The 144,179-nt window shown below is 43.5% G+C and overlaps 3 protein-coding genes and 2 non-coding genes across 6 annotated transcripts in view; 2 read left to right on the forward strand and 3 right to left on the reverse strand.

Annotated features, from left to right (window-relative positions):
- The first annotated feature begins 506 nt into the window (after positions 1 to 506).
- LOC121568877 (acid-sensing ion channel 2) lies at positions 507 to 23,791 on the forward strand. The gene is made up of 8 exons (XM_045218001.1): positions 507 to 599; positions 1,143 to 1,293; positions 2,541 to 2,597; positions 17,061 to 17,214; positions 17,813 to 17,904; positions 18,438 to 18,517; positions 19,489 to 19,557; positions 20,742 to 23,791. The coding sequence occupies exons 1-8, from the start codon at positions 507 to 509 to the stop codon at positions 20,841 to 20,843; spliced, it is 798 nt and encodes a 265-aa protein (XP_045073936.1). The 3' UTR covers positions 20,844 to 23,791.
- Positions 23,792 to 40,898: 17,107 nt separating this feature from the next.
- On the reverse strand, positions 40,899 to 94,786 carry LOC121568622 (transient receptor potential cation channel subfamily M member 4-like). The gene is made up of 27 exons (XM_045218002.1): positions 94,712 to 94,786; positions 86,243 to 86,304; positions 85,920 to 86,097; positions 84,448 to 84,628; positions 82,044 to 82,213; positions 81,383 to 81,560; positions 78,772 to 78,836; positions 78,432 to 78,671; positions 77,719 to 77,821; positions 77,502 to 77,620; positions 76,862 to 77,179; positions 76,560 to 76,661; positions 65,397 to 65,525; positions 63,088 to 63,217; positions 62,432 to 62,577; positions 62,081 to 62,193; positions 58,395 to 58,496; positions 58,025 to 58,304; positions 56,378 to 56,493; positions 52,080 to 52,212; positions 49,352 to 49,526; positions 46,162 to 46,330; positions 45,436 to 45,617; positions 45,103 to 45,235; positions 44,776 to 44,848; positions 44,355 to 44,448; positions 40,899 to 40,921 (listed from the first exon to the last, which is right to left on the reverse strand). Exons 1-27 carry the CDS (start codon positions 94,784 to 94,786, stop codon positions 40,899 to 40,901), a joined length of 3,789 nt encoding a protein of 1,262 aa, XP_045073937.1.
- LOC121570799 lies at positions 59,512 to 59,565 on the reverse strand. Its single transcript, XR_006001539.2, has one exon. It is a non-coding gene; the product is annotated as a U7 small nuclear RNA (small nuclear RNA).
- On the reverse strand, positions 79,038 to 79,144 carry LOC121570789. Its single transcript, XR_006001530.2, has one exon. It is a non-coding gene; the product is annotated as a U6 spliceosomal RNA (small nuclear RNA).
- A 47,512-nt stretch (positions 94,787 to 142,298) lies between the features above and the next one.
- LOC121568874 (RNA polymerase I-specific transcription initiation factor RRN3-like) overlaps positions 142,299 to 144,179 on the forward strand; it is a 6,362-nt gene continuing 4,481 nt past the window's right edge. The window contains exons 1-6 of one of the 2 annotated variants that reach the window (XM_041879340.2): positions 142,299 to 142,418; positions 143,072 to 143,183; positions 143,320 to 143,376; positions 143,483 to 143,572; positions 143,673 to 143,802; positions 144,044 to 144,103. In XM_041879340.2, the coding sequence (XP_041735274.2) occupies positions 143,088 to 143,183; positions 143,320 to 143,376; positions 143,483 to 143,572; positions 143,673 to 143,802; positions 144,044 to 144,103 (433 nt within the window). In that variant the 5' untranslated portion in view covers positions 142,299 to 142,418; positions 143,072 to 143,087. Of the gene's footprint in view, positions 142,419 to 142,461; positions 142,835 to 143,071; positions 143,184 to 143,319; positions 143,377 to 143,482; positions 143,573 to 143,672; positions 143,803 to 144,043; positions 144,104 to 144,179 lie in introns of those variants that run through there. The other variant, XM_041879339.2, reaches the window with a different exon arrangement.

Below are 144,179 nucleotides of genomic sequence, written 5' to 3' on the forward strand. Positions count from 1 at the left end.
AATGGAGGCTGTAACTCAATTGTCAGCTCAAGCTAGCTCTAGTGACCATATGCCCAGATTAGCTGCAGGGAGTTAGAGTGGAAACCATAAAAATACAGCATTAGTAGAACAGAATTGTCTTACTATTTGTTAAGTATATCATTTAACTATTAATATCAAACAAATCAGGTAAATACATAATCTTTCTCTCACAGTGTGGCCAGACCTACAGTATATGAGTGAGGCCAGGGCTAGTTTGAAATGTTTTGATTTGTTGGCTTCATTTGTAGTGTTTCAATCAACTTGGGGGAATTCTGTGTTCAAGTTAACAACAGCAAACTAATCTGGAGGCATGGATACAGTATCAGTCTCTGATTGGAGGGATTCTTCTCCAATGTTATCTGTGCTAACAGGCATTCCACAGTCAGATCTGACCTGGCAGGATAAGGATTATTTTGGTCCAAGAACTGGTATTTGGCTGAGGAAACTGCATCTCCCACAATTCATTCTAATGAAAGTGAATGAGAATGGAGAGCAGAGGGCGCTGGGTGATGGATGCTGAACGGAGAGTAGCGGAGCGGCTGGAGAGGGCTGCCTGGGCGCTCACACAGCTCCTCCTGGTGTCCCTCTCTCCTCGTCTGCAGTTCCCATCTCCAGACCCATGGGGGTGGGGAGGGGGCGAGAGGGGGGAACATTTGGAGCTTCGTGTTCTTGGAGCCTGTTGTGAGTTTTCACAGCGAGAGACTGTATCTGTGAATGTGTCCAACTCAGCCCAGTCTGTTGGCCAGATCTTCCTTTTGTTCCTCTGTCAGCCATCCTGCTGTGTTTTAGAGGGCCTTTTGGAGCCTCTCTCTGATGGCTCTAAATCACAATAACACCATGACCTCTCCTATGTGTCTATGTGAGTTTTAGACTTCAGCTGGGTGTTTTTCTCTGTCACTCTCTTGCTCTCTGTCTCACCCCCCCCTCCCCTCCCACCCTCATTAAAATGCAAATCAATTTATAACATTTTTTGAAATGCGTTTTCTGGATATTTTTGTTGTTATTCTGTCTCTCACTGTTCAAATAAACCTACCATTAAAATTATAGACTGATCATTTCTTTGTCAGTGGGCAAACGTACAAAATCAGCAGGGGATCAAATACTTTTTTCCCTCACTGTAGCTGACCTACCTGCCTCCTCCGTGGGGAGAGTGTGAGTCCAAGGCCCTGGACTCTGGCTTCTTCAAGGTCTACAGTGTGACAGCCTGCAGGATTGACTGTGAGACACGCTACATCGTGGAAAACTGTAACTGCAGGATGGTGCACATGCCCGGTAAGAGCACATACTTTTTTCCCCCTTTTCACACTAAACAAAACATGTGGATAGAGTCTGTAATATAACATTGTCTGGGCCATGGGCAAAACAAAAACAATTGTTTGGGCTATGGGTCATGTTTTTTCATCAAGGACTATTTGAAGACATAGAACAAGGTGACGAAAGTTTGATAAAGGAGTTACAGTAGTTGTTGTGGTTGATAGAAAAAAGTAATCTAAAGTCTGTTGTGGGTTTGAAAAGGTCAAAGAGCTGTAAGGTGTAAGGTCAAGATTTGTGTTGGTGTATTAAAGCTTTCTGCTCCAAGGCTTTTCTGCCACCTTGCTCCACATCAAGCATCTCTCTCTCTCTAGCTCTCTTTTGGTGAGGGGAAGGTAGGTTTTTGCATGTTGCGAGTCTCCTTGACTGCTTCCACAGGAGGGTATATTACTGGAAACTTTTGACGTTTACCAGTAAACTACCAGAATTTTGGTATCGTTCAAGGATTTTATGTAATCTATCATAAGACAACTAGTGGCCCTTTTGAGTACTTCAGATTATCACAGGTGTTTGTAATTATCTCTGGCCCTCTGTGTGGCCTTATCACATGTAAAATATATGACATAATTAAATAAGATCATTTTTAAATATAAAAAAATATGACAAAGCTGTAAAACATTATCATAAATATAAACCATCAACTTAGTGAATAACATTAGTTTTTAATATGAGGGTTTCATCATAATATCCTTTATCATTTTTTTACACACTTTAATTTATTTTACTATGTCAATATGTATTTGTTGTCAAAGTTTTGGTATCAAACTGGTGGCAGTTGTGAGTTGCAGAGTTAATTGAAAATAATGCTTAGATGTTTAGATGTTTTTTTCATTAATCAGGCTATTTTCTCTTGAACCATATGGTCAATCTACTAGAGATTCATGGTAAATATGGACACAGATATAAAAAAAATATTCTATATATGAATATATTTGATTTAAGTTATTAAAGTATAAATTACCAAAGTAACGATAGATTGCCATAGATTTTCTGTTAATTACCCCAATTACTGAAGATTCCGGTAACTTTGGGAAATTACTGGTAGCTTTGTAACCCTATTCCACGGTAATCTGAGCTGTTTGCAGTTTGTTTTTCTCAAGCTAATAAGTAATTCAGTGGTGCTACATTTAAAAAATAGATTTAGCAGAAAAGTTGAATCTGAACTTTCCTCTCCTCCCCTTCCTTCTGTGCTTCTTCTGTCCTTCTAGGTGATTCTCCATTCTGCACCCCTGAACAGTATAAAGACTGTGCAGAGCCTGCCCTTGGTAAGTCCACAGTATGCACGCACACAAACGCACACGCTTACGTCTTTTTGTCGAACAAAACTTTTTGTGGAAAGTACTGCGCAGCACACAGACCCCCTCGCATAATCAACGTTGTCGCGTTTCCTTGTTTGGCAGGGAAACTGTGAAGCCAGCTGTTAAGCCTATTGCCTGTTTCTGTTTCTGAGTCTTTTATTAAAGAATGTGAAACAATGTTGTGTCTGTTTGCTGCTTTTCATTAAATCATGTATAGCTTTTCGTTATATGGCCTAAAATAAATGTGGCATTCCTAGTCGATCACCAAGCATTTCCGTTAAAAACCCAACAATAAAGCCTTGCGTTCCTATTTGTTTTATTCATTTCGAGCTGTTGGCGGTAGGTGAACTTGATTCAGCAGCCCTAGCGCCGGGAAGGCAAAGTGTTCCCATTTTGAACCATTTCATGTGTCTGAAGGTAGATCTCCACCTATCCAGCAGGCCCAGAGAGCAAATCAAGTGTACCTATAGGACTGCCGCTGACCAATCAGATAGCTCATATCACCGTGTATGCACAGTTTCCTAGAGCCATAGACTATAAAAAGACACCTCGAACGCACAATAAAGTTGATACTGTGAGATTTCACAACTTTGTGTATCACCATGACTAGAGAGACTCAACGAATACAGGAAAGAGCTGCTGTTTTTATGAGTAAGTTCATGTTTAAGTTGTTATTCAGCACTGTCAACACTTTGTTCAACACTTTTATAAGCTATAAAATGTGTGTTCTGTCTACTTCCACTCACGCTACAACCAACACTGCAGCTGCAATGAATGAGTTTAGCAAAGTGTTCCAATAAGCTTGCGTTGTTATTATTAGCTGCTTGTGTCTTTTTTAATATCAAGGAATATTTCACTTTCTATGGTCATAGGAGTAACAATATGAATTGGTGCATGAGGCAGAAATAATGCAGTGCGACTTGAGGTTCGCCATCAGCTGGAAGACTGTCCCCGTTTCTCAGCGGAGGGAGGGACAGTGTTGGTGAGGCCAACAGTCAAGTAAAAACAAATATATATACAGTGCCTTCAGAAAGTATTCATACCCCTTGACTTATTCCACATTTTGTTGTGTTACAGCCTGAATTCAAAATGAATTAAATAGATTTTTTCTCTCACCATCTACACACAATACCCCATAATGACAATGTGAAATGTTGGCAAATTTATTGAAAATGAAATACAGAAATATCTCATTTACCTCAATATTCACACCCCGCTCTGTCAAGTTGGTTGTTGATCACTGCTTGACAGCCATTTTCAAGTTTTGCCATAGATTTAAGTAGATTTAAGTCAAAACTGTAACTCGGTCACTCAGGAACATTCACTGTCTTCTTGGTAAGCAACTCCAGTGTAGATTTGGCCTTGTGTTTTAGGTTATTGTCCTGCTGAAAGGTGAATTAATCTCCCAGTGTCTGACTGAACCAGGTTTTCCTCTAGGATTTTGCCTGTGCTTAGCTCTATTCCATTTATTTGTATCTTAAACTCCCTAGTCCTTGCCGATGACAAGCATACCCATAACATAATGCAGCCACCACCATGTTTGAAAATATGAAGAGTGGTACTCAGTAATGTGTTGTATTGGACTTGCCCCAAACATAACACTTTGTATTCAGGACAAAAGTGAATTGCTTTGCCACATGCCTTGTTGCAAACATGATGCATGTTTTGGAATATTTAAATTATGTACAGGCTTCCTTCTTTTCACTCTGTCATTTAGGTTAGTATTGTGGAGTAACTATAATGTTTTGATCCATCCTCAGTTTTCTCCTATCACAGCCATTAAACTCTGTAACTGTTTTAAAGTCACCATTGGCCTCATGGTGAAATCCCTGAGCGGTTTCCTTCCTCTCCAGCAACTGAGTTGGAAGGACGCCTGTATCTTGGTAATGACTGGGTGTACTGATACACCATCCAAAGTGTAATTAATAACTTCACGATTCTCAAAGGGATATTCAATGTCTGCTTTTTTAAATTATTCTTTTTTTAATAGGTGCCCTTCTTTGCGAGGCATTGCAAAATCTCCCTGGTCTTTGTGGTTGAATCTGTGTTTGAAATGTACTGCTCGACTGAAGGACCTTACAGACAATTGTATGTGTGGGGTACAGAGATGAGATAGTCTTACAAAAATCATGTTAAACACTATTATTGCACACAGAGTGAGTCCATGCAACTTATTATGTGACTAGTTAAGATTTTGTTTTACTCCTTAACTTATTTAGGCTTGCCATAACAAATGGGTTGAATACTTATTGACTCAATACATTTCAGCTTTTCATTTCTAATTAATTTGTACAAATTTCAACAACAAAAAAATCCACTTTGACATTAAGGGGTATTGTGCGTAGGCCAGTGACAAAAAAACTCAATGTAATCAATTTTAAATTCAGGCTGTAACACAACAAAATGTGGAAAAAGTCAAGTGGTGTGAATACTTTCTGAAGGCACTGTACTGTATATTATGCTGACTCAGCTGTGCCTCACAAGTAATACAACAAATTATCTATTACCAGTGTGATCATATACAGTGAGGGAAAAAAGTATTTGATACCCTGCTGATTTTGTACGTTTGCCCACTGACAAAGAAATGATCAGTCTATAATTTTAATGGTAGGTTTATTTGAACAGTGAGAGACAGAATAACAACAACAAAAATCCAGAAAAACGCATGTCAAAAATGTTAGAAATTGATTTGCATTTTAATGAGGGAAATAAGTATTTGACCCCCTGTCAATCAGAAAGATTTCTGGCTCCCAGGTGTCTTTTATACAGGTAACGAGCTGAGATTAGGAGCACACTCTTAAAGGGAGTGCTCCTAATCTCAGCTTGCTACCTGTATAAAAGACACCTGTCCACAGAAACAATCAATCAATCAGATTCCAAACTCTCCACCATGGCCAAGACCAACGAGCTCTCCAAGGATGTCAGGGACAAGACTGTAGACCTACACAAGGCTGGAATGGGCTACAAGACCATCGCCAAGCAGCTTGGTGAGAAGGTGACAACAGTTGGTGCGATTATTCGCAAATGGAAGAAACACAAAAGAACTGTCAATCTCCCTCGGCCTGGGGCTCCATGCAAGATCTCATGAGAACGGTGAGGAATCAGCCCAGAACTACACGGGAGGATCTTGTCAATTATCTCAAGGCAGCTGGGACCATAGTCACCAAGAAAACAATTGGTAACACACTACGCGGTGAAGGACTGAAATCCTGCAGCGCCTGCAAGGTCCCCCTGCTCAAGAAAGCACATATACAGGGCCGTCTGAAGTTTGCCAATGAACATCTGAATGATTCAGAGGAGAACTGGGTGAAAGTGTTGTGGTCAGATGAGACCAAAATGGAGCTCTATGGCATCAACTCAACTCGCCGTGTTTGGAGGAGGAAGAATGCTGCCTATGACCCCAAGAACACCATCCCCACCGTCAAACATGGAGGTGGAAACATTATGCTTTGGGGGTGTTTTTCTGCTAAGGGGACAGGACAACTTCACCGCATCAAAGGGACGATGGACGGGGCCATGTACCGTCAAATCTTGGGTGAGAACCTCCTTCCCTCAGCCAGAGCATTTAAAATGGGTCGTGGGAGCTGAAGGTTCGAGTTGCCAAATGTCAGCCTCGATCTGCAGATCTGCAAAGAGGAGTGGGACAAAATCCCTCCTGAGATGTGTGCAAACCTGGTGGCCAACTACAAGAAACATCTGACCTCTGTGATTGCCAACAAGGGTTTTGCCACCAAGTACTAAGTCATGTTTTGCAGAGGGGTCAAATACTTATTTCCCTCATTCAAATGCAAATTAATTTATAACATTTTTGACATGCGTTTTGTCTGGATTTTTTTGTTGTTATTCTGTCTCTCACTGTTCAAATAAACCCACCATTAAAATTATAGACTGATCATTTCTTTGTCAGTGGGCAAACGTACAAAATCAGCAGGGGATCATATACTTTTTTCTCTCACTGTACCATTTAAAAATATACACTACCGTTCAAAAGTTTGGAGTCACTTAGAAATGTCCTTGTTTTCGAAAGAAAAACATTTTCTTTGACCATTAAAATAAACAGGCACCTCACAGGTCCTCAACTGGCTGCTTCATTAAAGAAAAAGCCATATCTCAGACTGCCCATCTTAATCTTTAATTTTTATTGGCCAGTCTGAGATATGGCTTTTTCTTTGCAACTCTGCCTAGAAGGTCAGCATCCCGGAGTCGCCTCTTCACTGTTGATGTTTAGACTGGTGTTTTGCGGGTACTATTTAATGAAGCTGCCGGTTGAGGACCTGTGAGACGTCGGTTTCTCAAACTAGACACTAATGTATTTGTCCTCTTGCTCAGTTGTGCACCGGGGCCTCCCACTCCTCTTTCTATTCTGGTTAGAGCCAGTTTGCACTGTTCTGTGAATGGAGTAGCACACAGTGTTGTACGAGATCTTCAGTTTCTTGGCAATTTCTCGCATGGAATAGTCTTCATTTCTCAGGACAAGAACAGACTGACGAGTGTCAGAAGAAAGTTATTTGTTTCTGGCCATTTTGAGCCTGTAATCGAACCCACAATTGCTGATGCTCCAGATACTCAACTAGTCTCAAGAAGGCCAGTTTTATTGCTTCTTTAATCAGCACAACAGTTTTCAGCTCTGCCCAACATAATTGCAAAAGGGTTTTCTAATGATCAATTAGCCTTTTTAAAATGATAAACTTGGATTAGCAAACACAAGCTGCCATTGGAACACAGGACTGATGGTTGCTGATAATGGGCCTCTGTACGCCTATGTAGATATTCCATTAACAATCAGCCATTTCCAGCTACAATAGCCATTTACAACATTAACAATGTCTACACTGTATTTCTGATCAATTTGTTATTTTAATGAACAAAAAAATTGTTTTTCTTTCGAAAACAAGGACATTTCTAAGTGACCCCAAACTTTTGAACGGTAGTGTATATATAATATCAAAATGGTCTGAGAAGAACAACATTGGCAGGGCAATTCAAGCATAGCCAATATGCAGTGATAATGTATTGGGCCTATAGCCTACAGCACAAACATCATTGCTACATAACTGTTTTTAATTAGTTAATGTTGCATAGACTTACATTTTATAAGTCTTTTTTTTTTTATCATGTAAAAGGCCGACATTTGGACGTTTCAATTAAAGAATACTCTGTCACATATAGAAATGGAAACATTGTGATTTTAGAGACACAAAGTAACAATAGCCTATGATTGAAGGGTTAGGCTATACTGGGCTCTCACCATCATCATCATTATTCTCATTATTCTCATCATTCCAACTAAATTATTATGAAATTCGGACCACAGAAATCTAATGTTTATATAAAATGTCTGCCTTTCCTCCTGCATTTTAACAGTCTAATAAGTCCATATTAATATAGGACAACATCACAAAATCCATTTGGCCTGTGTCCTTTCATTTAGTCTAATTATGATAGTGAAAATGTTGGCTATTTCAAAATAAAATACCATATTTTGAGATGACTGTATAGGTTATTATACTAAAGATATATCCGAGGTTCAACGTTAGGCAAGGGCATCTTTTAAAACTATTTTTATACTCACCTCATGTCTTGGTAATATAAATGAGAATGTAGTCCATTTTGTTTTTAAATCAGCAATTGTCCGTCTCTCCCATTGTTCCTATTTCCAATCAAGAAATATGCTCAAGATATTCACAATGTTGTAAAGTGCTGCCCTACCCTGGCTGGCGAGGACACTCAGGTGAAGCCATCGAATAAAATGAATTACAAGGAAATAAAGCTTTTAGCTTTTGAGCCTGTTTAAAAAATGCTATGTCCAAATTTTTTGCCTGTATAGTTTGGATTATCCTTTTCGTAATGTATGAGACATCAAAACATTCTAGAAAAACCTGGCATGCTAGCACAACAGCTGTTCACTTTACTGTCATTCAGAAAATTTATTTTCTGAATCAGTTCATGATTGTTGAAACACGGTTCAATGTCTAATTTCACAGATAAATGCTTATCATATTGATAGGCAAACAGCACTGCCATTAATACAAGGAATGAAAAGTGTTTGTCACACGATTTTGTGAAAGTCAAATGTTATTAGAATGTATTAAAATGTTACATTCCCATGACACCCAAAAGACGGTTCTACGTCATACTTAAATGTAAAATAATAATAGGCACACAAACTAAAGAAGACTATTTTATTAACTTAAGATTCTCACCAAGACAGGCAGCCAGTCCAGACAGACGAACAGTGCAGTAGGCTATACAGTGCCTTCAGAAAGTATTCAGACCCCTTGTCTTTTTCCACATTTTGTTACGTTACATCCTTATTCTAAAATGGATTAAATAAAAACATTTCCACAGCAATCTACTCACAATTCCCCATAATGACAAAGCGAAAACAGGTTCTTAGACATTTTTGCTAATAATATATATATATATTTTAACGTATTTATATAAGTATTCAGACCCTTTTCTATGAGACTCGAAATTGAGCTCAGGTGCATCCTGTTTCCATTGATCATCCTTGAGATGTTTCTACAACTTTGGAGTCCACCTGTGGTAAATTCAATTGATTGGACATGATTTGGAAAGACACACACCTGTCTATATAAGGTCCCACAGTTGACAGTGCATGTCAGAGCAAAAACCAAGCCATGAGGTCGAAGGAATTGTCCGTAGAGCTCTGAGACAGGATTGTGTCGAGGCACAGATCTGGGGAAGGGTACCAAAACATTTCTGCAGCATTGAAGGTCCCCAAGAACACAATGGCCTCCATCATTCTTAAATGGAAGAAGTTTGGACCCACCAAGACTCTTCCTAGAGCTGGCCAAACGGAGCAATCGGAGGAGAAGGGCCTTGGTCAGGGAGGTGACCAAGAACCCAATGGTCACTCTGACAGAGCTCTAGAGTTCCTCTGTGGAGATGGGAGAAACTTCCAGAAGTATAACCATCTCTGCAGCACTCCACCAATCAGGCCTTTATGGGGCCAGGTGGAAACCGAATGTATCCTCTCTGTGCGTGGAAAAAATATCCTGCCGCATGAAGGCTACACCTACAGACGGGAACGACAGACAGCAAATAAGTCCTTCTGGAAGTGCACCAAATATCATGTTTTCAAAATGCCGAAGTCGCATAAGCGTGAATTATGAGATTATCTGGATACCCAGTTCTTTCAGCGCCCGGAACATCAACTGGAGGACCCCCTGACATACTTTCAAGCAACATGGGTTGGGGAGACGGTCGGACTCATTGGAAGAAAGCCAATGTTTCCCATAGGTATGTCTCTTTTAACATAATAAGGGCTTTATTATTCTTATTATTGATGACAGCATGCCCAAGGCCAATAACATGGTTGCTAATCTGCTTCTGAATTATGGAGCAGTTACGATGCTGTTCTGCAAGAGTTGACAAAGGCCAACAACGGAGTAGAGAGCTGGCATTGAACATTTTCGGCGAATCTTGTCGCTACCCACCCCACTATTTGGAAGTTCATTGAGGCATTGTAACCGCCATGGCAAAGACGCCGCTACCGCAAGCAACAAAAGGATCTGAAGTCTCTGGTTGAGAAGTAGCCTACACCACGACTCAACGGCTGGAGTCTTACCTGAAGAGTGTTGCCTACACTTTCAAGTTGCAGTTGTGAATACTCCAAAATCCATCTGAGAAAAATGCCTACTACCTAGCCTACTTGGACACTTATCAATTTCAACCCTTTCAATGACTCCAAAATCCTTATGAGACCAGAACACTAAGCACTTTCTTGAACGATTTGTTTGTGAACTTGTTTTTATGGCACTGCATTGTCATGTAGCATACTCTTGTATTTTTGGGTTATTTGAAATAAATGTTTTAGACCTACTTATTTTCGCCCCATAATGTTTTGTATTTTGCCAAGCATTTTTGTTGATAAATAAATGTTTTATAGTGAATGGTTGGTGTTAATGGATGGTGTAAAAACGAGAACGAAAATACATTATTTAAAACAAAAATACATTGTAGAAACTAGATACACAGTGGCTTGCGAAAGTATTCACCCCCATTGGCATTTTTCCTATTTTGTTGCCTTACAACCTGGAATTAAAATTGATTTTTTGGGGGTTTGTATCATTTGATTTACACAACATGCCCACCACTTTGAAGATGCAAAATATATTTATTTGTGAAACAAACAAGAAATAAGACAAAAAAACAGAACTTGAGCGTGCATAACTATTAACCCCCCCAAAGTCAATACTTTGTAGAGCCACTTTTTGCAGCAATTACAGCTGCAAGTCTCTTGGGGTATGTCTTTATAAGCTTTGCACATCTAGCCACTGGGATTTTTGCCCGTTCTTCAAGGCAAAACTGCTCCAGTTCCTTCAAGTTGGATGTGTTCCGCTGGTGTACAGCAATCTTTAAGTCATACCACAGATTCTCAATTGGATTGAGGTCTGGGCTTTGGCCATTCCAAGACATTTAAATGTTTCCTCTTAAACCACTAGAGTGTTGCTTTAGCAGTATGCTTAGGGTCATTGTCCTGCTGGAAGGTGAACCTCAGTCCCAGTCTCAAATTCTGGAAGTCTGAAACAGGTTTCCCTCAATAATTTCCCTGTATTTAGCGCCCTCCATCATGCCTTCAATTCTGACCAGTTTCCCCGTCCCTGCCGATGAAAAACATCCTATGGACAGATACTCCAATCTCCGCTGCGGAGCAGATCTTATTTAGGGGATTCATAGCAAAGGGGGTGAATACATATGCACGCACCACTTTCTTTTTTAGAATTTTTTTAAACAAGTAATTTTTTGCATTTCACTTCACCAATTTTGATTATTTTGTGTATGTCCATCACATGAAATCCAAATAAAAATCAATTTAAATTACAGGTTGTAATGCAACAAAATAGGAAAAACGTCAAGGGGGATGAATACTTTTGCAAGGCACTGTAGCCCTAGATATAGTATAAGCTGTTTTTAGCCTTCAGCCTTTATATAACCATATGAATGAATTGATATACACTCAGTGGTCAGTTTATTAGGTACACCCAACTAGTACTGGGTCGAACCCCCCCCCCCCCTTTAAATCCAGAACAGCCTGAATTCTTCGGGGCATGGAAACATTGCCAAATTGGTATCAAGGGACCTAACATGTGCCAGAAAAACATTCCCCATACCTTTACACCACCGCAACCAGCCTGTACCGTTGACACCAGGCAGAATGGGGCCATCGACTCATGCTGCTTACACCAAACCCTGACTCTGCCATCAGCATGACGCCACAGGAACTGGGATTTGTCGGACCAGGCAATATTTTTCCACTCCTCAATTGTCCAGTGTTGGTGATGGCGTGCCCACTGGAGACGCTTCTTTTTGTTTTTAGCTGATAGGAGTGGAACCCGATGTGGTCGTCTGCTGCAATAGCCCATCCGTGACAAGGATTGACGAGTTGTGCGTTCCGAGATGCTGTTCTGCACACCGCTGTTGTACTGCGCGTTATTTGCCTGTTAACCTACACAACATTGTTTCACATTCTTTAATAGCAGACTCATAAACACACTCACGCAATAGGCTAGAGCGCAGGCTGTACAGCGTGCTTCATACTTCCCCGGTGCGTCACAGGTTCCCCAGGAAACTCAATGTATTGTAGCCTCAAGTGGAGAAAGAGTAGTGTTGGGTAAAATATTATGCGTTGCTTTAGTGCTTCGGATGAATAGAATACTTACTGGGAGTGCAACACCTCCCTCCTCCTCTCTCTCACTCATCCTCTTGTTGTTGCTGTTTGGTCTGATTGGGCAGAAATTATTTGACATCATAGCATTCCTGTTTCTCCATGGGTTAGGGGACATAAAGATAGCATGAAGGAAAGGCATATGTACATTGTGTCAACACAAGTGTCTTATCAATTCCCAAATGACTTTACATATACTGTATTAGTTAACTAAACATGTATTATTGATCATTCATAGAGAATACAGAGGTTCTCACGTTGTGCTGGTTGGCCCTGGTTTTTAGGATTAGTATTTATTCTGCTGTGTTTTTCCTCTAGAAAATCCAGGTTTAAAAGCCTCCCTCGGTTCATTTTACTTTCATACTGTACTGTATATACAGTTGAAGTCTGAGGTTTACATATACTTAGGTTGCAGTCATTAAAACTTGTTTTTCAACCACTCCACAAATTTCTTGTTAACAAACTATAGTTTTGGCAAGTCGGTTAGGACATCTACTTTGTGCATGACACAAGTAATTTTTCCAACAATTGTTTACAGACAGATTACTTCACTTATAACTCACTGTATCACAATTCCAGTGGGTCAGAAGTTTACATACACTAAGTTGACTGTGCCTTTAAACAGCTTGGAAAATTCCAGAAAATGATGTCATGGTTTTAGAAGCTTCTGATAGGCTAATTGACATCATTTGAGTCAATTGGAGGTGTACCTGTGGATGTATTTCAAGGCCTACCTTCAAACTCAGTGCCTCTTTGCTTGACATCATGGGAAAATCAAAAGAAATCAGCCAAGACCTCAGAAAGAAAATTGTTGACATCCACAAGTCTGGTTCATCCTTGGGAGCAATTTCCCAACGCCTGAAGGTACCACGTTCATCTGTACAAACAATAGTAGGTAAAGTATAAACACCATGGGACCACGCAGCCATCATACCGCTCAGGAAGAAGACGCATTCTGTCTCCTAGAGATGAACGTACTTTGGTGCGAAAAGTGCAAATCAATCCCAGAACAACAGCAAAGGACCTTGTGAAGATGCTGGAGGAAACAGGTACAAAAGTATCTATATCCACAGTAAAACAAGTCCTATATCGACATAACCTGAAAGGCCGCTCAGCAAAGAAGCCACTGCTCCAAAACTGCCTTAAAAAAGACAGACTACGGTTTGCAACTGCACATGGGGACAAAGATTGTACTTTTTGGAGAAATGTCCTCTGGTCTGATGAAACAAAAATAGAACTGTTTGGCCATAATGACCATCGTTATGTTTTGGAGGAAAAAGGGGGATGCTTGCAAGCCGAAGAACACCATCCCAACCGTGAAGCACGGGGGTGGCAGCATCATGCTGTGGGGGTGCTTTGCTGCAGGAGAGACTGGTGCACTTCACAAAATAGATGGCATCATGAGGAAGGAAAATTATGTGGATATATTGAAGCAACATCTCAAAACATCAGTCAGGAAGTTAAAGCTTGGGCGTAAATGGGTCTTCCAAATGGACAAGCATACTTCCAAAGTTGTGGCAAAATGGCTTAAGGACAACAAAGTCAAGGTATTGGAGTGGCCATCACAAAGCCCTGACCTCAATCCTATAGAACATTTGTGGGCAGAACTAAAAAAAGCATGTGCGAGCAAGGAGGCCTACAAACCTGACTCAGTTACACCAGCTCTGTCAGGAGGAATGGGCCAAAATTCACCCAACTTATTGTGGGAAGCTTGTGGAAGGCTACCCGAAATGTTTGACCCAAGTTAAACGATTTAAAGGTAATACTACCAAATACTAATTGAGTGTATGTAAACTTCTGACCCACTGGGAATGTGATGATAGAAATAAAAGCTGAAATAAATCACTCTACTATTATTCTGACATTTCACATTCTTAAAATAAAGTGGTGATCCTAACCGACGGGGAATTTTTACTAGGATTAAATGTCAGGAATTGTGAAAAACTGAGTTTAAATGTATTTGGCTAAGGTGTATGTAAACTTCCGACTTCAACTGTATTACAGATAAGGAATCTGTGTTTATCTGTGTGTGTTGAGAGGACGGGGAGTCTTTCCCCTTGCATTCACATACAGTAGGATCTCATTTTGTACCTCAGCCCATCTATATTGAACTGTTATTTTCCATAAAACTGGGATATTACTTTTTATTCTCACTTTCTCCTTCATATAATTTTTTATTAGGCTGTTTTTATATATTAATTTATACGTTTTCCTTTACCACAGACTCATACTTTACTGAAGGGATAAATGAAAATCAGATGAGACATGACCTTCTTTATTTCTCTAAATTAACTTTATTGAAAAGTGTTTGTGTGTCTAACTCCCCTGCTGATGGCATTGAGGGGAGGCGTTCTCTCACTCGCACACACTGGAGCTCTGTTACCTACTGGGCGACACACACACAAACACTGGCAATTATTAGGCTTTGGCTCTGGCTCCTACACTGTAATTAGGCAATGTGGCTCTAATAAGGATGACGTCAACCCAAGGCATGCTACACTGGGACTGTGGAGATCTAACGTCGATGCAGGGAGTCAAGAAGCAGGTGCAGTTAGTGAGTTTAATATGAACGAACATAGAACGAAACAAAACAAGCAAAACGTCTGACAAGGAAACATAACCAATACTGCCTGATAACTAATAACAAAAGAGTGGTATATAAAGGCTAAGTAATCTAAGGTCTCCTCTTGGTCCAGCCTGGCTAGCTCCCTCTAGCTCCCTCTAGCTCCCTCTAGCTCCCTCTCGCTCCCTCTTGCTCCCTCTAGCTCCCTCTAGCTCCCTCTAGCTCCCTCTAGCTCCCTCTAGCTCCCTCTCGCTCCCTCTTGCTCCCTCTCGCTCCCTCTCGCTCCCTCTCGCTCCCTCTAGCTCCCTCTAGCTCCCTCTAGCTCCCTCTAGCTCCCTCTCGCTCCCTCTAGCTCCCTCTAGCTCCCTCTCGCTCCCTCTAGCTCCCTCTACCTCCCTCTCGCTATTCCTAAATTGGTTTAATTTTAAATGGCTGTGCGTACTCCATCCAAACACAAAGACCCAATAATTCTATGCAAATCAGTTCCTAGTTGGACTGTGAGACAATTTTATATACCCACCGTTTTCACTTAGTAAAGTTTGAAGTTGTTGTTCTTTTTTTAAACTAATGTGTCAGTCAGGAAGTTTGGGAGACATAAACAGTGTGGAACTGGCTGCTGTTTTAATGGAAGACACCTGCATCTGTTCTCACTGAAATCTTCTCTGAGCCTAATTGTACGCACAGAGGAAAACACAGACATTTGGTGTCCTTGTATAGCATTGCCAACAGAAATATGTGATCATACAATCACATTACCAGCGTAATCGTTTTAGAAATGCGGTTTCATTGCAGGATGAATGACAGAAGATCCTCTCATCTCACATAATGGTTTTAAACCAAACATACAATAAAAAGGATTAGCTTGTCTCTGGGTTGAACAACTGCAAGCTTAAATATAACATTCTGTTCACAGCCAAAGACAGCGGAATGGAGAGTGTTAAGGCATTAAAACACTGTTCCTTAATAAGCTTGGAAATATGAAATACAGCAGATGATTTGGTTAGAATAATTGTATTTGACAGAGATTAGATGGTGGAAATAGAGAGAGAGAAATAGAGAGAGAAAGACAGAACGATATAGGGAGAGAGAGTGAAGGAAATAGAGAGAGGTATGGAAGAAGAGGAAAGAGAGTAAGAGTGTGATGTAGGGAGAGAGAGAAATGGAGAGAGGGAGAGAGAGCGTCTATATCAGGGTTATGAATGCGCACTGCTACCCGGATCCAATAACCCCTTATTTGAATGAGAATGAAAAGCGACTGAGGTGCCATATTGAATTTCCTGTTGCAATTACGTGACCACTTGGCCCTGAAGGCTATTAGTAATCCAAGGGAGACTTCAGCCTGCCCAGGGCAAGCTGGGGAGACTGCCATACTATTGTCACAGTGAGAGATTAGGGTTGGGAGATCAGATTTTATATTTCTATGTATTAAGGGAACCTAGCAGCAGACTAGCATGTGTTGAGAATGTGATTGAGACTGGTTATTGTCAGAGGAAATTGATTTGGATAGATCCAGACAGATTAGACTAGCATTTTTATACTTCCAGGAATGGATAGAAATGTCTGGAGAATTCATAAAACTTTCCTGTGTATTTAATGAAGGCATTTACAGTGTCCACAGTTGTTGAAGGTAATAGTTGAAACAGTAGCAATTAGACTAACCATCCTTCAGTACGTACAAATAGATCATCCTGGAGGCAGAAGGATCTACATGTATTTTCTCCCGTTATTATGTCTTTAGTACACTGTCCCAGGTAAACATGTATTCTGTTAAATAGACTGACATTTCTGCTAAGTGCATCAAGACGTACGACCATTCTAAAGTGTATACTGTACAGAATGCTTCTGAGATGGGTGGTTTACTGGGTTAAGTTTGTTCAATGTTGTGTGTTCTCTTCACTGTGACGTTGATGTTGACTAGAATAGTCAGTAGGGCTTTTCAGGACTGAGCGTCATGCGGTACAGAGCTCAAGACAGAGTTGTGGGGATTATGTGCTTGTGTGCGTGTGCGTGTGTGTGTGTGTGTGAGTGAGCGAGAGAGAGAGTGTGTGTGTGTGTGTACCCTCAGTTGCCCTCAGAATAAGGTAAACTCTCCCTCTCACTCCACCCTCACCCATTACCCCTCTTCCATCTATCCCTTCATCCTCTCCTTCATGTCTTCCTGTTTTCTCTACTGTAGCCAAGTTGTCGATGCTGGAGAATAGTAACTGCATCTGTAGGACACCATGCAACATGACACGCTACAACAAGGAGCTGTCCATGGTCAAGATCCCCAGTAAGACCTCAGCACGCTACCTGGAAAAGAAGTTCAACCGCTCTGAGAAATACATCACGTAAGTACCTGCCTATAGGAGGCTCCAGACGAACAGATGAATGCAGTAGAAGGTCAAATCTAATATACATCAGCCTACAGTATCACATATATAGTATGTAGTAATAGCAAGGAGTGTGTGGGTGGAAAGTGAAGAATTACAGTGAGATGTCTTTGACGCTCAGACTAATGGGAAAGGGAACTGGAAGCCTGGTATTGTGATCATGTAATGGGATTTTGATGATAATAATAATAGGCATTCTCAAGTGGATGCAGTCATCAATTGAGATGCTACTCTACTAATGATATTCTATGGGACGTATGGTTCAGTGTACAAGAATAAGTACCCTTACTTATGGCAATTGATAATAAGACTATTGATATAGTAGGTATTGATTATGTATATGGCCTGTATGTCTATTTCCCCATTGACAGAAAGATAAACAAACTTTGAAAAGACTGATGGTTAATTTAACTTTCATTAAAAAAATAAGAAAAGATTGATGGATTATGACTGATGGCCTGAAGAATGACTGAGGACAATATCAAGAGAAATGTGTTGTCGTCTCTTTAACATGATTGAAGTGTTATCTGATCTTATCGATGTCTCTCTCTTTCAGGGATAACATCCTGGTCCTGGACGTGTTCTTTGAGGCCTTGAACTATGAGACCATCGAGCAGAAGAAAGCCTACGAGGTGGCAGGCTTACTGGGTATAGTAAACTATCTAGCTATTTCCTTCCTTCCTTCCTTCCTTCCTTCCTTCCTTCCAGTAACTTTCTCCTTTCTTTCATATCTCCATATCTATCTCTTTTCTCCCTCTCTCTTCCTTTCCTCTCTCTCTCTCTCTCTCTCTCTCTCTCTCTCTCTCTCTCTCTCTCTCTCTCTCTCTCTCTCTCTCTCTCTCTCTCTCTCTCTCTCTCTCTCTCTCTCTCTCTCTCTCTCTCTCTCTCTCTCTCTCTCTCTCTCTCTCTCTCTCTCTCTCTCTCTCTCTCTCTCGTCTTCCAGGTGATATAGGTGGTCAAATGGGTCTTTTCATCAGGGCCAGCATCCTTTCCCAATTTGTCAAATATGAGGTTTTCATTTCTGTAACAATTTGATTGATTTCCCTGTGTGTTTGAATAATAGGTTGTTAACAGCTGACACAGTGGACTCTTTTCAGGATTCAGCTCTTGGGTTTCCAGTGCTTTCTCTCTCTCGCTCACTCACTCACTCACTCTCTCACTGTGTGTTGTTGGTCTTCCAGGTGATATAGGTGGTCAGATGGGTCTTTTCATCGGGGCCAGCATCCTCACCATCCTGGAGCTATTTGACTACGCCTATGAGGTCAGACATAGAGCACACACACACCACATAGAAACTTCCAAAGACACACACACCTAGAACCTTACTGAGACACACACATTCTCACAAACACATTATCAAACACTCTTACAGACAGTTATGTTTGGCGAAAGTAATAATAACAAAATGAATAACAATGAATATCAGAGACAGCACTGTCTAATAGGTTACACACACATTTCTCCACAGACTCAAGGCCAATCATACACACACATATTCACATTCACATTTAAATTGTTGAGACAAAAGCCTTGCCATATATCAGACTGGCTGGGCTCAGTGATTGAGGTGCGTGATCAGTCCTTTTCATTAAGTCAGCCGTTGGTCTCTCTCTCCTATTGCTTTGGTCTGCTTGGAGCTCTGCCAAGTACAAACCAGTCATTCTGTGCCCTCAGAGCTTTAGAAATACACATGAAAAGTACTTATTTTCTAACCTTTCTCATGTTTTAATGGGGAGCCTGGGTGGGGGGTTTTGTCGCAGAAAGAGAGAGCTGCTGCTCTGGTTGTGGTTTTAATGACTGCCACTAAAATAACAGCCAAGGTGACGTTTGGCCTTGAGTCAGGATATTATTACATATCCTGATGCCTAGTCACTTTACCCTGCCTTCATGTACATATCTACCTCAAATACCTGGTACCCCTGCACAGTGATCTGGTTCTGGTACTCCCTGTACGTAGCTCCATTCTTGTGTATTTTATTCCTCTTGTGTTACTAGTTTTATTTTATTTTTTATTTTTTTAACTCTGCATCATTGGGAAGGGCTCATAAGCAAGCATTTCACGGTAAAGTCTACACCCACTGTACTATTTATGGTGCCAATTATAACAGTTAAAATACACCTTAAACTTAATTGGTCATAAGTTACCACAGCATGTAAAAACCACACTTCATTAACCATTTTGTGTATGTCTTTTTGACCCTGATAATGTGTGTTACATATGTGTGTTGTCAGGTGGTGAAGGACAAGTTGCTGGACCTACTGAGCCGAGACGACGAGGAGGAGAGCCACGGAGAGGACGTGGTGAGGTCATCAGTTTAATCACATGACAAACTGTCACACTGTTTGGAAAATGTTTTATATTGTATTTGTGGCTTAGCATCCAGCCAAACCTCAAGATGATTTCTGTTATTCTGTGCCAGATGTAATGAATACTCGGACAGAGTGGTAAGATCCAATCGCAGAATAGCGATGCTTTATTAGAGTACAGACAAGGGAATAGCTTAATCGTGGTCGGGCGGGCTGTGGTCAAAACCAGGCCAGGCATAGACAGGCAGAGGTACCAAGGGAGCGGGCTTAGTCGTAGTCGAGGGCACAGGCACAGGATCAGAGAACGGTAAACACTGGGGTAGACAAGCAGAGGATTAAGCAATTCGGGGAGTCAAACAACAAGGCACAGGTCGGATACACGGGTAATCAAAAAACAACAAACTCTCTCTCTCTCTCGGAACAAAACGCTTAGCAAGTCACAATGGAACAATACCTCGCACCGACTGAGCTTCTGAGCACACCTTAAATCCTACACTAATTACTGACAGGTGTGCTCAGAACTCAGGTGAACCAGATCGAGTCTGATGACTCCCCCTCTCTGTAGATCGGGGAAGTGTCAGACTCTGTCTAGAACCAGCCAACCCCCGATCCCTTACACCAGACAGCTATCCCAATGTAAGGAGATGAGATCTCTCCTACTGAATCGTGCCAAAAAGTCACTCAGTGTATTTTTAATTGACCTTTATTTTACCAGGTAAGTTGAATGAGAACACATTCTCATATACAGCAACGACCTGGGGAATAGTTACAGGGGAGATGAATGAGCCAATTGGATGGCCATGATGGTATGAGGGCCAGATTGGGTATTTAGCCAGGACACCAGGGTTAACACCCCTACTCTTACGATAAGTGCTATAGGATCTTTAATGACCACAGAGAGTCATGACACCCGTTTAACGTCGCATCCGGCACTCTACTCAGGGCAATGTCCCCAATCACTGCCCTGGGGCATTGGGATCTTTTTTTAGACCAGAGGAAAGAGTGCCTCCTACTGGCCCTCCATCACCATCTCCAGCAGCGTCTGCTCTCCTGTCCAGGGACCGACCAGGACCAACCCTGCTTAGCTTCAGTGGCAAGCCAGCAGTGGGATGCAGGGTAGACCTCTGTGCATGTGTATAAGTGTACTACATGCATATGTGTGTGTCACCCTACCTCAGAGTTCCTGTGACCCGGTGGGGAACCACTCAGAGGCCATCAGCCACACGGTGAGTGTCCCCCTGCAGACCACCCTGGGCACGCTGGAGGAGATCGCCTGCTGAGCCCCCAGCCCAGCTCCACACACACACCAGGCCAGGCCACTGTGAGCCCCCAGCCCAGCTCCACACACACACCAGGCCAGGCCACTGTGAGCCACCACCACACGGGGAGCCAGTGAGCAGCAGCCTCTTCCACAGGCTAGCAGGACAGAATGAGAGTGACTTTGGTGTGGAGGATGTGTGGCTGGGTGGCTGGTCAGAGGAGAAGGTGGCTGGGCTAGACTGGGCCTCCCCTCCACACAATCACTGCAGCACTAATGGGGATTAAGGAGCTGTCACCTGGACTTACTGGTGCCCTCTGTTACTGGAACTGTTACTGTTACCGTCCTGCTGGAGGAGGACAGCCGCCCCCCCTCCCTCCTCCTCATGTGCTCATCTACCTGACAACTCATAGGTCTTCTCCAGTTCACAAACAGACAGACTATACTGTAAACCTAACGGGAAGGGACTCATCTTTGTACAGGACATGTGTATTCACTAGTCATCCATCAGTCAGTACTGCCAGACATTATACCATAACAGTTACTGTGAACTGTCCAAGTTGCATGCACCGCTTCCTCTCGGAGACGGTTTCTCTCTTTGGTGATGCTGATTGGCTGACACTGGACTGCAGTGTTGCTTTACTGTACATTTACCCTGTCTCTCTCATTCTCTCTCTCTTTCTCTCTCTCTGTGTGTGTGGCCTATGAGACAAGGCCAGCTATAGAAAAATAATGTATAGATTGAACATGGTTCTCTATAACATATTTCATTTGACACATCCGTCTAAGGCAATTCCATTTTGTTGATGCACTGTTTTCTTAGGTGGTAAGTTGTATATCTTTGGGAAGGGGTGTTGGGACTGTATTTGCATTCATATTGGAAAAACATAAGCATTCTAAAGAATCAATTCCAAAATGACTGTTTTGCATTCAGTTATTTATTTTGTTGTTTAATGAAACCATTCTATTGATTCCACTCCTATCATTTACCACAAGGTTAGTACGCCGAGGGAAGGCAAGGTACTGAGCTGCTTCTTAACAACATATTAAACAGGTGCCATATTCCTACGTGTAAACTCTTGTAAATTATTAAACACTTGCCTCTTGGCGGCAGCGCCTCAGTGGGGTAAAAGCACTCGTTGATGACTGAGGCTGAGCCAAAACCAGAGAGGTGGAGTGTGACATTGTTTGCCTGGCAGAATACAAGCAGAGTACAAATGTCGCTCATAAATTAACATGCTGAGGAGGTTTGGTTTCATTTCAGCTGCATGATGTGGGTGTGTTGTCTGGAGAGACCTGACGGACTCCCACCTCATCAGAATTTAGATAATGGACCTGGCCATTACCTGGAGATAGCCCAGCTAGAGACTATTTAAACTGAATTTCCATGATAATCATGGTTTTAATAATGGAAATAATGATTAGGATGAAAATAAATGCACTGATGTAGATTCAGACGAGGGGAAATTATATTCAGATTAATTTGAGGATACAGGGTGTGTTGTATTGTGGTGTTAATATTGGTGTTGTGGTACAAAAAACCAAAGCGGGTACAAGTGTCCTGTCCTTTCTACAGTGGACATGTTATTGAAGATGGACTTACATGAACCGACTTATGACTGGTTGACATTTTAATTTCAAGCAAATAAAGATCTGGTAACAGAGCAGGATAACACTAACACAACTGATTCAACTAATCAAGACCAACATTTAAGAACTGTCGTCTGCAGAAACGGTACCCTGCACACTCTGCAGTTTGCCGGGACTATTGTCCATCTCTGACTGAAAGACACAAGCTTTGTCAAATTGTAGGTGATTTTAAGCCAAATATTTTGTAAATAGATGATCCACTGATGATGCTCATAGCCCCCAACTAAACACATTTAATAACCAGTTAAAATCAAAATCACCAAACCATGGTTGGTGTGAGAACCCAGGAGGTGTTGTTCTGTTCTCAAAAGTGACAAAGGACTAACCAAAGCCCTGACATGAAACGCTGACTGGTCTCAAAAAGGATTTGGTTTGTACTTTATGTTTCTTTAATGCCCCTCCAATCTAGTGCCATCACACTAAAAAGGCCCATATTGCATCACTATTATATGACGAGTACATCCATCCAGAGTAGCATATCAATTAGCCATGATTATTCAGACAGGTGGCAGGTAGCCTAGCAGTTAGAGTGTTGGGCCACTAACCGAAAGGTTGCTGATTTGAATACCTGAGCGGACAAGGTGAAAACTCGATGAATACCTGAGCGGACAAGGTGAAAACTCGATGTGCCCTTGAGTCAGGCAGCTAAACCTAATTTGCTCCAGGGGTGCCGTACTACTATGGCTGACACTGTAAAACAACACATTTCACTGCACCTATCCGGTGTATGAGACAAAACATATTTTTTTCTATTTCTACTATGTCATCATTAAAATGTACAGTACAGGTGGGAATGAACTCCAAGTGCTTTGTGAAACTGTTTGAACTATGATTTCCTGTCTGTTGTTGACCTGCTGTGTGTATTCTAATCTCTCATGAATGGCTTAGCATGTCTCCTTTAGCAGTGACCTCAGCCATCTCCAGGGGCGAACTGGCCATCTGGCATTTCGGGCAAATGCCAGATGGGCTGGTTCATTTTTAGCGTAGTGGGCCTGTCTAACTAAAGAAAATTTGCGCAAAATCATTATCTGACCTTGAGCAAAAATATGGACCGGTGTGGGGACCTCAAGGAAAAAAATGGGCCGGTATATTACAAATGCGAGAGCAAATTTCTGGTCCCAGTCCGCCCCTGCATCTCACCTACTGTATTGATCTGTCCATGGAGATAGGAACACTACTATAGGACACATACTGGGTCTCAGTGAAAATGCCACTGGTTGTTTCTTCTCTTTTGGTTTCTATTGCAGGACTGCTTTTTCATTTTGTGATGTAGCATAAAGTACGTGTTTTTAATGTGAAACTATTTAAAAAAGTTTTTTGCTGCGGTGTCCTGTCGGGTGTGCCTTCTTGTGTAGACGTATCACTAATTTCTTCATAGGTTTGAAAGAGGATCCATCGTGCAGACCACAAGCATAATACTCTGTCGTACAGTACTTGTGGTTTGTGGAGAGTTGTGGGAGCTTGGGAAAATGCGTCAGTTGGCAGAGCGCCTTAGACTCTGACAACTTCTGCAGGAGGCCTACAGTATGTTGTGGTCTTAGAAATGTAAAGGGGATATCCTATTTCACTCTGACATCTCTCCTACACAGACTTAATGTGCACTGAATTGTCCTCCCTCTCAGCTCCCAGTGATAACAACAGTCAGAACACCAGAGGAGTCCTCCAAGCAGAGCGGTACTAGTAGACAGACTCACACAGCTGAGGGAGAGAATTCACTTGAAAGCCATTTTGTGCTGCTGGTCAGGTTCTATTTTGCATCAGCACACTCCAGGAACTCCTGCCAGCTATTTGCTCTGTATGTATCAAGAGCTGTGTCTGCGTCTTCCCTCTGGGTGCACTGTTGTTCTGTTAATACAAGTGTCTTATAATATTAGTGTTCAACCCCAGGATCTACAAATCATATTATTTATGGATGACAACATCCTACAAAACAGAAATGTTATGCAGTTAATTTAACTCCCGCTGCTGATACAGTGAATTTTGTGTGCACTTGATTTACTTGTAGAGTATTGCCAGAAAAAGCAATCTGCCAGCAGACGGTGACCTGAGAATATTTGCACATTGATTAGGTTGATGGATGTGTAATTAAGGAACTTTGTTACCTGTATAGATTCTTCTCACTTAGGTTAGTGGGTAGGCAGGTTTAAAATGTGTTAGCAAATGATATTGGCGAGAATGCACCAAGATACATGGGCAAAGATTAGATTAATGCGTTCTCCTGTCATCCGCCAAACCTAGATTAGTCCATCGGACTTCCAGATGGTTAAGCGTGATTCATCACTCCAGAGAACGCGTTTCCACTGCTTCAGTCCAATGGTGGCGAGCTTTATACTTTTTTTTTTTTTTTTACCACTCCAGCCGACGCTTGGCATTGCGTATGGTGATCGTAGGCTTGTGTGCAGCTGCTCGGCCATGGAAGCCCATTTCATGAAGCTCCCGACGAACAGTTCTTGTGCTGACGTTGTGCAGAGGCAGTTTGGAACTCGGTAGTAAGTGTTGCAATTGGTTAAGAAAATTGTGGTAAATAAAAAAGTATATCAGTTTCATTTAAGGACCAAAGGATTGACAGCCGTCCCATATAGATTGCAAAATAGTTGGGAAGAGATTTTTGACGTACCGATTCCATGGCATAGTGTTTATGAACTGATACGCAAAACGACGCCGGATTAAAACCTTAGAATTTTTCAATTTAAATTATTATATACAATTCTTGCTACCAATAGAATGTTATTTATATGAAGGATACAATCTTCCCAGCTCTGCAGATTTTGCTGCGAAGAGACAGAATCATTAGATCATTTGTTTTGGTACTGTCCATTTGTAGCTTGTTTTTGGACACAGGTCCAGGAATGGCTAAAGGACTGCAATATTTACCTGGAGCTAACCCTGCAGATAGCACTACTGGGTGATCTGAAAAGTCAGAGTCAAATCCAATATGGATGGTGTTAAGAGATAGATGGGTGGTGTTGAATGGAGTTGAAAGATGGGACTAATAACAACAACTAACAACAACTAATAACAACAAGATAACTAATGTAAAGCATACTGTGTCCATAATAAGTATATAGGTTATTGTCGTAGAAATATTTGACTCAAAAAGTAGTCAACTTAAACTATTTCTCAAGAGACTGGAACTTGTGAATTTAGACTTATTATTTGCATAACAAAGCCGAGCTTGCTCCATGGAGCAACAACTGCTTGTCCTGAACCGGAGTGCTCCTTTTTATACAGACACATTGATACAACTGATGGTTACTCCTCCCTATGTGAATCAATAGCATCTTTCAGTATCACATGTTGGCTGCTCACGAGGGCTACTTGCGCTTCTCTAAGTGGGGCCACTGTATCTTATTAGTGGCATGACTCAAAAAATAATGTGCATACGTACGTTAAAGAACAATCACACTCTGTATTGACTATATTCACTATCTAGGCATGCATCTGGAGTACAAAGTATCATTCATGTTCATTCTGTTTCACCATTATCATTTCATAACACATTATAAAACATATCCATTCATACTTAAACATGATTTATACATGTCATCCATAACCCATTCTCAACCACATACATTTAAACATTTATCATTTATCATCCTCCCCGGCCCCTGAGATTATGTGCATGTGGCCATGTGTCAGGTCATAAGCACAAAGAAATGATAACACTAGTTCCATTGTTACTCCAATCTCCACACATGTCATTGACATACCCAGCCCAGCTGCAGGGAGCTTATGAAAAACACATAAATGTCTCTGCTCTGTATTAACCCTTCAACTGGTTCTCAATCCATAAACATTTTAAGGCATATAGGTGTTTAATTCTACAGCATATGTACTTGAAAATCATCCATATTATAGGTTGAGAGCTTTTGTGAAATAGCACAGTTAGAAAGATATGGCATATAGAAGCAAACCGTATGGACATCATGAAAATGATCGGAGAGGTTGAGGGTAGTGGAAGTTCAAGGGTAAAAACAAACAAAATAGAATTATTGTAAAATTGACTGTGTCCATAAAATGTATATAGTATGTATAAGTTGGAAGTAGAGGCCTAAGCATTGTTGTTCACTAGTTTATTCCAATTAGGGAAGGGGTGGTGTAGTTGGAAAGTAATGAAGGAAATATATATATTTTTTAAAGGATATGTATATATGTATGTATGTATGTATGTATGTATGTATGTATGTATGTATGTATGTATGTATGTATGTATATATACATACATACAGTGAGGGAAAAAAGTATTTGATCCCCTGCTGATTTTGTACTTTTGCCCACTGACAAAGAAATGATCAGTCTATCATTTTAATGGTAGGTTTATTTGAACAGTGAGAGACAGAATAACAACACAAAAATCCAGAAAAACGCATGTCAAAAATGTTATAAATTTATTTGCTTTTTAATGAGTGAAATAAGTATTTGACCCCTCTGCAAAACATGACTTAGTACTTGGTGGCAAAACCCTTGTTGGCAATCACAGTGGTCAGACGTTTCTTGTAGTTGGCCACCAGGTTTGCACACATCTCAGGAGGGATTTTGTCCCACTCCTCTTTACAGATCTTCTCCAAGTCATTAAGGTTTCGAGCCTGATGTTTGGCAACTCGAACCTTCAGCTCCCTCCACAGATTTTCTATGGGATTAAGGTCTGGAGACTGGCTAGGCCACTCCAGGACCTTAATGTGCTTCTTCTTGAGCAACTCCTTTGTTGCCTTGGCCGTGTGTTTTGGGTAATTGTCATGCTGGAATACCCATCCACGACCCGTTTTCAATGCCCTGGCTGAGGGAAGGAGGTTCTCACCCAAGATTTAACGGTACATGGCGCCGTCCATCGTCCCTTTGATGCGGTGAAGTTGTCCTGTCCCCTTAGCAGAAAAACACCCCCAAAGCATAATGTTTCCACTTCCTTGTTTGACGGTGGGGATGGTGTTCTTGAGGTCATAGGCAGCATTCCTCCTCCTCCAAACACGGTAAGTTGAGTTGATGCCAAAGAGCTTGATTTTGGTCTCATCTGACCACAACACTTTCACCCAGTTCTCCTCTGAATCATTCAGATGTTCATTGGCAAACTTCAGACGGCCCTGTATATGTGCTTTCTTGAGCAGGGGGACCTTGCGGGCACTGCAGGATTTCAGTCCTTCACGGCGTAGTTTGTTACCAATTGTTTTCTTGGTGACTATGGTCCCAGCTGCCTTGAGATCATTGACAAGATCCTCCCGTGTAGTTCTGGGCTGATTCCTCACCGTTCTCATGATCATTGCAACTCCATGAGTTGAGATCTTGCATGGAGCCCCAGGCGAGGGAGATTGACAGTTATTTTGTGTTTCTTCCATTTGCGAATAATCGCACCAACTGTTGTCACCTTCTCACCAAGCTGCTTGGCGATGGTCTTGTAGCCCATTCCAGCCTTGTGTAGGTCTACAATCTTGTCCCTCACATCCTCGGAGAGCTCTTTGGTCTTGGCCATGGTGGAGAGTTTGGAATCTTTTTTATTTATTTTTTTATTTTACCTTTATTTAACCAGGTAAGCCAGTTGAGAACAGGTTCTCATTTACAACTGCGACCTGGCCAAGATAAAGCAAAGTAGTGCAATAAAAACAACACAGAGTTACATATGGGGTAAAAAACATAGTCAGAAATACAACAGAAAATATATATACAGTGTGTGCAAATGTAGCAAGTTATGGAGGTAAGGCAATAAATAGGCTATAGTGCAGAATAATTACAATAGTATTAACACTGGAATGCTAGATGTGCAAGAGATTATGTGCAAATAGAGATACTGGGGTGCAAAAGAGCAAAATAATTAACAATATAGGGATGAGGTAGTTGGGTGGGCTAATTTCAGATGGGCTGTGTACAGGTGCAGTGATCGGTAAGGTGCTCTGACAACTGATGCTTAAAGTTATTGAGGGAGATAAGAGTCTCCAGCTTCAGAGATTTTTGCAATTCGTTCCAGTCGTTGGCAGCAGAGAACTGGAAGGAATGGCCGCCAAAGGAGGTGTTGGCTTTGGGAATGACCAGTGAGATATACCTGCTGGAGCGCAGACTACGGGTGGGTGCTGCTATGGTGACCAATGAGCTAAGATAAGGCGGGGATTTGCCTAGCAGTGATTTATAGATGGCCTGGAGCCAGTGGGTTTGACGACGAACATGTAGTGAGGACCAGCCAACAAGAGCGTACAGGTCACAGTGGTGGGTAGTGTATGGGGCTTTGGAGACAAAACGGATGGCACTGTGATAGACTACATCCAATTTGCTGAGTAGAGTGTTGGAGGCTATTTTGTAAATGACATCGCCGAAGTCAAGGATCGGTAGGATAGTCAGTTTTACGAGGGCATGTTTGGCAGCATGAGTGAAGGAGGCTTTGTTGCGAAATAGGAAGCCGATTCTAGATTTAACTTTGGATTGGAGATTCTTTATGTGAGTCTGGAAGTTGAGTTTACAGTCTAACCAGACACCTAGGTATTTGTAGTTGTCCACATACTCTAGGTCAGACCTGTCGAGAGTGGTGATTCTAGTCGGGTGGGCGGGTGCCAGCAGCGTTCGATTGAAAAGCATGCATTTAGTTTTACTAGTGTTTAAGAGCAGTTGGAGGCTACTGAAGGATTGTTGTATGGCATTGAAGCTCATTTGGAGGTTTGTTAACACAGTGTCCAATGAAGGGCCAGATGTATACAAAATGGTGTCGTCTGCGTAGAGGTGGATCTGAGAGTCACCAGCAGCAAGAGCGACATCATTGATATACACGGAGAAAAGTGTCGGCCCAAGAATTGAACCCTGTGGCACCCCCATAGAGACTGCCATAGGTCCAGACAACAGGCCCTCCGATTTGACACACTGAACTCTATCTGAGAAGTAGTTGGTGAACCAGGCGAGGCAGTCATTTGAGAAACCAAGGCTATTTAGTCTGCCAATAAGAATGCGGTGGTTGACAGAGTCGAAAGCCTTGGCCAGGTCGATGAAGACGGCTGCACAGTACTGTCTATTATCAATCGCGGTTATAATATCGTTTAGGACCTTGAGCGTGGCTGAAGTGCACCCGTGACCAGCTCGGAAACCGGATTGCATAGCGGAGAAGGTACGGTGGTATTCGAAATGGTCGATGATCTGTTTGTTAACTTGGCTTTCGAATACTTTCGAAAGGCAGGGCAGGATGGATATAGGTCTGTAGCAATTTGGATCTAGAGTGTCATCCCCCTTTGAAGAGGGGGGATGACCGCGGCAGCTTTCCAATCTCTGGGGATCTCAGACGTTATGAAAGAGAGGTTGAACAGACTAGTAATAGGGGTTGCGACAATTTCGGCGGCTAGTTTTAGAAAGAAAGGGTCCAGATTGTCTAGCCCAGCTGATTTGTAGGGGTCCAGATTTTGCAGCGCTTTCAAAACATCAGCTGTCTGAATTTGTGTGAAGGAGAAGCGGGGGGCATGGGCAAGTTGCAGCAGAGGGTGCAGAGTTGGTGGCCGGGTTAGTGGTAGCCAGATGGAAAGCATGGCCAGCTGTAGCAAAATGCTTGTTGAAATTCTCGATTATTGTAGATTTATCGGTGGTGATAGTGTTTCCTAGCCTCAGTGCAGTGGGCAGCTGGGAGGAAGTGCTCTTATTCTCCATGGACTTTACAGTGTCCCAAAACTTTTTGGAGTTAGTGCTACAGGATGCAAATTTCTGTTTGAAAAAAGTTAGCCTTTGCTTTCCTGACTGCTTGTGTATATTGGTTCCTAACTTCCCTGAAAAGTTGCATATCGCGGGGGCTATTTGATGCTAATGCTGTACGCCACAGGATGTTTTTGTGCTGGTCAAGGGCAGTCAAGTCTGAGGAGAACCAGGGGCTATATCGGTTCTTAGTTCTGTATTTTTGAATGGGGCATGTTTATTTAAGATTGAGAGGAAATTACTTTTAAGGAACAACCAGGCATCCTCTACTGACGGAATGAGATCTATATCCATCCAGGATACCTGGGCCAGGTCAATTAGGAAGGCCTCCTCGCTAAAGTGTTTTAGGGAGCGTTTGACAGTGATGAGGGGTGGTCGTTTGACCGCGGACCCGTTACGGACGCAGGCAATAAGGCAGTGATCGCTGAGATCCTGGTTGAAGACAGCTGAGGTGTATTTAGAGGGTATGTTAGTCAGGATGATATCTATGAGGGTACCCATGTTTACGGATTTAGGGTTGTACCTGGTAGGTTCGTTGATAATTTGCGTGAGGTTGAGGGCATCTAGCTTGGATTGTAGGATGGCTGGGGTATTAAGCATATCCCAATTTAGGTCACCAAGCAGTACAAACTCTGAGGATAAATGGGGGGCAATCAATTCACATATGGTGTCCAGGGCACAGCTGGGGGCTGAGGGGGGTCTGTAGCAAGCGGCAACAGTGAGAGACTTATTTCTGGAAAGGTGGATTTTTAGAAGTAGAAGCTCAAACTGTTTGGGCACAGACCTGGATAGTATGATAGAGCTCTGCAGGCTATCTCTACAGTAGATTGCAACTCCACCCCCTTTGGCAGTTCTATCTAGACGGAAAATGTTATAGTTGGGGATGGAAATTTCAGAATTTTTGGTGGCCTTCCTGAGCCATTCCTGAGCAATCTGATTGATTGATTGCTTCTGTGGACAGGTGTCTTTTAATCAGGTAACAAGCTGAGATTAGGAGCACTCCCTTTAAGAGTGTGCTCCTAATCTCAGCTCGTTACCTGTATAAAAGACACCTGGGAACCAGAAATCTTTCTGATTGAGAGGAGGTCAAATACTTATTTCCCTCATTAAAATGCAAATCAATTCATAACATTTTTGACATGCGTTTTCGTGGATTTTTGTTGTTGTTATTCTGTCTCTCACTGTTCAAATAAACCTACCATAAAAATTATAGACTGATCATTTCTTTGTCAGTGGGCAAAAATCAGCAGGGGATCAAATACTTTTTTCCCTCACTGTGTATATATATATATATATATTTGCGAGATAAAAAAACATATGGGGGATTGGAAGTGATGCAGACAATTACATTGATGGAAGTTACAATCTATCTGTAATATTAAAGCTGATCTACCCCCTAAAAAAAAAAAACTATTGTTGCAAGGACAGACGATTTTTACGCACCACGCATTTCAGCACTCGGTGGTCCCATTCTGTGAGCTTGTGTGGCCTACCACTTTGCGGCTGAGCCGTTGTTGCTCCTAGACGTATCCACTTCACAATAACAGCACTTACAGTTGACCGGGGCAGCTCTAGCAGGACAGAAAATTGATTAACTGACTTGTTGGAAAGGTTGCATCCTATGACGATGCCACGTTGAAAATCAATGAGCTCTTCAGTAAGGACATTCTAATGCCAATGTTTGTCTATAGAGATTGCATGGTTGTGTGCTCAATTTTATACACCTGTCAGCAATGGGTGTGGCTGAAATAGCCAAATGCACTCATTTGAAGGGGTGTCCACATACCGATATTGGTACCACAATGGAATTTCCTATCCGAAGACCGCTTAAGGTATCAAAGCTCTGTTTATTTCCTGTTTATCAGAATGTCTGCCATTTGCTGCCAGCTTGGGAAGAAAAAGTTCAAACTTGGGTCATACACCTGGAAATCATCCATTATTCACATCTACACTTCAATTTCACCCTGTTTGTGACTCACCTTGGCAGCAGTTCGTCCTTCATGCCTGAAACCAAAATAATTCCACTATTCAGTAGAACTCACCTGTAGTTTGTCAGAATGAATGAAGGATTTGTTCATCTCATCAGGCCATGACAAATAACATCTACTATAGATAGGAACTTACCTGCCACTGGGCACAGACGTCATTTCAACGTCTAGTTTTGATTTACATTTGGTTGAGTTGTCAACTAATGTGAATTAAACTTGAAATCAACAAAACATTTCACCATGTCATTGGATTTAGGTTAAAAGTTGGGTGAAAAAAATGAAATGAACGAGGAAACAACGTTGATTCAACCGGTTTTTGCCCAGTGGGCAGCCACATACTTCACAATGTATTGTCCGTGCCTTTACAAACACCTCTGAGACAGTGAGGACTAGTTAGATAGCAGGTGCCTGGGAGACTGCTGTTGAATAGGGGAATTTGCTGTCAGCCATGACGGTGTGACTAACCAGCCAGTGTTTACAGCCACCCAGTGGTAATCAGCCTATCCCTTATTCCACCCAGCAGCTTGTTGTCTCTGACCAGAGGCTAAGTCATATTTAATCACTTGTCGCTCCTGTTTATTGCTTTGGAGAGCTGATCGCAAATGTAATCACAACCATAGACTTAATGGGTATCTTTATAGCTAATCTTAATAAGGCCCAGGGAAATCAATGGCATTTGGTACAGGCAGCTAGCTGGGCTAATGAAGCACTCTGCTAATGAAGGACAGGGGCACCCACTTGACCGACCCCCTAGCACAGAAAGATTGTCACCGTCACTTTGCCTCAGGAACCATTTCTGCTAATGCCAACATTAGGAGGGCAATATGCAAACCATCTTCAACAAAAATTCACCAATACTGGATTTTTAGGTAGGAGGGACACTAGCTCAGTTTTTACCCGATGCACGTTGAGAACCCTACAAGCAGCAGTGAAAGGTTCAGGGCCTGATGACCTGGTTAGCAGAACTCTTTCTTATTCAACATTAAGATAATGAGACATAAACACAACATTTTTAGTTGTTGGGTACTTCTGCCATCTAGTGGCCATCAGTCATAATGTAATACTTACATTTATAAACCTGCTAACTGAAAGCCTCACTACATTTGCAGCCCCAACAATGTGAGAGAATGAGAAATGTACTGGTAAATGTAAATCTACTTACATATTGCTGTCCTTTTCACCAATATTCACATTTATTGTGCATCCCTCATTCCAACCAGTTTGCTGTAATACTCCCTCATGAGTCTCATCCCAGCTCTTGGTGAAATCCACAACAGATCTGTAAAACTCCTCCAGAGACAGGGTAGAGGCAACAACATCAAATTCACTCTCATCGTCACCAATAGTGAAGATTACAGGCTCAAACTTTTCAATGGTGTGGTAACCATAAGCTCCAAGGCGCTCCAAGGTAGTTAGTGGACAGGATAACCTTGGGAGGGGCCCTTACCTGGTACTGACAGTAGGGCCAGCTGAGCCTGTGACTGGCGTAGGGCAGGGATGTCGCTCCCTGAAGTAGTTTGTTCGTAACACTCACAAACTACCTGCTACCCAAAGAAAAAGCAACAAAGAAAGTCTTAGCAACAATGGTTTATATGCAATTATATTAATAACAACAATAAAAACTTAAGGTTACTTGCGTAACCCAGGTTCTCTGATATTATGAGTGAGATATCTCACGTGGGATTCACCCCAATCTCAGAAGCTCGAAGAACCAATTACATGTCTGTCGGAGACAAACAGATTGAGTGGCGAATGAGGTGAGCCCCTCCTGTCATTATAAGGACCAAATGCCCGCCTCTGATCTGTCTCGATCATGCTGAACTTCCTCACACTCTTGCGAGTAGGGGTATGCAGTGAGATATCTCACTCATATCATAGAACCTAGGTTACATAAGTAACCTTGAGTTCTCTTTCAATTATTTGTTTTCGATATCTCACATGTGGGATATAGCCAACTCCCTTACCGCAAACATGCTCTCCGAAGCCAGGTAGTCTCAACATATCAACCCTCAGAGGCCTGACACTGAGGACAGTATGCGCCAAAGAAGGTTTAGTGATGTCAAGCCAGTAGAACCTCATAAAAGTATGAGGGGATGCCACAAGAGGTTGGTGGCACCTTGGTGGCACCTTGGGGAGGACGGGCTCACAGTAATGGCTGGAATGGAATAAATGGAATGGTAATCGAACTCATCAAACACATGGTGTTCCATTCACTCCATTCCATCCACTTATGAGCCGTCCTCCCTTCAGCAGCCTCCTGTGGGGAATGCCCAACAAGCCGCGTCGCAAATATCCAGTAAGGAGATGCCCATGAACAGTGCCCAAGAGGTACTATAACCATACCTCTTGTGGAGTGAGCCATCAGGCCCTCCAGAGGCTGTAACCCCTTGCTATTATAGGCCAATATAATAACTTCCACAATCCAATGTGATAACTGTTGACGAGAGAGGGACCTCCCCTAGCAGGGAGGTGCCCAGGACACAAAGAGTTGTCACTCTTGCGCAAAGCTCTCGCTCAATCCAAGTATATGCGCAATGCATGTACTGGACACAAACGGTGGAGACGCTCTTCTTCCATAGAGGGAAGGGCGGCGGGTGGAAAGCCACAAGCTCCAAGGCAAAACAAATGTAATTGCCGCTGACCTTAAGCATAAAGGCAGGGTTGGGCAACAAGGAAACCTTGGAAAAACCCAGGGCAAACTGTAGGCACGAATGGTGAACTGACTGTGCATGCAGCTCACTCACTGGCTTTGCGGACCTAAGGGCGACCAGTAAAGTGGTCTTAAATGAGAGATATTTCATCACACTTTCCAGCAGCTCAAAAGGGTGGCTATTTGAAGAATCTCAAATATAAAATATTTGTTGATTTATTTAACACTTTTTTGGTTACTACATGATTCCATATGTGTTATTTCATAGTTTTGATGTCTTCACTATTATTCTACAATGTAGAAAATAGTAAAAATAAAGAAAAACACCTTGAATGAGTAGGTGTTCTAAAACTTTTGACCAGTAGAGTATATACAGTTGAAGTCGGAAGTTTACATACACCTTAGCCAAATACATTTAAACTCAGTTTTTCACAATTCCTGACATTTAATCCTAGTAAAAATTCCCTGTCTTATGTCAGTTAGGATCACCACTTTATTTTAAGAATGTGAAATGTCAGAACAATAGTAGAGAGAATGATTTATTTAAGCTTTTATTTCTTTCATCACATTCCCAGTGGGTCAGAAGTTTACATACACTCAATTAGTATTTGGTAGCATTGCCTTTAAATTGTTTAACTTGGGTCAAATGTTTCGGGTAGCCTTCCACAAGCTTCCCACAATAAGTTGGGTGAATTTTGGCCCATTCCTCCTGACAGAGCTGGTGTAACTGAGTCAGATTTGTAGGCCTCCTTGCTCGCACACGCTTTTTCAGTTCTGCCCACAAATGTTCTATAGGTTTGAGGTCAGGGCTTTGTGATGGCCACTCCAATACCTTGACTTTGTTGTCCTTAAGCAATTTTGCCACAACTTTGGAAGTATGCTTGGGGTCATTGTCCATTTGGAAGACCCATTTGCGACCAAGCTTTAACTTCCTGACTGATGTCTTGAGATGTTGCTTCAATACATCTACATAATTTTCCTTCCTCATGATGCCATCTATTTTGTGAAGTGCACCAGTCTCTCCTGCAGCAAAGCACCCCCACAGCATGATGCTGCCACCCCTGTGCTTCGCGGTTGGAATGGTGTTCTTCGGTTTGCAAGCAACCCCCTTTTTCCTCCAAACATAACAATGGTCATTATAGCCGAACAGTTCTATTTTTGTTTCATCAGACCAGAGGACATTTCTCCAAAAAGTACGATCTTTGTCACCATGTGCAGTTGCAAACCGTAGTCTGGCTTTTTTTATGGCGGTTTGAGAGCAGTGGCTTCTTCCTTGCTGAGCGGCCTTTCAGGTTATGTCGATATAGGACTCGTTTTACTGTGGATATAGATACTTTTGTACGTGTTTCCTCAAGCATCTTCACAAGGTCCTTTGCTGTTGTTCTGGGATTGATTTGCAATTGATTAGGATGTTTAAGAACCTGCTTGGCGATAACATCCACCTCCTCATTCTCCTCTACTCCCACATGAGCTGGTAGCCAGCGGAACATCACAAATACCCCCATCGGTTTCACCCTATACAAGCACTGCAAAATCTCATACAATACATCCTGTCTGCTACGAGACACAAATGAATTTAAGCTCATCAGTGCTGCACAGGAGTCAGAGCAGATGACTACCCTGTCTGGCCACACCTCCTCCACCCACTCTGCAGCCAATAGTATGCCCAACAACTCCATTGTGTAAACAGATAAATGATCTGTTGCTCTTTTTGTCACTGCCACCTTAAACTCAGGAACACTAAAAGCTGCTCCTGTCTTCCCTGGTTTTGGGTCCTTAGATCCATCTGTGAATATATTCAAAAAAACATAATATTGTGTTCTCAAATATTCACTTACAACTGAATCTACTCCTTCCTCAACAGCTCTTACCCTCTCAAGCAACCCTAGATCTATCACTGGCTGAGGGAGCAACCAAGATGGTATAGCAGGAAGAACCAGAGGGACTAAACTCCCTCCCAAACAACCCCATCTCTCTCACCATACCATTGCCTATCCACCCAAAATGTGTATTCAGATTTTGTTTATGTTCCCAGAACTCTAGGAGTACTTTTTTTGTAGGACGTGTAACCTTATGTCTATGTAGATTTACCCAGTATGTCATGGTTAGCTGTTGTCTTCTTAACTTTACCGGCATCTCTCCAAACTCTACCTACATCGCTGCCACCGGGGAGGTCCTGAGTGCTCCAAAACATATTTTTAGGGCTTGGGCCTGGATTACATCTAGCTTTTTAAAAGATGTCTGAGCTGCTCATCCATATGCTATATTTCCAAAAACCAGTGATGACCTTACCAGCACTATATATAGCATTTTCAACGCAATTCCATCTGCACATTAAGGTCCTGGAGTGGCCTAGCCAGTCTCCAGACCTTAATCCCATAGAAAATCTGTGGAGGGAGCTGAAGGTTCGAGTTGCCAAACGTCAGCCTCGAAAACTTAATGACTTGGAGAAGATCTGCAAAGAGGAGTGGGACAAAATCCCTCCTGAGATGTGTGCAAACCTGGTGGCCAACTACAAGAAATGTCTGACCTCTGTGATTGCCAACAAGGGTTTTGCCACCAAGTACTAAATCATGTTTTGCAGAGGGGTCAAATACTTATTTCCCCTCATTAAAATGCAAATCAATTTATAACATTTTTGACATGCGTTTTTCTGGATTTTCTTGTTATTCTGTCTCTCACTGTTCAAATAAACCTACCATTAAAATTATAAACTGATAATTTCTTTGTCAGTGGGCAAACGTACAAAATCAGCAGGGGATCAAATACTTTTTTCCCTCACTGTATGGGCAGAAATTCTTGTTAATCTAACAGCACTGTCCAATTTACAGTAGCTATTACAGTGAAGAAATACCATGCTATTGTTTGAGGAGAGTGCACAACAACAAAAAACGTATCACGGCAACTGGTTTGATACATTCACCTCTGAAGGTAAATAATGTACTTACATTCAGTAATCTTGCTCTGATTTGTCATCCTAAGGGTCCCAGAGATAAAATGTAGCATAGTTTTGTTTGATAAAATTCATGGGGTTCTACAGTTTGAACCCCTGCTGTCTCTGGCTACACACCCACCCCGCCCGGCCATCTAGATGTGTGAAAGTTAGTGTATAAGCTAATGATCCATCATGTATGACATTCCTGGGAGTGTGTAAACTTACAAAAATGATATGGTAATACAAAATGTATGTTCTCTATAGTTATGAACTTGAATATGTATCAATTGACCAATTCGGCACATTTTGGCAGACTTGATACAAAAAAGTCCAGTATTGCAACGCTTCACTGGATCAATCTGAAACTTTGCACACGCACTGCTGCCATCTAGTGGCAAATATCTAAATTGCGCCTGAACTGCAATATTATATTGTGGCCTTTCTCTTGCATTTCAAAGATGGAACAAAATAAATAAATAGAAAATGCATGTTTTTTTGTTTTTATTATATTTTACCAGATCTAATGTGTTATAGTCACCTACATTCATTTCACATTTCCACAAACTTCAAAGTGTTTCCTTTCAAATGGTATCAATAATATGCATATCCTTGCTTCAGGTCCTGAGCTACAGGCAGTTAGATTTCATTTTAGGCGAAAATTGAAAAAAAAAGGGTTCGATCCTTAAGAGGTTTTAATATACTCTGCCCATATCATTCAAGTGCCAAACCAGACCCCCAGGAACCTAAACTCTCCCACCCTCTCCAGATTCCTTCCATACAACTTCAAGTATATTTCCTCCGCAACCTTCCTTCTAGAAAAAACATAGTCTGTATTTTCTCAACTGAAAACTTGAAGCCCCACCTGAGGGACCACTGCTCAACTTCGTTGATTGCTTCTTGAACTCTCCTGGCTGTGTGGGTAATGTTTCTCCCTCTCTTCCACAGTGCCCCATCATCCGCAAACAATGACCTCCCCATATAAGATCTCACCAGGAAGAATGTCAATCATAATGGAGAACAACAAAGGACTAATGACACTTCCCCGGGGAGTACCATTATCTACCTCATAGCTTTCTGACATAGAGCTCCCCACCCTCACTTGTATTGATCGGCCAAAAATAAAATCCTTTATCCAGTTAAAAACCCTTCCTCCAACCCCCATGATATCCAGCTTGATAAGTAGGCCTTCCTTCCACATCATATCATAAGCCTTCTCTACATCGAAGAAAACTGTTACCACCACCTCCTTATTTGCCTGTGCCTTCCGTATGACTGACTCAAGGCACAGTACAGGATCCATCGTTCCCCTGCCTTTCCTGAACCCACTTTGATCTGGTGACATTAGTCCTCTACTCTCCAGAAAGTAAGTCAGCCTTTCCGTTATAATATGTTTGGATACATGAGATGTCAACGCTAATCGGCCTATAGCTTGAAGGACTAGTAGGATCTTTCCCTGGTTTCCGTATCGGCACCACTACAGCCTGCTTCCAACTTCCAGGCAGTTTCCATTCCTGCCACACCTTATTGTAAAAGCCCAATACTTTCCCCATTGCATGATGTAACACATCTCATCCTTCCCAGGATATGCTACCCCAGCTTTAGCTAATGCTCTCGTCATCTCAGCCAACGTGAAAGGGCCATTCAACGCATCCCCCACCATCTCTCTCTGATCCACGACCCCCGAATGTTCTCCTCTGACTCTCTCTTCCACACTGCCCCTCTTCTCAGATTATTTGAGTTGTGCACCTTCACAAATGCCTAGGTTAACATATCAGCCTTTTCCATTTATCTCACTGCAACAATCTCGTCTGACCCCACTCATCCCCTTAATCATCCCCCATACCTCTCCCACGGGAGTGGTCCTGCCTATGTTTCCACAGAACCGGCACCAATACTCCCTCTTAGCTGTCCTAATGATCCTCCTTACTACTGCTTGTGCATGTTTATACTGAATCAGGTGCTGGTAATTATGGGACCTTTTCAACATTCTGATAGCCCTGTTCCTACTCTTCACTGCTTCTCTACACTCTTCACTCCACCAGGGAACTGCGTTCCTCTTTCTCCCCCCTGTACCCATAGGAATCACCTGCCTTGCAGCCCCTACTATTGCTCCTCTTACTCCATCATTCACTGTTTCTATATCGGCATGTAGCTTAGTGGTTAAGAGCGTTGTGCCAGTAACCGAAAGGTCACCGGTTCTAATCCCTGAGTCGACTAGGTGAAAAATCTGTCGATGTGCCCTTGAGCAAGGCACGTAACCCTGATTGCTCCTGTAAGTCGCTCTGGATAAGAGCGTCTGCTAAAATGACTGAAATGTAAAATTGAGATCAACCTGAGACAGCTACCGTTCACTCAACTCCTGAAACTGTCCCCACTCCACTTCCCAAATATCCATCTCCTCAGTCCAATCCTCCCCCTGCCACCCTATCTCTATGGACTGCAAGATAACCTTGTATTACAAAATATAAAGTAGGTTTAAGCAGTTTTTCTGTGCAAGTGATTGCTGCTGTCATAAATGTAACGACCTTCCTCATGTCTACTACCAGTCTTGTGTTCTCCCCCCATTGCTATTTTGTCCTGATCGCGTCTGGTGGGGATAGACAAAATCAACACACGCACGATGGTGCACGCAGATGCACGCTCGTAGTCGGTGTAGTGATCATGTAAAGCAGGGAGCAGTTTTCTGATTTGACAGCTCCAACATAGCTACAGCTCTGACATCGCCTAAATAAAAACCGTGAAACTGCTATGCAGTTGTCGGTTATCGCGGATTAAGGCAGAACTGATTGAATATAGCCTTTAGTGGAGAGTCTTCAAGTGCAAAACCAAAAAGCAACATACAAACAATGTATGTTTTTGTGATCGTGTCAGGTTGAATGCGTTTGTACTTGGTCATGTCATTATGGGGTTAGAGAAATTTGAATTGCACTTTTACAAATCTCTGTACATATTACATTAAGAACAGACGCCCATCCATTCTAGAACCCACAGGAACAAGATTTCTAGAACAACACAGGAACAACAAGTGTAACATAGAAGAGCAACAATGGTCCACATACAAAATGGCAGCAGTTCAAATTATCAAAGTTTATAAAAGGACATTGAAATGATGGATGAATGAACATCGAGTCCGGCTTTGGCATTTCTTGACATTCTTTGGCCCTGAGTGACAGTGATTTTCTTTTTGTGTGTGTCTATATTTCACTATTCTCCATCACTTGGGTCAGCTACTTGGAGAGTCAGATCAGAAAGAGAAAACACAACAGAAACTGGAATTAGTACATAAAACCAAGTAATAAAAGACTTGAAAGGTCTCTCGGAGGCAACATTACATAGAAATAGAAACCTATGTAACCTATATCATATATCTATTACATTTATCTGTATGTAACCTACAGTGGGGAAAACAAGTATTTAGTCAGCCACCAATTGTGCAAGTTCTCCCACTTAAAAAGATGAGAGAGGCCTGTAATTTTCATCATAGGTACACGTCAACTATGACAGACAAAATGAGGAGAAAAAAATCCAGAAAATCACATTGTAGGATTTTTAATGAATTTATTTGCAAATTATGGTGGAAAATAAGTATTTGGTCAATAACAAAAGTTTCTCAATACTTTTGTTATATACCCTTTGTTGGCAATGACACAGGTCAAACGTTTTCTGTAAGTCTTCACAAGGTTTTCACACACTGTTGCTGGTATTTTGGCCCATTCCTCCATGCAGATCTCCTCTAGAGCAGTGATGTTTTGGGGCTGTCGCTGGGCAACACGGACTTTCAACTCCCTCCAAAGATTTTCTATGGGATTGAGATCTGGAGACTGGCTAGGCCACTCCAGGACCTTGAAATGCTTCTTACGAAACCACTCCTTCATTGCCCAGGCGGTGTGTTTGGGATCATTGTCATGCTGAAAGACCCAGCCACGTATCATCTTCAATGCCCTTGCTGATGGAAGGAGGTTTTCACTCAAAATCTCACGATACATGGCCCCATTCATTCTTTCCTTTACACGGATCAGTCGTCCTGGTCCCTTTGCAGAAAAACAGCCCCAAAGCATGATTTTTCCACCCCCATGCTTCACAGTAGGTATGGTGTTCTTTGGATGCAACTCAGCATTCTTTGTCCTCCAAACACGATGAGTTGGGTTTTTACCAAAAAGTTCTATTTTGGTTTCATCTGACCATATGACATTCTCCCAATCCTCTTCTGGATCATCCAAATGCACTCTAGCAAACTTCAGACGGGCCTGGACATGTACTGGCTTAAGCAGGGGGGACACGTCTCGCACTGCAGGATTTGAGTCCCTGGCGGCGTAGTGTGTTACTGATGGTAGGCTTTGTTACTTTGGTCCCAGCTCTCTGCAGGTCATTCACTAGGTCCCCCTGTGTGGTTCTGGGATTTTTGCTCACCGTTCTTGTGATCATTTTGACCCCACGGGGTGAGATCTAGCGTGGAGCCCCAGATCGAGGGAGATTATCAGTGGTCTTGTATGTCTTCCATTTCCTAATAATTGCTCCCACAGTTGATTTCTTCAAACCAAGCTGCTTACCTATTGCAGATTCAGTCTTCCCAGCCTGGTGCAGGTCTACAATTTTGTTTCTGGTGTCCTTTGACAGCTCTTTGGTCTTGGCCATAGTGGAGTTTGGAGTGTGACTGTGTGAGGTTGTGGACATGTGTCTTTTATACTGATAACAAGTTCAAACAGGTGCCATTAATACAGGTAACGAGTGAAGGACAGAGGAGCCTCTTAAAGAAGAAGTTATAGGTCTGTGAGAGCCAGAAATCTTGCCTGTTTGTAGGTGACCAAATACTTATTTTCCACCATCATTTGCAAATAAATTCATTAAAAATCCTACAATGTGATTTTCTGGATTTGTCTGTCATAGTTGACGTGTACCTATGATGACAATTACAGGCTTCTCTCATCTTTTTAAGTGGGAGAACTTGCACAATTGGTGGCTGACTAAATACTTTTTTTCCCCACTGTATATCATATACAGTGAGGGAAAAAAGTATTTGATCCCCTGCTGATTTTGTACGTTTGCCCACTGACAAAGAAATGATCAGTCTATAATTATAATGGTAGGTTTATTTGAACAGTGAGAGACAGAATAACAACAACAAAAATCCAGAAAAACGCATGTCAAAAATGTTATAAATTGATTTGCATTTTAATAAGGGAAATAGGTTTTTGACCCCCTCTCAATCAGAAAGATTTCTGGCTCCCAGGTGTCTTTTATACAGGTAACGAGCTGAGATTAGGAGCACACTCTTAAAGGGAGTGCTCCTAATCTCAGTTTGTTACCTGTATAAAATACACCTGTCCACAGAAGCAATCAATCAATCAGATTCCAAACTCTCCACCATGGCCAAGACCAAAGAGCTCTCCAAGGATGTCAGGGACAAGATTGTAGACCTACACAAGGCTGGAATGGGCTACAAGACCATCGCCAAGCAGCTTGGTGAGAAGGTGACAACAGTTGGTGCGATTATTCGCAAATGGAAGAAACACAAAATAACTGTCAATCTCCCTCGGCCTGGGGCTCCATGCAAGATCTCACCTCGTGGAGTTGCAATGATCATGAGAACAGGAATCAGCCCAGAACTACACGGGAGGATCTTGTCAATGATCTCAAGGCAGCTGGGACCATAGTCACCAAGAGAACAATCGGTAACACACTACGCCGTGAAGGACTGAAATCCTGCAGCGCCCGCAATGTCCCCCTGCTCAAGAAAGCACATATACAGGGCCGTCTGAAGTTTGCCAATGAACATCTGAATGATTCAGAGGAGAACTGGGTGAAAGTGTTGTGGTCAGATGAGACCAAAATCGAGCTCTTTGGCATCAACTCAACTCGCCGTGTTTGGAGGAGGAGGAATGCTGCCTATGACCCCGAGAACACCATCCCCACCGTCAAACATGGTAGGTAGAAACATTAACGAGGTAGAAACATTATGCTTTGGGGGTGTTTCACCACATCAAAGGGATGATAGACGGGGCCATGTACCGTCAAATCTTGGGTGAGAACCTCCTTCCCTCAGCCAGGGCATTGAAAATGGGTCGTGGATGGGTATTCCAGCATGACAATGACCCAAAACACACGGCCAAGGCAACAAAGGAGTGGCTCAAGAAGAAGCACATTAAGGTCCTGGAGTGACCTAGCCAGTCTCCAGACCTTAATCCCATAGAAAATCTGTGGAGGGAGCTGAAGGTTCGAGTTGCCAAACGTCAGCCTCGAAACCTTAATGACTTGGAGAAGATCTGCAAAGAGGAGTGGAACAAAATCCCTCCAGAGATGTGTGCAAACCTGGTGGCCAACTACAAGAAACGTCTGACCTCTGATTGCCAACAAGGGTTTTGTCACCAAGTACTAAATCATGTTTTGCATAGGGGTCAAATACTTATTTCCCTCATTAAAATGCAAATCAATTTATAACATTTTTGACATGCGTTTTTCTGGATTTTTGTTGTTGTTATTCTGTCTCTCACTGTTCAAATAAACCTATCATTAAAATTATAGACTGATCATTTCTTTGTCAGTGGGCAAACGTACAAAATCAGCAGGGGATCAAATACTTTTTTCCCTCACTGTATGTATTACATATCTGTATGTAACCTATATCATATATGTATTACATATATCTGTATGTAACCTTACCTCGGAGAGCGGGCGGAGGACATGTGGGCTTTATCAAGTTACTCTGAGAGAGAGCCTGCACCATCCAGGAGAGGGCACTAGAACAGTACTCCAACTGGGAACGAAAGAAGGGAGAGAAGGAGAGAGAGAAAGAGAGAGCGTGAAAGAGGGAGAAAACAGAGAGGGAGGGTGAGAGGGGTGCAGAGCAGGCAGATACAACAGCTGCAGTCCAAATGTTGAGGGAGAAACCAGGGGAGGCGCATTGAGCCCCCGTCATGTACACACACTTACGAATACACACTAACGAACACACGTGCGTGCACAGACACACACACTTAGCCATCCCCCCATTAAGGACCACTGAAACGTGTCTCTTTGCCACTGGGCAGATAAAGCAGGGTGTGTGTGAGAGCTGCGGGCAGCAGCCCATGGTGACACTGACCTCTGTCTCCAGCATTTTGATCCTACAGCCGTGGTCCCGGATCTCTACCATCTGCTTTAGGACGCTGTCCACCCTTCAGACACAACCGCAACACAGGTTAGTGGTCAATTCACTTATCACTTCTCAGTCAATTTAGGAAGGGTATTAATTAGTTTGATTCATGAATTTAAAATGTAACACAGGAAGACAATCAATCTACAGCATCACAACCATTATATTCATAGGCCAGATCAAGCCGAGCTGTTAACTGAAGCTGTTAAATGAATCTGGCATTTAGTCTATGACATAAATAAGTGGCCGAGGGTGAGAGATGGAGAGATGTCTCACTTGGCAGAGGTGCGTTTGAGTCTCTCTGACTCTTTCTCTCGCTCTCGTTTGTTCTGGGCAGACAGTATATTCTCCTTCTGGATGGCCTCCCATGTGTTCAGTCTACTGGCCTGCCTACCACGGATATCCAGAACTGGAGGATGGATAGAGGAGGAGGGGAAAAGAGAGAAGAACAAAGAAAATGGGAAGAAGAGAAAATTAGAAAAACACACTTGAAGGACAATGGATGAGGACTCTAAAATACTTCAAGTTCAATACTTGAAGTGAATTATCTGATCATTGGTCTCCCTTCCTCTGTCTCCCTCCCTCCCCCAGTCTCCCTCCCTCTCTCACCAAAGTGTTTGATCTTGACGGAGGGGATCTTGCGGATGTGTCTCTTGATGAAGAGGTGGAGGTGGGAGAGGATGATGAAGGGTGGTGCCAGACAGGGTCTAGAGTGGTACTCCGTGATCAAGTTGTAGCGCTGGAACTTCCAGTAGGTGTCACTGTGCTCCTGCACTTTGGAGAACGTGTAACTGCAGGGAATAGGTGACTCTCACTCATATAACAAATTATTGGTTTTATTATACTTTTTGGTTAATGACGTTTTGGGCCCCAATGACACACATTAAAGCAGAGCCAGAAAAATATATGGCACTCAAACATGCAGGGCTAGTATCAAATAAGACACTCACAAATTCAATCAAGTTGATTAATTCAAATCCTTCAACACTATTGAAGAGACAGTGAGGAACTAGATAAAATAAGAGGAATTCAGCCCACGGATTAAAGAGGCCTATTGAATGAGTGATGATCTCTCAAGGGGAACACAAAGAGAGTGAAACAGGGATATGGAGGGGGTGCTAGATGGGAAAGAGGGACAGAGAGTGAAAGATGGTGAGAGCGTGAAAGAGGGACAGAGAGTGAAAGATGGTGAGAGCGTGAAAGAGGGACAGAGAGTGAAAGATGGTGAGAGCGTGAAAGAGGGACAGAGAGTGAAAGATGGTGAGAGCGTGAAAGAGGGACAGAGAGAGAAAGAGGGGCAGAGAGAGAAAGAGAGACAGACAGAGGGTCCGTTACCTGAACATGGCAATGAGCAGGTTGACCAGGAGGATGTTGGTGACCAGCAAGAAGATGACCAATAAAATGACCACCAGCCAGTTGGCGTAGGTACTCATGCAGGGCTCTGCCCCTGCCTCCATCAGGGTGACGTTATTGGTGCACTCTATCCCCTCCTCCAGTTTATCAGCTACAGACAGAGGGAGGGAGGGAGGGAGGGAGAGGAAGGGGAGGGAGACGGTGAGAGTTCAAAAGAGATGGGAAGAAATGGGGAGGGGTGTAAAGAATAAATATTTAAAATGGTACGACAAAGAGGGTAGATTGGGCAGGGGTTGGAGTAAGGAATTGAGATGGGATACAGAGATAGAGGAACCAAGAAAGAGAGAGGCAAGTTATATATACAGTGGGGGAAAAAAGTATTTAGTCAGCCACCAATTGTGCAAGTTCTCCCACTTAAAAAGATGAGAGGCCTGTAATTTTCATTATAGGTACACGTCAACTATGACAGACAAATTGAGGAAAATAAATCCAGAAAATCACATTGTAGGAATTGAGGAAAATAAATCCAGAAAATCACATTGTAGGATTTTTAATTAATTTATTTGCAAATTATGGTGGAAAATAAGTATTTGGTCACCTACAAACAAGCAAGATTTCTGGCTCTCACAGACCTGTAACTTCTTATTTAAGAGGCTCCTCTGTCCTCCACTCGTTACCTGTCTTAATGGCACCTGTTTGAACTTGTTATCAGTATAAAAGACACCTGTCCACAACCTCAAACAGTCACACTCCAAACTCCACTATGGCCAAGACCAAAGAGCTGTCAAAGGACACTAGAAACCAAATTGTAGACCTGCACCAGGCTGGGAAGACTGAATCTGCAATAGGTAAGCAGCTTGGTTTGAAGAAATCAACTGTGGGAGCAATTATTAGGAAATGGAAGACATACAAGACCACTGATAATCTCCCTCGATCTGGGGCTCCACGCAAGATCTCACCCCGTGGGGTCAAAATGATCACAAGAACGGTGAGCAAAAATCCCAGAACCACACGGGGGACCTAGTGAATGACCTGCAGAGAGCTGGGACCAAAGTAACAAAGCCTACCATCAGTAACACACTACGCCGCCAGGGACTCAAATCCTGCAGTGCCAGACGTGTCCCCCTGCTTAAGCCAGTACATGTCCAGGACCGTCTGAAGTTTGCTAGAGTGCATTTGGATGATCCAGAAGAGGATTGGGAGAATGTCATATGGTCAGATGAAACCAAAATAGAACTTTTTGGTAAAAACTCAACTCAGTCGTGTTTGGAGGACAAAGAATGCTGAGTTGCATCCAAAGAACACCATACCTACTGTGAAGCATGGGGGTGGAAACATCATGCTTTGGGGCTGTTTTTCTGCAAAGGGACCAGGACGACTGATCCGTGTAAAGGAAAGAATGAATGGGGCCATGTATCATGAGATTTTGAGTGAAAACCTTCCATCAGCAAGGGCATTGAAGATGAAACGTGGCTGGGTCTTTCAGCATGACAATGATCCCAAACACACCGCCGGGCAACGAAGGAGTGGCTTCGTAAGAAGCATTTCAAGGTCCTGGAGTGGCCTAGCCAGTCTCCAGATCTCAACCCCATAGAAAATCTTTGGAGGGAGTTGAAAGTCCGTGTTGCCCAGCGACAGCCCCAAAACATCACTGCTCTAGAGGAGATCTGCATGGAGGAATGGGCCAAAATACCAGCAACAGTGTGTGAAAACCTTGTGAAGACTTACAGAAAACATTTGACCTGTGTCATTGCCAACAAATGGTATACAACAAAGTATTGAGAAACTTTTGTTATTGACCAAATACTTATTTTCCACCATAATTTGCAAATAAATTCATTACAAATCCTACAATGTGATTTTCTGGAAAAAAAATTCTCATTTTGTCTGTCATAGTTGACGTGTACCTATGATGAAAATTACAGGCCTCTCTCATCTTTTTAAGTGGGAGAACTTGCACAATTGGTGGCTGACTAAATACTTTTTTTGGATGGGTATTCCAGCATTGCCAATGAACATCTGAATTATTCAGAGGAGAACTGGGTGAAAGTGTTGTGGTCAGATGAGACCAAAATCGAGCTCTTTGGCATCAACTCAACTTCGCCGTGTTTGGAGGAGGAGGAATGCTGCCTATGACCCCAAGAACACCATCCCCACCGTCAAACATGGAGGTGGAAACATTATGCTTTGGGGGTGTTTTTTCTGCCAAGGGGACAGGACAACTTCACCGCATCAAAGGGACGATGGACGGGGCCATGTACCGTCAAATCTTGGGTGAGAACCTCCTTCCCTCAGCCAGGGCATTGAAAATGGGTCGTGGATGGGTATTCCAGCATGACAATGACCCAAAACACACGGCCAAGGCAACAAAGGAGTGGCTCAAGAAGAAGCATATTAAGGTCCTGGAGTGGCCTAGCCAGTCTCCAGACCTTAATCCCATAGAAAATCTGTGGAGGGAGCTGAAGGTTCGAGTTGCCAAACGTCAGGCTCGAAACCTTAATGACTTGGAGAAGATCTGTAAAGAGGAGTGGGACAAAATCCCTCCTGAGATGTGTGCAAACCTGGTGGCCAACTACAAGAAACGTCTGACCTCTGTGATTGCCAACAAGGGTTTTGCCACCAAGTGTTTTGCAAATACTTATTTCCCTCATTAAAATGCAAATCAATTTATAACATTTTTGACATGCGTTTTTCTGGAATGTTTTGTTGTTATTCTGTCTCTCACTGTTCAAATAAACCTACCATTAAAATTATAGACTGATCATGTCTTTGTCAGTGGGCAAACGTACAAAATCAGCAGGGGATCAAATACTTTTTTCCCCTCACTGTATATATATACAAGTAACTGACAAAATAAAGGAAACACCAACAGGGCATCTCAATAGGGCGTTGGGCCACCAGAACAGCTTCAATGCACCTTGGCATAGATTCTACAAGTGTCTGGAACTCTACTGGAGGGATGCAACACCTTTTATTCCATGAGAAATTCCATAATTTGGTGCTTTGTGGACACACACAGATTAAATCTCCTAACCTCCTTTTAGGAACCACCTGCTTCAATATACAGTACTTTGTATCCGTCATTTACTCAAGTGTTTCCTTTATTTTGGCAGTTACCTGTACTATGCTACATACACATGCAAACCACATTTATACACCAACATCAACACACCATCCATTTCGTGAATGGGGATATGTCCAAATATGTGCAGGTACGGCCTGTAGAACACTCGGCGAAAGATCCAACCGGGACGAGGATCGTAAGAGTAGAGCAGCGCCTGATTGGCTACGCCGTAGGCTATGAGCCACACCGCCAGGAAGAAGAGGAAGAAGAAGACATCCTTCATCTGCCAATCAGGAGGGGAGCAGAATATTAAGGGGAGAAAATGACATTGCCTGTTTTTTCTAGTGCACAGTTTTTACACTTGTTTTTGGATACTAGTTGTTCCTGCCAAAACCAGCACCTGGATCTAGACCATAGACATACAGTGCCTTGCAAAAGTATTCAGACCTCTGGATTTACAAAGTGGGATTAAAAGAGATTTGTCATTTCTTGTCAACAATCTACACAAAATACTTGAATGTCAAAGTAGAACATTTTATTTATATTTTTCTTAAAGATTAACAGAAATTAAATAACTAAAATATAGTTGTTGCATAAGTATTCAGCTCCCAGAGTCAATACTTGTTAGAAACACCTTTGGCAGTGATTACAGCCGTGAGTCTTGGGTAAGTCTAAGAGCTTTGCACTCCTGGATTGTGCAATATTAGCTTTTATTTTTTTTTTTCCAAAATTCTTCAACCTCTGTCAAGATGTTGGAGATCATGGCTAGACAGCAATTTTCAAGTCTTGCCATAGATTGTGAAGCAGATTTAAGTCAAAACTGTAACTTGGCCACTTAAACATTCACTGTCTTCTTGGTAAGCAACTCCAGTGTAGATTTAGCCTTGTGTTGTAGGTTATTGTCCTGCTGAAAGATTAATTCTTATCCCAGTGTCTGTTGGAAAGCAGACTGAACCAGGTTTTTCTCTAGGATTTTGCCTCAGTTTAGCTCCATCCCATTTATTTTTATCCTGAAAAACTAGTATTTCCAGATGTCAATCATACCCATACCATGATGCAGCCACCACCATGCTTGAAAATAAGGAGGCAGCTACTCAGTGGTGTGTTGTGTTTTCCCCAAACACAAGGCTTTACAATTAGGCCAAAAAATGTATTCCTTAACAGTCTTTTTTTGCAGTTACTTTAGTGCCTGGTTGCACACAAGGTGAATGCTTTGGAATATTCCCATTATGTATATTTGTATTATTTTCACTCTGTCATTTAAGTCATTATTGTGGAGTCACTATAATGTTATTTATCCATCCTCAGTTCTCCCATCACAGCCATTAAACTCTAATGGTTTTAAAATCACCAATGTCCTCATGGTAACATCCCTGAGCAGTTTCATTCCTGTCCTACAGCTCAGTTCAGAAGGACGACTGTATTTTTGATGTATCTGGGTGGTTTAATACATAATCCACAGCATAATTATTATCTTGACCATGCTGAAAGAGATATTCCATGTCTGATTTGAAAAGCTCCCTGGTCTTAGTCGAATATGTGCTTGAAATTCAATACTTGACTGAGGGACCTTACATATGTATGTATGGGAGACAGAGGAAGGGTTAGTCATTCAAAAATCATGTCAACTCCTATTATTTTACAGAGTGAGTCCATGTAACTTATTGTGATTTGTTAAGCCAAATTGTACTCCTGAACTTATTTAGGCTTGCCTAAACAAAGGGGCTGAATACTTATGCAACTACAATATTTGAGTTCTCAAAAAAAGTAGTATTTTGAGTAGATTGGTGACAAAAAAATTACAATTAAATCAATGTTAATAAAATGTGAAGAAATCTATGGGGTCTGAATACTTTTGCAAGGCAGGTTGGGAACTCTCCTTCCCAAAAGCCAGTTTTAGCATGGACAGTGCCATTATGGACTTTCACCATTTTGAAGTAGTCAAATGGATGGGACTTCCTATGGGTTAAGGAAGGAGAACATATGGGTCATTAGGAGGGATCAGACAATGAATTATACTTGTGAGCAAACATTCCTTGGCTTCATTACCTTTTCAAACAACACACTCAGTGTGGTTTGTTTGCACCCTTTCAGTTTGTTTGCCAACTCATAGAAGTAGTAAAAGAAAATTGACTACTTCAAAATGGAGATGGCCTCAATGGTGCCGTCTATGCTCTCACAATCAATAATTAGACACACACACACACTTATTTTTCTTTACAAGGTGCAATTTTGAAATGTTGTGCATCAGCAGTTTTTCTCTTATGTCAGTCACTAACAGTCACTCAATTACCCCATGTCAGCTACCATTTTTTGATTGGTAAGTTAGTCTAGCGTCCAGCTATCTAAACTTGTAGTAATCATTGTCAAATTACTGACCGGGTGGCCCCCGTTGATCATCAGATATCGTATTAAAAACTGCAAGCATTTGTCTCCATCCAGCTGGAAAAGTCCAATTTTTTTCTCTCAGCCCCATGTCAAAATGAGTAGAATTGCAAATGTGTTATAAAATTGCAACATCTTCTCTCCGCCCCATCTCATTTTTGTTCATTTTTTTTTGTTGCAAACTTGCTTTAAAAGTGCAACATTTTCTCTACGCCCATGGCAAAATGTATAGAATTGCAGGAAATTAACTCTGAAACTATTTGTTGCTATGGCCCCCAAAAGGCTTTAAGGATAGGACTTTGACTGCATGTAAATATGTGTATGGATGTGGGTACGCAGAGCCCCTCATGACCAATTTTTTGTGGCCCCCACAACCATCAAAGTTGCCCATCCCTGATCTAGACTCATTGTAGTAAAAAGGGTTTTATCCCTCTTTTTAAAAAGCACTCACCATTTTTTCAACGATGATGATCTTGGGTCCAAGCTGTTTGTGGATGGCGAATATGTGGATGAGACGGAGGGTAAACACCATGTAGTCCACAGCCATCACAGCCCGGCCAAACTCATAGGACCATGGGAACATTCTAGAACACACAAACGCCTGGTTATAGTCACAGGGTCACAAACACAGGGCCTTTCTGCCGCCCTAGGAAAGACCAAACAATGCCCTTAAGTTGAAAAGACGGGTCAAATACGTATTTTCCAGACGTTCAAGTTAGATTCAATTTAGGTTCTGAATGAAAGGTGAAGAGAGGTATTTTCCGTACGCTTAAAATACATATTTTCCATGACGTTGAAAAGTACGTATTTTCCGGGTGTTGAAATCAGGTTCATTTTCGGTTCTGAATGAAAGTTGAAAATACTTATTTTCCGGATGTTAAAATCAGGCTCATTTCTGGTTCTTAATGAAAGTAGAAAATATGTAATTTATAGAAGTCTATGTTTGGGCCAAATTAAGGCTGGTCCAAATCTATATCCGTGGACATTGAAATCATGGCCGGTCTGGACCGCACCAAATCTGAAGTAAACATAGACATCTATGATTGGTTCAGATTTTGCCGGGACCAGAACAAAAAACAATGTCCGTGGATGTGGAAATCAAGGCCGGTCCGGACTGCACCAAAAAGTCGTCCAAAAGGCATCGGCCTGTGCTTACTGAGGTGTAGCCTACAGTGTTGCCTGAAATTGAATTTTATGAATGCCCATCTATGTGGTAAGCCTACCATTTGTAGAACACCAAAAAAGATGTCCGCTCGTGCTTACTGGGGTGTAGCCTACCATGTCGACAGAAATGGAATTTCATGAATGCCCATCCATGTGATAGGCCCACCATTTGTGGGCCTATCACACTCGTGGGCATCACATTTGTGGGCCCGCCACTCGGGTCTCCCGAGTGGCGCAGTGGTCTAAGGCACTGCATTGCAGTGCTAGCTGTGCCCCTAGAGATCCTGGTTCGAATCCAGGCTCTGTCGTAGCCGGCCGCGACCGGGAGACCCATGGGGCGGCGCACAATTGGCCCAGCGTCGTCCAGGGTAGGGGAGGGAATGGCCGGCAGGGGATGTAGCTCAGTTGGTAGAGCATGGCGTTTGCAACGCCAGGGTTGTGGGTTCGATAAAATAATGTATGGGCTAACTGTAAGTCGCTCTGGATAAGAGCGTCTGCTAAATGACTAAAATGTAAAATGTAAAATTTGTAAAACAGTCCGTTGCATTGGATTTATTAGTCCTGATTCCTGTGACTAATCAATTTGGCTATTTAAGCTCTGAATATCAGCTACCCAACTTTATCAGGATTTGGATACATATTCAATCTAAGTATCTGCTTTTCAAAATGCAATATTCACTTTACTTTTGACATTTTCTTGTCATTTGTTAACAAAATGAACTATGACTTAATCAAACTGCTCAAAACTGATAACCACTGAACCAAAATTATGTAGTGCTTAGTTAACGTATACAGCTTGATAACTTTTGAACACAATACATATCAAAACGTAATGTTAGCAGGCCGGCAGGTCTAACGTTAGCAGGTCAGTAGGGCTAATGTTAGCAGGCTAGTAGGGCTAACGTTAGCAGGTCAGTAGGGCTAACGTTAGCAGGCTAGTAGGGCTAACATTAGCAGAATAGAATAGTTGGCTAGCAACCTTGCAAGCTGATTTGTAACAATAAATTCATAAATTATTTGCTTGTAAGTTGACTGAAAATGTTATTGAAACCAGTGAGTGCAAACAATTGTTTAATTTGAAGTTATACATTTGAAATAGTTTCTGTTGGAATTTATATTATTGGGAATAGCATGGCTTGCCGGGACCTTCATATAACGTCACACCCCACACAAAAAAAAATCTGGTATTGACTTCGGCACTGATCGGTTTTATGTAATACCTTGAAAAATAGAAAAGCGAGGTTTAACTTCACATTGGGACTTTTGATGCTTATTCTAATGTAAATCCATATGTTACATATGCTACCTACCCTTTAAGTTGGAAGGTAAAACCAAAATCATATATGGATGTGGCTGTAAATACTACATAATCATTCTCCATCATCCAGTGTTTTTCAATAGGATTAAGTGGAAAGAGTCACTATATTGGAATTATAGTGTAGTCTAGAATGCACTGCTGAAATACAATATATTCCACTCATTATCTGAATTTCAAGCAGAGACAGGCGATACTGTATCAGTTGACAAGTCATGTAGAAAAGGTGATCTTGTACAATGTTTCATGTGGCAGAAATTGCATACAACACTGTGCTACGTTTTTAAAGTAGCCAACTGCGTTACAATACCCCTATTTCTGATGATTTGTCCTACGCATGTACTGTATAAGAATAATGAAACTGTAAAAGACTGACATATTTCTCAACATGCTCAAAACCTGCCATAGGATACAAATGATTGTAAAAAAAACAGTGCAATGTCAAGTTATAGTCATATACTGTATGGCAAATTATATTTGATATAAAATGTAGTATAAAAAAGAACAGTGTGAAATGTTGTTCTTGTATTTTTTGCTATTGGATGAAAATGGCAGTTAAAATGACTAAATGGTGAGCCTATCATTACCTGATATACTGGTGACTAAACAAAATGTTTTCATGGTATTTCACAGAAATGAATGACTCAGGCGAGAAAGATGTGTGAAACCCCAATGAATTCACAATCAAAGGTTCTGAACATAAGACAGGAACACTTACAAGTGTTATCAGTTTAGAGTTTTGTACTTACCAGAGTTTTTAAAAAATATACCAATTACATCTGAAAAATGTATATATAAACACATACAGTTGAAGTCAGAAGTTTACATACACCTTAGCCAAATACATTTAAACTCAGTTTTTCCACAATTCCTGACATTTAATCCTAGTAAAAATTCCCTGTTTTAGATCAGTTAGGATCACCACTTTATTTTAAGAATGTGAAATGTCAGAATAATAGTAGAGAGAATGATTAATTTCAGCTTTTATTTCTTTCATCACATTCCCAGTGGGTCAGAAGTTTACATACACTCAATTAGTATTTGGTAGCATTGCCTTTAAATTGTTTAACTTGGGTCAAACGTTTCAGGTAGCCTTCCACAAGCTTCCCACAATAAGTTGGGTGAATTTTGGCCCATTCCTCCTGACAGAGCTGGTGTAACTGAGTCAGGTTTGTAGGCCTCTTTGCTCGCACACGCTTTTTCAGTTCTGCCCACAAATGTTCTATAGGATTGAGGTCAGGGCTTTGTGATGGCCACTCCAATTCCTTGACTTTGTTGTTCTTAAGCCATTTTGCCACAGCTTTGGAAGTATGCTTGGGGACCCATTTGCGACCAAGCTTTAACTTCCTGACTGATGTCTTGAGATGTTGCTTCAATATATCCACATAATTTTCCTTCCTCATGATGCCATCTATTTTGTGAAGTGCACCAGTCCCTCCTGCAGCAAAGCACCTCCACAGCATGATGCTGCCACCCCCGTGCTTCAAGGTTGAGATGGTGTTCTTCGGCTTGCAAGCATCCCCCTTTTTCCTCCAAACATAACAATGGTCATTATGGCCAAACAGTTCTATTTTTGTTTCATCAGACCAGAGGACATTTCTCCAAAATGTACAATCTTTGTCCCCATGTGCATTTGCAAACCGTAGTCTGGCTTTTTTTATGGCGGTTTTGGAGCAGTAGCTTCTTCCTTGCTGAGCGGCCTTTCAGGTTATGTCGATATAGGATTCATTTTACTGTGGATATAGATCCTTTTGTACCTGTTTCCTACAGCATCTTCACAAGGTCCTTTGCTGTTGTTCTGGGATTGATTTGCACTTTTCGCACCAAAGTACGTTCATCTCTAGGAGACAGAACGCGTCTCCTTCCTGAGCGGTATGACGGCTGCGTGGTCCCATGATGTTTAAACTTGCGTACTATTGTTTGTACAGATGAACGTGGTACCTTCAGGCGTTTGGAAATTGCTCCCAAGGATGAACCAGACTTGTGGGAGGTCTACCATTTCTTTTCTGAGGTCTTGGCTGATTTCTTTTCATTTTCCCATGATGTCAAGCAAAGAGGCACGGAGTTTGAAGGTAGGCCTTGAAATACATATGTAAACAATTGTTGGAAAAATTACTTCTGTCATGCACAAAGTAGATGTCCTAACCGACTTGCCAAAACTATAGTTTGTTAACAAGAAATTTGTGGAGTGGTTGAAAAACGGGTTTTAATGACTCCAACCTAAGTGTATGTAAACTTCTGACTTCAACTGTACATATAAACACACACACCTGCAGCACATGCCCAGTGCAAAGAGTGAGATGGCCGTGATGTCACACTTATTCCACATGTCCTGGATGTAGAGCTTCATCCTCTGATATAAAGTAGTGCTGCCCCTGAAGAACGTCTGATAGATAGAGAGCGAGAGAGAAAGACAGAGAGGGAGAGAGAAAGGGAGAGAGAGAGAGACACAGCGGGAGGGAGAGAGCAAGAGAGAGAAAAAATTGTCATTAATATGCATCTAGTCACCGCCAAAATTAATGGCAGCCTTGATAAAGATGACCAAAAAATACACAGTGCTGTGAAAAAGTATTTGCCCCCTTTCTAATTCTCTACTTTTGCACATTTTTGATGCTGAACGTTCCTCAACCAAAACCTAATATTAGATAAAGGGAACTTGAGTGAACAAATAACACAATTACATACTTAATTTCATTTATTTCATAAACAAAGTTACGCAACAACCAATGCCCCTGTGTTGAAAAAGTAATTGCCCCCTTACACTCAATAACTGGTTGTGCCACATTTAGCTGCAATGACTCCAACCAAACGCTTCCTGTAGTTGTTGATCGATCTCTCACGTCGCTGTGGGGGAATTTTGGCCCACTCTTCCATGCAGAACTGCTTCAACAGCAACATTTGTGGGTTTTAAAGTATGAACTGCTCTTTTCAAGTCCTGCCACAATTGGGATTAGGTCTGGCCGTTCCAAAACTTCAAATGTGTTGCTTTAAGCCATTTTCATGTAGACTTGATTGTGTGTTTTTGATCATTGTCGTCCAAAATGTTATACTTTTGAATCATCTGTCCATAGAACATTCTTCCAAGAGTCTTGATGATCATCCAGGTGCTTCCAGATGGCAAACTTTTTGGCAAACTTGAATCAACTTTTTGGATGAGATGGGTCCCATTATGTCTGGCGAAAACCAAACACTGCATTCCACAGTAAGAACCTCATACCAATGGTCAAGCATGGTGGTGGTAGTGTGATGGTTTGGGGATGCTTTGCTGCCTCAGGACCTGGACGACTTGCCTTAATAGAAGGAACCATGAATTCAACTCTGTATTAGAGAATTTTACAGGAGAATGTCAGGCCATCCATCTGTGAGCTGAAGCGCAGCTGGGTCATGCAGCAAGACAATGACCCAAAACACACAATCAAGTCTACATGAAAATGGTTAAAAAGCAACACATTTGAAGTTTTGGAATGGCCTAGTCAAAGTCCAGACCTAATCCCAACTGAGATGTTGTGGCAGGACTTGAAACGAGCAGTTCATGCTTGAAAACCCACAAATGTCGCTGAGTTAAAGCAATTCTACATGCAAGAGTGGGCCAAAAATTCTCTACAGCGATGATCAACAACCACAGGAAGCATTTGGTTGCAGTCATTGCAGCTAAAGGTGGCACAACCAGTTATTGAGAGTAAGGGGGGAATTATTTTTTCACGTAGGGGAATTGGGTGTTGCATAACTTTGTTAATTAAATAAATAAAATAAGCATCAAAGGTTCCCTTTATCTAATTTTAGGTTTAGAGTTCGGTATTTGCGTTATTTATTTTGCTCATCTTTATCAATGGTACCAATAATTTTAGAGCTGACTGTATATGTTTTTGCCTGTAAATATTGTGTGTCTGTGTGTGTTTGCATGCGATGCGTCCTACCTGTCGAAACTCCTCACAGACCAGGGTGAAGACCCAGAAGTAGAGAATAAACTCTAAGGTGGACGGGCCATGAGGGGGCGGGGGCTTGAAGTCTAACAATAGGACGAAAGCAAACAGGCAGAGGAACAGGAAATACATCAGCACGTTGCCTAGGAACGCGGTGACGGGCGCGAACCAGAACTCCCTCCAGCGCAGCAGTACGAAGGGCCTCTTAGGATTGGAGGAGGGGGCACCTTTCAGATTGACCCTTATAGCAGCATATTCCTCAGCATCCTCATCCCTGAGAGGACAAGAATGAGAATAATTATTTGTGTGTGCATGTGTGTGTGTGTGTGTGTGCGTGCGTGCTTACGTGAACGTGTGCGTTTACATGATGTCGGTGAGGGAGAACATGGTGGCATCTCCTCCGTCCAGACTGTCTGTGTCTTCACCATGAGACACCTGCTCAGTCTTCCCCTCTTCCTCAGGTTCCCTGAGAGAGAGAGAGAGAGAGAGAGAGAGAGAGAGAGAGAGAGAGAGAGAGAGAGAGAGAGAGAGAGAGAACTGACAAACATTGCGCAGAGGAAACTTTCCTTCACCACCAGCCTAATTTCTCTTATTCACACCCTATGAGGAAAATAAGGAATGCTTCACATATTGGACATTTGCCACATATTGGAAACTTTTTTCCCTTCACCACCAACCACATGGAAAAAATAATATAGTTTACTATAGTGTAAATACTTTAGTATTACTATAGTTATTGTCCTTGCGAACTGTATACTGCAGGGGTTTTCAAACTGGGGTCAACGGAGATACTGCAGGGGTCCACGAAAAAAAAATGCACATTTGGAAATGTTTTTTTGGGGGGGATTTTTTTATGTGAATAAAAAAAAAAATGAATATCACTAGCTGTAACAGAATACCATCGTGGATAAAAAATGGAATGTCTTCTTCCAGTATGAAGAAAGTTAGACGTAGTTTCACGAGCCAATGCTAACTAGTGTGTGACTGGAAGTCTACAGGAACAGTTAGCATGCTAGCTGGTCCTGTTCAACCGACTCTGGGGAAGTAGACAAATATATTTTTTATATGGAGGAAATGACTGTCATTGCAACTAATTACAGGGTTTGTGTCTATTGAACTATACTGTATATAACAATCAAATAAAAGCTAGACAGTCAGGGAGAACATAAAATTCCCTAAACCGGGCATTCTGGACACATACCCATTGATTTTGCTATAATGTTTGGGCAGAGGAATACAGCATTAGCTCCATGCCAAACTGTGTAGAATTGCAGGAAATCTGTTTGAAAACTGTAACATTTTCTCTCACCTTAATGAATTTTGTCGATTTGCAGAACATTTTCTTTACAACAGCTAAATGTTCTCTACGCTGCCAAGATACCTTTCTAGCTAATAGACTATGTTAGGGTTTACACTTCCTCTTCCAATTAACTGTAGCATTTACTATAGTGTTTTTGTTTCATTATCTTTGACATTGAAGTGGGGGCTTTCTCTTTAAGGAAACCTACTGGACAAAATACTAAAAGAGCACATTTTCCAAAACCTCTAAATAGGACTGCGGTCTGAACGGAGAGTTCAGAGCTTCTGCTCTTTTCTATAACCTGTAGGGAACACAATATGGTCTATACTTGGCATGTAGGTTTCTCACTTATGGGTGGCACACATTGGGATACGGGAGAAGGGAATAGGCAGGGTATATGCAAATTAAATACTGTACTGGCAACTTTGCTCATAGTAATAACAACTAATTAGCTAAATGAAACAACAAGCTTTTATTCTGATAGTCCTCTATCAGCTTCAACGATGATTGATGACTAAGAAAGCGGTAACGGGGTGCGCTAGGCTACTATAGGATGACAGGAGCCCAATCCCATTTTTAGACATTTACATTTTAGTTATTTAGCAGACGCTCTTATCCAGAGTGACTTACAGTTAGTGAGTGCATACATTTGCCAAACGCCATGCTCTACCAACTGAGCTACACAGGGCTACAAATCCCGCAACCCTTCTCGCCTCTGCACTCGTTCACACCCCCTCAAAGATTTAAAAGCAGTGGATTGGTGTAACTGTATTGGTAGACATTTCATCTACACCTACCCAATGCTTTTACATATTTTTGATCACTTTTCATGTTTTTTTGGACAGGAAATTACCAAAGATCAAGGCAAGCAAATTACATCGGCAACAGAAGTGTGAACCTCATTATGAATGGACAAAATGTTAGCAGCAAATCGGACCACTTGTGTTCACAACTACATAATTGATTGTAAATGACAGCTTTATAGTGCTGCATTACTAGATAGCTAGCTTGCTAATTATTTTGTTCTAATCCAGCCTGATTTCATTGATCTGTAGCAAGTTACCTTGATATCTACCTCAATTACCTCATACCCCTGCACATCAACTCGGTACTGATACCCTGTGTATGTAGCCAAGTTATTGTTACTCATTGTGTATTTATTCCTTGTGTTATTATTTTTCTATAATAATATTATTTTTGAATTTTTCTCCAATGTTCTTTTTTTCTCCCTGCATTGTTGGGAAAGGCCCATAGGGAAGTATTTCGCTGTCAGTCTACAGCTGTTCTTTATGAAACATGTGACAAACTTGATTTGAGTTGCCCGAGTCAGCTGCAACAAGGGGAAGTTTGAGCTAGAGTATTCACATTGCATTGGGCATGCTAACTAAAATGTTTTTTTTTAAACTTGGAAATGAACTGTTTCCCTTCAGTAATCATTACATATATGTACATTATAATAAAATAAAGGGTTTAAAGTGTTAAAAACCACAAAATTAACAATTACTACAAAATTAATTTTCATTTGATTTTGGCTTTTTTCCTACAATGATAGGCGCCAATGGTTATTGTAGGCCGCACCAAAAGCATCTTAAGGCTAAGTTCATCGTTAGAACTTTCATAGGAGCATCATTAAATCTCCAAGCTGTTTCCCAAAACCATCGTTATTAACGTTGCACTTGAAAAGCTCCTAATCTAATCTAACACCTGCCTCAGACCACTCGGACCAGCGACGGATAAACCACTATGTTTAGCGGAGATCTTCTGTGTATAAAGTGATGCGGGAGGGCACATTTTTTTATCTAATGGCTAGCTAGCTAATAAATGTCCTGAGTCCAAGTCCTACCATGTCACACTAACTCCTACCTGGCATTTTCATTTGTTGTCATGTCAAACAACACTGTATTCAAAGTGCCCGCTATTATCTTCTAACTATAGAATTAGAATTATTATTATTTTCCCATGATTCCAACAGTTCACCCAAGTGTTTTGATCTAAATTTCAAATCAAATCGCAATATCAAAAATAAGGCCTAGATGTTCTGCCCGTATCTTGCAGTCCTACGTGGCAGTGTGGAAATGATCTCAAATGAGTGCAATTCTTTTTGGTTGAAGTTTAATTGAACAGTATAAAACAAATCAGAATGGAGAGAGACCCATTGAAATCACTTAGAATGTATGTTGACACACTAGGGTCACACACTAATCATAAAGAACATTTATAACTTTTATTATTCAAAAACATTAAATACCGTCAAATACTGTCATACCGTCAAAAATTTGAATAATACCATTATGTGATATTTTGGCCATATCGCCCAGCCCTAATTGGGGGGAACATGTCCCCCCTGTACCCTGGCTCCTACACCCTTGGTTGAGAGCTACTTCAAAACCAAATGGTACATAGTCACAAAAGTACAGTAGGGTTAGTTAAATTATGTTTTTAAACTAAAATGAATGGAGCGAATTTGGAGTGGAAGTTATTTTTTCCTGTTAGTGTTTTTTTGCGAAGCGGGTGAATGTGGACGTTGAGCGATGAGCAGGATTTCCGACCGCTCAACTCCGCTCACATCCTCTGTTAGTACACTTTTCTACAGTATACTAAAGTTTACTACAACATTCTATTGTAAGTACTGTAGTATTCTATAGTAAACTGTAGTATTTGTTCCAAGTGGGCAGCCAATCTTCTCTGTATCTTAATGCTTATTATGCTTAATGGTTTGGAAATTCTCAGACAGACAGGTAGCCACTAACCTAAAGCTGATGAGGTTGGTGTAGATGAGGGGGGGTAAGAAGAAGGTGAGGATCAGTTTCCAGACCTCCGTGCTCCTCTCCATGTCTCCCCACCAGATCTGAGACAGCAGAGACTGCCAGAGGAAGAGGTAGGAGCAGAGTTAGTCCTGAGAAACTTCAATTAACCACCCTCCATGTTCTAACACACACACACACACACTCTGGAATTCTGGTTAGTTTTATAAGATGAATGTGAACATACAGATCACACGTACACACAGATTCACACAGAGATTCACACACGTACGCACGCACGCACACGCGCACACACACCTTGTCCTCTGACCCCTGATCCCTTGGTTTAATACAGACCTGCAAGCCATCGTGACTGAAGAAAATGCGGGCATCGGCTGCGGTGGCCATCTCCAGACAGGTAGCGTCGCCCCACACTGGAGACTGCCTTATAAGGAGGGTGAAAGAGCGACTCTCACTGCTCTGGTAGCATTCACTGAACACATCTAGAGAGACGATTAAAGGGTTAACACTCAACACTCACTGAACACATCTAGAGAGATTATTAAAGGGTTCATTCTCAACACTCACTGAACACGTCTAGAGAGAGGAAACAGGTCACAGGTTTTCACATTAGGAATAAGGGGTGCGAATTGGTTTGCTTCCATCCTCATCCTACAGGCCTTGAGTCTGAAAATATTGCAAATGGTCCCAGACTGGGATGCCCTCAAGCAGACTTTTCGAACAGGTGGTCCCTTGCATTCTGATCCGGACCCGCTACTAGGCATTATGGGGTGTATTGCTAAACTCACAAAATACAAGCTGCTCACTTGTTTGCAAAACAGATAAATGCCCCAAGGCATTACTTGGATACATTGACTGTCTAGGCTTTAATTGGGGAATCAGAATGTCAGGGAGCAGCCCATCACATTAAGTATCAGACTAGCAAAACATTTGGAACCAACTAAAATTGACACCCTTTGCACAAACAAAAAGCCAGAATAAGGCTAACCCACCATGGGCCAAGTTCTCAAACTTCTGTGCTAGCTCCTTCATAGAGAGCTTGGCCGCCGTCTCACTCTCCAGCTTAGACAGCTCCCTCAGAATCTTACAGCCTGCCAGAGCACTGAGGACAGACTCCCCTGCCTAGACAGACAGACAGACAGACAGACAGACAGACAGACAGAGAGACAGAGAGAGAGAGAGAAAGGGGATTGTTTTAACATCAGTAACATTCAGAGTTCCGGTGGCATTGAAACGCTTGGCTTTCTTTTGCAAAAGAACTATGAATTAACTGACTTATTTTCAAATAATTGTCAACACATACAGTAATATCACATTAAGGTGTGGGATGTTCACTGTATTACAAGGAACAATAGCAGGTCTATTTCGCTCCAGCAGCTATTTTTATTAGCGTTTCAGCCTTTTTGTTCTCGTCTCCTTTGCTCCTTCTGTGCTGTGTGTACTGTGGACCTTCCCAAGCAGACACCAAGCCCCTCCCTCTGACGAAAGATCCCTTCTTCCTCTCTGACAAGCAGTTTCAACTGATCAGTCATATGGACACCGAAACACATTGAGACATTATTTTACTGTAAGAGTGGATAACCTTTTAAGTCTGAACTCCCAATTTGTTTTTACAGAGCAGACCCTACTAAAACGGGACTATGAATGAACATGACTTTGGAAAATGAATGCTCAGTTTCTGTCGCACGTGGCATTGCAATACCACATACCGCAAGCAGCATTTTAGCCACAGACTTATGTGCTACCTGTCTAGTCTGTGTTTTATAAAATGCGCAATGTGCATAAAAATATGCATTTATATGAGGAATTGGCAACTCGTTCTCATTCTGAGAAACAAGCATCTTATCCAGGTAGGCCACTTGATTTCAACATCTAAACAAGGTGAACAGGCTACGTTGTTTAAACAGTTAGGAATGGACAGGAGGGTGTTTTCCATAACAGTTCAACTTTTCTACCTTGTTAGCAAGCAAATAGATTAGCTGGCTACTCACTAGCACATGGGATTGTGCTTGAAAGATTGTTTATGAGATCTTTAGGGAAGGGGGGGTTGGTGGATAGGGAGGGGAGAATGGTTCACGTGGGGGGTTTCTGGGTGGGGAACGACCAATGGGTGGGTTTCCCTGTGAGTCCTGCTTTTTGTTTCACATCCATGGGCTTATTAACACTAAAGATAACAATAACATAATTAATAATATTTTATTTTTAAAACAATGGCAACACTAGCTCTTCTCTCTTGAAATCTGGAAGGCCTAAACTGTCCTATTAAACGTTCCAGCTGTCTTGATATCCTAGCAACAAACCATGTTGATATAGCAACGCTCCAAGAAACACACCTGCTCCAAAAGGACTCACATAGAACAGAAAACAATTTGTACAAACTGTCCGCTTTTTCCATCAGCCCCAAACAAAACTAAAGGTGTAATCATAATGATACATAAGAAACTAAAAATTACCATCTTGGGTAAAGGCGAAGACCAAGAAGGTAGAATCACTTTCCTTAAATGTATCCATAATGGAAAGAAAATTGTATATGCGGTCTGTTAGAATGAACTGAATTCCATCTGGTTATTGGGACAGACATGAATGCAATTTTGGACGTGTGGGAAAAAGCTAATAAGACTAACTACAATTCACATGCAACCAAGGCTCTCCAGCATATACTCTCTGATTATAGGCTAAAGCCCCCCATCTATATCTATCTATCTATCTATCTATCTAGACTTTTGTTACTTTCTTTGCTTTCAGGCCCATGGGGAAGTGATGGTATAGGGTGGAGGGGTCTCTGGTCATTGTGGGGGGAGGGCGTGGGGATTGGGGGGAATGTAAGGGGAGACTCAGGGGATGGATGGGTGGGAGGGGGACTGATAAGCAACCTCTGTTGCTGGGTGGGATGGGAAGGGTTGGGAGGCATGCTTTCTTCAGGTCGGGTCGGGTGGGGGGTGAGGGGCTAGGCGGGGTAGGAAACTTGGTTTTCAGGTGCGGAGGGAGGATGCAGGCAGGTGGATGGGGACAGGGGGGGAATGGGTTGGGGTTATCTTTGTATGTATTTCTTTGATTGTTCCTGTAACCCCTCCCCTCTAAAAAAGATGACAAAACGAAATGAAAAATGAGTCACAAAAAAAGAAAAAAGGGGAGAAAGATGCTAAAATGTGTCTGCATTGATACAGTTCTGAGAGTCAAGTACCCAACCATTTGAGAGTCATTGTTCATTGTTGTCATTACTGCTGCCTGGTCCCATACATTCTTAACTGACTTACCTGGTCAGACAAAAGTGAAATAAAATCATGATTTAATCAATTACCATCTCCCAGAAGTAGATGGCCATCTCGCTGCGGTTCTGCAGCACAGCCCAGATAAACAGAGAGGCCCAGGGATACACACAGCGCTGCTCCCTGTACGGACAATCCCCCAGCAACAACTTATTCACTTGCTGAGAGGGGAGAGAGTAAATACAGCTTGGTTAGTATAACCAGTAATAAAGTGGTATCACCTTAGCAGCGTTGATAATTCAACTATATTGGTGGAGTCTACAGGCCTAGTAAGTAGTAAGTAGGCCAAGTTAGTACACATCACTGGACCTTGTCATTGAGAACAGATGTATTTGTAATTAATGTGCCCTGGTAGTGCACTATACACTTAGAAAAAAGGGTTAAAAAAATCCAATAAAAAATGTGTCACATGCACCGAATATAACGGGTATAAACTTTACCATGAAATGCTTACTTATGAGCCCTTCTGTACAACTGACTAGGTATCCCACTTTCCATTTAATTTCACTTCCCAATGACACAGTGTTTTAAAAAATGTATATGGAAATTTAAAAAATAAGACCAGGAATAAAATACACAAACATGAAGCTATATACAGGCAGTACAAGTACCATTTCACTGTGTAGGGGTACCAGGTATGTGTGGTAGATATGTACATGAAGGCAGGAGAAAGTGACTAGGTATCAGGATAGATGATAATAAGAGTAAAATAAAGAACAGAGTAGCAGTAGCATATAATGAGTGTGAAAGTATGTGTGTGTGGCGTCACTATGCGCATGTGTGTGAGGGGGATGTGTGTGTGTTTGTGTGAGAGTGTCAGTGTAGTGTGTGTGAGTGTATATACAGTATGGTGTATATACACAGTGTACAAAACATTAATAACACCTTCCTAATATTCAGTTGCACCCCCTTTTGCCCTCAGAACAGCCTCAATTCGTTTGGGCATGAACTACAAGGTGTCGAAAGCGATCCACAGGGATGCTGGCCCATGTTGACTCCAATTCTTCCCACAGTTGTGTCAAGTTGGCTGGATGTCCTTTGGGTGGTGGACCATTCTTGACACACACAGGAAACTGTTAAGCGTGATAAAACCATCAGCATTGCAGTTCTTGACACACTCAAACCAGTGCACTTGGCACCTACTACCATACCCCGTTCAAAGCCACTTAAATATTTTGTCTTGCACATTCACCCTCTGAATGGCCCACATACACAGTCCATGTCTCAATTGTCTTAAGGCTTAAAAATCCTTCTTTAACCTGTCTCCTGCCCTTCATCTACACTGATTAAAGTGGATTTAACAAGTGACGTCAATAAGTGATCATAGCTTTCACCTGGATTCACCTGGTCAGTCTATGTTATGGAACACAGCAGGGGTTGGAACCGGTTCAGGGAACAGAACAACATTTTTCAAGCAACAGAAACAGAGCCTGGAACAACAGTGATCCACACTGTTCCAGAACAGAACCGTTATTTTAAAAGCATGGGAACCGGTTAATATCTCTTTTACGTTCCAGGCATTTTTTCTAGTTCCACAAAAAAACACTACAAAGCGCCTATGCAAAACCCCCACTCTGTCACTCAGAAACGTATTCCAGTGACTGCATGCAAGCTGAAAATCTTTGTCAGTGTGTGCGCGCGCGTTTAGGCTACCTGCCCCTCCCCCATCCGAAGCATAGGCTACTGTACAAACATTTCAATCGTGATTCAGAAGATAGGGAAAGAGATTTTAAATTTGCTAGAGAAGAATGGATTAACGTCTTCAATGCTAGTTAAGGATATTATAGGCCTAGTTATCACGTTTCACGTTGAATTTACTACAGTGAGGGAAAAATGTATTTGATCCCCTGCTGATTTTGTACGTTTGCCCACTGACAAAGACATGATCAGTCTATCATTTTAATGGTAGGTTTATTTGAACAGTGAGAGACAAAATAACAACAAAAAAATGCAGAAAAACGCATGTCAAAAATGTTATAAATTGATTTGCATTTTAATGAGGGAAATAAGTATTTGACCCCTCTGAAAAACATGACTTAGTACTTGGTGGCAAAACCCTTGTTGGCAATCACAGAGGTCAGACATTTCTTGTAGTTGGCCACTAGGTTTGCACACATCTCAGGAGGGATTTTGTACCACTCTTTGCAGATCTTCTCCAAGTCATTACGGTTTCAAGGCTGACGTTTGGCAACTCGAACCTTCAGCTCCCTCCACAGATTTTCTATGGGATTTAGGTCTGGAGACTGGCTAAGCCACTCCAGGACCTTAATGTGCTTCTTCTTGAGCCACTCCTTTGTTGCCTTGGCCGTGTGTTTTGGGTCATTGTCATGCTGGAAAACCCATCCACGACCCATTTTCAACGCCCTGGCTGAGGGAAGGAGGATCTCACCCAAGGTTTGACGGTACATGGCCCTGTCCATCGTCCCTTTGATGCTGTGAAGTTGTCCTGTCCCCTTAGCAGAAAAACACCCCAAAGCATAATGTTTCCACCTCCATGTTTGACGGTGGGGATGGTGTTCTTGGGGTCATAGGCAGCATTCCTCCTCCTCCTCCAAACACGGCGAGTTGAGTTGATGCCAAAGAGCTCCATTTTGGTCTCATCTGACCACAACACTTTCACCCAGTTCTCCTCTGAATCATTCAGATGTTCATTGGCAAACTTCAGACGGCACTGTATATGTGCTTTCTTGAGCAGGGGGACATTGCGGGCACTGCAGGATTTCAGTCCTTCACCGCGTAGTGTGTTACCAATTGTTTTCTTGGTGACTATGGTCCCAGCTGCCTTGAGATCATTGACAAGATCCTCCCGTGTAGTTCTGGGCTGATTCCTCACCGTTCTCATAATCATTGCAACTCCACGAGGTGAGATCTTGCATGGAGCCCCAGGCAGAGGGAGATTGACAGTTATTTTGTGTTTCTTCCATTTGCGAATAATCGCACCAACTGTTGTCACCTTCTCACCAAGCTGCTTGGCGATGGTCTTGTAGCCCATTCCAGCTTTGTGTAGGTCTACAACTTGTCCCTGACATCCTTGGAGAGCTCTTTGGTCTTGGCCATGGTGGAGAGTTTGGAATCTGATTGATTGATTGCTTCTGTGGACAGGTGTCTTTTATACAGGTAACAAGCTGAGATTAGGAGCGCTCACTTTAAGAGTGTGCTCCTAATCTCAGCTCGTTACCTGTATAAAAGACACCTGGGAGCCAGAAATCTTTCTAATTGAGAGGGGGGCAAATACTTATTTCCCTCATTAAAATGCAAATCAATTTATAACATTTTTGACATGCATTTTTCTGGATTTTTCTGTTGTTATTCTGTCTCTCACTGTTCAAATAAACCTACCATTAAAATTATAGACTGATCATTTCTTTGTCAGTGGGCAAATTTACAAAATCAGCAGGGGATTAAATACTTTTTTCCCTTACTGTAACTAAAAAAAGGTAAGATGTGTTTTTACATTTTAATTCTGGTGCCACTCTGCACACACAGGCTTGTTAGCTAGCTAGCTCCAGCCTGTTAGCTAGCTAGCTCAAGCCTGTTAGCTAGCTAGCTCAAAGGACAATAAAAGTTCCTCCATAGGAGCCGCTCATACTAGGTATAATTCTGTGAACCTAATTCAGATAATGCATGTCATAACAAGATGCCCAGCGCTTCAAGCCTCCTCCTCAACACTCTCTCGCTTTCTCCCCACCCACAAAATGTCAGTCTCATCTTGCGCCATAGGCTACGCTTGTCTGTCCATCACGCATGTAAACAAATAGCTTGCCTGCTCTATCCGCACTGATTGGTAATTTAATGAGCTAAATGTAAAAAAGGTTGATTTTACAGGTTAAAAAAGGAACAGAAAGGAATTATATAAACTTTTTTTTAGTTCAAACCGGTTCAGAACTTTCTTTTGCTGGTCGGAACAGTGGAACGGAACGATTGAAACATATTTTTGGTTCCTACCCCTGCTAAATAGTATTGTGAGTGTGCATAGAGTGAGTGCAAGATAGGGTCAATACAGATAGCTAATGAAATGGTTACCCAGACTATTTAGCAGTCTTGTGGCCATTTAGCAGTCTTATGGCTTGGGGGTAGAAGCTGTCTCGGAGCCTGTTGGTCTGAGAGCCGATTCTTCGGTATTGTTTGCCTGACGTTAGTAGAGTAAACAGTCTATGGCTTGAGTGGCTGAAGTCTTTGGCAATTTTTCGTGCCTTTCTCTGACAGCGCCTGATATTAGAGGTCCTGGATGGCAGGGAGCTCGGCCCAAAAAATGTACTGGGCTGTCCGCACCACCCTCTATATAATGCTTTGGGGTTGAGGGCAAGCATTTGCCATACATTTACATTTTAGTCATTTAGCAGACGCTCTTATCCAGAGCGACTTATAGGAGCAATTCGGGTTAAGTGCCTTGCTCAAGGGCACATCGACAGATTTTTCACCTAGTCGGCTCGGGGATTAGAACCAGCGACCTTTCGGTTACTGGCACAACGCTCTTAACCACTAAGCTACCTCCCGCACCATACCAAGCGATGTTGCAGCCAGTCAAGATGCTCTAGATGCTTCAGCTGTAGAACCTTTTGGCCCATGCCAAATCTTTTCAGCCTCCTGAAGGGGAAGAGGCTCTGTCGTGCCCTCTTCACGACTGTGCAGGTGTGTGGACCACGTTACGTCCTTAGTGATGTGGACGCCAAGGAATTTTAAGCTCTCAACCCGCTCCACTATAGCCCTGCCAGACGTCTTTTTCCTGTAGTCCATGATCAGCTCCTTGGTCTTGGGACGTTGAGGGAGTGGCTGTTGTCCTGGCACCACACTGCCAATTCTCTGATGATGGTGTTGGAATCGTGTGTGGCCACACAGTCATGGGGGAACATGAAGTACAGGAAGGGGCTAAGCACAAACCCCTGAGGGGCCCCCGTGTTGAGGGTCAGTGTGACGGAGGTGTAGTTGTTGCCTAACCTCACCACCTTGGGCCGACCTGTCAGGAAGTCCAGTTGCAGAGGGAGGCATTCAGTCCCAGGGTCCCGAGCTTGATGATGAGCTTGGAGGGGACTATGGTGTTGGACGCCGAACTGTAGTCTAGGAACAGCATTCTCACATAGTTATTTACCCTCTTGTCCAGGTGAGAGAGAGCAGTGTGAAGTGCAATTGAGATTGCATCATCTGTGGATCTGTTGGGGCGGTATGCAAATTAGAGTGGGTCCAGGGTTTCTGGGACGATGGTGTTGACGTGTGTCATGACCAGCCTTTCAAAGCACTTCATAATTACAGATGCAAGCCAGCATAATGTGATTTGCAGGCCTAATGTGGCCTGTAAACCAGGAGCTTCAGACCACTGTGTTAGGGTATAACTAGGCCCTCAAAGTAAGGCATTATGATATACAGTATGTCATGTATTGTGATAAAAGAGGTTAATTTAAAGACTAATAAAGCTGTTAGAACCTTTTCATAGCGGGTTATACGATGAACCGTTCAAAGATAAAAGGTTTCTCGGTAGAACCCTTCATAGAGGGTTATAGGAAGAACCTTCCCACTGGGCAAAAAGTGGTTGAATCAACATTGTTTCCACATCATTTCAACAAAACAATTATATGTGATGACATTGAATCAAATGGGAAAAACTGATTGGATTTGCAAAAAGTCATCAACGTAAGGGAATTTCGTATTCTTTTCACCCAACTTCTAACCTAAATCCAATGTCATGGTGACATTTGTTCTTGATTTCACGTTGAATTCAAGTTAGTTGACAACTCAACCAAATGTAAATCAAAAATAGACGTTGAACTGATGTCTGTGCCCAGTGGGTTTAGACGATAAAAGGGTTCTTGGTAGAACCATTTATAGAGGGTTCTAGATATAACCAAAAAGTGTTCCCATATGGAGACTGTCACGGTTAACTAAGCCAGAACCCAGAAGCAGACCAGGACACGGTACGTGAGACAAAGGTGAGTGTTTATTAATAGAGTCCGAGTGAAGCTGAATAATCCAGGGAACAGAGCGGGTGGCGTGGATGGGTTGTTGAGGGTGCAGTGGTTGGTCCGGTACTGGCTCGGCAGCCGCCGACCATCAGGCAGAGGTTGGGTGAAGGTTCCGGGTGAGAGACTGCAGACAGAACAAAACGGAGGTCAGTACACAGCAAGTCAAAAAAGGTGCAAAACAACAAAACTAACACTACTGGCTCAGAGACTGATACGCTGACAACATACTGTTCATGGCTAACGATCCGGCAGGAACTGGATGTTGGGCCAGAGCCTAAGAAGGGTGATGATCAGGACCAGGTGTGCAGATTGCTGATGGGATGCAGGTGCGGAAAACCAGAGCGCTCCCGGAGCGTTCCCGAACCCTCGGGAAACTGGAGAATACGAGCAGGAACACTAGTCACCAGACAGGACCCGACTCAGACAGCCGGGATCGTCACAGTACCCCCCTCCGACGAACGCCACCGGGCGGACTTCCCGGAGCGCCAGGATGGAGGCGGTAGAAGTCACTGATGAGGTCTGCGTCTAGGACCTGTCGCCGCGGAATCCAACTCCTCTCTTCAGGGCCATACCCCTCCCAGTCCACGAGATACTGGAAACCCCGGCCCCGCCGTCTGGAATCCATGATGCGACGCACCGTGTAGGCAGGACCACCTCCGATCATCCGAGGAGGAGGAGGAGGAGGCGGAGGAGGCAACAGAGGACTGAGGAAGACAGGCTTGAGGCAGGAGACATGAAAGGTGGGATGGACTCTGAGCGTCCTCGGTAGTTTGAGTCGAACTGCCACTGGATTGATCACCTTCTCCACCACAAACGGACCAATGAACTTCGGTAACAACTTCCTAGACTCAGTCCGTAACGGAAGATCCCGTGTGGCCAACCAAACCCTATCTCCGATGGTATAGGTGGGAGCGGGAATCCGGCGACGATTCGCCTGGAGCTGATACCGGTCCGAAACTCTAAGGAGTGCCTTTCTGGCCCGATGCCAGGTCCGGTGGCAACGCCGAATATGGGCCTGAACAGAAGGCACTGAGAGCTCCTTCTCCTGAGAAGGAAACAGGGGAGGTTGGTAGCCATACAGGCACTGGAAGGGAGACATCCCAGTGGCAGATGTAGGAAGAGTATTGTGGGCATACTCAACCCAAGGCAACTGAGAGACCCAGGAGGTGGGGTTGGAAGAGACCAGACAGCGTAGCGTTGATTCCATCTTCTGGTTGGCTCTCTCCGCCTGACCATTGGATTGGGGGTGAAAACCAGATGTGAGACTGACCGTAGCTCCAATGGCCAAACAGAAGGACTTCCAGACAGCAGAGGTAAACTGAGGGCCACGGTCGGAAACGATATCACTGGGCAAACCGTGGACCCTGAAAACCTCCCCTAACCAGGATCTCGGACGTCTCCGAGGCAGAGGGAAGCTTGGCAATGGGCACAAAGTGGGCGAACTTGCTGAATCTGTCCACGATAGTCAGAACGACCGTGTTCCCCTCAGAAGCGGGCAACCCCGTGACGAAGTCCAGGGCCAGGTGCGACCATGGTCGCGGGGAATAGGAAGGGGGGTGAAGTAGTCCAGAGCTGGGCCGATTGGTACTCTTATTCTGCGCACACACTGGACAGGCAGCAACAAAACCCCGAGTATCCTCGGCCATGGCAGGCCACCAAAAACGTCTGCGAAGAAACGCCATAGTCCGAGCCACGCCAGGGTGACAAGCCATCTTGCTGGCGTGGGACCATTTGAGGACAGCAGGACGAACCGACTCAGGCACAAACAACCGACCGGGTGGACCGTTACCGGGACCGGGCTGAGTCCGAAGGGCCGCCAGCACCTCCTCCTCAATCTTCCACATAACTGCTCCCACGACGCAGTTCCGGGGGAGGATTGTCTCGGTCTTGGACCCACTCTCCTCCGTCTTGGAGAACATCCGGGACAAGGCGTCCGCCTTGCCGTTCTTAGATCCAGGTCGGAACGTCAGGGCAAACTTGAATCGTCCGAAAACAACGCCCACCTGGCCTGACGGGAGTTGAGACGTTTAGCCGATTGCACGTAAGCAAGATTCTTGTGGTCCGTCCAGACAATAAACGGTTGCTCCGCCCCCTCAACCAGTGGCGCCACTCCTCCAAGGCAAGTTTCACCGCGAGAAGCTCCCGGTTACCCACATCGTAATTCCTCTCCGCAGGCGAAAGGCGGCGAGAGTAGTAGGCGCAGGGATGGAGTTTACTGTCCGTGGAGCATCGCTGCGACAGGATGGCGCCAACTCCCACATCAGACGCGTCCACTTCAACGACGAACTGACGGGCCGTGTCCGGTTGAGAGAGAATCGGTGCGTTGGTGAATCGCCTCTTCAAATCCAGAAACGCTCGATCCGCCTCCGGATTCCACTTGAAGGTCCTGATGCTGGAAGTCAAGGCAGTTAACGGAGCGGCCACACGGCTGTAATCCCGGATGAATCTGCGGTAGAAATTCGCAAACCCCAAAAATCTCTGGAGCTGCAATCTCGTACCGGGCTGGGCCCATTCCAGAACCGCTCTAACCTTCTCCTGGTCCATCCTAATCTCTCCCCTGGAGATGATGTACCCGAGAAAGGATGTCGTGTGGGCGTGAAACTCGCACTTCTCGGCCTTCACAAACAGGCGATTCTCCAACAATCGCTGCAGAACCTGCCGGACATGCTGGACGTGGTCGGAAGGTTCCTTCGAGAAGATCAGAATGTCATCCAGGTAAACAAACACAAAGAGACCGATCATATCTCTCAGGACGTCGTTCACCATACTCTGGAATACCGCTGGAGCATTGGTCAGTCCAAACGGCATCACCTGATACTCGAAGTGACCCATCGGTGTATTGAAACCCGTCAACCACTCGTCCCCCTCTCTGATCCGGACCAGGTGATACGCATTGCGTAGGTCTAGCTTGGTGAACACCGTAGCACCCTGTAAGGAGTCGAAGGCAGAACTCATCAAGGGCAGGGGATACTTGTTCTTGACCGTGATGTCATTCAACCCCCGATAATCAATACACGGTCGAAGAGAGCCATCCTTCTTACCCACAAAGAAGAATCCTGCCCCCCAGGGGTGATGACGAGGGACCGAACGAGACCAGCAGCTAGGGACTCCTTGATGTAGGTCTCCAACGCCTCACGTTCAGGTCGGGAGATACTGTATAACCTTCCCTTGGGGTAGACAGCTCCAGGGACCAGGTTGATGGCACAATCATATGGTCGGTGGGGAGGGAGTGACAGAGCCTTCTGCTTACTGAAAACTTCCCCCAAATCGTGATATGTCTCGGGAACCAGGGACAAATCTGGGGGTTTAGCCTCAATCACCTGACTGGGAACCGAATGGGGGCAGGCAGTCTTGAGACAGTTAGCATGACAATCAAGGCTCCAACTCGTTACCTTGCCCGTCACCCAATCGAACGTGGGATTGTGTTCCTTCAGCCAGGGGTATCCAAGGACCAGAGGAACATGGGAAGACGGCAGAATGAAGAATGAAATCATCTCAGAATGATTCCCCGACAACCGCATCTTAACCGGTTCAGTCCTCATCGTGATACGTGCCAGACTACTGCCGTTCAGAGTGGTAGCTTCAATGGCTTCCGGCAATTGCTCCTTGGAAAGCCCCAGCTGTTCCACCAACTCGGCATCTAGAAAGCTTCCATCGGCACCTGAATCGATAAAAGCGTTAATCGCTAAGCTCTGATTCCTGTTCATAAGGGTAGCCGGGAAACGGGGTCTGACAGAGGTATTGAGAGGTCGAAACTGGCTCGCTAAAAGTCCTCCCAACTTTAGCGAGCCGCGCAGTTTGACGACCCGACTGGATCCTGAGAAGCTGATCGGTTGGACGGAACCCATTGCTTCTCCCTCCTTCGCTCTCGGACTCGATTATCCACCCGAATAGACAAAGCTACCAAGCTGTCCAGGTCACTAGGCTCCGGATAGGAGATCAACTCATCCTTGAGCTGCTCCGACAGACCCTGGTAAAAGGCCGCTTGCAGAGACTCCTCGTTCCACCCACTCTCCACAGCCAACGTCTTGAACTCGATCACGAAGTCGGCCACGCTGCGAGTTCCTTGGCGAAGCGAAACAGGCGCCTAGCTGCGTCCCTCCCTCGGACGGAATGGTCGAAGAGCTTCCTCATCTCGGCCGTGAACCCCTGGTATGAAGCCATGCAGGGATCCTGTCGTTCCCCAAACGGCTGAAGCCCACTCCAGCGCTCGACCACGCAGCAACTCAATCACAAAGGCTATCCTAGCCTTGTCTGTGGCATAAGAGTAGGGCTGTAGATCGAACACTAGTCCACACTGCATAAGGAAGGAACGGCATCTTCCCAGCTCTCCCTCATACTTATCCGGCGTCGGAACCTTGGGCTCACGGATGGACACAGCTTCAGAAGCGGCAGGCGAGATGGGTGAAACCGGTAGTGGATCCTCCACCGGACACTTGCGTTGGTTCTGGACCTCCGTCAGACCGGTAGAAAGGTTCCGAACTGACAACGCGATCTCCTGTAGTACCGTGCTATGATGGCCCAACATCTTCTCCTGCTGGGTAATAGCATGGCGAACAGAGTCCAGGTCCGCTGGGTTCATTACTGGCCGGATCGTTCTGTCACGGTTAACTAAGCCAGAACCCAGAAGCAGACCAGGACACGGTACGTGAGACAAAGGTGAGTGTTTATTAATAGAGTCCGAGTGAAGCTGAATAATCCAGGGAACAGAGCGGGTGGCGTGGATGGGTTGTTGAGGGTGCAGTGGTTGGTCCGGTACTGGCTCGGCAGCCGCCGACCATCAGGCAGAGGTTGGGTGAAGGTTCCGGGTGAGAGACTGCAGACAGAACAAAACGGAGGTCAGTACACAGCAAGTCAAAAAAGGTGCAAAACAACAAAACTAACACTACTGGCTCAGAGACTGATACGCTGACAACATACTGTTCATGGCTAACGATCCGGCAGGAACTGGATGTTGGGCCAGAGCCTAAGAAGGGTGATGATCAGGACCAGGTGTGCAGATTGCTGATGGGATGCAGGTGCGGAAAACCAGAGCGCTCCCCGGAGCGTTCCCGAACCCTCGGGAAACTGGAGAATACGAGCAGGAACACTAGTCACCAGACAGGACCCGACTCAGACAGCCGGGATCGTCACAGAGACAAGCCGAAGAACCCTATTTGGTTCTACTTAGCAACTTTTTTTTCTAAGAGTGTATAGGGGAGAGAGTGCTATTTGGAACGCAGCTATGGCAGTCACTACCTTCAGTGTTCTCCAGGTGCTGATGCGCTTGTCCAAACCCAGAGGACTGTAGTAGAAGGGCTGACACACATCTCCCAGGATGTCCCATAGTAACCGTGACACCTGGAGGGAGAGGCGAGAGGAAGTCACATATAACTGAGAACAGAACACCTAAATTAGACTAAATGCGCCTCAACTCCACACACAGCGAATGACCCCATACCTCCCCTTTCACACCTCCTATTTTACCAATTTACCATGCCATTTCTCAATAAATACCTAGTCGTTTCTGTACCATAAAATAAAGTGCAACCCCTCCTCACCTCATACAAGCTGAGCTCTTTGGCAGAGGAGGGTCCTGATATGGGGCTCATAGGATTCTGGGGGCTCTTGAGGGGCGTGGGCTCGTCCGGAGAGCAGGGGACAGTGGGCAGGGATCTGGCCAGGCTCTGCCTCTCTGTGAGGCGTCGCTGGAGAAGCGTGTAGGCCAGAGAGCTGTTGGACAGCGAGCGGTACAGGCCCTCCAGACGCTGGTAGTTCAGGTAGTCCAGGATGTTGAGGCCGTTCTCGTTGAAAAGACGTACAAACTGGGGCTTGTTGTTGATCAGGGCATCCGTCATGGAGTCCTCCAGGTCCTCGTACTGCGGGAGGATGTTTTTATAAACATATCTATCTATCTGTCTGTCAAAAGTGAAATAATACCATCCTACCGAGTGAGAAAATAAAGCAACACTTCACAAATTGGAAGTAGTTGTGATTTCCAACTTCCCTTCACCAGCTTATCTTCTCTGTATTGTTCCAATTTCCAATTCGTGAAGCCGTTCCTTATTTTCCTCATGTTATCAGATACAGAGAAGTTGTGTCTGTCATTTTGAATAGAATAAATGCACTGTCAACTAAATAACATTAAAAAAGTAAATAAATGGCGTTAAACAGTGGCGTCAGAAGTGAGGAGCAGCTCACCCTCCATTGGATGTCTCCATTGAAGAGTTCACTGTTAGCGATGTCCACCCTGTTCCAGGCTACTGCAAGCTTCAGCTCCTCTGTGTACTCACTGGCATCGCTGGACACACGTTTACTGGCTGACAGAAAATTACATAGAATGAATGAATAGCTTGACCAGGATCATGTTCAACATATCTGTCAACAGATAGCAAACACACAACTCACGCACACCTACCTCTGACCAGAGCCTTCAGTAGCACTGTGTCAAAATCATCAGGACTGTCCTGCTCCCCGTGGAACACTGAGATCAGATCTCTGTTCTGATAGATACTCAGAGCCTGGGGAAAGAAAGAGCGAAAACAAAGGAGAGTGAAAGAGGAGAGAGCGAAACAGAGAGAGGGGAGAGACAGAGAGACAGGAGAGCGAGACAGAGAGGGGAGAGAGAGAGAGACAGACAGAGAGAGGGGAGAGAGAGAGAGAGACAGACAGAGGGGAGAGAGAGAGAGAGAGAGACAGACAGAGAGAGACAGACAGAGAGGGGAGAGAGAGAGAGACAGACAGAGAGAGGGGAGAGAGAGAGACAGACAGAGAGAGGGGAGAGAGAGAGACAGACAGAGAGAGGGGAGAGAGACAGACAGAGAGAGGGGAGAGAGACAGACAGAGAGAGGGGAGAGAGACAGACAGAGAGAGGGGAGAGAGACAGACAGAGAGAGGGGAGAGAGACAGACAGAGAGAGGGGAGAGAGACAGACAGAGAGAGGGGAGAGAGACAAGACAGAGAGAGGGGAGAGAGACAGACAGAGAGAGGGGAGAGAGACAGACAGAGAGAGGGGAGAGAGAGACAGAGAGACAGAAAAACAAAGGAGAGAGGGAGAGAAAGAGAGAAATAAGCAGTATGATGAAGTTCTCACTCACTCACACACACCCACCCCACCCCTTCCACACGCACCCTGTCCACAAGCTTCTCCCGGTCTGCCTCGGCAGGGAAGTGCCTCCTGACCCTCTCACGGGTCCTTTCGCGCAGCTCCACGCTGGGGCTCTTGCTCCCCTCACCCTCTGGCGGGGGAGAGGTGCAGCTCATGGGCACATCTGACAGGGCATCCAGCAGCTCACAGATAAGGTCTGCCGCTGGACCAGAACCATTCAACACCAGCCAGGGAGTAGCCTTCCTCAGAGAGAGATCCACCCTCTGGGGGGAGGGAGGGAGAGAGTGTTTGGTGGGAGAAGGGAATGTTCTGGACATGGACAGTAAAGTTAAAAGTGATGATAGTGATGTTATAATGGCTTACCTTCAGCATGGCAGCTTCCCCTGAGATGAGCATACACAGCACAGGGATCTCTATACTGCCACTACCTGGAAGATAACAGGTACAGGGAAGGGGAGGATGGGAGAAATCCATCAAATTACGTTTTTAGTCATGAGTCATTGATCAGATGTCATTGTGAATGTCCATCATATTAATTTCAATGTGTGAATGTTTCATAAGAATGTCCACAAGCATTGTGGGTTTAGAACGGTTAGGTATACGTATTCCTTATTAAAAAATATATATGTAAAAAATTGGAACACTTCACGATAGTGCGTGTCATCCTTGCGCATGGAGACCATGCTAATCTTCTCTGTATCAATCCAATTTAAATATGTGCCCCGACGGATTGGTCACAAAAGAGAAGGAGATTTCCTTGCATTTATACATTGTAAAAAAAGCCAACTTAACCAAAAGCGTTATTATGTGAGTTGAGTGGACTTCAAATGGACAAGAATTTGAGCTAATAAAGATTGTTTACTCAACAAACTCTGTTCGAAGTGAGCTGCATTTGAAAAAGTTTGAGTAAAATTTCAAATTCATGTTTGCCTATACTGTATGTTGGTTCAGCTATATGCCCAAATGTTGGACAAACTCAAAATCCTATAGCAGCTGTTTGCCTTACAATTGTACGTTGAATCAACAAACTCGAAGTGAGACGAATTTGAACAAGCTTGTTGAGTAAAATTACAAATGTATGTTTGCTCAAAACCACGCCCATCATTATCATACAGTGTCTCCCAGCATGCTCTATCGCAGGTTGATTTTCAGATTTGTTTTATTTCAATACCTGTGTTTTTGCATGTACATTGATTGGTTAATTACACAAACATTTAAAAAAAATAATCTAAACTAACCCAATCTGTTAGTAATTGGACTTTCTGCACCTGTTACCGAGATGGCTGTTCCAGTTTATATGATTTAGGTAGTCTCAATACATTTTCCTTGCCCTGGCTGTCATTCTCAATGCGGGTGATTCAAAGTACCAATTGTTGGATAGTCTCACTCTGGCCGGAATTGCACATCATGTGGCCTGTCTGGTCCAATGGTTAAATCCCCGGACCCCGGCACACATGCACAGCCTAGGCTACCAGAGTCGGCATGGGTTCGAGTCCATTGTCATGGGGCATTCCGAGTATTTCATGTGAGCCGCAGTATTTGGCTCTGTTTATGTAAAAGAGCCGCATCATTTGGCTCCAAATGGCTCTTCATTCAAAATGCTTGAAAATCTGAAAAAATGCACACATCTGAAATGTAAAGCCAAAAAAGTAGGCTACCATTATGTCAGATCATGATATGCATGTTCAAATAGCTACATTTTTACCTGGCCAAATTATTAGACCGCCTGAAGAAAAAATATAATAATAATAATAATAATAATAATAATAATAATAATAATAATAATAATGCTCACTGCAAAAATGATGGACCAGAACGATGTGCTCCCCCACTATTTATTGTTTCTGCAGTGATGATTCACCATCTTCAGACAATGATTGTGTAACTTATTTGCAGATAATTGTTGTTTGAAGATCAAAAAGCTGTAGTAGCAGTACGCAAATCAGAGAGCCAATTGAACGTCTCTTTAACCAATGCGATTCAGTTCCCAACGTTCACAAAAAAGAGCTGTTCAAAAATAGCCTTTCGTTCGCGAACGACCCATCCCTAATCTCTCCTACCTTTCCTGTCTCCTCTTCACTGTCTGATCTCAATAAAAACATAATCCCCCCATACCCCCAAAAAGGAAGTACACATCACTTTGCAAGCCAGCATAATGTGACTTGCAGGCTTGATGTAGCATGTAAATCAGGAGTTTCAGACCACTGCGTTAGGGTGTAACTGGGCCTTCAAAGAAAGGCCTTATGATTACATGGGGAAATACGCTAATAAGGTAGAATAAATTCCAAGTTGAGTTAATATATAAATAAACTAGAAAATGTATGTTGGTTCAGTTATATGCCCAAATGTTGAGCAAACACAATCCTATTGCAGCTAGTTGCCTTACAATTGTATGATGAATCAACATCTGGGTTTTTTCCAGTGTAGTCATGATGTCAACAACAGAAACTCCCATTGGTTGCTCACCAGATGAGTTCAACTTTGGATGAACTGTCAAACATTGTTAGTCTTTCTTTCTGAAATATATAAATAATCCACGGAATATAATCAATACAAAAGCGTTACACGAGCATCACTGAGTTATATAGTCTATATCATATCGCAAAGGACATTGGGTGTGAAATGTAGGTGAAAACTCGTACTTGAACGTTATGAGAATTAAATCAAGTTTTATAATTGTAAATACGTGGGAATAGGATAGGGTCTTTAGATGGCAGATAATGACCACTCCACAGACAGCATAACTTTGGCTTACCGTAACCTCACACTAGCATGCTGAAATCTGTGCACAAGAAACATGATTGGTGATAAGAAAAGTCACACTGTCGATCTGAACTTGTACACCTTCAATGAGCGGCTTGAACATACTGCACTTCACCTGTACACCTGTAATGCATTTTATAAACTTTTAGGAGATGGGCGCTAGTCTTAACAGTATGTGTGTGTCTTTGCGTATGTGTGTACTGTGTCTCACCCCATATGCCGGTGCGCTGGTGGGAGATGTAGTCTTCCATCTTGGACCTGAAGGCCGTTTCCTCTCCCCGCCGGCCTACACTACCATCATCCACCAGCAGGAAGGCCTGGTAGTTATTATCCAGGCAGCACGAGTCACGGGACGTGTTCTGGACATAATACCTCGCTGGGAAACTACCCTGAGAGAGGGGGAGGAGGGGAGAGGAGAAACAGAGAAAGAGAGGGGGGTATAAAGAGAGGGGGGAGGGGGAGAGACGGAGAGAGCAAGGGTAGAGAAGGGGCTCAGTCAAGGTAGAGAAAAGAAAGGAGGGGAGAGAGAAAAAGCGAGAGAGAGAGAGAGAGAGAAAGAGAGGTCATTGTGATCACCATCCATTGTGTATTACAATGTCCTTGTTGTTACTAATTATATTTTCTGTGGTTTTGCTTTGCTGAGTGAGAGAGGGTGAGAAGCAAAGAGGGGAGAGATGAAGGAAAGTGAAGGACATTCTTTATTTGTATACAGTGTCCAGTAGTGTGTTCCTGTGCCTTCTTACGTGCGTGTCTGTGCATGTTTCATTCTGTATACGTTGAACATTGTGTGTGTGTGGTCATGACGTGTGTGTGCATTCGTGTGTGTAAGTGTGTTTGTGTCTCTGAGCTCGCATGTGTGTGTGTGTGTGTACCTGTGCATTAACTAGCTGCTCTCTGTTATGCACCATCCCCCAGGGGGCCACGCCCACAGCAATGACTTTCTTCTGGGAGAGGGAGGACGCTGCCGCAGCATGATCTCTCACTGCCTCCCCAACACAACGACCCACCCCCTCCCTCAGCCCCCCCGTCACTATCCACGCCCCTGGGATAGAGAGAGGAAGTGACAAAGAGAAGAGGAGGGGGAAATGTGGGGAGAGAAGGGGGAGGGGAAGAGATGGATGTGGGGGAGTGAGAGAGAAATGTTTATGACACAGTAAGTGCATACATTTTTTGAATAAGTATGTAATCCCTGTAGGAATTGAACCCACAACATTGGAATAGCAAGCACCACATTCTTACCAACTAAGCAACAAAGGATCATAGACAAACAATATACATACAGATAAGGAACAGGAGCCTGTTGGTTATTAGTCAAGGGCACTGTGAAAATATGTGAGATGCATCCATCCTTTCCTTTAAAAGTTATTTTGTCCATTTAATGGCAGTGAAAGATGATGTCAAATCAATGATTATGTATTGGAATCAGGCCCAGAAAGGGTTATCTTTCAAATACTAAATTTGAATGCTCACTTATGCACTTATATGAAACTATTGTTCTGTATATCCTGTTCCTTCTCTGGATCAGCTGTCATCTGACCTACTGGTTTATGGCTGAACTTGCTTATTTCCCTGCCTTGATTTAATGAACCTGGCCTAGGTGGTCATGTGAACATCTAACCAGTACAGTCAGCATGGCATTGTCCTCCAGAAACCAGTCTCTCCAGTTCCTACGCCAGTCTCCTTCTCAGCTAATTTATTACCTGGTTTACTTAAAAGGCACATCTCCAAAGGAGAACGCTGATGACATCAGGCCAACTCCTTGAATGGCTTACTCCATGAAGTTTGTACTTTTGTCTAAAAAACCTATTTTGCTCAAAACCTTCTTTTTTTTAACCTTTAAGTACATTACTGTATTTATAAGTGGGATATTGTTTTTAAAAGTTCAAAAATAGCTGGAGTGCGTCTTTAAAAGTATACTATGGTGAGTTGAGAAGAGAATCAGAAATACTGTTAGAATGTTTTTCAATTGACTGCCATAGCCCCAATTAAAAAAGTAAACATTGGCTGTTAATTACTTTTTTTTTTTTACATGGTTGGGCTCAGGACAAGTTTCAGATATAAAAATGGGGTCGTGGGCCAAAAAGGTTTGGGAACCCCTGTACTATAGTATTTACTGTACTGTTTTTACAGACTGTAGTACGGTATACTATAGTATTTACTGTAGAGTTTTTGCGGACTGTAGTATGTGCTGTAGTGTTTTTGGGGACATTACTGTAGTATTTACTACAATGTTTTTGTTTTATTATCTTTGACGTAGAAGTAGGGGGCTTTCTCCTTATGGAAACCTACTGGACAAATACTACTCTGAACTGAGTTACAGTTCATATAAAGGAAAACAGTCAATTGAAATAAATTCATTAGTCCTTAATCTATGGATTTCACATGACTGGGAATACAGATATGCATGTCTAGGTCACAGATATCTTTTTTTTAATGTAGGGGCATGGATCAGAAAACCAGTCAGTATCTGGTGTGACCACCATTTGCCTCATGCAGCGTGACACATCTCCTTCGTATACAGTTGATCAGGCTGTTGATTGTGGCATGTGGAATGTTGTCCTACTCCTCTTCATTGGCTGTGAGAAGTTGCTGGATATTGGCGGGAACTGGAACACGCTGTCGTACACGTCGATCCAGAGCATCCCAAATGTGGAAGAACTGGGACATTTTCAGAACTTGCATGGCCATCGAGGGGCTACCAGGATGCTCGACATGGCTGGAGTGGGGAGTATGATGCCTATACGGGGTAAAGCGTAGAGCAGTATATGAGAACGTCCAGCCCTAGAGGTGCATAACCTGATATCGCAAAGAACTACGGGCATTGTGCCTTTTCATGCGATGCGACGTGATCTACGGATGCTTGTCCGCATTTCTCCACTACTCGGGAATGGAGTTTCCAATATCCGTAAAGGGGATTCCCTCTGGACAATAAGTCCACTCCTACATCGAGTACGCCAAGGACATGAGTCGCGCGTAAAGAAAGTTGATGAGTTTCGCTCCACAGAATAATTGGCTTTGCTAGGCTGTGGCGTCTCAAGGAACGAGTGCAGACCTGGCGATTTAATTTGAAGCGCGCCATTTGCTGAATGGGGCTGAATGGCACACAAAAAAACACTAAGGCTCATGGTGAAAGTGGCTGTAACTTGCAAAGGATCATGGTGAAAGTGGCCGTAACTAGCAATGGATCATGGTCGATGTAGTCGTTTTCATCCTGCCTGAGAGAGTCAACCCAACCCAGGACACCAGTGTGTGCCTGTTTGTGTGTGTGTGTCTCACCTGTTCTGTGTGCCGCCTTGACCAGCCCCTGTCTCAGCACCTCCCTGACCCAGGTCTTGACCTTCTCGCACCCCCCACCCCCCACAACAGAAACCACTAGGTTGGGGGAGGGCACCCCCCAGTGGGCCGTCATCAGGCTGTACACGATCTGAGGTGGGGTGTCAAATGACAGACGCAGGAACTGACGAATAGGAAGAGAAGAGGAGAAGAGGGTGGGGAAGGGACAATGAGTATCGCCACACAAAGTTATGACGATCAAGAGGCTTCATAAAGTGCTGCTTGCTAGTTGCTTGTTTTGCCTATATGATGTAGCTAATCGAAAGTGAAGAGATGTCGGTACAGGTGAGAACATTCCGTCTGACTGAGCCAATGTTGTGAGGCCTGGCAGCACTGCTAAAACACTGACTCCTTTGCCATGGTTCCATAGAATGCCAGACAGACGTTCTGCTGTGACAGCCTCATATCTCACCACTGCTAAATCTCTCTGTATTTATGAACAACACTTCACTAGCAATGTACACTCAACCAGACCCGATGTAGATGAGCAAAATATTGAAATGAACTACACTACCGGTCAAAAGTTTTAGAACACCTACTATCTTCTGTATACCCCCTACCTTGTCACAACACAACTGATGGCTCAAACACATTAAGAAGGAAATAAATTCCACAAATTAACTTTTAAGAAGGCACACCTGTTAATTGAAATGTATTCCAGGTGACTACCTCATGAAGCTGGTTGAGAGAATGCCAAGAGTGTGCAAAGCTGTCATCAAGGCAAAGGGTGGCTATTTGAAGAATCTCAAATATAAATTAGATTTTTATTTGTTTAACAGTTTTTTGGTTACTACATGATTCCATATGTGTTATTTCATAGTTTTGATGTCTTCACTATTATTCTAGAATGTAGAAAATAGTAAAAAATAAAGAAAAACCCTTGAATGAGTAAGTGTTCTAAAACTTTTGACCGGTAGTGTACATTCAAATTTTTGTCATTTAGTGTTAATGAATGGCTGTGTGACGTATTCACTTCATAACATATAGCATTGTATAACATCATGAGATTAGCATGAACTCAATCTCTCACTAGGGTCATGTGGTAACATAGCGGAGTCAATTGATGGTTATGAGTAGACGGGCACTAAGCCAGCTACCTAATTCACGAATCAGCCAGCCACCATACAGACAGATGTGTGTGTGTGTGTGTGTGTGTGTGTGTGTGTCCTAGTGTTATTTATACCTTAGTAATACCCTGGGCTGATTGATTGAGTGCTGGACACAGCTGAATAAACACACACCGTCCTCTATGAGGTCATCAACAAGGGCCAGAGGCCAAACCCAGGACACCAATGTTTGTGTTATCTTGCCCTTGCATGAGTGTGTGTATGCGCGCGTGTTTGTAAGTGTATGCACGCACGTGTGTGCATATGTTGGTATGTGCATGCGCTTAAGTGTGTGTGTGTGTTACTCACATGGCTGTGTCTCCTGCCAGCCCCTGCGAATTCCAGCTCTCCGAAGGCGTCGGTGGGGTACTCTGAGGAGTGCTGGGAGCTGTCCCACTGGCTGACGATGGCGGCTCCGAAATAGTCTCCTGTAGCGTTGGAGCCGTGTGTCTCCCGCATGCCCCCGCACTGACACAACAAACCATTGCTGACAGGGAGAGAAAGACACACACACGCACACACACAAACAACATTTGCTTTGCATGGACCAGACACATTTTGCATTGTCACTGTAATGTAACTGTATTGTGTCAGATATTGGGACAACGCATCGACCCAGAGAGAGGCTGTACCTTAAAGAGTCCTCTACGAATGTGGTGCATACTCTCTTCCTGATGATGTTGGGGATCCAGCTCTGGGAGAGAAAGAGTTGATTAAGAGCAACTAACAGGGACTTTATCTCGGCTACAGATGTTGAATTTTATGTGAAACTGGATGTATAGTAGCAATTAGCAAATAGCCAAGTCATCATACACATTGTACGAAAGCATGTGTGAGTGTGTGCGTGTGTGGACTGCATGGACATGATATTGTGCAAGGGCTGCTAGGGATTTAGGGGCCGTCTGAGGGCTTTAACCCCATAAGGTTGATGTCCGCGCCCCCGAGGAAATCTAATTAGAATAATACAAAAAATCCCCATAACAATCTGTCAGTTTTAACTATGTCGCACTTCCGCATGTGTGGTGAAAAGTGACAGAGCTAGAGCGGCGTTTGTCAGACCATGAGACATCCTGAAACTCGGTCTTCTCACAAAATCATTTGTAGTGATCCCTCTATGGAAAGGTGAGACTCTCACGAAAAAATACATGTCGGTTGTTTTGCTCTAGGACACCCACAGGCCTCATCTGAAGGTCCCCCGGAACCAGTTGAAAAAAATGAATGGAAGTACTGTATATATGAAGACTGTTTAGTGCCAAAATAAGGGGTTAAATATATGTAAAATACAGTGGGGGAAAAAAGTATTTAGTCAGCCACCAATTGTGCAAGTTCTCCCACTTAAAAAGATGAGAGAGGCCTGTAATTTTCATCATAGGTACACGTCAACTATGACAGACAAATTGAGTTTTTTTTTCTCCAGAAAATCACATTGTAGGATTTTTTATGAATCTATTTGCAAATTATGGTGGAAAATAAGTATTTGGTCAATACCAAAAGTTTCAAATTATTTGATACTTACAAAGCATGTAGAGGTCTGTAATTTTTTATCATAGGTACACTTCAACTGTGAGAGACGGAATCTAAAACAAAAATCCAGAAAATCACATTGTATGATTTTTAAGTAATTAATTTGCATTTTATTGCAAGAAGCCCTCCTGTTCTCCACTCATTACCTGTATTAACTGCACCTGTTTGAACTCGTTACCTGTATAAAAGACACCTGTCCACACACTCAATCAAACAGACTACAACCTCTCCACAATGGCCAAGACCAGAGAGCTGTGTAAGGACATCAGGGATAAAATTGTAGACCTGCACAAGGCTGGGATGGGCTACAGGACAATAGGCAAGCAGCTTGGTGAGAAGGCAACAACTGTTGGCGCAATTATTAGAAAATGGAAGAAGTTCAAGATGACGGTCAATCACCCTCGGTCTGGGGCTCCATGCAAGATCTCACCTCGTGGGGCATCAATGATCTTGAGGAAGGTGAGGGATCAGCCCAGAACTACACGGAAGGACCTGGTCAATGACCTGAAGAGAGCTGGGACCACAGTCTCAAAGAAAACCATTAGTAACACACTACGCCGTCATGGATTAAAATCCTGCAGCACATGCAAGGTCCCCCTGCTCAAGCCAGCGCATGTCCAGGCCCGTCTGAAGTTTGCCAATGACCATCTGGATGATCCAGAGGAGTAATGGGAGAAGGTCATGTGGTCTGATGAGACAAAAATAGAGCTTTTTGGTCTAAACTCCACTCGCCGTGTTTGGAGGAAGAAGGATGAGTACAACCCCAAGAACACCATCCCAACCGTGAAGCATGGAGGTGGAAACATCATTCTTTGGGGATGCTTTTCTGCAAAGGGGACAGGACGACTGCACCATATTGGAGGGGAGGATGGATGGGGCCATGTATCGCGAGATCTTGGCCAACAACCTCCTTCCCTCAGTAAGAACATTGAAGATGGGTCGTGGCTGGGTCTTCCAGCATGACAACGACCCGAAACACACAGCCAGGGCAACTAAGGAGTGGCTCCGTAAGAAGCATCTCAAGGTCCTGGAGTGGCCTAGCCAGTCTCCAGACCTGAACCCAATAGAAAATCTTTGGAGGGAGCTGAAAGTCCGTATTTCCCAGCGACAGCCCCGAAACCTGAAGGATCTGGAGAAGGTCTGTATGGAGGAGTGGGCCAAAATCCCTGCTGCAGTGTGTGCAAACCTGGTCAAGACCTACAGGAAACGTATGATCTCTGTAATTGCGAACAAATGTTGCTGTACCAAATATTAAGTTCTGCTTTTCTGATGTATCAAATACTTATGTCATGCAATAAAATACAAATTAATTACTTAAAAATCATACAATGTGATTTTCTGGATTTTTGTTTTAGATTCCGTCTCTCACAGTTGAAGTGTACCTATGATAAAAATGACAGACCTCTACATGCTTTGTAAGTAGGAAAACCTGCATATATATCTCGCATATATAAGACAGACACTTCAGAACAAACTTCCTTTAGATTTTTTTGGGGGGGAACTGTTATTTTCATGTATCTGCTTTTCAATGCTTTTTGGGGGGCTAATAGCAGTAAGGCCAAATAACTTTTTTCATCAAATAATTTGAATATATTTTTTGATACTTCAAGGGGTCTTAAAATTCTAAATCATATAGCAAAATGATCCTTGGTATGACCTTCTTAAAACAATTCCATATAGCTTAGTAGAATCCCCCAGCTTAGACAAGGCTTAGACAGTTTAGTGCCAAAAATAAGGATTTAAATACATGTAAAAAAATGTATTATAATAATTCCTGATCTTTCTTATATCGCTCAGATATAGGACAGACACTTTAGAACAAACTTCCTTTAGATTTTTTGTTGGGACTATCTGTTGTTCCATGTAGTAAATCTGTTATTCAATGCTAATAGCAGTAAGGCCAAATATCAATGTTGTTTTGTGTTTTTTTTATATACTTCAAGGTAGTTTTTTTTAAACCAAAGTTCCTACCCCTGACTGTCATTCTGAATGCAGGTGAATAAAATTCCAAACTCTATTAAAAAGTAACTAAAAGCCACGCCCTGCATTACAATATTTAAATCATGTCAATAAGATGGCACAGGTGGATTCATCATTGTACACAGCATATTCTCCAGTGCTGAATCAACACAGAGTGTTATATTTCAGCAATAAGGCCCGAGGTGTGGTATGTATGCCCAATATACCACGACTTAGGGCTGTTTTTATGCACGACACAAGAAGGAGTGCCTGGATACAGCCCTTAGCCGTGGTATATTGGCGATTTACCACAAACCCCCAAGGTGCCTTATTGCGATTATAAACTGGTTACCAACACAATTAGAATAGTAAACAAGTAATTTTGTGTCATACCCGTGGTATTTTGTCTGATATAGCACGGCTTTCAGACAATCAGCATCAAGGACCCAAAGTACCCGGTTTATAATGAACACTGTTCCATTGTCTATAATATGGGTCCACACTTTTCAGTGTTAAATTAAAAGGTTGAGTAAGTCCACAAATGCACCCAATTTTCTATTATATGTAAATATTTTATGATTAGTAAATGCCATAATGTTGTTAATTTGTTAGATACAGTGGGGAAAAAAAGTATTTAGTCAGCCACCAATTGTGCAAGTTCTCCCACTTAAAAAGATGAGAGAGGCCTGTAATTTTCATCATAGGTACACGTCAACTATGACAGACAAAATGAGAAAAAATTATCCAGAAAATCACATTGTAGGATTTTTAATGAATTTATTTGCAAATTATGGTGGAAAAAAAGTATTTGGTCAATAACAAAAGTTTCTCAATACTTTGTTATATACCCTTTGTTGGCAATGACACAGGTCAAACGTTTTCTGTATGTCTTCACAAGGTTTTCACACACTGTTGCTGGTATTTTGGCCCATTCCTCCATGCAGATCTCCTCTAGAGCAGTGATGTTTTGGGGCTGTCGCTGGGCAACACGGACTTTCAACTCCCTCCAAAGATTTTCTATGGGGTTGAGATCTGGAGACTGGCTAGGCCACTACAGGACCTTGAAATGCTTCTTACGAAGCCACTCCTTCATTGCCCGGGCGATGTGTTTGGGATCATTGTCATGCTGAAAGACCCAGCCACGTTTCATCTTCAATGCCCTTGCTGATGGAAGGAGGTTTTCACTCAAAATCTCACGATACATGGCCCCATTCCTTCTTTCCTTTACACGGATCAGTCGTCCTGGTCGCTTTGGAGAAAAACAGCCCCAAAGCATGATGTTTCCATCCCCATGCTTCACAGTAGGTATGGTGTTCTTTGGATGCAACTCAGCATTCTTTGTCCTCCAAACACGACGAGTTGAGTTTTTACCAAAAAGTTATATTTTGGTTTCATCTGACCATATGACATTCTCCCAATCCTCTTCTGGATCATCCAAATGCACTCTAGCAAACTTCAGACGGGCCTGGACATGTACTGGCTTAAGCAGGGGGACACGTCTGGCACTGCAGGATTTGAGTCCCTGGCGGCGTAGTGTGTTACTGATGGTAGGCTTTGTTACTTTGGTCCCAGCTCTCTGCAGGTCATTCACTAGGTCCCCCTGTGTGGTTCTGGGATTTTTGCTCACCGTTCTTGTGATCATTTTGACCCCACGGGGTGAGATCTTGCGTGGAGCCCCAGATCGAGGGAGATTATCAGTGGTCTTGTATGTCTTCCATTTCCTAATAATTGCTCCCACAGTTGATTTCTTCAAACCAAGCTGCTTACCTATTGCATATTCAGTCTTCCCAGCCTGGTGCAGGTCTACAATTTTGTTTCTGGTGTCCTTTGACAGCTCTTTGGTCTTGGCCATAGTGGAGTTTGGAGTGTGACTGTTTGAGGTTGTGGACAGGTGTCTTTTATACTGATAACAAGTTCAAACAGGTGCCATTAATACAGGTAACGAGTGTAGGACAGAGGAGCCTCTTAAAGAAGAAGTTACAGGTCTCTGAGAGACAGAAATCTTGCTTGTTTGTAGGTGACCAAATACTTATTTTCCACCATAATTTAAAAATAAATTCATAAAAAATCCTACAAATGTGATTTTCTGGATTATTTTTTCTCAATTTGTCTGTCATATTTGATGTGTACCTATGATGAAAATGACAGGCCTCTCTCATCTTTTTAAGTGGGAGAACTTGCACAATTGGTGGCTGACTAAATACTTTTTTCCCCCACTGTACTTCTCTTGTTAGCTGAAATCGTATTTTTTCCTAGTTATTTTTTGGTGTCGCGCTAGCTGTTCAGTCCAAACAGATTCACAAATTCATATTGGAAAGGTAGGTATGAGTGGAGCGCTGATTGCCAGCGGCTGCTGGCTAATTGGCTGTGAGTAGACGTTGATTAAAAAAAATAACATTCCATCTCTCTTCAGAAGCAGAAATTATCCAGAGTAAGATCATTTACGGTGCTAGCATTGTTAGCATACTATATTTTTGAAAATTGATATTTCTGAAATTGTTTAATTAATTTTTTATATAATTTGGTTGAAATGACACTACCCCAAGTGGGCACCAGTGAAAATTGGCTTTCAGTTTCGACTCTCCGAGTTTGTTCATAGCCACGGAAGTCGGGGTTCTGAGGGTGCTGCAGCACCCCCTGAAAAGAAAAATTATTAATAATAATAAAAATTACAACAACAAAAAATCACTAAAGCAGTGCACTGGGCCTTTAATAGTCCTATATTAGCAGACCAATATATCCGTCCACAGCGCCAGCACAGGCAAAAACATTTGTCTGTGGGTCCTCAGATCCTCAAAACGTTATACAGCTGCACCATCAAGAGCATTCCTGACTAGTTGCATCACTGCCTGGTATGGTAACTGCTCGGCCTCCGACCGCAAGGTACTACAGTGGGTAGCGCGTACAGCCCAGTACATCACTGGGGCCAAGCTTCCTGCCATCCAGGACCTCTATACCAGAGGAAGGCCCTAAAAATCTTGTATATAGCCTATTTTTTACTTAACACTTGTTTTTCTTAAAACTGAATTGTTGGTTAAGGGCTTGTAAGTAAACATTTCACTGTAAGGTCTACACCTGTTGTATTCGGCGCATGTGAAATAAAATTTGATTTGATTTATATGTACATATTGTTGATACCTCAATTACCTTGTACCCCTGCACATTGACTCGGTACTGGTACTTCCTGTATGAAGTTATTTTTACTCTTTATTGTTATTCTTTATTCACTGTGTATTTATTCCTTGTGTCACTATTTCTAATTTATTTTTTGACTTTAACTCTGCATTGTTGGAAAATGACCCGTAATTAAGCATTTCAATGTTGTTTATGAAGCAAACAACTTGGATACACTCCACCTTCTTTTAGCCTCTTACTGACAAGAACTTCCACAGGCTTTATTACCGAAGGGGAGGTGAAAGCCTGGTAGGGGCTAGTAATAAAGGTACTATCTTGTCCCCTAAGGTGCACTATGGGCTCTTTTGAGGTCACACTGCAAGGGTACAATGTAGGGGAGAGTGGGGTAAGTTGAGCGTTTTTTACATTCAGCATCACTACGTCAAGGGAAATATAGTATTCTTTCTAACAAAGACACTGTATCTACATACATTTTCGGATGTTCTGTATCCCTGGAAATAATCACAATTAATGTAAACATAACAATGTTGAAAACATAGCTTGTCAAAAGTGTCTCTTGGCAAAAATGGCCCCGGGTATGGGGTAAGTTGAGCTTAGGGAAAGGGTAAATTGAGCCGCCATGGGGTAAGTGGGTAGGGGTGCTGGTCAGTCAAAGTTGAATCAATGGATTGGGGGTGTGGCATAATAATATAATAATAATATACCATTTAGCAGACGCTTTTATCCAAAGCGACTTACAGTCATGCGTGCATACATTTTTTGTGTATGGGTGGTCCCGGGGATCGAACCCACTACCTTGGCGTTACAAGCGCCGTGCTCTACCAGCTGAGCTACAGAGGACCACAATTGTATATTGGTATATTGTATATCTTAAATGTATGCCTACATTCAGGTATAGATCGCTCTGTTCAATATCGCTTATCCTTCCATTTCTTGACCAGTTGTCTGGTACAGGGATGTTGTTTTGATGTGCCAATTCGTAGGCAAGTTCTCTGCATTTGAGGCTACTAAGCCCATAAAACTGGTCTGCGAGATTCTTGACATGTTTAGCAAGATCAGACTCCATGTCATCAGATAAGACCTTGTGTGCCTCTGCTACTCTATCATAGCTCTCTTTCGCACAGGTACATTATCATTTTCTTTTTTGTCAATGTATCATTCAGTCTATTTTTTCCATCTCATGCTGCTGCTCGTTTGGACTTCTTCTCTTCTCTCACTTCCTTGGCTGCTCTCTCAAGGACCTCAAGGGGGGATAAATGTGCTTGTTTTGCATTTGTATACACTGGGCATGATGATGTCTGCTATGTAACAATAGTTTAGATGCATGACACATTGCATAAAACTGACAAAATGTCATCATCATTTGTGTGGTCTATGGTGACCATTGGCTCAATTTACCCCAAGGCAAACATTTTGAACATATTAGCCCATACAGCTACAAGGATGCACTTTCATGCTAGGTTTAGGATCTCACATTGTAGCTTATAAACCCCAACTGATTTATAAAACACATTTTAAAATATCTACTTTGGTTTAGATACGAGCATCATTAAACCTAGAACACAATTAATTAATTAGACTTTGTGAAAATCCGTTTTTTGGACCTAACTTGATTTTGGACCTAACTTGATTTTGGACCTAACTTACTCACCACTTTTTCCATGTTGTTTCTTGCTTCACAGACTCCATGAAATTATTTAATATATTTTGACGGTTTCCCAGAAACAAGGGGTGGCTCAACAAACTATTTGGGTCAACTTACCCCACTCTCCCCCACCTATAACTAATGGTACAGTGGGAATACCTTACAGGGCACCACTACAGTGACAAGCATTTGTACCCTTTTAAGTACAATGTGCAACTTTTTTTTCTGATACTGTAAGCGTTAAGTAAACAAACTATAGGCTAATCTAACTGGTAGAACCTGACTAGCAATAGCTGCTGAAAGGGGATTGGCATTCAATTCAGAACTCATATACCATTGACCCACACCCCAGTACCTGTCATAGCATGCTCAGTGCATATACTGTAAAAGTTATACTGTACTGGAAGTGCATTAAGATTGCTAGTCTCTCTCTCGAACTTTCAGATCTTGTTATGATGAGAAATCAGGCTTGGGCTAGAAAAACTGACTCTGTAGCTGTTTGGCAGCTTTTCATGCAATTGAGAAAGAGCTGCACTTCCTCAAATCAAGAAAGCTAAATCTAGCTACTTTCTAAGTTCTATCTCAGACTCTGCTGGTGATCTGGCAGAATTTGGGAAAACAGTAAATGCACTGAAGCGTGGAAAATTCCTCTCCTTCCCTGCTTAAGCAAGTTGTGTCACTCTGGCATCATTACAGAGACATTTTTTATAAGTGATGCTTTTAATCATTTACGTCAACTTCTAGTCAATCTTTGCTTTCATTTCAACAGCTTTGTACTTGTGATGTGCTAGACGCCTTGCGCAAGATTTATGTAAAATATCCACAGCAGCTTATTTGCTTGATCCTTTCTTGCTGCAGCTTTCTGCTCCTCTGATTGCAGAATCTTTAACCTTACAATTATTTCTGGTATCATCCCCAGGGTCTGGATTATCACCCCATTTCCAAATTATCTTGCCTAGCAGCAAAAATACTAGAAACCTCTGTAAATAATAAACTTAGATCCTTTTTAACTAGTAAATATATTCTAAATGTACACCAGTCAGGTTTCAAACCAGGTCATAGCACCATCTCTGCTGCCTCTTTGATTTTAAATTATGTTATTCATTGTTTGGCTAAGAAGAAACACTGTGTGGCACTTTTTATTGACCTGTCTAATGCCGGCTTCAACACTGTGGATCACCCATTACTTATTCAGGGTCTTCCATCAATTGGCCTTGACCGGTAGCTGGTTTGAAAATAATTTAAATGGACAGAATACAGTGTGTATTTACTGATGGTGTTAAATCAGGTTGCCTAGACATAACAAAGGGTGTCCCACAGGATCCTTGGTCCGGTTCTTTTCACTGTTTGTTCATCTGAAAAAATACAATAAAACAACTTTCACCTGTATGCAGATGACACTGTGGTGTATTCTATTGCAACCACAGCTGACCAGGCTCTGTCAGAGCTTCAATCTGCCTTTATTGCCCTGAAGAAAGCCTTTGTTGAACTGAAATGCAGGTAAAACCATGTATATTTTATTTTCCAAATCACGTAGACATTTCTGATGATTCATGCATTTGTTTTTGGATGGAGCCCTCATTGATTGTGTCCCCGCTTATAAATGTCTGGGCATTTGGATTGACAAACAGGTATCTTTCAAAAAGCATGATGATGAGTTAAGAAATTAAAATAGGCTTCTTCTATAGGAACAGGTCCTGTCCTTCATTAAATAGCAGAAAACAAATCATTCAGTCAACATTCATTCCGGGTATTGACTATGGCAATATCGTCTATATGAAGGCAGCTGCCACTGTATTGAAGCAATTGGACGCAGCTTATCAAAGTGTGCTTTGTGCTTTATTACGGGCGATAGGTTCAGTACACATCATTGCATTTTGTGAGAGAAAGTAGGCTGGCCCTACTTGAAGTCTCGTAGAGCGATGCATTGCGCTCTTTTTGTCTATAAAGCCCTCTTGCATAAGCTTCCGCCATACCTCATTGTTAACCTTCAGACTTATAAGTTACCAGACCTGGATTCAGGGATGGCTAAACCTCGAGATCCCTTCAATCTCCACCGATTTAGATAAATCTGCTTTTTTTGCACCTCTCATGTGGAATGATCTCCAAACATACTTAAAGTTGGTGGAGTTGGTGCCTCTAGGGCAATTCAAGCAGATGTTAGAGGGTCTTTTTACTGAAGAATGTGTTTGTTTCATATGATTGTATTTAGGTATTTGTGTTTTGTGTTTGCTTTTCCATGTGTAATTGATGTGTACAGTGGGGCAAAAAAGTATTTAGTCAGCCACCAATTGTGCAAGTTCTCCCACTTAAAAAGATGAGAGAGGCCTGTAATTTTCATCATAGGTACACGTCAACTATGACAGACAAATTGAGGAAAAAAAATCCAGAAAATCCCATTGTAGGATTTTTAATGAATTTATTTGCAAATTATGGTGGAAAATAAGTATTTGGTCACCTACAAAAAAGCAAGATTTCTGGCTCTCACAGACCTGTAACTTCTTCTTTAAGAGGCTCCTCTGTCCTCCACTCGTTACCTGTATTAATGGCACCTGTTTGAACTTGTTATCAGTATAAAAGACACCTGTCCACAACCTCAAACAGTCACACTCCAAACTTCACAATGGCCAAGACCAAAGAGCTGTCAAAGGACACCAAAAACAAAATTGTAGACCTGCACCAGGCTGGGAAGACTGAAACTGCAACAGGTAAGCAGCTTGGTTTGAAGAAATCAACTGTGGGAGCAATTATTAGGAAATGGAAGACATACAAGACCACTGATAATCTCCCTCGATCTGGGGCTCCATGCAAGATCTCACCCCGTGGGGTCAAAATGATCACAAGAACGGTGAGCAAAAATCCCAGAACCACACGGGGGGACCTAGTGAATGACCTGCTGAGAGCTGGGACCAAAGTAACAAAGCCAACCATCAGTAACACACTACGCCGCCAGGGACTCAAATCCTGCAGTGCGAGACGTGTCCCCCTGCTTAAGCCAGTACATGTCCAGGCCCGTCTGAAGTGCATTTGGATGATCCAGAAGAGGATTGGGAGAATGTCATATGGTCAGATGAAACCAAAATATAACTTTTTTGGTAAAAACTCAACTCGTCATGTTTGGAGGACAAAGAATGCTGAGTTGCATCCAAAGAACACCATACCTACTGTGAAGCATGGGGTTGGAAACATCATGCTTTGGGGCTGTTTTTCTGCAAAGGGACCAGGACGACTGATCCGTGTAAAGGAAAGAATGAATGGGGCCATGTATCGTGAGATTTTGAGTGAAACCCTCCTTCCATCAGCAAGGGCATTGAAGATGAAACGTGGCTGGGTCTTTCAGCATGACAATGATCCCAAACACACCGCCCGGGCAACGAAGGAGTGGCTTCGTAAGAAGCATTTCAAGGTCCTGGAGTGGCCTAGCCAGTCTCCAGATCTCAACCCCATAGAAAATATTTGGAGGGAGTTGAAAGTCTTTGTTGCCCAGCGACAGCCCCAAAACATCACTGCTCTAGAGGAGATCTGCATGGAGGAATGGGCCAAAATACCAGCAACAGTGTGTGAAAACCTTGTGAAGACTTACAGAAAACGTTTGACCTGTGTCATTGCCAACAAAGGGTATATAACAAAGTATTGAGAAACTTTTGTTATTGACCAAATACTTATTTTCCACCATCATATGCCAATAAATTCATAAAAAATCCTACAATGTGATTTTCTGGATTTTTTTTTCTAATTTTGTCTGTCATAGTTGACGTGTACCTATGATGAAAATTACAGGCCTCTCTCATCTTATTAAGTGGGAGAACTTGCACAATTGGTGGCTGACTAAATACTTTTTTTCCCCACTGTATATGCTGTAGATATGCACAGTACAGTGTAATTGTTGTTTATTGATGTGTTCATGCAGGGCTCATCTGAGAAAGAGAGCGTGGTCTCAGCATGACTCCCTGCTTAAAAAAAAGGTTAAATAAAATAAATAAAAAAACACAGTCTCTCTATATACAAATATTGACTGTCCACTCAAGCACCACTATTCAACAGAGTACATTAGAGAGAGACAGGAGGTGGTAAATGAGTGGACAAGATAAAGGTATCACTAGACAATATGCATTTATTCAACAAAAGCAATGTCACAAAAAAATACTATTATGACATGTGTAATGGAAAGGGCAGCTAAAAAGAAATGTTCTAAAAGATTGACTAAATGTTTATCTGTTTGACAGGGATGGATTTTAATTTTGCCTAACTTTCTTTATAGCGACAAATGATGGAAATGTGTTTCTCGAATAAATAATGATTATATAACATACTACATAAATACACTTGTGACTTGTCAAAAAATATATATGTATGTTATAATTCATGGATGATGTAAAAATATATATTTTTAAATACCCACATGTACAAATTACCTCAACTAACATGTACCCCTGCTCATTGACTCGGTACAGGTACCCCCTGTATATAGCCTCGTTATTGTTTTTTTACTCTGTTGTTTTTTGAAATATTTTTTTTATTTAGTAAATATTTTCTTAACTCTTTCTTGAACTGCATTGTTGGTTAAGGGCTTGTAAGTAAGCATTTCACAGTAAGGTCTACACCTGTTGTATTCGGCGCATGTGACAAATAAAATTTGATTTGATTTGAGAGAAAATAAATGCTCATAAAAGTGTGGTAGATTTGTGTACACAAAACAAGCTGTTCAGTTACTACTCTGCCAGCAGCAGCTGCGGGCGGACTGGGCCGTGCCCAGTGATTGGTTTGTTTTGCCAGCTATTTGCTATGAGGGGGGACTGCAAAGTAAATGGACATCCTGGGGTGCTGAAATGTGCGCTCAGTTCTTCTGGATCTGCTCAATCAGATAGTGAACAGACTGAATTGTACTTGAATTTGAATAAACAAATCATAAAAGGTCATTGGGAGCCTGCTGGATGGGATCTGGGACTTGTTAAACCGAACAGCCACATCCAACAACAGTAAAAAAAAAGAAATGAAAAAAAATGAAATGTCAGAGGGATACACTAGCTAGAATCTTCTCATGGCTCTGTATTTTGTTGCAGATGCTAGCTACAAGGGGGATTAATAGTTTTGCAAATTATTCATCCCCCTTGGCGTTTTTACTATTTTGTTGCATTACAACCTGTAATTTAAATGGATTTTTATTTGGATTTCATGTAATGGACATACAGAAAATAGTCAAAATTGGTCAAGTGAAATGAAAAACATAACTTGTTTCAAAAAATTCAAAAATATAAATTACGGAAAAGTGGTGTGTGCATATTTATTCACCCCCTTTGCTATGAAGCCCCTAAATAAGATCTGGTGCAACCAATTACCTTCAGAAGTCACATAATTAGTTAAAGTCCACCTGTGTGCAATCTAAGTGTCACATGATCTCAGTATATATACCTATTCTGAAAGGCCCCAGAGTCTGCAACACCACTAAGCAAGGGGCACCACCAAGCAACTGGCACCATGAAGACAAAGGAGCTCTCCAAACAGGTCAGGGACAAAGTTGTGGAGAAGTACAGATCAGGGCTGTGTTATAAAAGAATATCACAAACGTTGAACATCCCATGGAGCACCATTAAATCCATTATGAAAAAATTGAAAGAATATGGCACCACAACAAACCTGCCAAGAGAGGGCCGGCCACCAAAACTCACGGACTAGGCAAGGAGGGCATTAATCAGAGCGGCAACAAAAGAGACCAAAGATAACCGTGAAGGAGCTGCAAAACTACACAGCAGAGATTGGAGTATCTGTCCATACGACCACTTTAAGCCATACACTCCACAGAGCTGGGCTTTACGGAAGAGTGGCCAGAAAAAAAGCCATTGCTTAAAGAATGAAATAAGCAAACATGTTTGGTGTTCGCCACAAGGCATGTGGGAGACTCCCCAAACATATGGAAGAAGGTACTCTGGTCAGATGAGACAAAAATTTAGCATTTTGGCCATCAATGAAAACGCTATGTCTGGCGCAAACCCAACACCTCTCATCACCCCGAGAACACCTTTCCCACAGTGAAGCATGGTGGTGGCAGCATCATGCTGTGGGGATGTTTTTCATCGGCAGGGACTGGGAAACTAGTCAGAATTGAAGGAATGATGGATGGCACTAAATACAGGGAAATTCTTGAGGGAAACCTGTTTCAGTCTTCCAGAGATTTGAGACTGGGACGGAGGTTCACATTGCAGCAGGACAATGACCCTTAGCATACTGCTAAATCAACACTCAAGTGGTTTAAGGGGAAACATTGAAATGTCTTGGAATGGCCAAGTCAAAGCCCAGACCTCAATCCAATTGAGAATCTGTGGTATGACTTAAAGATTGCTGTACACCAGCGGAACTCATCCAACTTGAAAGAGCTGGAGCAGTTTTGCCTTGAAGAATGGGCAAAAATCCCAGTGGCTAGATGTGCCAAGCATATACAGTTGTGGTCAAAAGTTTTGAGAATGACACAAATACAAATTTTCACAAAGTCTGCTGCCTCAGTTTTGATGATGGCAATTTGCATATACTCCAGAATGTCATGAAAAGTGATCAGATGAATTGCAATTAATTGCAAAGTCCCTCTTTGCCATGAAAATGAACTTAATCCCCCAAAAACATTTCCACTGCATTTCAGCCCTGCCACAAAAGGACCAGCTGCCATCATGTCAGTAATTCTCTCGTTAACACGGGTGAAAGTGTTGACGAGGACAAGGCTGGAGATCACTCTGTCATGCTGATTGAGTTAGAATAACAGACTGGAAGCTTTAAAAGGAGGGTGGTGCTTGAAATAATTGTTCTTCCTCTGTTAACCATGGTTACCTGCAAGGAAACACGTGCCGTCATCATTGCTTTGCACAAAAAGGGCTTCACAGGCAAAGATATTGCTGCTAGTAAGATTCCACCTAAATCATCCATTTATCGGATCATCAAGAACTTCAAGGAGGAGAGGTTAAATTGTTGTGAAGAAGGCGTCAGGGCGCCCAAGAAAGTCCAGCAAGCGCCAGGACCGTCTCCTAAAGTTGATTCAGCTGCGGGATCGGGGCACCACCAGTGCAGAGCTTGCTCAGGAATGGCAGCAGGCAGGTGTGAGTGCATCTGCACGCACAGTGAGGCGAAGACTTTTGGAGGATGGCCTGGTGTCAAGAAGGGCAGCAAAGAAGCCACTTCTCTCCAGGAAAAACATCAGGGACAGACTGATATTCTGCAAAAGGTACAGGGATTGGACTGCTGAGGACTGGGGTAAAGTCATTTTCTCTGATGAATCCCCTTTCCGATTGTTTGGGGCATCCAGAAAACACCTTGTCCGGAGAAGACAAGATGAGCGCTACCATCAGTCCTGTGTCATGCCAACAGTAAAGCATCCTGAGACCATTCATGTGTGGGGTTGCTTCTCAGCAAAGGGAGTGGGCTCACTCACAATTTTGCCTAAGAACACAGCCATGAATAAAAAATGGTACCAACACATCCTCAGAAAGCAACTTCTCCCAACCATCCAAGAACAGTTAGGTGACGACCAATGCCTTTTCCAGCATGATGGAGCACCTTGCCATAAGGAAAAAGTGATAACTAAGTGGCTCGGGGAACAAAATATCGACATTTTGGGTCCATGGCCAGGAAACTCCCCAGACCTTAATCCCATTGAGAACTTGTGGTCGATCCTCAAGAGGCGGGTGGACAAACAAAAACCCACAAATTCTGACAAACTCCAAGCATTGATTATGCAAGAATGGGCTACCATCAGTCAGGATGTGGCCCAGAAGTTAATTGACAGCATGCCAGGGCGGATTGCAGAGGTCTTGAAAAAGAAGGGTCAACACTGCAAATATTGACTCTTTGCATAAACTTAATGTAATTGTCAATAAAAGCCTTTGACACTTATGGAATGCTTGTAATTATACTTCAGTATACCATAGTAACATCTGACAAAAATATCTCATAACACTGAAGCAGCGAACTATGTGAAGACCAATACTCAGTGACAACTGTGTGGAGTTTGGAGTTTGTGAGAGTAACAACGTGAGCTTATTGCAGTATTATACACACTATGCCCCTGGATTTCCTATGATATTCTATGTAGAAGAACCCCTTACCTTCTACTTGTGTTGCTTGTGAGTGTCATAGAGCAAAACATGTTACACGTTTTCATGAGTCTCAGCTTTTCATAGATAGCTTTTAATAGGTTGTAGCTCAAACCACTGATTTTTGTAAAAAAAGACCCGGCCCAGGGCCCCTTCTAGGTCCGCCCTTGTCTCACAAAAACTGCTCTAGCTTAGCCCATAATGGTACAAATCCAAATGGTACAACCCAGAAATCTGTAGCTCAAACACACAATGTTTAAAAGTGGTTAGAAGTCCTAAATCATGGCCACACTATACCAGTAGATGCTTATTAGCACATACGCTAATATGCTAAAAATACTTCTCATGAACGATAGGACTACATGGCACCAAATTTGGAATGTAGGCCCATTGTAAATCTTAAATTAGTTTGAGAAAAGCTAAGGGATTTTCCATTTAAACCACTATAAATCCACTCCACAGTGGCCTATCAACTTGAAACATGGGGGTGACACTTGAAACAGGCTTCCCGTTGCGACGACCACGAAGATCCATCTGCTAGCCCAGGCCCGCTAGCACACGCAAACAACAGCCGTGCTTCCACCTGGCTACCACTACCCCGGCCACCAGCTCTGCACCCTCCGCTGCAACTTGCCTATGCCCCCCCCCCCGCATCTCCTTCAAACAAATTCAGATAGCTGATGTTCTGAAAGAGCTGCAAAATCTGGACCCCTACAAATCATCTGGGCTAGATAATCTGGACCCTTTCTTTCTAAGAATAGCCGCCGAAATTGTCGCAACCCTATTACTAACCTGTTCAACCTCTCTTTCGTAACGTCTGAGATCCCCAGAGATTGGAAAGCTGCCGCGGTCATCCCCCTCTTCAAAGGGAGTGACACTCTAGATCCAAACTGTTACAGACCTATATCCATCCTGCCCTGCCTTTCGAAAGTTTTTGAAGGCCAAGTTAACAAACAGATCACCGACCATTTCGAATCACACCGTACCTTCTCCGCTATGCAATCCGGTTTCCGAGCTGGTCATGGGTGCACCTCAGCCACGCTCAAGGTCCTAAACGATATTATAACCGCGATCGATAATAGACAGTACTGTGCAGCCGTCTTCATCGACCTGGCCAAAGCTTTCGACTCTGTCAACCACCACATTCTTATTGGCAGACTAAATAGCCTTGGTTTCTCAAATGACTGCCTCGCCTGGTTCACCAACTACTTCTCAGATAGAGTTCAGTGTGTCAAATCGGAGGGCCTGTTGTCTGGACCTATGGCAGTCTCTATGGGGGTGCCACAGGGTTCAATTCTTGGGCTGACTCTTTTCTCTGTGTATATCAATGATGTCGCTCTTGCTGCTGGTGACTCTCAGATCCACCTCTACGCAGACGACACCATTTTGTATACATCTGGCCCTTCATTGGACACTTAACAAACCTCCAAACGAGCTTCAATGCCATACAACACTCCTTCTGTAGCCTACAACTGCTCTTAAACACTAGTAAAACTAAATGCATGCTCTTCAATCGAACGCTACTGGCACCCGCCCACCCGACTAGAATCACTACTCTCGACGGGTCTGACCTAGAGTATGTGGACAACTACAAATACCTAGGTGTCTGGTTAGACTGTAAACTCTCCTTCTAGACTCACATTAAGCATCTCCAATCCAAAGTTAAATCTAGAATCGGCTTCCTATTTCGCAACAAAGCCTCCTTCACTCATGCTGCCAAACATGCCCTCGTAAAACTGACTATCCTACCGATCCTTGACTTCGGCGATGTCATTTACAAAATAGCCTCCAACACTCTACTCAGCAAATTGGATGTAGTCTATCACAGTGCCATCAGTTTTGTCACCAAAGCCCCATATACTACCCACCACTGTGACCTGTACGCTCTTGTTGGCTCGTCCTCACTACATATTCGTTGCCAAACCCACTGGCTCCAGGCCATCTATTAATCACTGCTAGGCAAATCCCTGCCTTATCTTAGATCATTGGTCACCATAGCAACACCCACCCGTAGTATGCGCTCCAGCAGGTATATCTCACTGGTCATCCCCAAAGCCAACACCTCCTTTGGCCGCCATTCCTTCCAGTTCTCTGCTGCCAATGACTGGAACGAACTGCAAAAATCTCTGAAGCTGGAGACTCTTATCTCCCTCACTAACTTTAAGCATCAGTTGTCAGAGCACCTTACCGATCACTGCACCTGTACACAGCCCATCTGAAATTAGCCCACCCAACTATCTCATCCCCAGATTGTTATTTATTTTGCTAATTTACACCCCAGTATCTCTATTTGCACATCATCTCTTGCACATCTATCATTCCAGTGTTAATACTAATTGTAATTATTTTGCACTATGGCCTATTTATTGCCTTACCTCCATAACTTGCTACATTTGCACACACAGTATATATATTTTCTGTTGTATTTTTGACTTTGTTTTGTTTTACGCCATATGTAACTCTGTGTTGTTTTTAATTGCACTGCTTTGCTTTATCTTGGCTAGGTCGCAGTTATAAATTAGAACTTGTTCTCAACAGGCTTACCTGGTTAAATAAAGGTGAAATAAATAAATCACTATTATGGCCAGTACCTAAGATGAACCACACTGAATTTGGTATTGACAAAAAATATAAATAAAATTAAACTATTAACCACTAATTCATTGCATACGTAACGCTAATGCTCAAAATCATCTGCAATCATCTTCTTCTCATGAACCATGTGTCAGATTCACTCCAGATTTGGAGCATCATTACATCAGTCTAAAAATAGTTGCTGCATTCAAATATGGCCACACTGTACCTATATAGAAGTACATTAGCACATATGCTGAAGTAAAACATACTTACATTTTCTTCTCATGAATGATAAATCAGATGAACTCCCGATTTGGTATATAGACTCAATGAATTTGAGAATGATTAGTTGCTGCATTTAAAGTCGGCCATGCTAAACCACTAAATGGCACAATATCACACCAGGGCTATAAAGAACTGAACCGATGGACATGGGGGCATGAAATTTGGTCTGGAAACCTTATGTATGTCTTTAGAAGCTGTGTGAATATAGTCACTCAACCTTCGATGGCTGCACCAGACCAGTTGGTGGCACTATGGATATCATTGGCACCAGACGATACTAGAGCAAAAACTATTGATCAAGTGGTCTTTGTCTCATGCAAATGTTAGATTTAAATAATGAATTAATATTTATTTTGATTAGTATATCTGTATAATCACATATTGTTGCCCTATTATGTGGTCTGAACGTAGTGTAAAGTGGATCTATTATTCAGGAAAATTAGAAACCGCAAGTCCTGCCGCTTGCGCAGTCTGTGTATTAAAGCTGTGAGATTGTATTGAAGTATTTTGGTACGCTAATGCGGAGTGTATCAACTGAGATTGAAAATCATTTACACAAACAGATTGACAAATAAAGTCCCAGAATTCAATGATGACCACAATACACTACCGGTCAAAAGTTTTAGAACACCTACTCATTCAAGGGTTTTTCTTTATTTGTACTATCTTCTACATTGTAGAATAACATTGAAGACATCAAAACTATGAAATAACACATATGGAATCATGTAGTAACAAAAAAAAAAAGTGTTAAACAAATGAAAATATATTTTATATTTGAGATTCTTCAAATAGCCACCCTTTGCCTTGATGCCAGCTTTGCACACTCTTGGCATTCTCTCAACCAGCTTCACCTGGAATTCTTATTCAACAGTCTTGAAGGAGTTCCCACATATGCGGAGCACTTGTTGGCTGCTTTTCCTTCACTTTGTCGTCCGACTCATCCCAAACCATCTCAATTTGGTTGAGGTCGGGGGATTGTGGAGGCCAGGTCATCTGATGCAGCACTCCATCACTCTCCTTCTTGGTATAATAGCCCTTACACAGCCTGGAGGTGTGTTGGGTCATTGTCCTGTTGAAAAACAAATGATAGTCCCACTAAGCCCAAACCAGGTGGGATGGCGTATCACTGCAGAATGCTGTGGTAGCCATGCTGGTTAAGTGTGCCTTGAATTCTAAATAAATCACTGACAGTGTCACCAGCAAAGCACTCCCACGCTTTATGGTGGGAAATACACATGCGGAGATCATCCGTTCACCCACACTGCATCTTACAAATACACAGCGGTTGGAACCAAAAATCTCAAATTTGGACTCACGACCAAAGGACACATTTCCACCGGTCTAATGTCCATTGCTCGTGTTTCTTGGCCCAAGCAAGTCTCTTCTTCTTATTGGTTTCCTTTAGTAGTGGTTTCTTTGCAGCAATTCGACCATGAAGGCCTGATTCACACAGTCTCCTATGAACAGTTGATGTTGAGATGTGTCTGTTACTTGAACTCTGTGAAGCATTTATTTGGGCTGCAATTTTTTAGGCTGGTAACTCTAATGAACTTATCCTCTGCAGAAGATGTAACTCTGGGTCTTCCATTCCTGTGGCGGTCCTCATGAGAGCCAGTTTCATCATAGCGCTTGATGGGTTTTGCGACTGCATTTGAAGAAACTTTCAAAATTCTTGAAATGCTCCATACTGACTGACCTTCATGTCTTAAAGTAAGGATGGACTGTCATTTCTCTTTGCTTATTTGAGCTGTTCTTGCCATAATATGGTATTTTACCAAATAGGGCTATCTTCTATATACCCCCCCCACCTTGTCACAACCATCTGATTGGCTCAAACACATTAAGATGGAAAGAAATTCCACAAATTAACTTTTAAGAAGGCACACCTGTTAATTGAAATACATTCCAGGTGACTACCTCATGAAGCTGGTTGAGAGAATGCCAAGAGTGTGCAAAGCTGGCATCAAGGCAAAGGGTGGCTATTTGAAGAATTTCAAATATAAACAATATTTTCATTTGTTTAACACTTTTTTGGTTACTACATGATTCCATATGTGTTATTTCATAGTTTTGATGTCTTCACTATTATTCTACAATGTAGAAAATAGTAAAAATAAAGAAAACCCTTGAATGAGTAGGTGTTCTAAAACTTTTCACCGGTAGTGTATACCTATACACTAATGCTGAATATATTTCACAAATCTTAACATAAACCATTAGTCAAATTGACCCCAGAATTGATATATAAACTTATTACATTAACTAATTACTAAGAATAATTTCCTGTTGCATTCAAAGAACCAACCTACAGCACTAGACTAAACGTCACTTGCGTCATCCTTGTGGTATTGAGATAAACATGGTAATGCTTTCACTGATTTCACATGAGAGTTCCTAGATGATAGAGTGCTTTCTATCATCCTGTGAACCCTGTTGAAGAGGACTTCTTGACTTAAATCATTGTGCAACATCATGGGTAAGCTCTGGCCATCGTCTTTCAGCTCGAAAAATAGGATTTCTACTGCTGTGGGCATTTACATTCTGCGTGTTCAATGTATTTCCATTGCATTTTCAATTGTAGACTACTGGTTTTGTCATAAAAAAACTGTTGAGTTAATAATCTCATTTGCTATTTATGGACAAAAGCAAGATTATTTGTATTTGTCAAATGGCTGCCAAGAATCATGCCACCAGGGGTCTATTCATAGTCCCCAGGTCCAGAACAAATTAAAGGAAACATAAAGTATTATACAGAGCCATGAGTGCATGGAACTCCCTTCCATCTTATATAGTGCAAGTGAACAGCAAACCTGGTTTCAAAAAAACAAATAAAGCAACACCTCACTGCACAACACCTCTCCCCCATGTGACCTACTTCTTGTGTGTATGTACTGACATGTATGTGTAACTGATAGATGCACACACACACACACACACACACGACATGTTAATGTTTTTAAATGTATATAAATTGTAAAGTATTTAGTCTGTAATGTATTTTTCGTTATATATCGGACCCCAGTAAGACTAGTTGTCGCCATTGGCATCGGCTAATGGGATCCTAATAAATCAAATCAAATCATCATGTCACCAGAATAAGACCCTCGATATTTATTGGAGAAGAGCACCAAGCTCATCACCGTGCACTTTCGCCACCCTGTGAAGTTTATCATAACTTATTACATCTGTAGGTTAATAAATTGCATCCAAGTCATAGTAGGAGGACAACACATACAGTGCCTTCGGAAAGTATTCAGACACCTTGACTTTTTCCACATTTTGTTACGTTTCCACATTTTATTCTAAAATGGATTACATTTGTAAAAAAATCCTCAGCAATCTACACACAATACCCCATAATGACAAAAATAAAAACAGGTTATACAATTTTTGCAAATTTATAAAAAAAGGTATTCAGACCCTTTGCTATGAGACTCGAAATTGAGCTCAGGTGCATCCTGTTCCCATTTATCATCCTTGAGATGTTTCTACAATTTGATTGGTTCACCTGTTGTAAATTCAATTGATTGGACATGATTTTGTATATATAGTGTATATTTATGTATATTTTGTATTTGATATGTTGTGTTGTTCCCTTTTTGGACATTTTACATTTACATTTTAGTCATTTAGCAGACACTTATCCAGAGCGACTTACAGAAAGACACAGGAAGAGTACCGCTACCTCGACAGCAGCTAAAAGGGAAACTAATAAAATACTACTAAAAAGACAAGGGCTATTTAATGTACGATATTGCGTGACACGTGTTTATAATAGTAAGCCAAACCTGATCTTTGTCGGAGTTTCTTCTTCCCGTTCTCCCTCCGCCTCCTTCATGCTCTTTATCCGTCATTACGCACTCTCGCCCCCTCCCTCTCGCCTCTTCTCCGGTCTAGGTGGAGTACAGCTTTTGTCAAATTGACGTCATTTTTAAGTTTGAAGTTGACTGCTGGAAAAGCACCGCAGACAGAGCGATGTAAAACTGCTGGAGCTGCGCTGTGCTCCCCACAACCACCGAGCTTCCAATAGAAGTTTATAGAGCTCAATGTAGCTGTGTGTATATTACCAAGCCCACGAGAGGTATGTTGCAGACACGGTGTAGGGATGGTATGATATATAGCAGGGGAATGGGAGGAGACCAATGGGTAAATGAATATTTAGGAAGGCCATGTCGTAGTAAATATATAATGTTATAGCTTGGTCTGACTAAAATCTTGTGCATGACCCATTTTGTGTTGGGCCTTTGTATTCAATACAATGCACAAAAGAGTCCTATCTTGTCAGCCTTGTCAGCAGGTGGCTAAGGACAACACCCACGCCATAGGTCTCTCAGTTCTTCCAACTCACGAGTTCTTGCTCTGAGGACACACACACACACACCCTCACACCCCCACACACATACACACACACACACACACACACACACATACACACACACACACACATACACACACACACACACACATACACACACATACACACACACACACACACACACACACACATACACACACACACACACACACACACACACAAAAATCCCCTTCTCTTAGGCTGAACATCTGAAGACAGAGAACCCGACTCAGAGCCAATGCAACAGTGATACTAACCTGGAGGGGACCTCGCCCAACTCATCAGGACCAATCAGAAGATCAGAACTACTAGATTCAACCTACTTCATTTTATTGTATAAAATGTCAGCACACAATGTTTCGGGGCTCTCTCTCAGATATCTCCCTACGAGATTGACGAACGGGTCCGTGCACGCTATTCCAGATATCTTTACCTCTGAATAAACTGCCTTATATTATACAATTATCCACCTTGTCCGAAAGTCTCTACTTGGTCTCCGTTCTCCAGTAAACTTGTGATCATCAACAGCCACCACTCTAAAACCAACTGAATCACTCTACAAACAAACCACAGGAGGCTGCAGATGGGAGAACGGCTCATAATTGCCAGAATGGAGCAAATGGAATGGCATCAAACACCTGAAAACCATGTGTTTGATGTATTTGATACCATTCCATGAATTCCGCTCCAGTCATTTACACGAGCCAGTGCCACCAACCTTCTGTGAAACAAACGCAAAATATTTTGAGAAATTTCACATGACCCTCCCCTTGTACTGTAAAATAAATTACACACCCTCCCTCCTGATAGAATGAACTGAAAATAATGTTTACGACCACAAATAACAATAACTGTAGCGACCCTGTGTTTATAAACGTCAATATCGACTTTGCTACTTCAGCATGCTTTTGTGGCACAGTCGATGCCACGCAGGGCTACGGGCCAGAAGGTAGAGGGTTCGCCGAACGCCACGGACGAGCTCACTCTCCCTTCCTGTTTTATTATACTACGATTGTAGACAATGACCAGCTAGGGGGAATCAGATGTTTTACATTTTGATGCCATATAATTATATAAAATATATGCAACACATTTTACACCAACAGCTTTATGTACAAATGCACCACACAACCAATAAACAAAGCATACAGACATCGGCCACTTCAATGTCATGGTTTGCTTTTTCAACACCACAATAAATAGACTATTTCCATTTCGACAAAAAGAAAATACATCCTTCCCTAACGTGTAGGCCTACGCAGTATCGAAGGCTTGCCTTGACAATCGCTGAATGTCATTAAACTTTTTGGTGTTTTGTAACAGATGTCTCTTTCCGTTCATCAAATGGCGGCTGCACCGTTTGAATTGATTGATTAATATTATTTGTCAGTAAAAAAAAAAAACGTATAGTATACAAAAAGTACAATGATTGTTAGAAGTGACAGGAAATGCACAATAAATCGGGGACTTCTTTCCATTGTGGTCCCAGTTTTTTATTTTAATGTTTATTTATTTAGATAAATACATATACAGTTACATGGATACAGACACATTACAGAGGTACAGACAAAAAAATGCTCGACCTCCAGATGAGTATGAGGTGGGGGTTTAAGTACAATTCTTACAAGCTTGTTTAGGCTGGTCTGTAGTTTATTGTTTAGATATTTGGGGTTGCTGGTGAACCATGATCTTCAGGTATAATCAAAGTGACACTGGACAAGCGCACTTGCCTGAGTCTTTAGGATGTCTATATAGCTTCGATCCAATTAGCCATACTGATGGTTTTGTCACAAAAAGTGTTGAGTAGGTATAGCGAATGTGGCCACTCTGGTATTGGCACCTGTGCTCTAGCCAGCAGATCACAGATACAGTGTGGGTATAGCCTACATCCGGGTTCTTCAATTCCGGTCCTGGAGGGCCGAAACACTTCTGTTTTTTATTTCTACCTGGTAGTTAATTGCACTCACCTGGTGTCCCAGGTCTGAATTAGCCCCTGATTAGAAGGAGAGGATGAAAAACAGAGGTGTTTCGGCCCTCCAGGACCAGAATTGAAGAACCCTGGCATACATGATGAGATTATTATGGACAAAAGTGCAATACTATTTTTATTAATCAAGCATCGATCATCATGTCACCAGAATAAGACCTTCGATATTTAGTGAAAGGAGCATCAAGCTCATCACCATGCACTTTCAACACCACCCTGTGAAGTTAATCATAAATGATTTAATCTGTAGCCTAATAAACTGCATGCTTTCCCATGATGTCGTGACATTTTTTATCCAACATGTACTTTACTTGCATAAAAAGGTTGGACGGAAACCTGGTTAATGTCAAACCATTTTGAGGAGGCTGGAATTATCTTTTGGACAATGTGTGCATGCCTACAGGAAAGTTTTGAAGTAGCCTAATCAGATTAAAACATTGTGACTGGTTGTGTTTATGCCACAAAAGGTAATACATTTAAAAAGTAAAATGATAAATATGTTGGCTATATTAAAGTGTTAGGTTCTAGGTGCGCGAGGAATATACCTTTGGTTGGAGAGGAGGCAGAGCGGTCGTTAAACTTTCCTGAATAACTGGGCCTACCAGAGAGAATGATGATCCGCAACAGACAGCGCAACTCAGTATCAAAAGTAAAAATACAGCCAGACTGGCCTGCTACTGTGCTTTTCGAGAACTTATAATCTGTCTAGAGTAGACCCAAAACTGATCCAAATGGAATTAAACATTCAAATCACAGGGCTTCTGCGCCGTTATTCAAATGACATTTTCACTGCAGCCTAGAGTAGAATTTTGTACTCACTTGAAAACAATAATGCAATTACAGGTAACCTGAAACTGGCCGAAATAGGTAACCCTAATTGAGTCTTGTATTAATCCACGTCCTCGTTCAAGGCATATACCAAATAGCACAGTTCTAGGCAATCTTGTATCTATACAATTTCTATATTTAATGTAGAGGGTTACCTACTGATCATAGCATGTTTGTGTTAGAGACTATCTGAAATCCCACAGCTGTGGTCTTGGACTGATTCATGTAAATGTCAGAAGTTTGATTTCGAAAATGGATCTCATTGAAATTCTGGCTTCTTACTTGGACATTTGGATAATTACTGAGACTTGGTTAAAAAAGTATGTGCCAGACTCTGATGTATCTCTAAATATATATAATGTTTAAAGATCTGACAGAGCTGGCAGAGGTGGGGGTGTCTCCACATTCATAAATAACAACTTGAATATTACTGTGTGTATTACCACCTCTGTCCCCAAGCAATTTGAATGTATTGTCCTAAATGTGGGCCTTGGCAATAATGCCCAACTAATGTTAGTGGGAGTTTATTGACCTCCCTCGGCCCTCCCAATTGCTCTTAGCAAATTATCTGACTCGCTGTCTAACTATACTAATTCTGAATTCAGAATTTTGGGTGATTTTAACCTGGATTGGTTGATGCCAGTATCAGATAGACTGACATATATTTGCACTGAGCTAAATGTAACTCTCAACTGATAACTAAATCAACTTGCCCCAACGTAAAACACCCTGAAAAATCGACTCTTTTGGATATCATTCTGAGAAAGACCCCTCGTAAGTATAGAGCCAATGGAATCTTTGCTAACGAGCTCAGTGACCATTGTCCCATTGCCTGCATTAGAGATACTAAGCTACCTAAATCGTGTCCACACATTATTACAAAGACACATTTTAGAACTTTCATTGAACAACATTTCCTGTATGACCTGGGGTTGCATGTTTGGGAGGGTGTGTCCTCTATCTCTGACTCGGATCAGGCCCTTAAACGTTTTAACTCTCTGTTTAACTCTGTTGTAGATAAGCATCCCCCATATAAGAGATTAAGGGTAAAGGACAGATTTAACCCATGGTTCACGCATGAATTGTCTGAAATATTTCATGAAAGTCAATCTAAGGCTAGATTGACTGATTCTTCCTGTGACTGGCAGTCCTTCAGACATTTGATAAATATATGTCTTACTCTGGTTAGATAAGCAAAGTCAACACTTTTTGAATTGTGTATCTGAGAGTGGTGGAAATCCAGGTAAATTCTGGAAAGTGATAAAATCTTTGAGAAAACATTCCACCCCCTCATTGCCCAAGCAGGTTATGACAGCCTCTAGACCCATTTGGAAAGAAGTAGAGGGTGCTCAACCAACGTGAGTCCAGGTGCAACCTAACAATGTGTACAAATCATTGTGAAGGAAAAGGCGCAACTTTCACCATTAAAAATTCCTAGTTTTATTAAGCAAGTTTAAAAGATTGACGTTTTGGCCTTCAATGGCCTACTTCAGAATAATCACAAAGGGAATGGACAAGTTCATACAGGGCATGGGGCAGACAATTAGGGAGAAAACTCTCTTCAACTGGTGGTGCTAATGAGATATGGTGTGGTAGACCATACAGGGTGGTCCTCAGGGTGTGGGGTACTGTGGTCAATGTCTCCACCTAGTGATGAAATACAGAAGTGGAACCAGTAAAAAACTATTGGAAAACTGGGCAAGCTTTTTTCAACCGCAGTAGGTGTAATTGATATACACCCATTACTATATAATACATGTTGAATATGTTAGGTATTGGAAAATTAACAACAAGGCTAAGCAAACAACACAAAACATCAAAAGCTTAGGAAAAGAGGTCTACCAACTGGTTTGGACAACAGTTAGTGAGCTAGTAAGCTCCCTCCATGCGTAAACAAGAAGGACAAATGGGGAGGGGGGAAGGGGGGTTGTCACTGGACCAACAAAGGGATGGGGCCCTCCACTAGGTTATGACCTCTGGGGACTAAAGTATCTAGGGAATGGATCCAGAACGTCTTTCTGGACCTTCGGTGTTTGTCAACATTGGCTCATCAACTAGATTCAGCCACTGGCCGATTTTTTCTTGAGCGGATGGTCGGGGCCGGAACATAATTACAAATAATTTGTAGACTGCAAATTGCCCACAAGAAGCCCAAACAGATATAATATTTGACTAAAACATAATAATTTCAAACCTTGTTTACATTTGTATATGATCACGTGTCTCTCTATTATGCGTGGGAATACTTTGAATAAGCTTCCAAAATTAAAATAATTTAGAGCTGATTTCCTGGTGTTTTACAGTCTTTTATGTCCCCACAAAAATAATAAAAATAAATTAATATATATAATCTCTTCTCAGAAAGGTTGGGGGGTCAAATAAAACCACCGTAGGCCAAAATCGGCCCGCGGGCCACCAATTGGGGAACCTGTTCTAGTGCGTAACTCCCTTGTGATCTCTCCTACGAAAAATAAGCAGCACAGGCAGCGAATCACGTAGATCACGTTGCGAAAATTGCAATTGATGATTTTTATATCTCGACCCGATCTGGGATGCGAAACACTTTTCATACGTTTCGTGTACTGGCGTTGAGTACAATTGCCATGCTCCTAGTTGCCGGGGGGAATAGGCAGGAGGCTGGTCTTGTTTGCGCTTTGGTTGATGTCTTAAATGTTTTTAGCTCGACGGTAAGCGGCCGCAGGAGGCTGCTGAAATGTATCACCTAGAGCTGAGTCTGAGCATAGAATATGCCAATATCTTTTGACGATGCCTAGTAGTTCGGGACTTTGTGGGGTGTAGGTAGTGACCAGTTGGATGGAAGGTATAGCTCTAGGGCTTCTGGGCTTGCTCAGTAGTTGTGCTCAAGGAACATCCATGAGTTTTCGTTCAGTTTGATTTAACCATGTCTGATTGTAGCCCTTTGCTCTGAATCTTTTTAGGAGTTCATCCTTTCTTCTGTTGAATGCACTTTCACTGGAGCAGATGCGCTTCCCTTATGTAGTTGACTGATATGGAGACTTTTCTTTGAGCATAGAGGAAATTGTTTCTGTCTGTTTCTGAATAGATCAGATGAGAGGAAGGTACTTGTTTTGGTGGCGCGTAAGTCCAGGAAGTCTAGTCCGCCCTCGTCATGTTCCATAGTGAAGCTCAGGTGTCCTGTAAGGGAATTAATAAATCGGGGAAAGGACATCAGTGACTTTAGGTCACCTTTACAATGTAGAGTTTCCAAACGACCAGGTTCTCGAAAAAGGGTTGGACATCTACCTTAGAATGTGAGCTTTTCAACACACCTGAGGTGTAGGTTAGCGAAGTTCAGTGCCATCGTTGTGCCCATGGTGGTCCCGCTACACTGCAGGAAGTAGGCATCGTCGAACTTGAACTCGTTTTTGGTGAGCACCAACCTCATGAGTTCAGCTAGGAAAGAAGAGGGTGGGTTGGAGTCTGTTATCAAGTCAAGAAATGGACACAGTGTTCAATTCCTAATTCATGAGGAATGACTGTGTACAGGGACTGAACATTAAAATACACGAAGAAACACTGTTCGGGTACCTCAATGTCAGTCAATAGTTTTAGAAAGTCACCTGTGTCTTTGAGATGAGATGACAAGAGTTGAGACAATGGGTTTCAGGTGATGGCCGACATAGTGATATGTTTTCAGTTATGCTCCCAATCCCTGCCCGGAGGATTGTCCATGTTCTTGTGTAGTTTAGGCATCGTGTAGAAAAGGGGTATCTGGGATGTTGGATATACAAGAATGCTCATTCTTTTTCATCTATGATGTTGTGTTTCACTGATTCCACCAATGTCTCTTTGATCGGTTCATTGTAGGGGGAGGTGGGATCAGAGGGAAGTGACATGTAGAAGTTTCAGTCTGACAATTGTCTTTTGCGTTCAGAAACATAGTCAACAGTGTTCAAAATCACCATCGCCCCTCCTTTATCTGCCTGTCGAATGGTAATAGTAGGGTCTGACTGTAGCATTTTCAGAGACTGTAGCTCCTCTTTGCTCAGGTTAGGTTTCTTAATTCTATTATTCTGTTCACGCCAAACTTTTACCTCATCTTCCACAAGGCGACAGTATGTTTCTACAGAATGATTTCTATGTTTGGGAGGGGTGAAGGTACTCTTAAGTTTAAATTGAACCACATCGGCTTGAGCCTCACTTCTGGAAAACAAACTCCTGTAATCTGATATTTCTGAAACATTTCTGAAGGTCTACAAAGATATTAAAGTCATTAATAGGTGCCGTAGGAACAAAAGACAGACCACAATTTAGGAGGGAGACTTCTGCTGGTTCAAGATGCTTTTGGGAAAAGTTGACTATTTTACTTGTTGTTTGTGTCTGGTGTTGTACCTGCGTGTATTTCTGCCGCAGGTTTCCCCTCCTGGTTTTTCTCTGTTGTCTCCCCCTTTCCATTGGTTCGTTGTGCATTGTGCTGTTCTCTAAAAAAGGCTTCTCACCCGATTTGTTGTACATTGGCGTCTGTGGTTCAGTCTCTGTTTGTTGTAGGAGCAGTGGTTACTAGAGTTAGAGTGAAGTGAGTCCATGGAATTGTCACGTACATCTCATCTCCCCCGGCTGGGTTGATGGTGGCCCTCATTATGACTTATGTATTGTGCTCTAGGGGTAGGTTCCGCTGTCTTGGATATCCAAGAGTACACAAAACCCTCTGAGTAATCTCGTTGGTCCCGGTGAAACGTATCCTTTTTTTTGCTCTCGCAGCTTATTATAGGTTTGTCCGGCCTCTTTGTTAAGATCCTTTAGGGTGCTATTTAGTTGCCCCTCAAACACTGTCCTCTACTCGGGTGAGGTCATCTTTCAGTTTGTTCTCCTTCTTTTGTAGGTGAGAGATTGTGGCTGCCATCAGAGCGAAAGAGCTTCTATTCATTTTTTGCTGATACTTTATTTTATTTTTGTATTAGTATTTTTCTTTAAAACAAACAATACAATACAGACAATAGAAATAGCCGCTCCCACAGTGGGTGCTCTGGTTAGAGGGTGCGCTCATCCCCACCCGCCCGAGACGCCGGCAAGGCCCCGCCCCCGGCCCAAAGAGATTTTCCAAGGGCGGGGAAAACCAAGCCTCTCCCAACGCCCAGGCGGGCATGGAAGCGAGCGCACCCATAACTACCAGTACTAGCACACACACCGCTCACAGCATGAAACCAAACATTTTTATTTTTTTAAAGCAAAACATACAATAACATTTACACTGTACATTTGTGTATATCATTATTCCAACACTCATCAATTCCACCCTTCAGACAGCCACAGATCAACCCATCTTTCCGAATAAATCATAATTCTACCATTTCCTCTCGCAATACATCCCTCCAGTCTCCCATGGTGTTTCACTAGGGACTTGAACCACCCCATCTGCAACATTTCTGCCGAAATTGCCCCCAAAATAAACATTTTACCCAAGAGCAAAATGATATTTCCTATTGACTGACTGTGGTCCTTCAAATCCCCCAGCCTGATATTATGGCATAACAACCATTCCTGGACCTGACTCCAAAAACAAGCCACCGATGGACAATACCAAAAGAGATGCTCTATTGACTCTGTTTCCGCATGGCAGAGTCTACACCGGTCTGACCGTTGAATATCCCATATACTGAGCATTCTTTTTGTAGCGAGAATTTTATATAATAACTTAAATTAAAAAGAACGAATTGATGCATCAATTGTTGTTTTGTATATTTAAGTGATAATGCTCGAGAAGCCGGTGTTTGGAGGATATATTGGCACAGGTGTTGTTAACCATGCCAATATATCCTCCAAACACCGGCTTCGAGGGCATAATCACTTTTATACAACGGGTTACCAACATATTCAAATAATGATTGACATATTTTCATATTTTTGTTATTTTATGAATTTATTCATACTATGTCATCCTTCCACAAGATATAGTCCCGACACAAATCTAGGGTTGCTACCCAAGCCGGCTGGTCGTTCGTTCTATCGGTTCGGTTGCTCGAGACGCGACCCAGTCGGTCAGTCTTTTTGTTCTGTATCTATGGACGCGACCCAGTCGTTCGTTTTAAATGTTCAATTGCCATACTGGCTGGCAACGTTCTTATCCCTTGCTTGCTAGCTAGCCAACTACGCTAACTTACAGGCACGTCAAAGTAGCCGAATAACAGCAAAGTAGCCGATTTGCATTTGTTTAAGCTGTTTTCTAGTGACATTTATTTGGATACATCCATAACAATGAGCTAATGAGGCGCGATTTCGCCTGACAGAAAATGTACTCAATCGTCAGGACACTATTGTTCATAGGAGCTAGCCAACAACACAGCTAACACAAACACTTCAAACGCAAGCTGGAAAGACTGCAAACTAGGTTAGTTTCTTTTGACCTTTTGTATATATCCATAAAAATGATGCCAGCAGATTGATGATTTTGACTGGCTGAGAAACGCTGCCTGCCTCTCTGTCTCCTCCCCACTCCCGACATGTTCATTACTATTGGACAGCTGGAGATCAAATTTGAATATTGAAACAATGTTGTAAATGTCGGAGAGACAGACAGCAAGGTTTATACAAATCTCCGCTGTTGAAAACTAAATGTTAGTCTAAAAGAAATGTGAGATAATGTCTACATTTACATTTTAGCAGACACTCTTATCCAGAGCGACTTACAGTTAGTGAGTACATACATTATTTATTTTTTCTTACTGGCCCCCCATGGGAATCGAACCCACAACCCTGGCGTTGCAAACGCCATGCTCTACCAACTGAGCTACGTCACTGATGCTTTTTATAGTTTATAAAGTGCATGGCTGGGCTGATGAGACAGTGGATTGCGCAGTCAGATGGAACAGAGTAAATAGGCATTTTAATGTCATAGATTTAGCCGGTGGTAACTTGTGGAATAGACACCGGCTGGAATGCGGTTTTAACCAATCAGCATTCAGGATTAGACCCACCCGTTGTATAACGGTTCATAAACCTGATGCCATGGTAAGTGGAACTGATATATTTTACGATTTATATTAGTAATCTGAAGCAATTTATGATTTTTAATTGGTGACAGACAAACTAATTCATTCCTTTCTCTTTTAAGTAATAGCCTTTTCCATTTTTGTTGCAGAGCTGCGATGAGTTGGTTATAATTTGGTATTGAACATGCATCTCCATACACCAGGAATAATTTGTTGTATGCCATTGGCCTCCTGTAGCTCAGTTGGTAGAGCATGGTGCTTGCAACGGCAGGGTTGTGGGTTTGATTCCCACGGGGGGCCAGTATGAAAAATGTATGCACTCACTAAAACTGTAAGTTGCTCTGGATAAGAGTGTCTGCTAAATTACTAAAAATATAAAAATATAATTCTACTGTTGTTGTTTACAATGTCATTCATAAACATGGTACCTTTCTTATACATTTTCTCCAAGAAAATTGGTTTATCCTCTATCAGTACATTGGAGTTTAGCCACATTATTTGCTGTAATATAGATTCTGCCTCTTCTGGAGGATAAAATTGGAATTGTTGCCAACTCTGTATAGCTTCATTAAAAACTAATGATACTTTAAACAGGGTTCTATTGTCAATTCACCGGAAATGTATAGTTTTAATCTGTAAAACAGCGAAGAGACCCCTTTTAAACATCGGATGTGCCTTTCTTAACAGCCTACTGGAAAACCAGTTTGGATTTAGATATAGTTTTGGTATAATAGAAGCTTTAGGAGAGAGGTTTAATGCCTTGATATTTAATAGTTTTAGCCCTCCAAACGTATATTCATTATATAAATATACTCGTTAACTATATGGTTTTCCATTCCAAATAAAGTTTTATATATTTTGCTCACATAACTTGAAAAAACATTATCCTGGAGTCGGTAGAGCCATGAATAAATAGGTCAACTTTAAACTAGAGAATTAATCAGTGTAATTTTTTTCCATAGATGGACAGGTGTTTACCTTTCCATGGTTTCAAGATCCTATCTTTTTTCTATCAAAATTGATAGTTGCAAGATCATTCAACTTTTCAGGAACATTCACACCAAGCATATCAACTGCACCATCTGCCTATTTAATCAGGAGACCACATAACAATTTAAAGTTTGTGTCTTAGAGACCCAATCCATAATATAGTACACTTATCATAGTTGGGTTTTAATCCAGATAAACTGGAGAAATTATCCAGGTCCTCAATAAGACCGTTCAGGGTTGAAGATTGTGGACTTGAATCATCGGCATACATTGATACCTTTGTTTCTAATCCATTAATTTCTAACCCCTTAATTTGATCATTGGATCTGACTTTTATAGCTAACAGTTCAATGGCCATAACAAACAAGTAAGGTGAAAGAGGGCAACCTTGTTTTACACCTCTTAACAATTCAAATTCTCAGAGAAATAACCATTATTTATAATTTTACATAAAGGAGTGTTATACAGTTTAGAGTGTTGATTGAGGACCTAGTAGCTGAGAAATGTAACTGTTGTTTATGATTGTGTTTTTGCTTTTTTGGTGTATTTTAACTTGTACAGTGGGGAGAACAAGTATTTGATACACTGCCGATTTTGCAGGTTTTCCTACTTACAAAGCATGTAGAGGTCTGTAATTTTTATCATAGGTACACTTCAACTGTGAGAGATGGAATCTAAAACAAAAATCCAGAAAATCACATTGTGTGATTTTTAAGTAATTAATTGCATTTTATTGCATGACATAAGTATTTGATACATCAGAAAAGCAGAACTTAATATTTGGTACAGAAACCTTTGTTTGCAATTACAGAGATCATATGTTTCCTGTAGGTCTTGACCAGGTTTGCACACACTGCAGCAGGGATTTTGGCCCACTCCTCCATACAGACCTTCTCCAGATCCTTCAGGTTTCGCGGCTGTCGCTGGGCAATACGGACTTTCAGCTCCCTCCAAAGATTTTCTATTGGGTTCAGGTCTGGAGACTGGCTAGGCCACTCCAGGACCTTGAGATGCTTCTTACGGAGCCACTCCTTAGTTGCCCTGGCTGTGTGTTTCGGGTCGTTGTCATGCTGGAAGACCCAGCCACGACCCATCTTCAAGGCTCTTACTGAGGGAAGGAGGTTGTTGGCCAAGATCTCGCGATACATGGCCCCATCCATCCTCCCCTCAATACGGTGCAGTCGTCCTGTCCCCTTTGCAGAAAAGCATCCCCAAAGAATGATGTTTCCACCTCCATGCTTCACGGTTGGGATGGTGTTCTTGGGGTTGTACTCAACCCATTATTCTTCCTCCAAACACGGCGAGTGGAGTTTAGATCAAAAAGCTCTATTTTTGTCTCATCAGACCACATGACCTTCTCCCATTCCTCCTCTGGATCATCCACATGGTCATTGGCAAACTTCAGATGGGCCTGGACATGCGCTGGCTTGAGTAGGGGGACCTTGCGTGCACTGCAGGATTTTAATCCATGACGGCGTAGTGTGTTACTAATGGTTTTCTTTGAGACTGTGGTCCCAGCTCTCTTCAGGTCATTGACCAGGTCCTGCCGTGTAGTTCTGGGCTGATCCCTCACCTTCCTCATGATCATTGATGCCCCACGAGGTGAGATCTTGCATGGAGCCCCAGACCGAGGGTGATTGACCGTCATCTTGAACTTCTTCCATTTTCTAATAATTGTGCCAACAGTTGTTGCCTTCTCACCAAGCTGCTTGCCTATTGTCCTGTAGCCCATCCCAGCCTTGTGCAGGTCTACAATTGTATCCCTGATGTCCTTACACAGCTCTCTGGTTTTGGCCATTGTGGAGAGGTTAGAGTATGTTTGATTGAGTGTGTGGACAGGTGTCTTTTATACAGGTAACGAGTTCAAACAGGTGCAGTTAATACAGGTAATGAGTGGAGAACAGGAGGGCTTCTTAAAGAAAAACTAACAGGTCTGTGAGAGCCGGAATTCTTACTGGTTGGTAGGTGATCAAATACTTATGTCATGCAATAAAATGCAAATTAATTACTTAAAAATCATACAATGTGATTTTCTGGATAGACCTCTACATGCTTTGTAAGTAGGAAAACCTGCAAAATCGGCAGTGTATCAAATACTAGTGTCACTAGAACCGATGTGGATGTGGTGGAGGAGTCAGGCGCAGGACACAGAGGTTAAGTCCAACAGACTTTAATAGTCTAATGTTACGAGAAAAAACCCCGACCTCAAAATACACCAAGAGGCGAGGGAAAATTACGCACACGCGTAAACACTAAACACAAAACAAACAGGGTGCAAACACGTAGCTCCGACACAGTGGCAGTCATAACAACACACAATCAATCTAGTGCAAAACAAGGAACTTATAAGACACGTAATCAACACACAAATGGACACAGGTGTAACAGGCAGACAAAAGCAATCAAATGACGAAACATAGAGCGGTGGCAGCTAGTACTCCGGGGACGGCGAACGCCGAAGCCTGCCCGAACTAGGAGGGAGGAGCAGTCTCGGCCGAAACCGTGACAGTACCCCCCTTGACGCGCGGCCCCAGCCGTGCGCCGACCCGGCCTCGGGGACGGCCAGGAGGACGCGGACCCGGGCGCGTGGGATGCCCACGGTGAAACTCAGTCGGGAGGGATGGATCGAGTATGTCCCTCCTGGGCACCCAGCACCGTTCCTCCCGGACCGCACCCCTCCCACTCCACGAGATACTGGAGACCACTCATCCGGCGCCTCGAGTCCAAGATGGTCCGGACCCTGTACGCCGGGGCCCCTCGATGTCCAAAGGGGGCGGAGGGGTCTCTCCTATCTCATCTTCTTGGAGTGGGCCAGCTACCACCGGCCTGAGAAGAGACACATGGAACGAGGGGTTAATATTTTTATACTCTATAGGCAGTTGTAACCTGTAACACACCTCGTTCAATCTTCTCAGGACTTTGAAGGGCCCCACAAACCGCCGACCCAACTTCCGGCAGGGCAGGCGGAGGGGCAGGTTTCGAGTCGAGAGCCAGACTCGATCTCCCGGTGCGTACACCGGTCCCTCACTGCGGTGGCGATCGGCGCTCGCCTTTTGTTGACGGATGGCACGCTGCAGATGGACATGGGCAGCGTCCCACGTCTCCTCCGAGCGCCGAATCCACTCGTCCACCGCAGGGGCCTCGATCTGGCTCTCGTGCCATGGTGCCAGGACCGGCTGATAACCTAAAACACACTGGAAAGGTGTTAAATTGGTGGAGGAGTGGCGGAGAGAGTTCTGGGCCATCTCTGCCCAGGGATGAACCTAGACCACTCCTCCGGCCGGTCCCGGCAATAGGACCTCAAAAACCTACCCACATCCTGGTTGACACGTTCCACCTGCCCATTGCTCTCTGGGTGGTACCCCGAGGTAAGGCTTACCGAGACCCCCAACCGTTCCATGAACGCCCCCAAACTCTGGAGGTGAACTGGGGACCTCGGTCAGACACTATATCCTCGGGGACCCCATAGTGCCGGAACACATGGGTAAATAGGGCGTCAGCGGTTTGTAGGGCAGTAGGGAGACCCGGCATGGGAAGGAGACGACAGGCCTTGGAAAACCGATCCCCAACGACCAAAATGGTGGTATTCCCCTGGGAGGGGGGTAGGTCGGTTACGAAATCCACCGATAGGTGGGACCATGGTCGTTGTGGAACGGGCAGGGGATGTAGCTTACCCCTGGGCAAATGTCTAGGCGCCTTACACTGGGCACACACCGAGCAGGAGGAGACATAAACCCTCACATCCCTAGCTAACGTTGGCCACCAGTATTTCATGCTAAGACAGTGACGGTCCGGCCAATACCTGGATGTCCAGAGGAGGGTGATGTATGAGCCCAATAAATAAGTCGATCACGAATCTCGAGCGGAACGTACGTCCGCCCCACAGGACACTCGGGGGGAGTAGGGTCGGTACGCAGTGCCCGCTCGATTTCCGCATCGACCTCCCATACCACCGGAGCCACCAAACAAGACTCCGGCAATATGGAAGTAGGCTCGTTGGACCTCTCCTCTGTGTCATACCGCCGGGACAGGGCGTCTGCCTTACCATTCTGGGACCCAGGGATGTATGTGATCTTAAAAACAAACCGGGTTAGGAACATGTTCCACCTAGCCTGACGAGGGTTCAATCTCCTAGCTGCCCGGATGTACTCCAGGTTACGGTGATCAGTCAGAATGAGGAAAGGGTGTTGAGCCCCCTCAAGCCAATGCCTCCACACCTTTAGAGCCTGGACTACGGCTAACAGCTCCCTGTCCCCAACATCATAGTTGCGCTCCGCCGAGCTGAGCTTCTTGGAGTAGAACGCACAGGGGCGGAGTTTAGGTGGCGTGCCGGACCGTTGTGACAGAACTGCCCCAATACCGGTCTCGGACGCGTCCACCTCTACTTGGAATGGTAAAGAGGGATCCGGATGCGCCAGCACAGGAGCCGAGGTGAACAGGTTCTTTAGTTTGACAAATGCCCTGTCCGCCTCAGCCGACCACTGCAAACGAACCGGACCCCCCTTTAGCAGGGATGTAATGGGAGCTGCAACCTGTCCAAAACCCCGAATAAACCTCCGGTAGTAATTAGCAAAACCCAAGAACTGCTGCACCTCTTTTACAGTGGTTGGAGTTTGCCAATTACGCGCGGCCGATACCCGGTCTACCTCTATCTCCACACCAGACGCGGACAACCGATAACCCAAAAAGGAGACGGACTCCTGGAAGAACAGGCATTTCTCTGCCTTGACATACAAGTCATGCTCCAACAGTCTTCTCAACACTGGCGCACCTGGGCTACATGCTCGGCTCGTGTAGAAGAATACACTAGGATGTCGTCGATGTAAACTACTACACCCTGCCCATGCATGTCCCGGAAAATCTCGTCAACAAAGGATTGGAAGACTGAAGGAGCATTCATTAACCCGTATGGCATGACGAGATACTCGTAATGACCCGAGGTGGTGCTAAATGCTGTTTTCCATTCATCCCCCCCCTAATGCGCACCAGATTGTACGCGCTCCTGAGATCCAACTTTGTGAAGAACTGCGCTCCGCGTAATGATTCCGTCATCGTCGCAATCAGTGGAAGTGGGTAACTGTATTTAACTGTGATCTGATTGAGACTACGGTAATCAATACACGGGCGCAATCCCCCGTCCTTCTTCTTCACAAAGAAGAAACTCGAGGAGACCGGGGAAGTGGAGGACCGTATGTATCCCTGTGCCAAGGACTCGGCTATGTAAGTCTCCATAGCCGCTGTTTCCTCTTGAGACAGGGGGATACACACGACTCCGTGGAAGAGCCGCTCCTGTCTGGAGATTTATCGCACAATCCCCTTGTCTATGAGGAGGTAGCCGTGTTGCCCTCGATTTGCTAAACACGAGTGCTAAATCCTCATACTCAGGGGGAATGCGCAGTGCGGGCACTTGGTTCGGACTCTCTACCGAGGTCGCCCCTACGGAAACACCTAGACATCTCCCTACACACTGGGCAGACCACTCCATAAGAGCCCTCTGTTGCCACGCTATGGTAGGATCATGGGTGCTTAACCAGGGAAGGCCCAACACCACGGGGTACGCAGGAGAGTCAATCAGATAAAACTGAATGATCTCCTCATGACCCCCTGCGTCGTCATTGTCAGTGGTGCTGTGACCTCCCTGATCAGGCCCGACCCCAACGGCCGGCTGTCTAATGCGTGGACAGGAAATGGAGCTTCTACCGGCCGAAGGGGGAATTCCTAACCTACAACAAAATGCCCGATCAATAAAGTTCCCAGCTGCGCCTGAATCTACTAGCGCCTTATGCTGGGAATGAGGTGCCACCTGTGGAAATCTCACAGGAATACTCATGTGACCAACAGAAAGCTCTGGGTAAGTGGGGCGCCTACTCACCTGAAATGACTCCCCAGTGCGTGGCCTGTTGTCACCTCTCCCAGGAGACCCTCCCCAGCACCTGGCCGCGGTGTGTCCTCCACGACCACAGGTGGTGCAGGGGATGGCCCCCCTCGGGTTCCCTCTCCTCCTCTCTCTAGCGCCAGCACCCCCGAGCTCCATGGGAATCGGCTCGGAGGTGCTGGAGGGTGGAAGGGACAACCCCCACTCGGGACGTCCGCGGGTAGCCAGCAGGGTGTCTAGACGGATGGAAATGTCCACCAACTGGTCGAACGACAGGTTGGTGTCCCTGCAGGCCAGCTCACGACGAACGTCCTCTCGTAGGCTACACCGGTAGTGGTCGATGAGGGCCCTCTCATTCCACCCCGCATCCGCCACTAGTGTCCGGAACTCCAGTGCGAACTCCTGTGCGCTCCTCTTCCCCTGTCGGAGGTGGAATAGACGCTCTCCCGCCGCTTTCCCCTCAGGTGGATGATCGAAGACAGCCCTGAAGCGGCGGGAGAACTCCGCGTAGGTGATGGTTGTGGCGTCTATTCCCCTCCATTCGGCGTTGGCCCACTCCAACGCCTTGCCGGATAGACAGGAGATGAGGGCGGAGACGCTCTCGTATCCCGAGGGCGCCGGGTGTATGGTGGCAAGGTAAAGTTCCACCTGCAGGAGGAATCCCTGACACCCGGCTGCAGAACCGTCATATGCCCTCGGGAGCGAGAGCCGAATGCCACTGGGTTCCGGTGCTGAGAGAGGAGGACTGGCCGTTGGTGATGGGATGTTGTAAGAGTGCGTGGGCACCTCTCGATTCACCAATCGGCGCAGAGTGTTGGACACCTCGTCCATGGCAGCCCCGAGTTGCCGGATCATGGTGTCCTGGTAGTTGATCCGGTCTTCCAGGGATTCGGGTGCCGCCGCTGTTCCTGCTGACTCCATGGTGGTGTGTTGTTCTGTCACTAGAACCGATGTGGATGTGGTGGAGGAGTCAGGCGCAGGACACAGAGGTTAAGTCCAACAGACTTTAATAGTCTAATGTTACGAGAAAAAACCCCGACCTCAAAATACACCAAGAGGCGAGGGAAAATTACGCACACGCGTAAACACTAAACACAAAACAAACAGGGTGCAAACACGTAGCTCCGACACAGTGGCAGTCATAACAACACACAATCAATCTAGTGCAAAACAAGGAACTTATAAGACACGTAATCAACACACAAATGGACACAGGTGTAACAGGCAGACAAAAGCAATCAAATGACGAAACATAGAGCGGTGGCAGCTAGTACTCCGGGGACGGCGAACGCCGAAGCCTGCCCGAACTAGGAGGAGGAGCAGTCTCGGCCGAAACCGTGACAACTTGTTCTCCCCACTGTATTTATGGAGTGTAGTTTAAATATGTATAATGTATTACGCTGTGTATTGTGTACACAGGGCTCACCTGGAAATGAGGCCCTCGGTCTCAGTGTTGATTCCCTGTTAAAATAAAGATTCAATAAAAAAATACAAATAAATGTTGGCTAGTCTAGGTAGGATAATTGTATTGTCCCTAAACAAGATGAATAGGGGAGCTTTTTGAGCTAAGTGTCTCGTGTCTTCACTGTTCTTTCATGCGCAATGATGTACCTAGCCTCTCAGCTATTCCTATTTCTTCTTATGCAGCTTTGAATGCTTTTATGTGTGGTATGATTGCTAGTTAGTCTATTGCAGATCTGGACAAATGATCCACCTACCACTATTGTCACTATGAATGGTGGATAGAGGGCATGATAGACCGTTAGACTGGTAGACTATATTGACCTGTGATATAGTAAAGATGGCGCGTGGAAAAGCATAGCATATACAGCACATTCGGAAAGTATTCAGACCCCTTCACTTTTTCCACATTTTGTTACATTACAGCCTTATTCTAAAATTGATTAAATCGTTTTTTCCCCTCATCAATCTACACACAATACCCCATAATGACAAAGCAAAAACAGGCTTTTAGAAATTGTTTATACATAATTATTTAGACACTTTACTCAGTACTTTGTTGAAGCACCTTTGGCTGTGATTACAGCCTCGAGTCTTCTTGGGTATGACGCTACAAGCTTGGCACCCCTGTATTTGGGGAGTTTCTCCCATTATTCTCTGCAGATCCTCTCAAGCTCTGTCAGGTTGGATGGGGAGCGTCGCTGTTCAGCTATTTTCAGAGATGTTCAATCAGGTTCAAGTTCGGGCTCTGGCTGGCCCACTCAAGGACATTCAGAGACTTGTCCCGAAGCCACTCCTGCGTTGTCTTGGCTGTGTGCCTAGGGTCGTTGTCCTGTTGGAAGGTGAACCTTCGCCCCAGTCTGAGATCCGGAGCACTCTGGAGCAGGTTTTCATCAAAGATCTCTCTGTACTTCGCTCTGTTCATCTTTCCCTTGATCCTGACTAGTCCCCCAGTCCCTGCCGCTGAAAAACATCCCCACAGCATGATGCTGCCACCACCATGCTTCACTGTAGGGATGGTGCCAGGTTTCCTCCAGACGTGACACTTGGCATTCAGGCCAAAGAGTTCAATCTTGGTTTCATCAGACCAGAGAATCTTGTTTCTCATGGTCTGAGAGTCCTTTAAGTGCCTTTTGGCAAACTCCAAGCGGGCTGTCGTGTGCCTTACTGAGGAGTGGCTTCCGTCTGGCCACTCTATCATAAAGGCTTTATTGGTGGAGTGCTGCAGAGATGGTTGTCCTTCTGGAAGGTTCTCCCATCTCCACAGAGGAACTCTGGAGTGACAATTGGGTTCTAGGTCACCTCCCTGGCCAAGGCCCTTCTCCCCCTATTACTCAGTTTGGCCGGGCAGCCAGCTCTAGGAAGAGTCTTGGTGGTTCCAAACTTCTTCCATTTAAGAATGATGGAGGCCACTGTGTTCTTGGGGACCTTCAATGCTGCAGAAATGTTTTGGTACCCTTCCCCAGATCTGTGCCTTGACACAATCCTGTCTCTGAGCTCTACGGACAATTCCTTCAACCTCATGGCTTGGTTTTTGCTCTGACATGCACTGTCAACTGTGGGACCTTATATAGATAGGTGTGTGCCTTTTCAAATCATGTCCAATCAATTGAATTTACCACAGGTGGACTCCAATCAATTTGTAGAAACATCTCAAGGATGATGAATGGAAACAGGATGCACCTGAGCTCAATTTCGAGTCTCGTAGCAAAGGGTCTGAATAATTATGTAAATATGGTATCTGTTTATAATTTTTATATATATTTGCAAACATTTCTAAAAACCTGTTTTCACTTTGTCATTATGGGGTATTGTGTGTAGATTGATGAGGGAAAAAATGAATTTTAGAATAAGGCTGTAACGTAACAAAATGTGGAAAAAGTCAAGGGGTCTGAATACTTTCCGAATGCACTGTAAGGGAAGTACCAAAACACCTTAATATAGGGGAGGTGCATGCAAGCAGATGAGTAAATGTGGCGAGGATGGAAGAAATGATATAGTAAAACCTGCAAAAGAGCAAATGTAAACCAGGGAAAAAAGGCACTATCCTCCCCTGTGCCCTAGAAAGCAACACAACCCTTCCCCAAGCAAAAAAATAATTCACAACCCTCCCCTATTTTATGACACCCCTCCCCTATTTTGGGAAATTGTGTCACAGTGTGTCACCAACGCATAGGCAAAATTGTCACAGGGGACATGTCCCCCCCAATATTCAAAACCGGTAGATTTGTCCCCATAATAATACATTTATATCATTTTAATTTTGGGGGGTTGGGATCGGGGCTCCCAGATAGCATATGAACACATCATAAACAATGGCAAAATGTGTAGAATTGCAGGAAATTAACTTTAAAACTGCAACCCCCCCATCTCATTGGGTCAGAGCTCTGTCAATCTGGCTCAGATTTGTTCTGGTTTTCCCTTTGGCTGCTCCATCGTGTTTAATGAGATGAAATTGCTGCTGGCGCTGACCCAGCACCCGGCTTTCTGTGGTGCAAGGGCATGTATTGCTTTGCTTTAGCTAATGGATAAATATTTTTGGGTAGGCCTATTTTTTCATGTAAAGCCTAACATTTTTGGAGGAGTTGCTGGGCAGCCTGGAGTCCACTGGTCCCCGGGGGATAGAAGATGGTAGGGGAGCGCACCAGTGGAGTGTGGTGGAGGCCCTGGGTGTGTTTCAGCAGCAGGGGCACCTTCCTGACGGCCAAGCCCAGTCTCAGGCCACCAGCACGGGCTGGGCTCAGCACGCCTATCCCCTGGCTGTGGGTTTCAGCCGGGTCAACAGAGCAGAGCGGCCATTCACCGCACAGTTCCAGAACGGGAGCCTGAAGGAGGCTGGCCCAGACCCTGGCACTGTACCCAACCCTGGGTCCTCTAGGGGGGCAGACCGTGGACATTCAGCAGCAGCGGGGCAGCCAACGCACCAGCCTCCCCCTCCCTCCGCTGAGAGCAGGCCCTACCCTGACCTCCCTCTGAGGGGATTCATGTGAGACTGAAGGCCCTCCTCCCTACTAGTGCACTATATAGAGGATAGGGTACAATTTGGGATTCAATCTTAAACAGGAGCCAGGGAATGTCTGGGAGTATGGAGGACTTGGACTGGAGAGGTGTGCCTCACTTCGTAGAGAATGACACTTGCAACGCCAGGGTTGTGGGTTCGATTCCCACGGGGGACCAGTATGAAAATGTACTGCTGTAAGTCGCTCTGGATAAGAGCGTCTGCTAAATGGCTAAAATGTAAATGTAAATTTCACGAAGCTATACACAGGGTCTCAATGCTGTCATTTTTATACTGCTGTGTAACACCCTGGCTCTGGGACTCTATATGTTGAGCCAGGGTGTGTTCTTTCTATGTGGTGTATTTCTATGTTGGGAGTTCTAGTTTGTTTATTTCTATGTTGGCCTGAGTGACTCCCAATCAGAGGCAACGAGTGTCAGCTGTGGCTGGTTGTCTCTGATTGGGAGCCATATTTAAACTGTCTGTTTTTCCCTTTGTGTTTGTGGGTTCTTGTTCCGTGTTGGTCTATGTTACCTAGGACGTTACGAGTCGTTTGTTGTTTTTGTTTACTGTCCGTGTTTATCGCTAATGATAAATAAACATGTTCATTCATCACGCTGCGCCTTGGTCCTCTTAACGACGATCGTGACAGAAGAACCCACCATACAAGGACCAAGCAGCGTGTCCAGGAGCAGGCAGACTGGACATGGGAGGAAGCGCCGGGAAAGGAGATGGAGAGGTTGGCGATGGCCCAGGTGGGCAAATCGTGGTCCTGGGAGGACATGCTCCGGGGCAAAGGGCCATGGGCTAGGATTAAGGCCCTGGCGAGAGAGGAGCAGCTGCGTCAGCAGTGTCATCGTCGGACGGACGAGAGGCAACCCCCAACATTTTTTTTTGGGGGGCACACGGCATGGGCGGCTGGGCAGCAGGAGGCTGCCACAGGGCGATTTGGAGAGGAGGCCATTGGGTTTGGGGGGCCAGAAGGCAGGTTGGCGGAGCCTGGATGGAGAGCGGAACCAACTTCCCGTACTCAGGCATGGCAGCATGGGATGGGGCAGGTTCCGCGGTATGCGGAGCGGCGTACGGTGCCACGAGTGGTCCGGCATAGTCCGGTACGTCCTGTGCGAGCACCCCGCACGTGTCGTGCGAAGGTGGGTATGCAGCCAGGACGGAGTGTGCCGGCTCAACGCTCGTGGTCTCCAATGCCTCTCCGCGGTCCCGGATATCCTGCGCCAGTGTCACGTGCTGTTATGCCAGTACGGGTACACAGCCCTGTGCGTCCTGTGCGGATGCCTCACACCGAGTGTGTGAAGGTAGGCATTCAGCCAGGACGGGTTGTGGCCGCTCTTCACTCCAGGTCTCCTATCCGTCTCCACAGCCCGGTCCGGCCTGTTCCTGCCCCTCGCACCAAGCCTATGGTGCGCTTCGCCAGCCCGGCCCGGCCTGTTCCTGCCCCTCGCACCAAGCCTACGGTGTGCGTCGCCAGCCCGGTCCGGCCTGTCCCTGCTCCTCGCACCAAGCCTACGGTGTGCGTCGCCAGCCCGGTCCGGCCTGTCCCTGCTCCACGCACCAAGCCTACGGTGTGCGTCGCCAGCCCGGTCCGGCCTGTCCCTGCTCCTCGCACCAAGCCTACGGTGTGCGTCGCCAGCCCGGTCCGGCCTGTCCCTGCTCCCCGCACCAAGCCTACGGTGTGCGTCGCCAGCCCGGTCCGGCCTGTTCCTACTCACGCACCAAGCCAGGGGTGCGCATCGTCAGCCCGGTCCGGCCCGTTCCTACTCACGCACCAAGCCAGGGGTGCGAAGTCGTCAGTCCGGTCCGCCCCGGTCCGCCCGTTCGGCTCCACGCGACCAAGCCAGGGGTGCGCATCGTCAGCCCGGTCCGGCCCGTTCCTACTCCACGCACCAAGCCAGGGGTGCGAAGTCGTCAGCCCGGTTCGGGCCCGTTCCTTACCCACGCACCAAGCCAGGGGTGCGAGTCGTCAGCCCGGTCCGGCCCGCTCCGGCTCCACGCACCAAGCCAGGGGTGCGGCGTCGTCAGTCCAGCACAACCCGTGCCTGGGTCACCGATGCCTGGTAGGGTACCCGGTCAACTGCTCCACTACGGAGCTGAAGCTAACCGCTCCTGCTACGTCCAGTTCAGCTCCAGCCAGCGGGGCCAGACCGGACCAGGGGCGCTATGGGGGGTTTATTGGAGGGTGGTGGGCAAGGCCGGAGCCAGAACCGCCGCCGAGGAGGAATGCCCACCCAGCCCTCCCCTGTTTTGCTCTAGTTGAGGTGCGGTCGCAGTCCGCGCCTTTAGGGGGGGGTACTGTAACAACCTGGCTCTGGGACTCTATATGTTGAGCCAGGGTGTGTTCTTTTCTATGTGGTGTATTTCTATGTTGGGAGTTCTAGTTTGTTTATTTCTATGTTGGCCTGAGTGACTCCCCAATCAGAGGCAACGAGTGTCAGCTGTGGCTGGTTGTCTCTGATTGGGAGCCATATTTAAACTGTCTGTTTTTCCCTTTGTGTTTGTGGGTTCTTGTTCCGTGTTGGTCTATGTTACCTAGGACGTTACGAGTCGTTTGTTGTTTTTGTTTACTGTCCGTGTTTATCGCTAATGATAAATAAACATGTTCGTTCATCACGCTGCGCCTTGGTCCTCCTCTCTTAACGACGATCGTGACATGCTGGCTGGTGGCAATAATGTAATTAAAGTTGGAAATTCAAACGTTACAGATTGTAAAATAAATGTCAGATGGAACAGCATACTAATTAGCTACCAAATGTTTTTTTAATAATATACAACTGTCTTGTATAGGTTACCTGAACCTGAATGACATGAGCCGTCCTCGCGCTCTCTCCCAGCTTGGATAAAAAGTTGTTGTGTGTAAAACCAGTCTATTAATGCCAAATAATAGTCAGTCCACCCTCAAAACACTAGGGATTGTTTCATTATGCAGTGCAATATCTATAGATCTATAGGCCTATACCGTATTTAAAAAGATTGCACATCAAATAGCCTAAAAATGAGGAAAGAAGTAGTCAGCTTGAGGATAAATTCAGCCACTATTTATTGTTTAACTCGGCGCGTTAAATTAAAATCCAACTTGAGAGACTCCCCTGGTCTCCTGTAGTCCTCGTTTTTTCTGTGTGCAAATTTTTCACCAAGGCCTGTAGGTCCAGGTTGCGGTCCCGACTGTTTTCTATACTCGGTATTGACTTTGTTGAAACATTGTACATTATAGGCCTATGTCCATTGCACTGCACACAATTTAAACTTGGTTTTGAATGATGCATGCCAAGATATACCAGAGATAATGGACTGCCAATTTATTGCCTGTCCAGTATCCAGACAACCTGTCCCCAGAGCTTCCTATACAGTTAATCTTTTTCCGTAACGTGTTAAGGAGAATTAAGGAGAATGAAAAGGCTCAATTCAAGATGTTGCATAACTGCTGTATTTGAAGCACAACTCCTTTCTGCCCAGTTTCCCTGATGTTGCTACGGCAGTCAAGCTGTTTTTACCATCCCTGTAACTGACGCTTCTGTGGAGGGATCGTTTTCTAAACTAAAACTCATAAAGAACTACCTAAGAAGCATTAGGCTCTTGGTCTGATATGCGCTTTTGAACACCTGAATAAGCTCCACGCATTGCACTGGCGCCGTCGTAGCCTTGAGCACGGCATTTGTTCACTGGTATCCACGTTCTACCTTTTTCTTTCTCAAGGCCTGAGACACTTCCACATTCCTGAAGCCCAAGAAACAAACACTTAACTTCTGTGTACATATGGAAATTCAAAAGGTTTATGAATGACTTTTTGTAGGGTTACCGTCAAAATATTTATTGAATTAAAACAATAGACATCGATGACAGACGCATGGGCCCCAAGAGCTTGTGAGCTCTCTGCCTTGCGGGGGCTGCAGGGGTGTCCAGTAGGCCAGTGTATCAGCAGCATCTCACTGAATATCAGTAACAACTTAAGAGCATATCTGTAGATATGCTTTGAGACTATCCAAATAAAGTAGATAGTCTGTAGACCATCTACTTCACATACTAAATATGTATCAACTGTTGAGCATGTTCAGTTCATTCACTAACATTGTAGTAACCCTCTGTAGATATGCATTGAGACACTCTAAATAAAGTGAGACTGCTTCATTAAGTTATATGCAATAATCACTCCAAATATATGCATTGGGACTATCTAAATAAAGTGAAAGACTTGAATTCAGTTAATATGCTATAATCACTCAACACATCCAAATGTGCAGCTGTTGTTGACCTTTTGACACTAGAGCACCTGGGGAAATAAATCAAGAGGGAAACAAACAATCACTATACTTAAACGTGTCTTTCCTGTTGGTGATGAAGAAATGCATCAGAAGCATAATGTTAAAATCAATATTTTTTAATAAACAAAACACAAAAGATGCACAAACACATGGACACACATTTTAGACAGAACACAGGGTGCAGTCACTGAAACCTGATGCAACCTTGCTGAACCTGATAAAGTAGGGCTACAAAAATCTAATGTTGAACATTTTGTCAAATTGTGGTATCACAATCCTAACAAAAGTTTCAGTGTACCGTGCAACACTACTGGAAATGTGCCCCTGAAAGTGTGTACACAGTAGTGTTGCACAGTATACCGAAACTTCAATAGTATCACAATACCATAATTTGACACAATTTTCAATATACCATTTATTTTTATACTGCTACTATTGAATGTAACAAGGTACTTTTGTCCTGCAACAAGAAAAACATGTCTTCATCTCTGTGACCTTTACTTGAATATCACCCACCATCTTTTATGTGCATAATGTTGCCAGATCTGTGAGATTGTTACAGAAAGGCTATTGCTCCAACACCTGTCTGTCTGCTATGAAGAGCTCAGTAATGGGAGTGGTGGCGGCCACGGCTTTCCTGGACACACCCGCCTTTCAGAAAAGCCGTGGTCATATTGTATCCCTTCTTAGTCAGGTTCAGCAGTCTCTGATATCTGGTGAAAAGCAGAATACACACCTAAAATGCCAGGGAAACTGTAGCCTATTGTCGGTTTTCCCACCATTCGTTATGTAAAAATTGATAGGCTAACGGGTAGATGGCACTAGATCAGGGCTCTCCAAACCTGTTCCTGGAGAGCACCTGATTCTAATAATTATGATAAACTGAATCAGGTTAGTTACAACTGGGATTGCGATCATAACATTCAGTTACTGTACGGGGTAAAAAGGAAAAGGTTCAGATAAGGGGATGAGGGTGGATTTACCACAGATGGGGACAGAGATGGAAGGGGGGAATCTAGGAGAGCAAACATGCAGGGAGATGAGGTACAGGAGAATAAAGTAACGGTGGTTTTCTCTGAGCCAACCAGTAAAATGTAACATCCGATAACGTCAGATATAAGATATAGGACATATAAAAGATGGAAGGGAAAGGAAAGGTATTGATATTTGCGGTTAATATAGTTCAGAAGGACAAGATATTGAAAATGGAGGTGCTAAATGGATGTAGGGTGAATGCCATGTCCCTGGCAGTAGGGCGAAAGTGAGAGGGGTGATTGCGGGAGTACCGATGGAGGTGTCAATGGAGGAGTTTAAGAGTGAGGTGACCGGGGAGAAAGTGGTTGAGGCGAGGTGAATGAGCAGTAAGAAAAGGGAGGGTGAAATACAAAGCACTAGAGTGCTGTTAGAGTTTGAAGGGAATCTTCCGAGACAAGTACATCTAGGATTCATCAGCTTTTATGCTAGGGAGTTTGTGACACTTCGGCAAGTGATTACAAACAAGGTAACGTATGCTGAAGCAGCACGGAGAGTTCAAAGTACAGAACCTGTGAGGAAATTGGTGCAGCGGCCTCCGATGGAAGGGGGAGGTGAGGGAGTAGCACAAACTAGGGTCTCTACGAAATGTGACCATCAGTGTGTGGTCATAAAATAATAGTTGGTGGTGAACAGGGTTGGCTTAATGGCGTTCACGTGTAGTGTGATGAAATTCTGCATGCATAGAAGTGGTGGTACGTGCACCAAAGATTTCCTGGGAATTACAGAAGCAACTGGAACAATGATGCATGAGATGTTGAATCAGCCAAGAGGTGAACAACCTATTTAGTATGGTTTTTGTGGTCCTTCAATGGAACGCTGGAAGCTTAATAGCTAACGGGCAGGAGTTTAAGAAGTTTGTACAGTACCAGTCAAAAGTTTGGACACACCTACTCATTCTAGGGTTTTTCTTTATTTTTACTATTTTCTACATTGTAGAATAATAGTGAAGACATCAAAACTATGAAATAAGACATATGCAATCATGTAGTAATCAAAAAAGTGTTAAACAAATCAAAATATATTTTAGATTTTAGATTCTTCAAAGTAGCCACCCTTTGCCTTGATGACAGCTCTGCACACTCTTGGCGTTTTCTCAGTAAGTGTGTCCAAACTTTTGACTGGTACTGGATATGACATGGATGTAGTACCAGATGTAGTGTGTGTACAAAAGAAATGGCTCAAACCTCAACTGGAGTTTGTGATTCCAAGATTCAGTTGGGTACGGTGTGATAGTGGAGTGATAGAACGGAGGGGTCGGGTGGGGGTTGTGCAACGTTCGTTAAAGAGGGGATGGCGTACAGAGTATTGGAGATACAGGAATTGGAATGTGTGGGGATAGAAATATGTAGGAATAGAGGAACATTGTAATAGTTAATTTTTATAACCCCTGCAAACCTCTCATGTTAGCACAGTTAGAAGGGATTGATAGGACGTGTAGGGGTAGGGAGGTAATATGGTGTGGTGATTTTAATGCCCATAATGAAATCTGGGGAAGTACACATAAAGATAACAATGGGAGTATAGTTGAATAATTTATGGATAACGGGATTAGTATGTGTTAATGATGGGAGGGGGACGAGAATTAATGTGGTGAGGGGTACAGAGTCATGCTTGGACTTGACATTGGTATCTGCGGCGGTGGCAGGGAGGAATGGGAAGTGATGAGAGAAACCACTGTAGGGAGTGATCATTTTCCGGTTTGATGTAAGGTCAATATGGATGTGTGTGTGTGTGTGTGTGTGTGTGTGTGTGTGTGTGTGTGTGAGTAGAGTAGAGGCAATAACATGAGGTGGTGCTTTGAGAAAGCTAACTGGAAGATGTTCAAGTACCTGTGTGAGCGGGCAAGACAAAAGTGATCAATGGAGGGGTCTGTGGATGAGTGTGCTGAGGCGGGTGGTGTCATGGTGGACAGATGAATGCTCAGAGGTGGTACAGGAAAGGGATATAGCTCTACTGGTACATAAGAATGTCTTGACAGAAAGGAATCTCATGGAGTATCAAAGGAAGAGAGCGATGGCGAGAAGAACAGTTAAGATAGCGAGAAGGGAGGCATGGCGGGAATTTTGCTCCACTATTGGTAGAAGGACCAAAATTGGTGCGGTTTGGAAACTGTTTTTAAAAATGATGGGGAAGGGTAAAAATGCTGGAATTCCAGTATTGGTAGAAACAAATGTCACAGCTGTATTAAGTAAAGAAAAGGCAAATGTCCTAGGTGGTGCATTTACTGCGGTTCATAGATGTGAGCACCTGTGTGATGAAAGTAAGAGGAGACGTAGGGAAAAGTTAAAGGAGCATTGAGATGTTTTAAAGAGAAAAGGGGAGTCAGGAGAAGATATGAATGCAGAGTTTTCTATGTATGAGATGACAAGGGCGTTGGAGGGATGGGGGCAGACTGCTCCTGGAGAAGATAGGGTGTGTTTGTGCTGTGGTGGAGACCTCTGTGGGCTATACTCGGCCTTGTCTCAGGATTGTAAGTTGGTGGTTGAGGATATCCCTCTAGTGGTGCGGGGGCTGTGCTTTGGCAGAGTGGGTGGGGTTATATCCTTCCTGTTTGGCCCTGTCCGGGGGTTTCTTCGGATGGGGCCACAGTGTCTCCGGACCGCTCCTGTCTCAGCCTCCAGTATTTATGCTGCAGTAGTTTATGTGTCGGGGGGCTGGGGTTAGTTGGTTATACCTGGAGTACTTCTCCTGTCTTATCCAGTGTCCTGTGTGAATTTAAGTATGCTCTCTCTAATTCTCTCGTTCTCTCTTCTCTCTGAGAACCTGAGCCCTAGGACCATACGTCAGGACTACCGGGCATGCTGACACCTTGCTGTCCCCAGTCCGCCTGGCCTTGCTGCTATTCCAGTTTCAACTGTTCTGCCTGCGGTTACGAAACCCCTACCTGTCCCAGACCTGCTGTTTTCAACTCTTAATGATCGGCTATGAAAAGCCAACTGAGAGACCTGAGCCCTAGGACCATACGTCGGGACTACCGGCCGTGGTGACTCCTTGCTGTCCCCAGTCCGCCTGGCCTTGCTGCTATTCCAGTTTCAACTGTTCTGCCTGCGGTTATGGAACCCCTACCTGTCCCAGACCTGCTGCTTTCAACTCTTAATGATCGGCTATGAAAAGCCAACTGAGATTTATTCCTGATTATTATTTGACCATGCTTGTCACTTATGAACATTTTTGAACATCTTGGTATGGTTCTGTTATAATCTCCACCCGGCACAGCCAGAAGAGGACTGGCCACCCCTCATAGCCTGGTTCCTCTCTAGGTTTCTTCCTAGGTTTTGGCCTTTCTAGGGAGTTTTTCCTAGCCACCGTGCTTCTACACCTGCATTACTAGCTGTTTGGGGTTTTAGGCTGGGTTTCTGTACAGCACTTCGAGATATTAGCTGATGTACGAAGGGCTATATAAAATAAAATTGATTGATTGATTGATTGTGTTACGTGATGTTTAAGCATGCACCGAACAGTGTGTTGGAAGCAGTGTTAGTGTTGTATAATAAGATCAAGTTGAGTGCACTGGATCATGGACTTCCTGTTCGATCGGGTCATACGGGTGAGGGTGGGGCCAGAATTGTCAATGTGGTTTGAAGTGGACAATGGTACTCCTCAGGGAAGTGTGGTTAGTCCGGTGTTGTTCACCCTGATGATAGATTATATATTTAAAAAGGTGGGACAGGGAGTGGGTGTGGCCTTGTATGCTGATGATGGGGCTGTATGGAAGAGAGGTGGACATGTGAAATATGTGATGAGGAAGAAGGAAGAAGTTGTGGAAGATTGGTCTCTAACATGGGGGTTTAGGATGTCTGTGGCCAAGTCCTGCTTTATGGTGTTTTCTAGGAGGAAGGTAAAAAATGTTAGGCTGCAAATATACGGTTAGGATATAGGTAGGGTGTCTGACTTTAAGGATTTAGGTATGTGGTTTGATGAGAGGCTTACGTGGAAGAGACATGTTGAGTATATTGAAATTAATTGTAGGAAGGTGCTGAACCTCATGAGGGCAGTGGCAGGATATGATTGGGGGTCGGATAGACAAACACTGAGTGTATGTATCAGGCATTGATCAGGTCATCTTTGGATTATAGGTGCTTTGTATATGGATCGGCAGCCAGAACGGTACTACAGCGCCTGGATAGGATACAGTCAAGGGCCCTGAGATTGTGTGTGGGTGCCTTCAGGACCACACCTGTTGAGGCATTGCAGGTGGATAGTGGCGAACTGCCACTGAGGATAAGGCGGGACAAACTTTCATTAGCGTACTGGGCGAGCTTGAAAGGGAGTTCAGAAGGACATCCTGCGGTTACGGCAACTGGGGAATGTTGGGAGCGAGGAGTGGGTAAGCAGAGGGCATACGGGTGGACAATTGTGCACAAAGTGGTAGAATATGGACTGGGGGAGAGCGAGATAGGGCCGGCAATTGCATTGGGGAACGTTCCTCCGTGGCTGTTTCCGAAACCATGTGTAGATGTGGATATGATTGAGGGAGAGAATGGGGTGAGGACGTGAGACGGGGTGTGGCGATATATATAGCTAAATCGGGTGTATTTGTTTTTAAGGATATACAGTATACAGATGGTTCAAAGGATCCAGTCAGTGGTAGGGTGGGGGCAGGGGTGTATATCCCAGATTTCAATGTTAGAGTATGTAAGCGGTTAACTGATTGTGTCAGTGTATGCGGCCAAGTTAATGGCCATGATTCTAGGTTTGAGATGGGTGGAGGAGGTGAAACCACTCAGAGTGGTGATCTGCTCTGATTCGGCTGCAGTGTTGTGTGAAGGTCGGATAGGGGACACTTGTTTGTGGAGATGATGGTGCTGTTAATGGGATTGGAGAGGATGGGAGGGATGGTACGTTGCTGGGTTCCCGCCCATGTGGGTGTGGAGGGTAATGAGAAGGCTGATGTGGTGGATAAGAGTGCTGTGAGGAGAGAGGGGGTAGATATTCAGGTCCCGTTGGGCAATAGGGAAGTCAAGTCCTTGATCTGGGCAAAAGGGCTCGATCTTTGGCAAAGGGAGTGGGATGTTAGTAGTAAGGGGAGGCAATTTTACTGCGTGCACCGGTCAGTTAAGGAAGAGGTGGGGAGTATGGGATGTGTGAGAGAGGAAGTTGTGTGGAGTAGACTACGGTTTGGGCACACAGGTTTGAATGCCACGTTGTTTGATGATAGGGAGACATGAAACAGGTCTGTGTGATGAGTGTTTAGTGGAGGAAACGGTGGAGCATGTGTTGATATTTTGTGAACTGTATAACGTAGATAGGGAGAGATTGTGTGAAAAGGTTAGAGAGGCTGGACGGGGTTGGGGTTTGGGTGGTGTAGTGAGAGGAGGAAACGGGAGGGAAGTGGTGTCTAGGGCTCTATTTCACTTTCTTAGAGGAACAGGAAAATGAAAAGAATTGGTCAAAAGTTTTGAGAATGACACAAATACTAATTTTCACTAAGTCTGCTGCCTCAGTTTTGATGATGTCAATTTGCATAACTCCAGAATGTCATGAAGAGTGATCAGATGAATTGCAATTAATTGCAAAGTCCCTCTTTGCCATGAAAATGAACTTAATCCCCAAAAAACATTTCCACTGCATTTCAGCCCTGCCACAAAAGGACCAGCTGCCATCATGTCAGTGATTCTCTCGTTAACACAGGTGAGAGTGTTGACGAGGACAAGGCTGGAGATCACTCTGTCATGCTGATTGAGTTAGAATAACAGACTGGAAGCTTTAAAAGGAGGGTGGTGCTTGAAATCATTCTTCCTCTGTTAACCATGGTTACCTGCAAGGAAACACGTGCCGTCATCATTGCTTTGCACAAAAAGGGCTTCACAGGCAAAGATATTGCTGCTAGTAAGATTGTACCTAAATCAACCATTTATCAGATCATCTAGAACTTCAAGGAGAGAGGTTAAATTGTTGTGAAGACGGCGTCAGGGCGCCCAAAAAAGTCCAGCAAGTGCCAGGACCGTCTCCTAAAGTTGATTCAGCTGCGGGATCGGGGCACCACCAGTGCAGAGCTTGCTCAGGAATGGCAGCAGGCAGGTGTGAGTGCATCTGCATGCACAGTGAGGCGAAGACTTTTGGAGGATGGCCTGATGTCAAGAAGGGCAGCAAAGAAGCCACTTGAATAAATAATGGTACCAACACATCCTCCGAGAGCAACTTCTCCCAACCATCCAAGAACAGTTTGGTGACGACCAATGTATTTTCCAGCATGATGGAGCACCTTGCCATAAGGCAAAAGTGATAACTATGTGGCTCGGGGAACAAAACATCGAAATTTTGGGTCCATGGCCATATTGTACGTACAACGTACAATATGTTACGAATTTGCCAAATGCATGAAATGTCAAAATTCTAGCTAGCTGGCTAACGTTAGCTAGGCTAGGGGTTAGGGAAGGGTTAACTAAAAAGGTTAGAGTTAACATGCTAAGTAGTTGCAGAGCTAAAATGTAGTAAGTAGTTGAAAAGTTGCTCATTTGCTAAAGTCGTCCCTGATGAGGTTCGAACTCGCAACCCTTTGATTGGTAGACGTTCACGTTGTACGCCTACCCATCTACCCCGACCACACCCCTACTATCGTTTTTGCCTTAAGTAACCATCTGTCTTATGTAACCATAGCAACTGTAACATATAACACTAATTTGAGCCTCCAGATTTTACGTTTACTATGTTATGTCTAGTCAATGAGACCAGGCTACATGCCCGGGTGGTACCTCTGCGCCCCCATGTGGCTCAGGTCGTTCATGACGGGAGCCTGCTGGATGGACTGGTGGCCAAACTATGATATGGTGGAAGAGACACACTCAGAGCAGGACAAGGACATCATGAATGTTCATGATTTCACAAATACACCACGTCTTGAATTGAGGTAACCATTGTCAATTAGTGTACTACTGCTTGAAAAAACATTTCCTGCAAATGCACTGTCCAATGTTCTAACCCCTCCCCATAAATTTAGAGTGCAGTATTAGAGTTGGATTGATTGATAACGCTCTATCCAGATAGGCAGCGACGCCAACGGTGACACGGTCTGATGGTACTGTTCTATCAAATATGCCTATGCTCCGCCACGGTAGGTAGCATGACCGCACCATAGAAGACAACGGCGCTAGTACAGGAAGAAGAAGCTACCATTCATTTCCGTAAATAAAATCGGTCACCATTTTCTCTTCCTGTTGTGACGTAAGCGGCATGGAGAAGGCACGTTTCATTTTGTCACGATCGAAACAGCCTTTTGCACCGCAAATAGAATTGTAGCTATCTGTACAATATTTCATTTGAGTGGTAAGAATGAAGCCTTTCAAATACGTTGCTGTCAATGTAAATGCATTACTATCAAACTAAAGGGAGCTAGCACATTTCTAGCTAACTAGCAAGCTGTTGCTAACTGTATTGTTTTGTCAAGCTTTCACATTAGCTACTAAATGACAGTGTTTTCCTTATGTTTCACAATACTTGCTCACTATTCTGTATCTCAGTCAATTTACTCGCGCGCTATTGTTGCCATCATTCCCTTCCCAGCGCGTGTGTGTAAAGCATGGAGATTGAGGGGAGAGATTTCATGAACACTCCCCCATTGAAGACGGTGCGGTTTGGGGGCAATGTTGTTGCCACGTTAGCGAAATTCAAACAGGTGAGATTTCCAATCCAGTGACACCAAACATATGGATGCCTAAAACACTTATGTGATTCACTATGTAATGCAGTGAATGTAGTTATAAGCTCGTATACATATGATAGTATTTGCTGCTGGTTGTTTGTTTTTCAAGGGAGATACCAGTGACTATGAGTTGTTGAAACATCAGCTGGCAGATCCAGATATCAAGGTAAACAGACATGACTAGCAATTAGGCTACGGCTACATGTACAGTGTAACAAGGAAAATGTTCCAGAGGTCTTACTGATAACGGAGTGTCTTCCTTTTTTTGACAGGATGCCCAAATCATCAACTGGCTGCAGGAGTTCCGGAACTGTGTGACACAACTCAGCAAAGACCATGAGCAGCTGATCTATGTGGCTCTGGTGAGGATGGAACACTTGAATCAAGAGATGGACAGTACAGCCCAGGCCAGGAACAGTTTGCTAATGCCGACTCTACCCCTTGTGTCTCTCTGTGTACCAGAGACTGCCGTGGCTGGGCCGAAGCCCTGCCGTAGTGGAGGAGTATCTGGCCTTCCTCAGTAACCTGGTATCTGCTCAGACGGTCTACCTCCGCGCCTGCCTCAAGATGGTTGTCTCCAACTTCACACCCAGTGAGTTCCTGTCTGTCTGCGTGGACAGTCTGATAACTCAATATGGCTACTTCTGTAGCTCAGCTGGTAGAGCACGGCGCTTGTAACGCCAAGGTAGTGGGTTCGATCCCCGGGACCACCCATACACGAAAATGTATGCACGCATGACTATAAGTCGCTTTGGATAAAAGCGTCTGCTAAATGGCATATTATTTTATATTATATTATTATTGAAGACCTGTTCTTTTTCCTTCCTTTCCAGAGAGAGTAAAGATCTGTGAGGGAGGAGTGGACATCTCCGACTCGGATGATGACGATGAAAGTAGGTGTTACTGTTCCATTACTGTTTGCAATGGAAAACCAAGATTGTTCAACGGACAGTCCCTGAAATGTTTCAT

The sequence above is a fragment of the Coregonus clupeaformis genome, unplaced genomic scaffold (genome assembly GCF_020615455.1).
Source record: "Coregonus clupeaformis isolate EN_2021a unplaced genomic scaffold, ASM2061545v1 scaf1311, whole genome shotgun sequence".
Classification (NCBI taxonomy): Eukaryota; Metazoa; Chordata; class Actinopteri; order Salmoniformes; family Salmonidae; genus Coregonus; species Coregonus clupeaformis.

Bases quoted from the DNA above. Each gene is read 5' to 3' on its own strand.
- LOC121568877 (XM_045218001.1), top strand. From the start codon at position 507: ATGGAGAGCAGAGGGCGCTGGGTGATGGATGCTGAACGGAGAGTAGCG. The intron at 600-1,142 runs GTGTCCCTCTCT...CCCTCACTGTAG, and splicing joins CGCTCACACAGCTCCTCCTG to CTGACCTACCTGCCTCCTCC. The intron at 19,558-20,741 runs GTGAGGTCATCA...ACCCTACCTCAG, and splicing joins AGAGCCACGGAGAGGACGTG to AGTTCCTGTGACCCGGTGGG.
- LOC121568622 (XM_045218002.1), bottom strand. From the start codon at position 94,786: ATGATACCAGAAATAATTGTAAGGTTAAAGATTCTGCAATCAGAGGAG. The intron at 77,621-77,718 runs GTAGGTGTGCGT...ATTTTCTGTCAG, and splicing joins ACTGAAGGCTCTGGTCAGAG to CCAGTAAACGTGTGTCCAGC. The intron at 56,494-58,024 runs GTAGGACGCATC...TCTATCTATCAG, and splicing joins TCTGTGAGGAGTTTCGACAG to ACGTTCTTCAGGGGCAGCAC.